Below are 139,316 nucleotides of genomic sequence, written 5' to 3' on the forward strand. Positions count from 1 at the left end.
TTTTTTTGGTACACTCGCAGAGGATGGCGGTTCACACGCATGCACTCATGATTTGTACAATTGGAGTGTTTGTAACCCAGATCGAACCATCTAAATCGTGGGCCCCACTTTAGATGCGATAATGATTGATTGCTGGACCTGCAACAGATGGTCAAATGAATGATAGCTGGCGGTATACACTCAACAAACCTATGTCCATTAATCGCCGGTTAGGACCATTCTTGTCGATCTGATATTCAGGTCATGAACGATCTACAGTGGTCCCCTATGATTCGGACGGTTAGATTTGAGTTCCGTGCAAACCGAGCGCACGCATACGATGAATAAGTTAGCTTATCTACTACAACACGTGCCGACTTGGTGCATGTTTACAAGATCTAATCCGTCCATTAGGTGGGCCCCACCGAAAATATTCCTGATCGATGGATTCAATCTCGGAGATTGGCACGTGTGTTGGTAGGTAGTAAACCTTTTGAGTGCATGGGTATCAACCATCACACTCCGCCAGACTACCAAAGCTTTTTCTTCCCATTTGACATTGGCACGCACGTCAATCTCTACCGTCCAAACCGCGTGGCCGGATTTTCTCCCCTACGAAATGCCACGTGTGCCATTTTTTCTCACGTCTGACGAATTCGTATCACGCAAAACAATCGCGAATTCAAAGTCCAAATGGTATAATTCAACGGAATCGCAGAAACCATTAAAAATAAAAAAATAAAAAAATGCGGCTGTGTGTTCACAGTAGTGATCAAAAGCATTAGACGTTTTAAGTACGTACAAACGTTCTGCCACGAGTAGAAAAGTCCTACTCTTCTGCATCGTGATTGGTCCACACCATCCTATTCTTCAAAATTTTATATGGTCAAGCCGTTGAAAATCTTGGCCCAAAATATCGCGATGTAGTTTACGAATCGATAATGTGTCGAGATATATTCAACGGTCAAACGATATGATAACAGACATATGAGTCCAATCGGCTTGTTCGATTCGATTCGTGACTCGCACGAGTCAAGGATGAATGAGCCGAGTTGGATGAGTCGCTCTTAAAAGCATGGACCATCCACCAGTCTGGTCGGGTCAAGCTGTGGTGCCACTGCGATTTTATCATTTAAGAGGTGCACTTAGTGGTAGTGTCACAACCATAGCTAGTAGCCGTTCCGACTATTGTGGGGCCCACATGATATGTGCATGACATCTAGTGCATTCATTACATGCATCCCACAGGATTGGAAGGCCACCTGCTTAAATCATTTGGATTGAATGAGCTGGAAAAGATGTGATGAGGTGGATCTAGTTCAAAAACCCAAGTATGGATCATAGGGACCCAACTCGAAAAGGCTACAGGTTCTGGTCCGAAACAGTCCAACAGTCCTGATTTAAAAAATAAAAAGCATCTTCTAAAGAATTTCATTAAGAAAAAGTGTCTTCTAAAATTTTCATTAAACTCACATACACATAATTATATGGCAATTACACACACATATAGAGGGAATCAAAAAGCGTTTGAACGCTTGGATTGGAAGGTGTTGATGCAGAAATCCGGGTATTAAGAGTAAAGGTTACTCGAACGCACAATTTTATTGTGTTTAATTGGAAATCTTTACCTGTGTTGTGATTTAAAATTATTTCTATTTTTCACTTAATTTTAAAGGCAGAAAAGTTGTGCGTGAATGTGTTGTATATGTGGCAAAACAACTACATCATCGACTACATTATTAAAATTGTAATCGATAGAATGATCAAAGCCATCCAAACATTGGATGTATAAATTGTCGAATGAAAAACATTGATTAGTCGTTCGTTTGTGATCATATGCTTGTAGTCCACTTGAGGTTAATTTGAAATTTTATCATATTTTGTCTAACAATATATTTCAATGGGTTTATTATAATATCATTCTTTTCACACATACTGTTTAGGATGTAAAAGTTAATTTAGTAATCAAATTTAAGTTCCTATAAATATATTATAAATTTCAATGCATTTATAGTTTTTGAATCCAATGCATTACATACAAATCAACTTAAATTTAAATGTGAGGTATTAGAAGATGATTGTGTGGGTACTAAGTAAATTCTATGCAGCCCACCATGCATGGTGTATGTAACTTATCCACGCTGTCCATCCGTTTTAGTAGCTCACTTTAAGGCATGAGTCCAAAATTGAAGCATATTCAAAGCTCAAGTGAGCCACACCAAATGAAACAATGTGAATTGAATGTTTATCATTAAAAAACCTTGGGGCCAAAAAAGTTGTGAATGAAAGTGATATTTATGTTTTCCCCTAATTCATGTATACGTGATGTAACACCCTGAAAATCGGGGATTATACACACACTCGACTTAGTTCATGGGTATCACTTATAACCTATTTTCTTATTAAAGTGCATTTAATAAGGTTTAGATACGCAGCCTGGAATTACTTGAAACATAATTCACAATTCACTACTAGTCAACTGTAATGGGAAAGGTTAAATGTTTACAAGTCTAAAAGAAAATTTATAACTATGAGTCACATAAGGCGTTGCCCAACAAGAGAACAAACAAAATATGTCCAAAAGAATGATTCACCAAGTCCCCTACTTAGCAATCTCAGTCCGCTCGCAAAACTAGGGCGAGTCACCCATCAACTGGAAATAGGACAACTTGTCCTCAACGTCCAGTCTCGTGCCGTCATGCTCCTCGTACCCTGCATTACCTGCATCTACTGAAGAGTTTGGTTGGTGTTTTAAAACACCATCCTAGAGTGAAAGTGAGTGATCAACTCAGTAGGTGCTATTAGTCTTAAGTTGTAAAAGGCATCAATTATATTATGAATTTAATGAAACACAATCATTCACAAACATCTAACTAATTTTATTAATGCGTATGCATGATAGATGATATGATGCATACCCTCGCCACAACACTCCCTTGAGTGACTCCATCTAACGATCGCGTATGTCAACACTCCCTCAGAGCGACCTCAACTGCCGAGTCGCCAACCTAGCTAGTGCAATGTAATGGTAATGTTAATCGGGTTCTTAGCTAAGTCCATTCATCTAGTAGGTTGGAAAATCTGATACACCCCACATACCAAATGCCATGGACTAGTTGCGAGGCCAAGACCCCCCAACGTGTGAGGCCGAAACCCCGCGGTTCTTGATCCCATTAGGTTCCCCATCCCCGACTTCAAGCATATGGGGAGTGCGAGAGAAAAGGATCACTCGCGGTCACTACGGGGAGGCGTGGCACCCCAACGTAGGCCGACAGCTTAGACACAGTGTCCCATTTCACCATGCCCAGCTCACGAGGCAGTGGACCCTTTTCAATTTAATTATCGACTGGCTACAATGGTTGTAGGGTGTTACAGGTTCCATACATATGTGAGCAAACAGTGTTAACAAACAAGGTTGGACAGTAAATGGGCTAGACCGCACAAGTCTAGGCAAGCACGAAATAGACGACATTGGGTACGAGCGACCCATGTAGTCTAACTACTGTCGCCCACGCGCACTTGTCTAAATCCATGAGTTTAGCATCAAGATAGTCCTACCAACGGGACCACCTTTACTCTCCTCATTTTCCTTACCAACCCAATTGTTGAGGGTAATTTCATAACATGCCACAATCAGGGTTATCATCCAATACAAGTAGAAGCATACGTTCACATCTTCCAACATAGAATCTCAATGTCTCTACCAAGCAAAGCTAATCATGATGTGAACTAAGGGTGCAAGTGCGTTGTGTGAGTTAATAAGGAAGCTAAGCACTTCCTACACTTCATAGAACCAGATAGCGCAAGAATTAAGGAATTATACATGTTATAAAGCAACACCTTATGAGAAAATCACAAAAGACATGAACATGTAATCAACCATTGTAGCAAATCATATGAGAGGCAAGAACAACCTCATGTAAGAACTAAACAAAACATAATATTCCGTTCAATTCCAGGCAAGACATACAATTCTTAGGTTTCTCTAAAGTTTTCAAATACATCATTCAAGCAATCAAAATCATTAGGCTCATGATATAGTTGGTGCTAGACCATCTAAGGATAATAGTCTGCACCTATGGATCATTGAGGTCTTGGAAAACGACCTAGAAGCGCCGAATTCGGTGTGGATCGGCCGGAATCCTAAGATAATACTCTTGCATGTTAGAACCTCATGCAAATCCTCTCTTACATAAGGGTTTCAAGAAAAAAGGGTGAGGAATTTACCTATACAATCAACGAAAGCGGTTCTTGCGGTTGTGGTGGAGGGTTTTCTTGAAGAAGAGTGAGAGATTTGCAAGATGGAACTTTCTTGTGCCCCACTTCAACTATGTCCCACTTTTTCTCCCTCCTTCACTCTCCCTCATTCTCCCTTCCTCTCTTTACTCTCCTCTTTCTCTTCTCCCCTTTCTCTCTTCTCTCTCTTCTAGGGTAAAATCGTATGGGGAGAGGAGGTGCCCAAATGAGGCTCTTTTATAATGCCAGATTTTGTGAAAATGGCCCCAAGTGTTGGATTTTTACTATACTAGACCTATGGGAGGGTCTTTCTAAGCTCTAGGGCCTACTATGGAGTGTACATATTGATATACACCGTAGGATAGTTAGCCCTAGTGATGATCTACATATGGATATGATCGTCCCACCATTTGGATGCGTCGATCGACAGATATGATGAGAAGTTTGTTCAACGGTTGCCGATGGTCGATCGGGGTCACGGCTATACGAATATGAGCAGGGAAATATCCTCACTCTACGTGTGAAGTTTAGTCGTAAATCGATGGTCCGAAATCCTCATCTTTGCATAAGAGTGGATGACACAATTCGCTTAAGTTCCAACTCCTTTCTTTGGGGTATTTGCACTTCTCATGCACCGTCCTTTAGCTCAAGTTGAGCGGTTTTGGGTAGTACCCAGGTCTGACTCCCGCGATGGACGTCAAGCCCAGTAAGATGGACATTACTCTATAATTTTGGAATTAGTGGCCCACTAACGAGCGATCTAGACCTTGTTTGGAAAATCGAGACATTTCTAGAATGAATTTGGTAGTGAGATTTCTCGTGGGTGATGATTAGGGTTTGGATTAACTATGTTCATGGTGTGGCCTATTTATAACTAGTGAAAGTGAAGATTTGATCATGATTACTCTAAGCTGTTGGTTTTAGGCTAAAAGAGTAATGGGGTTCATTTGGTCTATTAACCAAGATCCGGGCCTTGTCTGACTCGGTTTCGATTGGATCTTTAATTTAGTTATGATTGTTTTGATTTATTAGTGATGGGTTGGTTAGATTTGGGCCCTATATGAGTAAATCATGGGGCTAAACTTGTTGTTCAACTAATCGGGCAGATTCGTTGGCTTCCTACGGTTGATTAAATGGACTTGTGCGGTTCTTTACTGGTACCACCCCTGTACAAACTAACATTGAGTGCTAATGGTCATTAAGTGATATTATAAGTTAATTAATAAAAATAAAATTCAAGGATTTTTGAAAATCCAAAACAGTAAAAATTCAGGATGTTACAATCTACCCGCCTTAAAAATAATTTCGTCCCTGAAATTACCTAAGGGTAATAAGCAGAGATATTATCATTTCATTTGCTTAAGTTTTATTGGTTTCGGGTTTATATATGTTTTAGGGTATATAAATAATACACTAGCCTAGCTCATTGTGACCTACCCCCTTTAAAAATTTTCACCTTTGAGATTTGAAAACAAATGTCAGAATCATGATTATCATGCTAAGTGTTTGATGATAAAGTTTACCTAAGGGTGGTATATTCTACTCTTTATGATTGGGTTAATACAGAAAGACAGTTGTGGTAGGCTTTGATCCCATACGTTGATCCTCTACCTGACCAGGGCAGAAAGATCGTTGTATCCCTTCCTAGTCTTGGTAGATCCTGGTCTTTTGCTTGGTCAAAGTAGTGAGTTCGTCGGTATTCACCCAGGATCGAGAGTTGGGTTAAGCCGCGAATACTTCGCAAATGTATGGTTCCATAATTCCGTAGTCCGATTATTCTTAACGTTTAGAAGATATCAAAATTTATTAAAAAGTTCAAGTTTCACATTTTTAATAATTTAGTGGGTGGTGAGTCTCCCACGGTGCTTATGATTAAACAACTATCGTAAAAAGGTTTGTAGAAACTTAAGGTTCCTCTCGACAAGGCCGCCGTGAGGTAGACGAACATATCAACCTTCTCCCCGCGGAGGCATTTCCTGGAAGGACGTTCCTTAAGAGGTTAAACACTAGAGCATTTTCTGTTCAAGGGTCGTACACAATATGTATAAGACCTATAGGTCCAATTTCACAAGCATAACAATTATACATACAAGGCATTCACAAACAAGAAGAAAAACTTCAAGACAATTCATACGTTCCTATTAAATCCAAAATGCCATTGCATGGCCAGTTACATTTTACAGCATGGATTTCAAGTGTCACTAGATATTGCAAACATAAGGGAAATACGGCCTAATCAAAGCAGGAAAGGTTACAATTATCTTTCAATACTTGGAAGTAATCCTACTGACTCAAACAAACTACTACTTATCCGTAAAGTTAAGCCACTATTCTTCTGGGTCGGATGAGGACGGGGGTGCTTCTTCCCCTTGAGGGAAAGGATCACCGGAATGGAGAAAAAAGAGGCAACGGTTGCTAAGAACGCCATATCCCTCGGTTAGGATGGATTAGCTGTGAGAAATGTAGGTGGGTCGTTGGAGGGAAGATTTTAGGGGTGGTTTTGAGAAGACTAGAGAATGAGTTTAGGAATGTATTTGAGGAAGGTTTGTTAAGGATGGGTCGTGGAGAAATGGATTAGAAATGAATGTGGAAGGATGGGTGTGAGAATGAATTTGAGAATGGGTTTTGAGAAAGAGGGTTGATGTTGGGTTTTATGAATGAGTTTTGGTGAATGGGTTTTGTGAATGGAAGTGGAAGTGAATGAATGAATGAAGTGGGATTTTGAGGGTGGTTGTTGAGATGGAATGGTTTTGTAAAGGAGGAGAAAATGGGTTTGATGTGGGCTTTGAGAATGAGGGGCCGGGTGAGAGTGTTGAAATGGGGTTGAAGAATGGATTTGGGAAGATGGCTTGGAGATGATGGAGAGGAGATGGGTTAGGGGTTGAGTTGAGGGGAAGGGATAGAAGAAGAAGAAGCTTGTTGAAGAATGAGGATTTAATTTCCTTTGTTGGGAGAGGAAAATGAGGAGAATGAGGGTGTGTTGAAGGTGAGGGGAGGATGTTTTTTCCCTTGGATTGCTTAGTAGAAGGGTGTAATGAGGGAAAGGAGAGGTAGGGTTTGAAGTTGAAATGGTTGGGTTTGGAAAGAATTTGAAAACAGGTTGTGGAATATAAGGAATTGGGAGATGGGTTTTCTTTAGAAGAGGATTGAGATCTTGAAAATGGTTGGGAGAGAAGTATTGAAGGTGAGGTTGTTGAGGATGGGTTTTAGAGGGGAGGAGCTTCCTATTTGGAAGGGTTCGAGTGAAATGCGGGAGAGGGGTGGAGTGAAGAAGAAGATGGTGGGTTTGGGGATTGGGTTTTGAGATTTGGAAGAAGAAGAGTTTTCTCTAGGGTTTATAAGGGATGGTGGAGGGAAATAGGAGTAGTAGAGATAGGTTTTATGGACTCTAGATAGTCCTAAATAGCAAGGGAAATAGGCCTTACTCGTGTGTACATTAAAAGGGAGGAGGGGACTTATGTTGTAACGTTTCTTATACTTTTAATAACTTGATTATTTTCAAATTTTTTATGATGATTTAACATCAAGTTTTAAGTCTTCTCACCAAATTTCATATCATTTGGAGTTGTAAATGAATTATAAAAATTCTAGAAGTAACCACCATCTAAAACTAATAATTTTTGGACAATTGTCAATTCACTCCAAATTTAATTATATTATAACTTTTATTTTATTTTGATATAAAACTATACTTATTAAGCTTCAATATGACTTTTGAATCACCTAAATCGGAGTTATATCGAAGGAGATATGAATTTTTGAATTTGACCTAAAATTGCAGAAATTTTCGGCGGGGTCCCGCCGACCCTCTGGAGGTCTAGGCAGGGTCCCACCGGCTAGGCGGGGTCTCGCGGACACCCTGGACACCCGGGGGGGGTCATGTGGTTGGTTGGGCAGGGTCATGTGGTCGAGCGGGGTCGTGCGGGCGGGGTCTTGCCGGGCCTCTGCACTGCGGGTAAGGCCCACTTTATTTGATATTTTTTGGGCGCCGGTAAGGCCCCCTGAGACGTACCATATACGATTTTGGGGTAGGAGAAGAAGCTGTTCTACGCAATGGGACTATCTATTTCATGAAATTCCTCTCGGTTAGTGGCCAAAACTCAGTTTTTCTCCATTTTCACTGTTTTCGATAAATGTTCGTTCACCTCTAACTCTTTACCTCCAAATGGGTTGAAACTACCAAATTTGACCCGATATTCACTCATTTGATCTAGAACGATGTTTTCGACCGTCAAATCTTTCGATTTCCGACTCGTTCCTACCAATGTACCCGGGAAATTCAAGAATAGGGTGATGTCAAGTGAATATTTAAGGAGATATGTTGGAAAGAGAGATTTTAACTTAGGCCTGTCTGGCTAAGGGCATTTAGTTGTACTAAATGGGGTTGCAATGCTACTCCGGACTCAAGATTTGAGAATGGCATATGTGGAATGGGTGTGGGACGGAATTTAAAACTTATTTCATAGGCTTTGTAGAATAAGTCTTGTGTTGGAAGGTGTGATATGGGATTTCTAAGTGTAATTTGAAAGAAAATCACGCGATTTACCTTTAATTGCATAAATCCCAAACCTTGTATTAGAAAACATGGGATACAGACAATCTATGGACAATACCTTACACATGTATGTATTGTTATTCTTACCATTCCATTCACCTTAATCCCACCTAACGCAGTTGGCCAAATGGGCCCTTAGGGATTAGGTGGCCTAGACTACCTAAATTTCCTAGTTAGTCGGATCGGGTCTCGCCGTTAAGTTCCCGACTTCTTGCCCGAGAATTGGCTGAAACGTGTCGTAAGCCTCCCAGGTCAAATTCTAATATTGTTATCCTCTCTCTCCTTAGCCTAAGCCATTCGTAAGGCTCTTGGACCTATTTTCTAGCGTCACTACTTACTCTCGCTACCCAACCCTAAAACTCTTGGAGTCTTACCTTCCATCTAGGAGTGGCAGTTCAGGGACTAGGGTGGTTCCTAGCATTTTCGTGTTTTCTATTGTGTTTCCTCTCAAGTCAGCGGACGCGTTAGTGAATTCATGACTCATGACCCAATTGATTCCAAACTATTGCTCTGATACCATCTTGTAACACTCTGAAAATTGAGGGTCGTATATACACTTAACTTCCGAGTTCATGGGTATCACTTATAACCTATTTTCTTATTAAAGTGCGTTTAATAAGGTTTAGATACGTAGCCTGGAATTACTTGAAACATGATTCACAATTCACAACTAGTCAACTGTAATGGGAAAGGTTAAATGTTTACAAGTCCAAAAGAAAATTTATAACTATGGGTCGCATAAGGCATTGCCCAACAAAAGTACAAACAAAATATGTCCAAAAGAATGATTCACCAAGTCCCCTACTTAGCAATCCCAGTCCGCTCGCAAAACTAGGGCGAGCCATCCATCAACTGGAAATATGACAACTTGTCCTCAACATCCAGTCTCGCGCCGTCATGCTCCCCGTACCCTGCATCACCTGCATCTACTGAAGAGTCTAGTTGGTATTTTAAAACACCATCCTAGAGTGGGAGTGAGTGATCAACTCAGTAGGTGCTATTAGTCTTAAGTTGTAACAGGCATCAGTTATATTATGAACTTAATGAAACGCAATCATTTACAAATATCTAACTAATCTTATTAATGTGTATGCATGATAGATGATATGATGCATGCCCTCGCCACAACACTCCCTCGAGCGACTCCATCTAACGATCGTGTATGTCAACACTCCCTCAGAGCGACCTCGACTGCCGAGTCGCCAACCTAGCTAGTGCAATGCAATGGTAATATTAACCGGGTTCTTAGTTAAGTCCATTCATCCAGCAGGTTGGGAAATCTGATACACCCCACGTATCAAATGCCCTAAACTAGTTGCGAGGCCAAGATCCCCTAATGTGTGAGGCCGAGACCCCACGGTCCTTAATCCCGTCGGTTTCTTCATCCCCAACTTCAAACACATGGGGAGTGCGAGAGAAAAGGATCACTCGTGATTACTACGGGGGGGCACGGCACCCCAGCGTAGGTCGACAGCTCAGACACAGTGTCTCATTCCACCATACCCGGCTCACGAGGCAGTGGACCCGTTTCAATTTGATTATCGATAGGCTACAATAGTTGTATAGTGTTATAGGTTACATACATATATGAGCAAACAGTATTAACAAACAAGGTTGGACAATAAATGGGCTAGACAGCACGAGTCTAGGCAAGCACGCGACAGATGACATCGGGTACGAGTGACCCATGTAGTCTAACTACTGTCGCCAACGCACACTTGTCTAAATCCATGAGTTTAGCATCAAGATAGTCCTACCAACAGGACCACCTTTACTCTCCTCATTTCCCTTACCAACCCAATGGTTGAGGGTAATTTCATAACATGCCACAATCGGGGTTATCATCCAATACAAGTAGAAGCATATGTTCACATCTTCCAACATAGAATCTCAATGTTTCTACCAAGCAAAGCTAATCATGATGTGAACTAAGGGTGCAAGTGCGTTGTGTGGGTTAGTGAGGAAGCTAAGCACTTCCTACACTTCATAGAACCAGATAGCGCAAGAATTAAGGAATTATACATGTTATAAAGCAACACCTTATGAGAAAATCACAAAAGACATGAACATGTAATCAACCATTGTAACAAATCATGTGAGAGGCAAGAACAACCTCATGTAAGAACTAAACAAAACATACTATTCCGTGCAATTCCAGACAAGACATACAACTCCTAGGTTTCTTTAAAATTTTCAAATACATCATTCAAGCAATCAAAATCATTAGGCTCATGATATAGTTGGTGTTAGACCACTTAAGGATAATAATCCGCACCTATGAATTGTTGAGGTCTTGAAAAACGACCTAAAAGCGCCGAACTCGATGTGGATCGGCCGGAATCCTAAGACAATACTCTTGCATGTTAGAACCTCATGCAAATCTTCTCTTACATAAGGGTTTCAAGAAAAATGGGTGAGAGATTTACCTATACAATCAACGGAAGTGGTTCTTGTGGTTGTGGTGGAGGGTTTCCTTGAAGAAGAGAAAAATTTGTAAGATGGAACTTTCTTGGGCCCCACTTCAACTATGACCCACTTTCTCTCCCTCCTTCACTCTCCCTTCCTCTCTTTACTCTCCTCTTTCTCTTCTCCCCTTTCTCTCTTCTCTCTCTTCTAGGGTGGGGAGAGGGGGTGCCCAAATGAGGCCCTTTTATAATGCCAGATTTGGTAGAAATGGCCCCAAGTGTTGGGTTTTTTACTATACTAGACCTATGGGAGGGTCTTTCTAAGCTCTAGGGCCTACTATGGGGTGTACATATTGATATACATCGTAAGATAGTTAGCCCTAGTAATGATCTACGTATGGATATGATCGTCCCGCCATTTGGATGCGCCGATCGACAGATATGATGAGAAGTTTGTTCAACGGTCGCCGATGGTCGATCGGAGTCGCGGCTATACGGATATGAGTAGGGAAATATCCTCATTCTATGTGTGAAGTTTGGTCGTAAACCGACATTCCGAAATCCTCAACTTTGCATAAGAGTGGATAACCCAATTCACTTAAGTTCCAGCTCCTTTCTTTGAGGTATTTGCACTTCTCATGCACTCATCCTTTGGCTCAAGTTGAGCGGTTCTGGGCAGTACCCAGGTCCGACTCTCGCGATGGACGTCAGGCCTAGTAAGACGGACATTACTCTATAATTTTGGAATTAGTGGCCCATTAACGAGCGGTCTAGAACTTGTTTGGAAAATCGGGGCATTTCTGGAATGAATTTGGTAGTGAGATTTCTCGTGGGCAATGATTAGGGTTTGGATTAACTATGTTCATAGTGTGGCCTATTTATAACTAGTGAAAGTGAAGATTTGGTCATAATTATTCTAAGCCGTTGGTTTTAGGCTAAAAGAGTAACGAGGTTCATTGGTCTATTAGCCAAGATCCGGGCCTTGTTTGACTCGGTTTCGGTTGGATCTTTAATTTAGTTATGATTGTTTTGATTTATTAGCGATGAGTCGATTAGATTTGGGCCCTATGTGAGTAAATCATGGGGCTAACTTCTTGTTCAACTGATCAGGCAGATTCGTTGACTTCCTACGGTTGATTAAACGGACTTGTGCAGTTCTTTACTGGTACTACCCCTGTATAAACTAACATTGAGTGCTAATGGTCATTAAGTGATATTATAAGTTAATTAATAAAAATAAAATTCAAGGAATTTTTAAAATCCAAAACAGTAAAAATCCAGGATGTTACACGTGACCTTACAAATAGGTTGGATGACAAATAAACATAACTATAAGCCCAATGACAATTTCAACATGGATGGGCTCATAACCTTAAAATGATATGAAAAAATAAATGGACAACATAGATAAGACATATTTCCACGATGGCCCCATAGAGTTTACTCAGCACCTCAATACATGATCTGTCTCAAAATCTAGTTGATCTACTAAATTAGCGGACTATGGTCCATAAAAACAAATGCATGGTGGAGAATTCCCAGCCAAAAGTTTGTGCATGGTTGGATCAGTCTCTCGTGGAATCAATTAGCCCAGTTATGTACATGTCCGCTGAAAATTTGCTATTAAAAAAAAAAAAATAACAACTCAGGAGGCCCTATTTCTACCCATGAATATGGAGTAATTACTTTTGCGTTTGGAACTAAGTCTATAAATGTGGGGCCAATGGTTATGTCTATCAAAGCCATTGATATGAGGGTCCCATCATGGATAGACCATTATTGCAAAATCTCCCAAATTGAAATATTCTAGCCTTTGAATCTTTTCTCTCTCTTCCATGCAACAACCAAACGGATAGAGTTGACCACTTGAGAAGATATTCATAAGAAATTCTGCCAAACTCTTAAACTGGAATATTTTAATATTTTAATCGTTGGATGTCTGCAATCTAAAGTCATACCATCTCTAAACGGTTTGGATCATTGAAAGGGACTCAATTTGTGTCCCATTGCACTACATCAAGATGCGTTGTGGTGCAAACCCCTTGAGCTTTTTGACCGTTGCATTATTGTTTTTAAGACTTCGTCTCCCAGTTGACTCGGACTCGGTCAACCCAATTTAGTTTGACGCCACGAGTCAACCCCAACTCGGCCGAGTCAGGGCTATGGACCTGACTCGGATGAGACATGACTCAACGTGAGACCAGACAATTTAAATCCACGGATTGTATCAGCATTTTTTTTACAAAACAGCTGTTGCCATAATAGACATCGTGACTCTAGCCGTTGGATCTGAGCATTTTTCAATGATACGAACCGTTTATTTTGATAGGGCTATCCTTGACGGGGACACCCAAAAAGGACCTCAGATTGAGTATTTTAACCCATGGATCATACAATAGTTATGGTGACCGTTCATTTTTAGAGCAGAAGAGCTAAATTACAGAAGAGTTGAAATAATTAGAGATAAGGTTTTATTTACTGCTTTTCCACTAGTGATGTGGGAATTGTCATATTAACGGCTTGGATCATTGGAAGATGACTCACATTCAAAGGTTCAAGTCCCTGCGTACCGTATTGCAGTGCGTCGAGATGTACTGCGGCAAACCTCTGTGGAACTCCGTCACGCAGGAGAGACGTCGGAATACGCACGCAACAAAATGACAAATCATAACAGTGGTAGTAATTGTTTTGCCTCCATTGCGGTGCAATAATCCACCATATATCTCCGCCCATCGGGCCCGCATGCTCAGTGATTTTATGATCAGAGCCGTCCATGTTGTTGTCTCTATGATTTGTAAACCACATAATATTTATACATTAATTAATTTAGAACATCAAAAATGAGATTTTCAGTGGCATGCATACAACTCTAAAACATGGAAGGTTCAAATCATGGGACCATCTCAGCATGCGGGCCCCAGCGGGTGGCCACACAACAACAGGGAAGGCACATTCCATTGTGGCATGCAGGCTGCAGGCGTGAGGAGGTGCGGGCCAGGTAAGAGGTGGCTCTGTTGTGAACATGCACTACCCTGAAATCTACACCGGTGATTTTGTTTGGACCGTCCATTTATTGGACACTGGTTTTTGCCCAGATGATGAGTTGATTGATTTGCATGACTTATATGGGCCAGGGTACGTTCATGGTTGGCCCCACCTGATGGGTTAATTGGTTAGCATGATTCATTGGCCAGGTAATGTTCATCAATAGGCCCACCTGATTAACCGCATGGATCTCTTATACCTATTCTACATTGGTTGTCACGTCCCAAATCTGAAAATTGGATTCACAAGAATCCCGATCATCGAATCTGGTGCTGACAGCCTCCGTAGTATTCCATTCTCGGCTCATAACGTCCATATGCCAGATTCCGATCCTGGGATCCTACAAGGAGATTTTATTTTATTTTTTATTTTTTAACTTTTGCATTTAACTCGTAATAAGCATAACCACAAGATCACCCAATTCACAAAGTCAACATCAACAACACATATCCACTAATATAATAATTTGAGTACAATGCTGAAAGGAAAAATACATAAATCGAAAATCAAGCTCCAGAAGACCGCTGCATGCTCCAAGCTCAACAATGCTGTAACCTAACATCTCCTGCACACATCTATCGTGCATAAGCTTATAGAAAGCTTAGAGGGTGGTGTAAGTGTGTGCACAAGGTAAGTGTCAAGTAAGCAATATCAGAATAATCAGAGTAAGAGGAAGTACTGACAAGTCCAGGAGTCATACAATATCAAGGTACACAATGCAAATTAGCTAGGCAAATGAAGTGTCAGAGTAAACCAAATATTAGATGCCGAGGATACAATGTCATAAATCATACAATATCGAAGTAAGCGGAAATATACTGATAAATCTATGAGTGCCATCAGCCGTACCAAGGCTATGCAATGCAAGACATGACTACTAACGGCCATATCCATGCAGAAACATGGCAACCCAAAATGCTAAGTACTGCGGATGCAATGTGATATGCGGTGCGAATAAAATGACCAAGCTGGAGTGAAGTCGGGATGATAGTACGTAGTATCACAGGCTATGGAGTCTATCACGAGGGACTTCTATCCAAACCAGTCTCATACCTAAATTTGGATAGTCAGACTCAATGTGGTGAACTCCTGATCTCAGGTTAGTCGCGCGCCCAACCGAAATCCTGGCCATGCGAAGGTACACAACAATTAGTTGCGCACCACCAGCCCGAGTGGATAGTGAATGAAATAAATGCATGAGTATGCACTTCTACTCAATAAGTCCACATATCAGTACGGTTCCTCTCTGGGAAATCACCGGGATCTATTACACTACAAACCAGATTGTCGCCCCATCGCGCGCAACTGGGTGAGTGGAAGAGACCTCAATATCCGCCTGCCAATATCGGGCCCGGCTCGTTGATAGCGGACCCATTCCTCGAGCTGGTCAGACTCAGCCTAGCATTGCCTCCTCCTCTCGGGCAGGTAAGGCCGTACCCCCTTCCAACCAACCACGACATAGTGGGAGACGCGGCCTAACGGTATACGGCCCTCATGCGCTCATGCATCCACTCGGTCTAGACGTTGGAGCAACCTTTGAAACCAAGAGGGTTTAGGGACTTTCACCCAGGGATATCTATAGCACCCCATGTAGAACAGATTTTCGGTGTCCCATCTGACCATCCACGAAATACCTGTGGAGGCTACGACCCTGATGTCGCTAGGGCGTACAGTAATCACAACACACAATGCAAGATGCATGAGTCATACAATCAAGTCATGCATCAATCCTGCGCATACCGCGTACTCATGTGAGAAAATCTCCACCTACCAAGGAGTCTCATAACAACATGTCCAATGTCATATGCAATGATTAACCATATCTCATAACAAACATGTAGATGATGCGTATGGGCATGTATCATGATGCTATGTTGTCACATACTCATAATCGGTATCAATAACTAGCATCGACAATCGACCTCGACAATGTGGACATTTAACCAACATTACCCCCAGGGAGTGGCCCACTTGGAGCCTAATATATAGTGGACCCGTGGCCTCACAAAGGGCCAGATATATAACACCATCGGCCTCACTCAAGAGCTTAGTATACAGCATGATAGGCCTTTCACACGGGCCCTAACATTCATTACAATGGGCTTCATCGCCTGGCCCTCAAATGCATCACAATGAGCCTTATCACATAAGCCTCTACAATCAAATCGACCTCGATACTCAGCCTCGACAATCGAAATCGGCCTCGACCAATCAAAATTGGCTTCGATACTCAGCCTCAACAATCAGAATTGACATCGATTATCAGAATCGGCAAATCAGTCACGTCAATCGAAATCGGCAATCGATCACGACACTTGGAATCAATCGATATTCAGAATCGACAAATTGGTCACGTCGATCAAAATCAGCAATCGGTCATGACAATCGGAATCGGTCGATAATCAGAATCGACAAATCGGTCACGTCAATCGGAATCGACAATCGGTCACAACAATTAGAATCGATCAGTAATCAGAATCGGTAAATCGGTCACGTCGATCGGAATCGGCAATCGGTCATGACAATCAGAATTGATCAGTAATCAGAATCGGCAAATCGGTCACGTCGATCGGAATCGACAATCGGTCACGACAATCAGAATCGATCAGTAATCAGAATCGGTAAATCGGTCACGTCGATCAGAATCGGCAATCGGTCATAACAATCGGAATCGGTCGATAATCAGAATCGGCAAATCGGTCACGTCGATCAGAATCGGCAATCGGTCATAACAATCGGAATCGGTCGATAATCAGAATCAGCAAATCGGTCACGTCGATCGGTATCGACAATCGATCACGACAATCGGGATCGATCGATAATCAGAGTCGGCGAATCGGTCACGACAATCGGGCTCAACAAGAATGAGGTTAACGGGAAGGTCACAATGAGGACATCTAACCGTCATTGCCCATCAATGTGGCCATCTAACCAACATTATTCCCAAGGAGTGGCCCATATAAGGGATTCGTACACAACGTAATGGGCCATGCATACATCGCATTGGGCCTCAACCATGGGCCCGTAAATACTTCACAATGGGCCTTATCATATGAGCAGGAACATATCAAAATGGGCCTCACTAAATAGGTCAAAAATATATCACCATGGGTCACGATATATGGGCCGAGTATACATTACAATGGGCCACGACCCATGGTCCTCAGTACATCATAATGGGCCGCAACCCATGGGCCTCAAATACGACAAGTGGGCCGCATCAATGGGCCTATATACACATCAAGTGGGTCGCATCAATGGACCTGCTACACAACACAATGGGCCTCATACTTGAGCCACAAATACACAACAGGTGGGCCCTGCATATAGGCCTAATATACATAACAGGTGGGCCCTGCACATAGGCCTCATATATATATATATATATATATATATATATATATATATATATATATATATATATATATATATATATATATATATATATATATATATATATATATATATATATCAAGTGGACAACGTGGATATGAAACACATACATCAGGTGAGTCACACGTCCCACGGACGATGCGGATAAAACATACATCGTATGGAGTTTGTCCTGTGGACGGCATACCTAACCGGATTTGGGTTTGAGTCTAGCCTGGACTAATTTGGATCAAGTTTGACCCGATCACAGTTACCGAGTCGGGTTGACTTAACACCGAGTTAGGTTGAGTGCGGCCGGCAAGCTGAAATCACAGCTTAAAACACACGGCAGCTCAGGTATGAAATGTCAAATCTGGTGGGTTTTTTTTTTCCATATGTACGAGTCGGGTTTTAGATCAAGTCGAGTCAGTATTGAGTTGGATTTCATGTCAAGTCGAGTCGAGTTATTAGTTAACCCAAAGTCAACTCAGTTCGGATTGGACAAAGTCTACTTAGTTGGGATCTACTCACCCACTTGGCACGAGTAGAACTGGGTCTGAACGAGTCTGCCGAGTCAAGTCGAGTCATCCGTGCCCAGCTCTACTCCCCTCTCTCCTTGGGATTGGCATGCATGGCTCTACACTTCCATGTCATTGCTACACATGTGGGATTCGTGGACTCTAATAAAAACCGTTCATTTAATAGGTTATCTATTACGTAGGTAATAGTCCAAAATCTAACTGTTTGGGCAATCCTATCCATACAACCAATGCACGCAAAAGGGTAAACGACCAAGATTGGTTCACATGATCCAAAACAAAGCCAAAACCAGCCCAATAAGTAAACGAGCTTAGGCCTCAATGCCGAGTATTCGACCTCAAGCTGAACCCGATATTCTGATGGGCCAGCCTAGTCCATTGATAGCCACACATCCATTGATTGGACGAGGTCCATTAGGAATATCGTTGGGATCAGCCTAGTCCATTGATAGCCACACATCCATTGATTGGACGAGGTTCATTAGGAATATGGTTTTGATCACCGTTCTAAGATTCGGATGTGTCCCGTGTTACTTAGTCCAAGTTGGCTCCGATTCCCTATTGCATGATCTTCGATTTTGAGACCATCGTCTACGATAAGCTGGAAAAACCGATGGACGGTGTGGATATACTATGAATACATCAAGGTGGGCTCCTACAGTCAGGGTCTCACCAATATAGCTGGTTGCGGGTTCGCAGCAAGTCTCTCTCCATCATGATGGCCCGCCAAAACCCAGTATAGATGCCCATTGGGTAGTACACTAGCTACTTTCCCGAGCTCAGCAATCAGTATAGTCTAGGACTCTAAAGGGGCCTACCTCGACGTTTGGGTTTTATCCATACCATCCATCCATTTACCATATCACCTAAGGGTATAATCCAAAAAAATGAGGTATATCCAAGGCTCAAGTGGGCACACCACATGAAGCACATGTAATAATGACACCCACCATTGACATCTTCCTAGAGTCCACCATTAAAGGTGTACACGAGTCGTCGGCTCCGCCACTTGCTGACCTTAGCTTAAACTCAACTCGGCTAGGTCCTCGAGCCTGACTAACCAGCTCAGCTTGGTTCGGACAGCAGCTCGGGCCAGTTCAAACCAAGATTGAGATGACTTCGCCTGTGCAGCATTTTCACAAACATATGGTCTACACCTTCAAAATCTCACTGTATATAAAATAGCAACAATGGTTTTACAAGTATTTTATCAAACACCTTATAAGCAACATAAAAATTAAGAAAAAAAAAAAAAAAAAAAGTATTTGTTTCATATACATACCTTCCTTGCCACAAGCTTCATTGAGTCATTTCATCAAACACTTGGTGAACAACAATAATATCAAGGTAATCGAGTCACCGAACTGAATTGATCCGAGTTCAATTCGAGTTGGGTTCGATCCAAGTCGAGTCGAGCTCGGGCAAGCTCGAACTCGGTTCGAAATTTTTTCGAGCTCAAAAAATCAGCTCTACTCGGCTCAAACTCAGTTTCGAACCAAGTCAAATCAAGCTTTCGAGTCGAGTCGAGCGAGTTACCGAGCTAACTCTGCTCGTGTAGACCCTCTATCCACCGTAATGTTTATTTGCTATCCAACCTTTTGAAAACAAAGCAATAATAATAATATAAAACAAAATAATATTAATATTAATAATAATAATAACTTAGATCCAAAACTTTCGTGGCCATGATAAATTTTTAATAATAGACTAGCATTAAATCTATCTTATTTTTGATCTCATAATCTAAAATGATATGGCAAAATGGATGGACTGTGTGGATGAAACCATACATGGCCACTAATACATGTACAGTGGTATCCAATCTGTGTCCTACCCATAGAGTGCCGTTATCGCGGGGCCCACCTTGATATGTATATTCTATATCCACACCGTCAGTACTCCATCAGTGTTGGATCACTTTAATGTAATAACCTGAGCCTTATTGATGCTCCATATTAAGTGAAATTAGTTATGCGAATTTCAAAAATTCGATATCCACAGTAAGAGAAAATTGATGAACGGTCTCAATTGACATGTTAGCCTGCCACGTGTACGGTAGAAAGATTTCTCCACCTTTCGGCTGGCTCTGCCACACGACATCTATCTTCTAATGGGGCACGGATTGCATCCTACCCTTGCCAGATGGTAATCCGTCCGAGCAGGGCTCTGTGGAGCCCAAATTAATGTTAGTGTTTTATCCACGCCGTTCATCATTTTTCACAGATCATTTTAAAATATTATTGTAAAAATTAAGAAGCTACACATTTCCAGTGTACCACACCAAAGGAAGCTGCAATGATAATGACATCCACCGTTGAAACTTTTCTAAGGGCCAGCGTTATGTTTTTTTACCATCCAAACCATTCATAAGGTCATGTAGACGTGGATGAAGTGAAAAAATAAATATCAGCTTGATTTGAAACTTCTCTAACTCCCAAGAACTTTTTAATGGTGGAAGTTCAATCCCCACTTTGTGGTCCACTGGAGAAGTTGACCTATCTCATTTTTGTCAAATATCTTAAAATTATCCTTGAAAAGCGATAGACGGCATGGATAAAACACTTACATTACAATGGCCCCACAGAGCCCAGCCCGGACAGGTTACCGTGGATGCGGGGGTAGGTCGCAATCCGCGTCACTTCCTAGGAATCAAATGCATTTTCAGAACGTGTTTTACGTGTCGTAAAATGAGAACAATTATATAATGCTATGGAGCGTATGGTGTATGGTACTCACACGCGCACATCTACCACTCGTGTATACCAATCTAGATGATCAATTTGCGTGTCCCACTTTGTAAAGGTTATAATGCAAATCTAGCATTGATCGGATGATTGAGTGCTGGCTATGGACGTGTATCGTTTCAACCACGATTGGATGGTTAGAATTGTACGATGAGTGGGATTCCAAATTGGATGGTCTGTATTGAGCTACGTTTATACCACACCCCAAAATAGAATTTTGCTCGTTTCATTTGAATCAACGGCCAGCTTTTGTTTCGACGGTTGTCTGCAGGCTGCCAGTTAAACGGTTAGGATTGTCACGATATTCAGACAATAGTCTTATCGGTGGTGGGGCCGAGCGACCGTTCTTACACGTGGAGACAAAGCAGGACCACTTATTGAGGTGGACAGCCGGCTACCAAACGGCCGTGGTTGGATTGATCATTTCGGTGGTGGTTGGCATGCTATGTTAAAACGCGCACTGCGCTTGGTGCGCTTGACACCGGTAGAGCTGTATGCGAACCGAGTTAGCTCAGTTAACTTGCTCGACTCGCGCTAAAAAGCCCAGTTCGTTCCAAATTGAGTTCAAGCCAAGTTAGATCTGATTTTTTTAGCTTGAAATTTGTGCTTGCCTGAGCTCGACTCGACTTGGATCGACCGGATCGAATTAGCTCGGCGGCTCGGTTATTTTAATATTCATGTTTCTCGCCAAGCATTTGATGAAGTAACTCAATAAAGTGTTATTCTGCGTGTATATATTTTCGGTGAAATCAGCTAATGGTGTGGAAGGGGTGGATATGAAACAAATCACTTTAAAAAACAAATCAAATTATAAAATTGCTCTCAAATCATAATTTTGATGCTTCCTGCGTTGTGTTTGAAGAAATACCTATATATTGATGCTATTGTTTTGCATTTTGTGAAAAACTGAATATGCAAATTGTGTTTGAGAAAATGTCACATGGATTAGCTTGAACTCAGCTCAAGCTGGCTCGAGTTGTTCATTGAACCAAGCTGAGCTAGCCAGTCAGACTCGAGGACCCAACCGAGTTGAGTTCAAGATGGGGTTAGTTACTAGCTGAGTTGAGCCGAGCTGTGCCAAGCTCAACTCCTTTCGGCTCATAGACAGCTCACACCAGTGGGCAGGATGCTGTGGGCTCATAATTTTGTGTGTTCATGTGATATCCATTCCGTCCATCAGGTTTGAAACCTCGTTATAACCATACAGCCCAAAAACAAGCCAGATCCCAAAATTATTTGAGCCACAACAGCGAAAATAATGTAAAATCATGTGGTGTGCCCCACAAGTTCCGGATTAGGATGATGTATAAATGGTTTGGACGGAATAAAACACCATAGTGGGCCCCACAAACAAGCCTATAATTGGCATCTCATCGTCACCGTTCGTGGTGTGGCCCACTTGAGTTGAATTATGGATTTGGCTGATTTTTTGCCCCACTGACATAACATCGAGGGGCCCACCTGGTGAATGGAGTGAATGTTTACACACAGAATGGGGGACTCCATAGAGCTTAGGTTTTGTATTGTTGTAGAGGATCCGGGGCCTACTTCTGCCGCAACGACGTTGTTAGATGATCCAAACCGTTCATCTAGCTGGCCACGCTGTAGATAGCCGCAAGGCATAAATGTGACTCATTGTATGTCCCCTTCATGGAAAGATGATCCAGAACAGAAGTCCAGGCAAGACGCTCCTAGCTCTCCTTAGTATGAACTACGTCATATCTAATCCCCATGTTTTGAGAGACCTTTTGAGATGAACGGCCTAGATTGTGGTGGGCTAGAGGCCCACTCCACTTGGGAAATCTTGGGTCCAGTCTCTTTTAGCATTTAGAACCTATAATAAGAGATTAGCGTCCATAGTATGAGAGGTTGACGGCTTATATGCATGCGCCTACAAAACTCGTGCACGTGTATGTTGCTGCCCTATTTTCGGTTGCATGTATAAGGGCATGCGTGAATTGAAATTGCTGCTTAATTCAAACACTCCAAGTGCCAAAATAGGCATATACTTAATGTATGAATGAGATCCAGTGAGATTAACCACCTATTTAGCCACCCGTTCAATGTGTAAAACAAAATTAGGTGATATGAAGAAGGTACGGTTCATCTTCTGATAATTGTTGGACTTTTCAATACATATAAAATGAGATGAGAAAAAGATTATTATAGTTGGTTGTGAAAAATAAGTGCGGAAAAGTTCTCTTGATGCAGAATTGAATCTCGCAAGCGAGATCTCTTAATGCAACATTGAATCCAGCATGTGAGAGTGTAGACTCAAATTACTACTAAAATTATCAGCTACTTGATTAATACTACATATTACACTACGAAATATAAACAAATGTGAAAAGTAAAGGTTTGCACCATGGAATATAAAAGATTGATAACTGAAATATAATGTTTGGTTTTAGTTGAGTTCATACGAGGTGAATTCTTCTTGTTGAATAAGAATTCATTTATTATTTATAACCTTAATCTGGTCATATATATATCATTTACACGTTTTAATTATTGTTATAACTATTTAACATTACATGACTTTCTTGAGATTTCATTGTCACTTATCCCATAATCATTCCTTTACTATCTACCATTTTCGGTATCACTCGCATTCCAGTTATGTTATCGAGAAATTCTCTCCATATATCACTGCAAATTTCCAAAGACACCATGCAAATTCATATAAATCACATGTAACTTGATCTAATTGGTTCTCATGAGAAATGATGATAATGGAGATAAGTAGCATCATTACAGCTCAAATCAAACCGTTCAAATCACCGGCCCACTTTAGATGGTCATAACCCGAGATTTTGTAACTGCCATTTGTGGATAGATGAAAAAATAAGTAACGTTCCGAAGTCAACAAAAGTGTCCATCAATATATATGATCATGGCCCATCAATCTAATTTTGACAGTGGGTCCCACGACTTGGACGGTCTAGTTTGAATTAAACGGAGACCAAGCTTCGATCACGTGCATGGCTGTGATACTACCGTTGCGTCAAGCAAGAAGCAACTCCCTGTGTCTTTATCGTGAATCTTACGGTGAGTTTTACAGAAATACAACCCAAACGTGTCAAGATTGGATACGTTACGTTGGGATACTAGCAGTTGGATTTGGAATGTTTCAATGATCCAAACTGTTCATGTAACAGGAATCCTCTTGGATGGGATATGCCAAGAAAAAAAAAAAATATTAGATTGAATATTTCAAACCGTAGATTATACAGAAGTCACGGTGACCGTCCATATTAAAGCAAAATAAGCAATTTGTTGGCTATCCACCCATAGAAAATAAGATTCATTGTATAAATGGCTTTGATAATTGGAAGATGGCCCATGTCCAAAGCCTAAAGTCCGGAGTATCTTATTGCAATACTTGTATCAGATGAATGGATTGGATGGCATATATAAACTACAGTGGGCCCCAACTCAACTAATGTGGGGGGTTTTCCATCCCAACTCTTCCCAGGGAGAACAAGAGGCAAGGCACTTGATGGATGAGATGGATCTGATGAAGGTTGTTTCACACATGCGGCTGGATTAGTAGTAGGCCAACTTCTTATACCCAAGTGAGTGGATTAGATGTGGCTATTAGGTAGGCCCACCTTGATGGATATGTATTTCATATCCATGCAGTTCATCCGATTTGCTAGATCATTTTAAGGCATGAGCTAGAAAACGAAGCATATCAAAATCTCATGTATAGGAAATAATGGTGATTGGATGCTCACCATCAAAAATTTCTTAAGGCTCACGGTAATGTTTATTTGTCATCTAACATGTTGATAATGTCACACAAACATAGACAATGGACAAAAATAAATGTCAACTTGATTTAGAGCTTTTGCCGCTCGCAGGAAGTTTTAATGATCAATCGCCATTGTTTCCCATGGTGAGGTCCACCTGAGATCTGGATCTGGATCATTTTCGAGCTCATGCCCTAAAATGATATGCATGGGCTTAGAATACATGCATCAAGGTGGGGCACACGGTAAGGACTGCACAATCTTAGGTGAGGGTGGGCCGCACCTAATCTGCCTTCCATTCCCAACATAATGGGTAGGGTTATCAATGGGCTAGGCCTAGGGTAGTTCTTGCCCAGATTTTGAATTGTTTGGAGCCGAGCTGTAAGGTGACCCCGATTTAATATTTTTATTTTTTTAGGCCCGAGCCCGGCCCAAAACATTTCAAAATCTAGACCGGACTAACCTATTAAGTATGGTTAGGCCAATGTGGTTCTTATCTTAAGCGGGTTGTTTGATAATCCCCTGCATTTATGTTTGATACTCAGACCCTTATAGATGGTATACATGGAATATATACCTCAAAATCAACCTACTAAATTATGGAATCCAATATCCCTAAGTTACGGTCAAAGAATCATTTAAGGTCAATCATCCATTCCCAGACTCTAATTAGGGCACTGTTGAAATAAGATCAATGGGTGCATTTCATTTTTAATCGTCCAAGAATTAAAACTTTAAACTTTTTTACTTATCTCCCTCTCTCCATGCGACGGATGGTCCATACCAAAGGAGGTCCTGCACTATGAACAGACCACATTAAAGGTGGAGCCCACATGTGGACTGTCTACATCAAAGGTGGGCTCCTAATGATGAATGCCCAGCATCCAAAATACCATGTGTGATGGATGACCCACATTGAAAGTGGAATCCACATGATGGACAGTCTACTTCAAAGGTGGGCTCCACATGAGGGGCAAAGGAAATTGAAAGTGGCTCAATTAGATGTGATCCAATTAGATTGGAACAAGTAGGATTCTCAATGTTACATGGGCCTCACGAATATGTATTTATTATATCCACACCATTCATACATTTGGAGAGATCATTTTAGACCATGACCCCAAAAATGAGTCATATCCAAACTTCAAGTAGACCACACAACAAACAAAACAAATAATAGTGAGACAATGAATCTCAATGTTAATGCATTCTTAGGGCCACTATAACATTTATTTCCCATCTAATCTCAAAAGGTCACAAACACCTGGATTAAGGGAAAAAATAAATATTAAATTGATCCAAAACTTTTGTGATAACCTTAAGGGTTTCAATGTGGTTCATATCTTTGGATCTGTCTTATTTTTCTCATCAAGCTTTACAACGAGTTCATCGAATGGACGGATGGTTTGGATATAACACATAACTCATGGTGGGACCCACAGAATTTGGTGACGTCACACTATCTAGATCGATGGTGTGCGGTACACCAGCCAATCCGCTTCCCGCTTAATATGCATGGGAGTCAATGCGCACGTGTCTAACCATATCTCAGCTGCGAGCACGCACCAACCATCAGTTCTGCCTAGGTGGACCAAGTACTGTTCTAACAATAATACAGGAATCCGAGGTGAAATTCAACAGTGTTGAACTTAGCACGTGCTAAATGATCAACAAGTCAAACTATAAATGTCAATTGGCAGAGTCTTTCCATGAAATTTATATTGAGGCACGTGTATAATGATTAGGTAGGGTTGGGATGATTTAGGCCACTGACCGAAGTTTGTGCCATTCAAATGATCATAGCCATTCATTAACTGGGCCACAACCTTACACTAACGTCCACTCATGAAAAGTGGGTCACATGTACTAGATAATCCAGATGGATGATGTGACTATCTCCTCCGAGTCCCAAAGCTCTGGGTGAAATAACAGACATCTACCACTGGTTTGTACATGTAGGGTCCATCATCAAGAGATCCAGCCCGTTGATCTGAACCCCGCAGTGTATAAATACTGTTTGAAAACAAAAATAAGAAATCAAACAATTCTAACCGATGTTTAGAGGAGAAAAAAACAACGGTCCTAAATAACACCCTTAGATGGGATGTACAGGATCACAAAATCTGAAAAATTTTGGCCTATTATAAATCCATGGTGGGTCCAAACGTATCAACGGTCTGGATCAGAAAAAGTGGTCCTTCATTGTTAAAAATTAAACAATCTAAGTTCTTATTTCTCATTAATGTCCCACGTGCATTCTCTTCACGCATTATTCAATACAATTCTTTAGTAATATAGACATGCAATGCAAACAATGAAAATGGAAAATAAATGAATGAATAATACAAACAACTACAGTTTTTCTAAACCAATACATGTGCTAGATCCAAGCCATCCATCAGCTAGGTCCCACCAATTAGATGTCATGTACGAAAAATCAATCCAGTCCGCTCAAAAATTCGGCCACAATATGGGAAACAAAACTTGGCCAATCCAATCATTTGTTTCAAACACTACAACCGATCTGATGGTCGAATCGGTTTGATTTTCAGATAGAAAATCTGTACGGTAAGATTCACTAGATGGACAGCTTAGATCTTGAACACACGCACATGGCACTTCTCTCTCTAGTGCTTGTAGAGCTCAGGAGAGAGTCGGGGGGTGAATACGAGCTCCAACGGTTCTGATCTGGTGAGAGTAGTCTGTAGTGTCTCCGTCATATCCACAGGCCCACCATCTGTTGTGGTCCACTCAAAGCAATGAATCAGACGAGCGAGTGTCAAGTGAACGGTCGGGAGTGCGAGTGGCATTCCTGGGCAAGATCGACGGCCGTATCCGAACGGCAGAAACTCGAAATGCTGGCCCCTAAAGTCCGTGTCCATGTGATCAGTGAGAAATCTCTCTGGCTGGAACTCGTGTGGGTCCGACCACACGTGTGGGTCCCGGTGCAGCCTCCACATATTGACCATCACACGTGTGCCCTTGGGGATATGGTATCCGCCAACGTAGCAATCTTGCATGGCCTCGTGCGGCACACCGAGCGGCGATGGCGGGTACAGGCGCAGCGTTTCCTTGATGATGGCGTTGAGGTAGACCAGGTTCTTGACATCTGAGTCGTCCACGTGTCGGTCCCTGCCGACGTGGCGGTCCACCTCTTCTTGGGCCTTTACTAACACGTGGCGGTTGTTCATTAGTACAGAGAGGGTCCATATCAGTGCAGAGCTCATAGACTCCGATCCAGCTTCAATAATCATCTGCAGAGAATGACAATACTATTTCAATCAAGTGAATCAGTGGGAGTTAATTAATACTCTGGTGTGGTGTGATGCTTGATACACAGGCACTTAGAAATTGAACACGTAGTATCAAAGTATCCCATGTTTTTGAACTGGGTGGCCCACCTGAAGAGTTTGAATATCATATATTTTAAGAGCTATGATCAGTTACCATATAAATGGACCACCCTATGATCAACAGTAACCGTTGGATGGGAGGGGGCCCACCGTAGACTGATTTTGACTAGAAACCTCCATGATTTCGTACTCAAATGCATGAAAACAAGGGACGAGGATTGCGTCCCACCCCGCAACGGGCAGGAGCTTTGAGTGGCCACCATGATGTATGGATTTTATCCACACCGTCCATCCATTTTCCATATCATTTTAGGATAGTAGCCTAAAACTGAGGCAGATCTAAGAAAGACGTGGACTACACAATGGGGATTAAACTCTTACCGTTGAAAACTTGTCAGGGGTCACAGAAGTTTTCAATCGAGCTTATATTTGTGTTTTCTCTGCATCCATGTCTATGTAACTTTATGAATAGGTTGGATGGAAAATAAATATCAAGGTTAGCCCAAGAAAAGTTTCAACGGTGATAATCAATATCACCGCTATTTCGTGTGGTGTGGTCCACTTGAGCCTTGGATCTGCCTAAATTTTGGTCTTTATTATTAAAACAGTGCATAAAATTGCATGGACGGTGTGGATAAAACCCATACATCATGGTGGCCATCAAAGATCTTGCTCGTTCCCAGCAGGAGACGGGCCGGGGGTTGGACGCAATCCGCGTTCGAAAATAAGGACATGCAGAATGGACGTTACAAGAATGGTCTGAACGTCCATTTCTGATCAAGCCCTTGTTTGAATGGATAGGATCATCCCATCAGGCCACCATGATCATATGCAGATCGAGTCGGGCCCTACAAATAAATCCACACCGTAAACTTACCAGTACTGTGGCCTTGATAATGGTATCAGTATCGTAGCTAGGGACCTGGGCACTCTCCAGGATCGACAACAGCACGTCCATGAAATCCTGATCATTGTGGGGCCCATCAGACTGCCTCTTCACACGGTGTTCCTCTAGCCAGCTCGATACGATCGCGTCCATCTCACCAGCCGTTCGTTTCATGGCCCACTCATGCCCTTGCAAATCCATCCACTTAAGGAACGGAAGCGCATCGGACGGTACAAATACCCCACCAAGATAAGATACTTGTTGCATCACTCGCCGCACACGAACGGCCTCATCATCACCGTCGATTGTACCGAAGAAGCGTTTGCCGATGATCATCTTGGCCAGGATGTTGAATGCGAGACCATACAACCACTTCTTCATGTCCATCTTAACTGGCCGTTGATCATTCTCAATCCACAACCCATACAATCCATCCATGCACGTGCTGATCTCGGTGGCCCGGACGTGCATGAGCGATTTGAGCCGTTGGTTCGACAGAAGCTGAGATGTGGCGATCTTACGGACCTCACGCCAGTACGGCCCATACGTCGCGAATCCAAACATGGCGTAGTTGTAGCTCATATGATCACCGAACGCGCTCTTGGGGCGGGCCGAGAGGGCCTGATCGTTGGTTGTGAAGCACTCTTTTGCTACATCTCTACCGTTCACGATAAGTGTACGATGTGATCCTAACCGTAGCATGAATACTGCGCCATACTTATCAGCCATGGATCCAAGTGTTCGATGGAGGGGATCGGGCCCCGCCAGCTGAAGGAGGTGGCCCACTATGGGAAGGCCACCGGACGGCTCTGGTGGCTTGTGGGCATTGCTCTTCTTGTTTTTTGGCCTTGATAGCCATAGAATATAGAAGAGAGCTAATGCAAAAAGGCTAGATATTGCTTGCAATTGGAGAAGTGAATCCATAGCTATGAGTTGGAGAATCTTGTGTTGTGATATTCCATGCAAAGGAGTGCACCGGTATTTATAGAGTGGAGCGATGGTACATTCTCTCTGTTTTTAATTTAAAAAGTCATGGTCAGATGTTGGGTTCTATGGGAAGGAGATTGCGTGCAACTCCACCTGAATGGAAACGGTCCAACAGAGGCTTTGTGGGGCCTACCATGATCTATGAGTTTTATCCACGTCGTTCATCCATTTTTACAAATTACTTTATATTATGAAACAAAAAATTGAGGTAGATCCAAGGTTCAAGTGGACCACACCACAGGAAGCATAGGTGATAATGACACCCGCTGTTGAAACCTTGTTAGGTGCCACCAATGGAGATAAATTTCAGATTGATCCAGAACTTCTGTAGCCCCCAAGAAAATTTTAATGGTGGGAGTTCAATCCCCGGAGTGTGGGATTGAACGGTTCAAAGGAGATCAAAGTTACATGGCTCCAAAAATGATGTATTTATTGTATCCACACCGTTCATCAATTTGAATAGATAATTTTAGAATTTGATCCCAAAAATGATTAATTTTCAAGGCTCAAATGGACCACACCAAAAATATCAGTGTGGACGATGATTCTCATTGTTAAAACATTTGTAGGGCCCACCATAACGTTTAATTTCCATCCAATCTATTAATAAGGTCAAAAATATCTGTATGAATATATAAAACAAATATCATATTGATCCAAAATTTCTGTGACCCCCAAAATGGTTTAAATGGCAGGCGTTAAATCCCTCGCAGTTTTCTTAATTGTACTATACTCAAGGTTTTTATACACTTAAGTTTTGGTATATTGCCATAAAATGATATTTAAAAATGGATGGGAGGAGTGGATAACACAAATTCATGACTGTGGGCCCCACAGAGTCTTCATACAACGGTAAAGTGTGGTGAGCGACTCACTCCACATCCCGCGTCCTTTATGTGGTGGTGATTTTTTTGGTACACTCGCAGAGGATGGCGGTTCACACGCATGCACTCATGATTTGTACAATTGGAGTGTTTGTAACCCAGATCGAACCATCTAAATCGTGGGCCCTACTTTAGATGCGATAATGATTGATTGCTAGACCTGCAACAGATGGTCAAATGAATGATAGCTGGTGGTATACACTCAACAAACCTATGTCCATTAATTGCCGGTTAGGACCATTCTTGTCGATCTGATTTTCAGGTCATGAACGATCTACAGTGATCCCCTATGATTCGGACGGTTAGATTTGAGTTCCGTGCATACCGAGCGCACGCATACGTGAATAAGTTAGCTGATCCACTACAACACGTGCCGACTTGGTGCATGTTTACAAGATCTAATCCGTCCATTAGGTGGGCCCGACCGAAAATATTCCTGATCGACGGATTCGATCTTGGAGATTAGTACGTGTGTTGGTAGGTAGTAAACCTTTTGAGTGCGTGGGTATCAACCATCACACTCCGCCAAACTACCAAAGCTTTTTCCTCCCATTTGACATTGGAACGCACGTCAATCTCTACCGTCCAAACCGCGTGGCCTGAGATTTTCTCCCCTACGAAATGCCACGTGTGCCGTTTTTTCTCACGTCTGACGAATTCGTATCACGCAGGATTGCAACTCCGTTAAGGTAAAACAATCGCGAATTCAAAGTCCAAACGGTATAATTCAACGGAATCGCAGAAACCATTAAAAATAAAAAAATAAAAAAATGCGGCTGTGTGTTCTTAGTAGTATTCAAAAGCATTAGACGTGTTTTGGCACGAGTAGGAAAATCCTACTTTCCTGTATTATGATTGGTCCACGTCATCCTATTCTTCAAAGTTTTATATGGTCAAGCCGTTGAAAATCATGGCTCAAAATATCGCAATGTAGTGTACGAATAGATAATGTGTCGAGATATAATCAACGGTCAAACGATATGATAAAAGACATACGATTCCAATCGACTCGTTCGGTCGATTCGTGACTCGCCCGAGTCAAGGGTACCGAATGAGCCGAGTTGGATGAGTCGCTCTTAAAAGCACGGACCATCCACCAGTCTGGTCGGGTCAAGCTGTGGTGCCACTGCGATTTTATCATTTAAGAGGTGCACTTAGTGGTAGTGTCACAACCATAGCTAGTAGCCGTTTCGACTATTGTGGGGCCCACATGATATGTGCATGACATCTAGTGCATTCATTACATGCATCCCATAGGATTGGAAGGCCACCTGCTTAAATCATTTGGATTGAATGAGCTGGAAAAGATGTGATGAGGTGAATCTGTTCAAAAACCCAGATATAGATCATAGGGACCCAACTCAGAAAGGCCACAGGTTCTAGTCCGAAACAGTCCAACGGTCCTGATTTAAAAAATAAAAAGCATCTTCTAAAGAATTTCATTAAGAAAAAGTGTCTTCTAAAATTTTCTTTAAACTCACATACACATAATTATATGGCAATTACACACACACACACATATAGAGAGAGAGAATCAAAAAGTGTTTGAATGCTTGGATTAGAAGGTGTTGATGCAGAAATCCGGATATTAAGAGTAAAAGTTACTCGAACGCACAATTTTATTGTGTTTAATTTGAAATCTTTACCTGTTTTGTGATTTAAAACTATTTCTATTTTTCACTTAATTTTAAAGGCGGAAAAGTTGTGTGTGAATGTGTTGTGTGTGTGGCAAAACAACTAAATCATCGACTACATTATTAAAATTGTAATCGATTGAATGATCCAAGCCATCCAAACATTAGATGCATAAATTGTCGAATGAAAAACATTGATTAGTCGCTCGTTTGTGATCATATGTTTGTAGTCCACTTGAGGTTAATTTGAAATTTTATCATATTTTGTCTAACAATATATTTCAATGGGTTTATTATAATATCATTCTTTTCACACATACTCTTAAGGATGTAAAAGTTAATTTAGTAATCAAATTTAAGTTCCTATAAATATATTATAAATTTCAATGCATTTATAGTTTTTGAATCCAATGCATTATCGAATCAACTTAAATTTAAATGTGAGGTATTAGAAGATGATTGTGTGGGTACTAAGTAAATTCTATGCAGCCCACCATGCATGGTGTATGTATCTTATCCATGCCGTCCATCCGTTTTAGTAGCTCACTTTAAGGCATGAGTCCAAAATTGAAGCATATTCAAAGCTCAAGTGGGCCACACCACATGAAACAATGTGAATTGAATGTTTATCATTAAAAACTTCTTAAAGTTGTGGACGAAAGTGATATTTATGATTCCCCCTAATTCATGTATACGGGACCTTACAAATAGGTTGGATGACAAATAAACATAACTATAAGCCCAATGACAATTTCAACATGGATGGGCTCGTATCCTTAAAATGATATGAAAAAATAAATGGACAACATAGATAAGACATATTTCCACGATGACCCCATGGAGTTTACTCAGCACCTCAATACATGATCTGTCTCAAAAATCTAGTTGATCTGCTAAATTAGCGGACTGTGGTTCATAAAAACAAATGCATGGTCGAGAATTCCCAGCCAAAAGTTTGTGCATGGTTGGATCGAGTCTCTCATGGAATCAATTAGCCCAGTTATGTACATGTCCGCTGAAAATTCACTATTAAAACAAAATTTTAAAAAAATAACTCAGGAGGCCCTATTTCTATCCATGAATATGGAATTACTTTTGTGTTTGGAACTTAGTTTATAAATGTGGGCCCAATGGTTATGTCTATCAAAGCCATTGATATGAGGGCCCCATCATGGATAGACCATTATTGCAAAATCTCCCAAATTGAAATATTCTAGCCTTTGAATCTTTTCTCTCTCTTCCATGCAACAACCAAACGGATAGAGTTGACCACTTGAGAGGATATTCATAAGAAATTCTGTCAAACTCTTAAACTGGAATATTTTAATATTTTAATCGTTGGATGTCTGCAATCTAAAGTCATACCATCTCTAAACGGTTTGGATCATTGAAAGGGACTCAATCTGTGTCCCATTGCAATACATCAAGATGCGTTGTGGTGCAAACCCCTTGAGCTTTTTGACCGTTGCATTATTGTTTTTAAGACTTCGTCTCCCAGCTGACTCGGACTCGGTCAACCCAATCCAGTTTGACGCCACGAGTCAACCCGAACTCGGCCGAGTCAGGGCTATGGACCTGGCTCGGATGAGACATGACTCAACATGAGACCAGACAATTTAAATCCACGGATTGTATCAGCATTTTTTTTACAAAACAGCTGTTGCCGTAATAGACATAATAGACATCGTGACTCTAGCCGTTGGATCTGAGCATTTTTCAATGATACGAACCGTTTATTTTGATAGGGCTATCCTTGACAGGGGACACCCAAAAAGGACCTCAGATTGAGTATTTTAACCCATGGATCATACAATAGTTATAGTGACCGTTCATTTTTAGAGCAGAAGAGCTAAATTACAGAAGAGTTGAAATAATTAAAGATAAGCTTTTATTTGCTGCTTTTCCACTAGTGATGTGGGAATTGTCATATTAACGGCTTGGATCATTGGAAGATGACTCACATTCAAAGGTTCAAGTCCCTGCGTACCGTATTGCAGTGCGTCGAGATGTACTGCGGCAAACCTCTGTGGAACTCCGTCACGCAGGAGAGAGACGTCGGAATACGCACCCAACAAAATGACAAATCATAACAGTGGTAGTAATCGTTTTGCCTCCGTTGCGGTGCAATAATCCACCGTATATCTCCCCCCATCGGGCCCGCATGCTCGGTGATTTTATGATCAGAGCTGGCCATGTTGTTGTCTCTATGATTTGTAAACCAATAATATTTATACATTAATTAATTTAGAACATCAAAAATGAGATTTTCGGTGGCATGAATACAACTCTAAAACATGGACGGTTCAAATCATGGGACCATCTCAGCATGCGGGCCCCAGCGGGTGGCCACACAACAACAGGGAAGGCACATTCCATTGTGGCATGCAGGCTGCAGGCGTGAGGAGGTGCGGGCCAGGTAAGAGGTGGCTCTGTTGTGAACATGCACTACCCTGAAATCTACACTGGTGATTTTGTTTGGACCGTCCATTTATTGGACACTGGTTTTGGCCCAGATGATGGGTTGATTGATTTGCATGACTTATATGGGCCAGGGTACTTTCATGGTTGGCCCCACCTGATGGGTTAATTGGTTAGCATGATTCATTGGCCAGGTAATGTTCATCAATAGGCCCACCTGATTAACCACATGGATCTCTTATACATATTCTACATTGGTTGTCACGTCCCAAATCTGAAAATTGGATTCACAAGAATCCCGATCACCGAATCTGGTGCTGACAGCCTCCGTAGTACCACATTCTTGGCTTCTAACGTCCATATGCCAGATTCCGATCCTGGGATCCTATAAGGATATTTTATTTTATTTTTTATTTTTTAACTTTTGCATTTAACTCGTAATAAGCATAACCACAAGATCACCCAATTCACAAAATCAACATCAACAACACATATCCACTAATATAATTATTTGAGTACAATGCTGAAAGAAAAAATACATAAATCGAAAATCAAGCTCCAGAAGACCGCTGCATGCTCCAAGCTCAACAATGCTGTAACCTAACATCTCTTGCACGCATCTATCGTGCATAAGCTTATAGAAAGCTTAGAGGGTGGTGTAAGTGTGTGCACAAGGTAAGTATCAAGTAAGCAATATCAGAATAATCAGAGTAAGAGGAAGTACTGACAAGTCTAGGAGTCATACAATATCAAGGTACACAATGCAAATCAGCTAGACAATTGAAGTGTCAGAGCAAGCCAAATATTAGATGCCGAGGATACAATGTCATAAATCATATAATATCGAAGTAAGCGGAAATATACTGATAAATCTATGAGTGTCATCAGCCGTACCAAGGCTATGCAATGCAAGACATGATTACTAACGGCCATATCCATGCAGAAACATGGCAACCCAAAATGCTAAATACTGCGGATGCAATGTGATATGCGGTGCGAATGAAATGACCAAGCTGGAGTGAAGTCGGGATGATAGTACGTAGTATCACAGGCTATGGAGTCCATCACGAGGGACTTCTATCCAAACCAGTCACATACCTAAATTTGGATAGTCAGACTCAATGTGGTGAACTCCTGATCTCAGGTTAGTCGTGCGCCCAACCGAAATCCTGGCCATGCGAAGGTACACAACAATTAGTTGCGCACCACCAGCCCGAGTGGATAGTGAATGAAATAAATGCATGAGTATGCACTCCTACTTAATAAGTCCACATATCAGTACGGTTCCTCTCTGGGAAATCACAGGGGTCTATTACACTACAAACCAGATTGTCGCCCAATCGCGTGCAACCGGGTGAGTGGAAGAGACCTCAATATCCGCCTGCCAATATTGGGCCTGGCTCGTCGATAGCGGACTCATTCCTCAAGCTGGTCAGACTCAGCCTAGCATTGCCTCCTCCTCTCGGGCAGGTAAGGCCGTACCCCCTTCCAACCAACCACGATATAGTGGGAGACGCGGCCTAACGGTATACGGCCCTCATGCCCTCATGCATCCACTCGGTATAGACGTTGGAGCAACATCTGGAACCAAGAGGATTTAGGGACTTTCACCCAGGGATATCTATAGCATCCCATGTAGAACAGATTTTCGGTGTCCCATCTGACCATCCACGAAATACCTGTGGAGGCTACGACCCTGATGTCACTAGGGCGTACAGTAATCACAACACACAATGCAAAATGCATGAGTCATACAATCCAGTCATGCATTAATCCTGCGCATACCGCGTACTCATGTGAGAAAATCTCCGCCTACTAGGGAGTCTCATAACAACATGTCCAATGTCATATGCAATGATTAACCATATCTCATAACAAATATGCAGATGATGCGTATGGGCATGTATCATGATGTTATGTTGTCACATACTCATAATCGGTATCAATAACTAGCATCGACAATAGGCATCGATAATCGGCCTCGACAATGTGGACATTTAACCAACATTACCCCCAGGGAGTGGCCCACATGGAGCCTAACATATAGTGGACCCGTGGCCTCACAAAGGGCCAGATATATAACACCATAGGCCTCACTCAAGAGCTTAGTATATATCACGATAGGCCTTTCACATGGGCCTAACATTCATTACAATGGGCTTCATCGCCTAGCCCTCAAATGCATCACAATGGGCCTTATCACATAAGCTTCAACAATCAAATCGACCTTGACAAATCAAAATCGGCCTCGATACTCAGCCTCGACAATCGAAATCGGCCTCGACCAATCAGAATTGGCCTCGATACTCAGCCTCAATAATCAGAATTGACATCGATTATCAGAATCGGCAAATCAATCACGTCAATCGAAATCAGCAATCGATCACAACACTTGGAATCAATCGATAATCAAAATCGGTCACGTCGATCAAAATCAGCAATCGGTCATGACAATCAGAATCGGTCGATAATCAGAATCGACAAATCGGTCACGTCAATCGGAATCGACAATCGGTCACGACAATTAGAATTGATCAGTAATCAGAATCGGTAAATCGGTCACGTCGATCAGAATCGGCAATCGGTCATAATAATCGGAATCGGTCGATAATCAGAATCGACAAATCGGTCACGTCGATCAAAATTGGCAATCGGTCATGACAATCGGAATCGGTCGATAATCAGAATCGGCAAATCGGTCACGTCGATCGGAATCGACAATCGGTCACGACAATCAGAATCGATCAGTAATCAGATTCGGTAAATCGACCACGTCGATCAGAATCGGCAATCGGTCATAACAATCGAAAACGGTCGATAATCAGAATCAGTAAATCGGTCATGTCGATCGGTATCGACAATCGATCATGACAATCCGGATCGATCGATAATCAAAGTTGGCGAATCGGTCACAACAATCGGGCTCAACAAGAATGAGGTTAACGGGAAGGTCACAATGAGGACATCTAACCGTCATTGCCCATCAATGTGGCCATCTAACCAACATTGTTCCCAAGGAGTGGCCAATATAAGGGATTCGTACACAACGTAATGGGCCATGCATACATCGCACTGGGCCTCAACCATGGGCCCGTAAATACTTCACAATGGGCCTTATCATATGAGCAGGAACATATAACAATGGGCCTCACTAAATAGGTCGAAAATATATCACCATGGGTCACAATATATGGGCCGAGTATACATTACAATGGGCCACGACCCATGGGCCTCAGTACATCATAATGGGCCGCGACCCATGGGCCTCAAATACGACAAGTGGGCCGCATCAATGGGCCTATATACACATCAAGTGGGTCGCATCAATGGACTTGCTACACAACAAAATGGGCCTCATACTTGAGCCACAAATACACAACAGGTGGGCCCTGCATATAGGCCTAATATACATAACAGGTGGGCCCTGCACATAGGCCTCATATATATATATATATATATATATATATATATATATATCAAGTGGACAACGTGGATATGAAACACATACATCAGGTGAGTCACACGTCCCACGGACGATGTGGATAAAACATACATCGTATGGAGTTTGTCCTGTGGACGGCATACCTGACCGGATTTGGGTTTGAGTCTAGCCTGGACTAATTTGGATCAAGTTTGACCCGATCACAGTTACCGAGTCGGGTTGACTTAACACCGAGTTAGGTTGAGTGCGGCCGGCAGGCTGAAATCATAGCTTAAAACACACGGCAGCTCAGGTATGAAATGTCAAATCTGGTGGTTTTTTTTTTCCATATGTACGAGTCGGGTTTTAGATCAAGTCGAGTCAGTATTGAGTTGGATTTCATGTCAAGTCGAGTCGAGTTATTAGTTAACCCAAAGTCAACTCAGTTCGGATTGGACAAAGTCTACTTAGTTGGGATCTACTCATCCACTTGGCACGAGTAGAACTGGGTCTGAACGAGTCTGCCGAGTCAAGTCGAGTCATCCGTGCCCAGCTCTACTCCCCTCTCTCCTTGGGATTGGGGCAGCTTTGTAAATAGCATGGCATGCATGGCTCTACACTTCCATGTCATTGCTACACAATAAAAACCGTTCATTTAATAGGTTATCTATTACGTAGGTAATAGTCCAAAATCTAACTGTTTGGGCAATCCTATCCATACAACCAATGCACGCAAAAGGGTAAACGACCAAGATTGGTTCACATGATCCAAAACAAAGCCAAAACCAGCCCAATAAGTAAACGAGCTTAGGCCTCAATGCCAAGTATTCGACCTCAAGCTGAGCCCGATATTCTGATGGGCCAGCCTAGTCCATTGATAGCCACACATCCATTGATTGGACGAGGTCCATTAGGAATATCGTTGGGATCAGCCTAGTCCATTGATAGCCACACATCCATTGATTGGACGAGGTCCATTGGGAATATGGTTTTGATCACCCGTTCTAAGATTCGGATGTGTCCCGTGTTACTTAGTCCAAGTTGGCTCCGATTCCGTATTGCATGATCTTCGATTTTGAGACCATCGTCTACGATAAGCTGGAAAAACCAATGGACGGTGTGCATATACTATGAATACATCAAGGTGGGCTCCTACTGTCAGGTCTCACCAATATAGCTGGTTGCAGGTTCGCAGCAAGTCTCTCTCCATCATGATGGCCCGCCAAAACCCAGTATAGATGCCCATTGGGTAGTACCCTAGCTACTTTCCCGAGCTCAGCAATCAGTATAGTCTAGGACTCTAAAGGGGCCTACCTCGACGTTTGGGTTTTATCCATACCATCTATCCATTTGCCATATCACCTAAGGGTATAATCCAAAAAAATGAGGTATATCCAAGGCTCAAGTGGGCACACCACATGAAGCACATGTAATAATGACACCCACCATTGACATATTCCTAGAGTCCACCATTAAAGGTGTACACGAGTCGTCAGCTCCGCCACTTGCTGACCTTAGCTTAAACTCAGCTCGGCTAGGTCCTCGAGCCAGACTAACTAGCTCAGCTTGGTTCGGTCAGCAGCTCGGGCCAGTTCAAACCAAGATTGAGACGAGTTCGCCTGTGCAGCATTTTCACAAACATATGGTCTGCACCTTCAAAATCTCACTGTATGTAAAACAGCAACAATGGTTTTACAAGTATTTTATTAAACACCTTGTAAACAACATAAAAATCAAGAAAAAAAAAAAGAGTATTTGTTTCATATACATACCTTCCTTGCCACAAGCTTCACTGAGTCATTTCATCAAACACTTGGTGAACAACAATAATATCAAGGTAATCGAGTCACCGAACTGAATTGATCCGAGTTCAATTCGAGTTGGGTTCGATCCAAGTCGAGTCGAGCTCGGGCAAACTCGAACTCGGTTCGAAATTTTTTCAAGCTCAAAAAATCAGCTCTACTCGGCTCAAACTCAGTTTCGAACCAAGTCAAATTAAGCTTTCGAGTCGAGTCGAGCGAGTTACCGAGCTAACTCTGCTCGTGTAGACCCTCTATCCACCGTAATGTTTATTTGCTATCCAACCTTTTGAAAACAAAGCAATAATAATAATATAAAACAAAATAATAATAATATTATTATTAATAATAACTTAGATCCAAAACTTTCGTGGCCATGATAAATTTTTAATAATAGACTAGCATTAAATCTATCTTATTTTGGAGCTCATAATCTAAAATGATATGGCAAAATGGATGGACTGTGTGGATGAAACCATACATGGCCACTAATACATGTACAGTGGTATCCAATCTGTGTCCTACCCATAGAGGGCCGTTATCGCGGGGCCCACCTTGATATGTATATTCTATATCCACACCGTCAGTACTCCATCAGTGTTGGATCACTTTAATGTAATAACCTGAGCCTTATTGATGCTCCATATTGAGTGAAATTAGTTATGCGAATTTCAAAAATTCGATATCCACAGTAAGAGAAAATTGATGAACGGTCTCAATTGACATGTTAGCCTGCCACATGTACCGTAGAAAGATTTCTCCACCTTTCGGCTGGCTCTGCCACACGACATCTATCTTCGAAGGGGACGCGGATTGCATCCTACCCCTACCGGATAGTAATCCGTCCGAGCAGGGCTCTATGGAGCCCAAATTAATGTTAGTGTTTTATCCACGCCATTCATCATTTTTCACGGATCATTTTAAGATATTATTGTAAAAATTAAGAAGGTACACATTTCCAGAGTACCACACCAAAGGAAGCTGCAGTGATGCCCAAATTAATGTTAGTGTTTTATCCACGCCATTCATCATTTTTCACAGATCATTTTAAGATATTATTGTAAAAATTAAGAAGGTACACATTTCCAGTGTACCACACCAAAGGAAGCTGCAGTGATAATGACACCCACCGTTGAAACTTTTCTAAGGGTCAGCGTCATGTTTTTTTACCATCCAAACTATTCATAAGGTCATGTAGACGTGGATGAAGTGAAAAAACAAATATTAGCTTGATCTGTAACTTCTCTAACTCCCAAGAACTTTTTAACGGTGGAAGTTCGATCTCCACTTTGTGGTCCACTGGAGAAGTTGACCTATCTCATTTTTGTCAAATATCTTAAAATTATCTTTGAAAAGCGATAGACGGCATGGATAAAACACTTACATTACAATGGCCCCACAGAGCCCAGCCCGGACAGATTACCGGAGGCGGGGGTAGGTCGCAATCCGCGTCACTTCCAAGGAATTAAATGCATTTTCAGAACATGTTTCACGTGTCGTAAAATGAGTGAGAACAACTATATAATGCTATGGAGCGTATGGTGTATGGTACTCACACGCGCACATCTACCACTCGTGTATACTAATCTAGATGATCAATTTGCGTGTCCCACTTTGTAAAGGTTATAATGCAAATCTAGCATTGATCGGATGATTGAGTGCTGGCTATGGACGTGTATCGTTTCAACCACGATTGGATGGTTGGAATTGTACGATGAGTGGGATTCCAAATTGGATGGTCTGTATTGAGCTACGTTTATAGCACACCCCAAAATAGAATTTTGCTCGTTTCATTTGAATCAACGGCCAGCTTTTGTTTCGACGGTTGTCTGCAGGCTGCCAGTTAAACGGTTAGGATTGTCACGATATTCAGACAATAGTCTCATCGGTGGTGGGGCCGAACGACCGTTCTTACACGTGGAGACAAAGCAGGACCACTTATTGAGGTGGACAGCCGGCTACCAAACGGCCATGGTTGGATTGATCACTTTCGGTGGTGGTTGGCATGCTATGCTAAAACGCGCACTGCGCTTAGTGCGCTTGACACCGGTAGAGCTGTATGCGAACCGAGTTAGCTCAGTTAACTTGTTTGACTCGGCGCTAAAAAGCCCAATTCGTTCCCAATTGAGTTCAAGCCAAGTTAGATCTGATTTTTTGAGCTTGAAATTTGTGCTTGCCTGAGCTCGACTCGACTTGGATAGACCGGATCGAATTAGCTCGGCGGCTCGGTTATTTTGACATCCATGTTTCTCGCCAAGCATTTGATGAAGTAACTCAATAAAGTGTTATTCTGCATGTATATATTTTCGGTGAAATCAGCTAATGGTGTGGAAGGAGTGGATATGAAACAAATCACTAAAAAAAAAAAGTCAAATTATAAAATTGCTCTCAAATCATAATTTTGATGCTTCCTGCATTGTGTTTGAAGAAATACCTATATATTGATGCTATTGTTTTGCATTTTGTGAAAAACTGAATGTGCAATTTGTGTTTGAGAAAATTTCACATGCATAGGCTTGAACTCAGCTCAAACTAGCCCGAGTTGTTCATCGAACCAAGCTGAGCTAGCCAGTCAGACTCGAGAACCCAACCGAGTTGAGTTCAAGATGGGGTTAGCTATTAGCCGAGTTGAGCCGAGCTGTTCCAAGCTCAACTCCGTTCGGCTCATATACAGCTCACACCAATGGGCAGCATGCTGTGGGCTCATAATTTTGTGTGTTCATGTGATATCCATTCCGTCTGATCCATCAGGTTTGAAACCTAGTTATAACCATACATCCCAAAAATAAGCCAGATCCCAAACTTATTTGGGCCCCACAAGTTCCAGATTAGGATGATGTATAAACGGTTTGGACGGAGTAAAATACCATGGTGGGCCCCACAAACAAGCCTATAGTTGGCATCTCATCGTCACCGTTCGTGGTGTGGCCCACTTGAGTTGAATTATGGATCTGGCTGATTTTTTGCCCCACTGACATAACATCGAGGGGCCCACCTGGCGAATGGAGTGAATGTTTACACACAGAATGGGGGACTCCACAGAGCTTAGGTTTTGTATTGTTGTAGAGGATCCGGGGCCTACTTCTGCCCCAACGACGTTGTTAGATGATCCAAACCGTTCATCTAGCTGGCCACGCCATAGATAGCCGCAAGGCGTAAATGTGACTAATTGTATGTCCCCTTCATGGAAAGATGATCCAGAACAGAAGTCCAGGCAAGACGCTCCTAGCTCTCCTTAGTATGAACTACGTCATATCTAATCCCCATGTTTTGAGAGACCTTTTGAGATGAACGGCCTAGATTGTGGTGGGCTAGAGGCCCACTCCACTTGGGAAATCTTGGGTCCAGTCTCTTTTAGCATTTAGAACCTATAATAAGAGATTAGCGTCCATAGTATGAGAGGTTGAGGGCTTATATGCATGCGCCTACAAAACTCGTGCATGTGTATGTTGCTGCCCTATTTTCGGTTGCATGTATAAGGGCATGCGTGAATTGAAATTGCTGCTTAATTCAAACACTCCAAGTGCCAAAATAGGCATATACTTAATGTATGAATGAGATCCAGTGAGATTAACCACCTATTCAGCCACCCGTTCAATGTGTAAAACAAAATTAGGGGATATGAAGAAGGTACGGTTCATCTTCTGATAATTGTAGGACTTTTCAATACATGTAAAATGAGATGAGAAAAGGATTATTATAGTTGGTTGTGAAAAATAAGTGCGGAAAAGTTCTCTTGATGTAGAATTGAATCTCGCATGCGAGATCTCTTAATGCAACATTGAATCCAGCATGTGAGAGTGTAGACTCAAATTACTGCTAAAATTATCAGCTACTTGATTAATACTACATATTACACTACGAAATATAAACAAATGTGAAAAGTAAAGGTTTGCACCATGGAATATAAAAGATTGATAACTGAAATATAATGTTTGGTTTTAATTGAGGTCATACGAGGTGAATTCTTCTTGTTGAATAAGAATTCATTTATTATTTATAACCTTAATCTGGTCATATATATATCATTTACACGTTTTAATTATTGTTATAACTATTTAACATTGCATGACTTTCTTGAGATTTCATTGTCACTTATCCCATAATCATTCCTTTACTATCTACCATTTTCGGTATCACTCGCATTCCAGTTATGTTATCGAGAAATTCTCTCCATATATCACTGCAAATTTCCAAAAACACCATGCAAATTCATATAAATCACATGTAACTTGATCTAATTGGTTCTCATGAGAAATGATGATCATGGAGATAAGTAACATCATTACAGCTCAAATTAAACCGTTCAAATCACCGGCCCACTTTAGATGGTAACCCGAGATTTTGTAACTGCCATTTGTGGATAAATGAAAAAATAAGTAACGTTCCGAAGTCAACAAAAGTGTCCATCAATATATATGATGGCCAATCAATCTAATTTTGACAGTGGGTCCTACGACTTGGACGGTCTAGTTTGAATTAAACGGAGACCAAGCTTCGATCACGTGCATGGCTGTGATACTACAGTTGCGTCAAGCAAGAAGCAACTCCCTGTGTCTTTATCGTGAATCGTACGTTGAGTTTTACAGAATTACAACCCAAACGTGTCAAGATTGGATACGTTACGTCGGGATACTGGCAGCTGGATTTGGAATGTTTCAATGATCCAAACTGTTCATGTAACAGGAATCCTCTTGGATGGGATATGCCAAGAAAAAAAAAAATATTAGATTGAATATTTCAAACCGTAGATTATACAGAAGTCACGGTGACCGTCCATATTAAAGCAAAATAAGCATTTGTTGGCTATCCGCCCGTAGAAAATAAGATTCATTGTATAAATGGCTTTGATAATTGGAAGATGGCCCATGTCCAAAGCCTAAAGTCCTGAGTATCTTATTGCAATACTTGTATCAGATGAATGGATTGGATGGCATATATAAACTACAGTGGGCCCCAACTCAACTAATGTGGGGGGTTTTCCATCCCAACTCTTCCCAGGGAGAACAAGAGGCAAGGCACTTGATGGATGAGATGGATCTGATGAAGGTTGTTTCACACATGCGGCTGGATTAGTAGTAGGCCAACTTCTTATACCCAAGTGAGTGGATTAGATGTGGCCATTAGGTAGGCCCACCTTGATGGATATGTATTTCATATCCATGCAGTTCATCCGATTTGCTAGATCATTTTAAGGCATGAGCTAGAAAACGAAGCATATCAAAATCTCATGTATAGGAAATAATGGTGATTGGATGCTCACCATCAAAATTTTCTTAAGGCTCACGGTAATGTTTATTTGTCATCTAACATGTTGATAATGTCACACAAACATAGACAATGGACAAAAACAAATGTCAACTTGATTTAGAGCTTTTGCTGCTCGCAGGAAGTTTTAATGATCAATCGCCATTGTTTCCCATGGTGAGGTCCACCTGAAATCTGGATCTGGATCATTTTCGAGCTCATGCCCTAAAATGATATGCATGGGCATAGAATACACGCATCGAGGTGGGGCACACGGTAAGGACTGCACAATCTTAGGTGAGGCTGGGCCGCACCTAATCTGCCTTCCATTCCCAACATAATGGGTAGGGTTATCAATGGGCTAGGCCTAGGGTAGTTCTTGCCCAGATTTTGAATTGTTTGGAGCCGAGCTGTGAGGTGACCCCAATTTAAATTTTTTATTTTTTTAGGCCCGAGCCCAGCCCAAAACATTTCAAAATCTAGACCGGACTAACCTATTAAGTATGGTTAGGCCAATGTGGTTCTTATCTTAAGCGGGTTGTTTGATAATCCCCTGCATTTATGTTTGATACTCAGACCCTTATAGATGGTATACATGGAATATGTACCTCAAAATCAACCTACTAAATTATGGAATCCAACACCCCTAAGTTACGGTCAAAGAATCGTTTGAGGTCAATCATCCATTCCCGGACTCTAATTAGGGCACTGTTGAAATAAGATCAATGGGTGCATTTCATTTTTTATCGTCCAAGAATTAAAACTTTAAACTTTTTTACTTATCTCCCTCTCTCCATGCGAACGGATGGTCCATACCAAAGGAGGTCCTGCACTATGAACAGACCACATTAAAGGTGGAGCCCACATGTGGACTGTCTACATCAAAGGTGGGCTCCTAATGATGAATGCCCAGCATCCAAAACACCATGTGTGATGGATGACCCACATTGAAGGTGGAATCCACATGATGGACAGTCTACTTCAAAGGTGGGCTCCACATGAGGGGCAAAGGAAATTGAAAGTGGTTCAATTAGATGTGATCCAATTAGATTGGAACAAGTAGGATTCTCAATGTTACATGGGCCTCACAAATATGTATTTATTATATCCACACCATTCATACATTTGGAGAGATCATTTTAGACCATGACCCCAAAAATGAGTCATATCCAAATTTCAAGTAGACCACACAACAAATAAAACAAATAATAGTGAGACAATGAATCTCAATGTTAATGCATTCTTAGGGCCACTATAACATTTACTTCCCATCTAATCTCATAAGGTCACAAACACCTAGATTAAGGGAAAAAATAAATATTAAATTGATCCAAAACTTTTGTGATAACCTTAAGGGTTTCAATGTGGTTCATATCTTTGGATCTGTCTTATTTTTCTCATCAAGCTTTACAACGAGTTCACCGAATGGACGGATGGTTTGGATATAACACATAACTCATGGTGGGACCCACAGAATTTGGTGACGTCACACTATCTAGATCGATGGTGTGCGGTACCCCAGCCAATCCGCTTCCCACTTAATATGCATGGGAGTCAATGCGCACGTGTCTAACCATATCTCAGCTGCGAGCACGCACCAACCATCAGTTCTGCCTAGGTGGACCAAGTACTGTTCTAACAATAATACAGGAATCCGAGGTGAAATTCAACAGTGTTGAGGCACGTGCTAAATGTTCAACAAGTCAAACTATAAATGTCAATTGGCAGAGTCCGTCCATGAAATTTATATTGAGGCACGTGTATAATGATTAGGTAGGCTTGGGATGATTTAGGCCACTGACCGAAGTTTGTGCCATTCAAATGATCATAGCCATTCATTAACTGGGCCACAACCTTACACTAACGTCCACTCATGAAAAGTGGGTCACATGTACTAGATAATCCAGATGGATGATGTCTATCTCCTCCGAGGCCCAAAGCTCTGGGTGAAATAACAGACATCTACCACTGGTTTGTACATGTAGGGTCCATCGTCAAGAGATCCAGCCCGTTGATCTGAACCCCGCAGTGTATAAATACTGTTTGAAAACAAAAATAAGAAATCAAACAATTCTAACCGATGTTTAGAGGAGAAAAAAACAACGGTCCTAAATAACACCCTCAGATGGGATGTACAGGATCACAAAATCTGAAAACTTTTGGCCTATTATAAATCCATGGTGGGTCCAAACGTATCAACAGTTTGGATCAGAAAAAGTGGTCCTTTATTGTTAAAAATTAAACAATCTAAGTTCTTATTTCTCATTAATATCCAACGTGCATTCTCTTCACGCATTATTCAATACAATTCTTTAGTAATATAGACATGCAATGCAAACAATGAAAATGGAAAATAAATGAATGAATAATACAAGCAACTACAGTTTTTCTAAACCAATACATGTGCTAGATCCAAGCCATCCATCAGCTAGGTCCCACCAATTAGATGTCATGTACGAAAAATCAATCCAGTCCGCTCAAAAATTCGGCCACAATATGGGAAACAAAACTTGGCCAATCCAATCATTTGTTTCAAACACTACAACCGATCTGATGGTCGGATCGGTTTGATTTTCAGATAGAAAATCTGTACGGTAAGATTCACTAGATGGACAGCTTAGATCTTGAACACACGCACATGGCACTTCTCTCTCTAGTGCTTGTAGAGCTCAGGAGAGAGTCGGGGGGTGAATACGAGCTCCAACGGTTCTGATCTGGTAAGAGTAGTCTGTAGTGTCTCCGTCATATCCACAGGCCCACCATCTGTTGTGGTCCACTCAAAGCAATGAATCAGACGAGCGAGTGTCAAGTGAACGGTCGGGAGTGCGAGTGGCATTCCTGGGCAAGATCGACGGCCGTATCCGAACGGCAGAAACTCGAAATGCTGGCCCCTAAAGTCCGTGTCCATGTGATCAGTGAGAAATCTCTCTGGCTGGAACTCGTGTGGGTCCGACCACACGTGTGGGTCCCGGTGCAGCCTCCACATATTGACCATCACACGTGTGCCCTTGGGGATATGGTATTCGCCAACGTAGCAATCTTGCATGGCCTCGTGCGGCACACCGAGCGGCGATGGCGGGTACAAGCGCAGCGTTTCCTTGATGATGGCGTTGAGGTAGACCAGGTTCTTGACATCTGAGTCGTCCACGTGTCGGTCCCTGCCGACGTGGCGGTCCACCTCTTCTTGGGCCTTTACTAACACGTGGCGGTTGTTCATTAGTACAGAGAGGGTCCATATCAGTGCAGAGCTCATAGACTCCGATCCAGCTTCAATAATCATCTGCAGAGAATGACAATACTATTTCAATCAAGTGAATCAGTGGGAGTTAATTAATACTCTGGTGTGGTGTGATGCTTGATACACAGGCACTTAGAAATTGAACACGTAGTATCAAAGTATCCCATGTTTTTGAACCGGGTGGCCCACCTGATGAGTTTGAATATCATATATTTTAAGAGCTATGATCAGTTACCATATAAATGGACCACCCTATGATCAACAGGACCCGTTGGATGGGAGGGGGCCCACCGTAGACTGATTTTGACTAGAAACCTCCGTGATTTCGTACTCAAATGCATGAAAACAAGGGACGAGGATTGTGTCCCACCCCGCAACGGGCAGGAGCTTTGAGTGGCCACCGTGATGTATGGATTTTATCCACACCGTCCATCCATTTTCCATATCATTTTAGGATAGTAGCCTAAAACTGAGGCAGATCCAAGAAAGACGTGGACTACACAATGGGGATTAAACTCTTACCGTTGAAAACTTGTCAGGGGTCACAGAAGTTTTCAATCGAGCTTATATTTGTGTTTTCTCTGCATCCATGTCTATGTAACTTTATGAATAGGTTGGATGGAAAATAAACATCAAGGTTAGCCCAAGAAAAGTTTCAACGGTGATAATCAATATCACCGCTATTTCGTGTGGTGTGGTCCACTTGAGCCTTGGATCTGCCTAAATTTTGGTCTTTATTATTAAAACAGTGCATAAAAATGCATGGACGGTGTGGATAAAACCCATACATCATGGTGGCCATCAAAGATCCTGCTCGTTCCCAGCAGGAGAGGGGCCGGGGGTTGGACGCAATCCGCGTTCGAAAATAAGGACATGCAGAATGGACGTTACAAGAATGGTCTGAACGTCCATTTCAGATCAAGCCCTTGTTTGAATGGATAGGATCATCCGATCAGGCCACCATGATCATATGCAGATCGAGTCGGGCCCTACAAATAAATCCACACCGTAAACTTACCAATATTGTGGCCTTGATAATGGTATCAGTATCGTAGCTAGGGACCTGGGCACTCTCCAGGATCGACAACAGCACGTCCATGAAATCCTGATCATTGTGGGGCCCATCAGACTGCCTCTTCACACGGTGTTCCTCTAGCCAGCTCGATACGATCGCGTCCATCTCACCAGCCGTTCGTTTCATGGCCCACTCATGCCCTTGCAAATCCATCCACTTAAGGAACGGAAGCGCATCGGACGGTACAAATACCCCACCAAGATAAGATACTTGTTGCATCACTCGCCGCACACGAACGGCCTCATCATCACCGTCGATTGTACCGAAGAAGCGTTTGCCGATGATCATCTTGGCCAGGATGTTGAATGCGAGACCATACAACCACTTCTTCATGTCCATCTTAACTGGCCGTTGATCATTCTCAATCCACAACCCATACAATCCATCCATGCACGTGCTGATCTCGGTGGCCCGGACGTGCATGAGCGATTTGAGCCGTTGGTTCGACAGAAGCTGAGATGTGGCGATCTTACGGACCTCACGCCAGTACGGCCCATACGTCGCGAATCCAAACATGGCGTAGTTGTAGCTCATATGATCACCGAACGCGCTCTTGGGGCGGGCCGAGAGGGCCTGATCGTTGGTTGTGAAGCACTCTTTTGCTACATCTCTACCGTTCACGATAAGTGTACGGTGTGATCCTAACCGTAGCATGAATACTGCGCCATACTTATCAGCCATGGATCCAAGTGTTCGATGGAGGGGATCGGGCCCCGCCAGCTGAAGGAGGTGGCCCACTATGGGAAGGCCACCGGACGGCTCTGGTGGCTTGTGGGCATTGCTCTTCTTGTTTTTTGGCCTTGATAGCCATAGAATATAGAAGAGAGCTAATGCAAAAAGGCTAGATATTGCTTGCAATTGGAGAAGTGAATCCATAGCTATGAGTTGGAGAATCTTGTGTTGTGATATTCCATGCAAAGGAGTGCACCGGTATTTATAGAGTGGAGCGATGGTACATTCTGTCTGTTTTTAATTTAAAAAGTCATGGTCAGATGTTGGGTTCTATGGGAAGGAGATTGCGTGCAACTCCACCTGAATGGAAACGGTCCAACAGAGGCTTTGTGGGGCCTATCATGATCTATGAGTTTTATCCACGTCGTTCATCCATTTTTACAAATTACTTTATATTATGAAACAAAAAATTGAGGTAGATCCAAGGTTCAAGTGGACCACACCACAGGAAGCATAGGTGATAATGACACCCGCTGTTGAAACCTTGTTAGGTGCCACCAATGGAGATAAATTTCAGATTGATCCAGAACTTCTGTAGCCCCCAAGAAAATTTTAATGGTGGGAGTTCAATCCCCGGAGTGTGGGATTGAACGGTTCAAAGGAGATCAAAGTTACATGGCTCCAAAAATGATGTATTTATTATATCCACACTGTTCATCAATTTGAATAAATAATTTTAGACTTTGATCCCAAAAATGATTAATTTTCAAGGCTCAAATGGACCACACCAAAAATATCAGTGTGGACGATGATTCTCATTGTTAAAACATTTGTAGGGCCCACCATAACGTTTAATTTCCATCCAATCTATTAATAAGGTCAAAAATATCTGTATGAATATATAAAACAAATATCATATTGATCCAAAATTTCTGTGACCCCTAAAATGGTTTAAATGGCAGGCGTTAAATCCCCCGCGGTTTTCTTAATTGTGCTATACTCAAGGTTTTTATACACTTAAGTTTTGGTATATTGCCATAAAATGATATTTAAAAATGGATGGGAGGAGTGGATAACACAAATTCATGACTGTGGGCCCCACAGAGTCTTCACACAACGGTAAAGTGTGGTGAGCGACTCACTCCACATCCCGCGTTCTTCATGTGGTGGTGATTTTTTTGGTACACTCGCAGAGGATGGCGGTTCACACGCATGCACTCATGATTTGTACAATTGGAGTGTTTGTAACCCAGATCGAACCATCTAAATCGTGGGCCCCACTTTAGATGCGATAATGATTGATTGCTGGACCTGCAACAGATGGTCAAATGAATGATAGCTGGCGGTATACACTCAACAAACCTATGTCCATTAATTGCCGGTTACGACCATTCTTGTCGATCTGATTTTCAGGTCATGAACGATCTACAGTGGTCCCCTATGATTCGGACGGTTAGATTTGAGTTCCGTGCATACCGAGCGCACGCATACGTGAATATGTTAGCTGATCCACTACAACACGTGCCGACTTGGTGCATGTTTACAAGATCTAATCCGTCCATTAGGTGGACCCCACCGAAAATATTCCTGATCGACGGATTTGATCTCGGAGATTGGCACGTTTGTTGGTAGGTAGTTAACCTTTTGAGTGCATGGGTATCAACCATCACACTCCGCCAAACTACCAAAGCTTTTTCCTCCCATTTGACATTGGCACGCACGTCAATCTCTAACGTCCAAACCGCGTGGCCTGAGATTTTCTCCCCTACGAAATGCCACGTGTGCCGTTTTTTCTTAGGTCTGACGAATTCGTATCACGCAGGATTGCAACTCCGTTAAGGTAAAACAATCGCGAATTCAAAGTCCAAACGGTATAATTCAACCGAATCGCACAAACCATTAAAAATAAAAAAAATAAAAAAATGCTGCTGTGTGTTCTTAGTAGTATTCAAAAGCATTAGACGTACTTAAACGTTTTGCCACGAGTAGGAAAATCCTACTTGATTGGTCCACATCATCCTATTCTTCAAAGTTATATATGGTCAAGCCGTTGAAAATCATGGCCCAAAATATCGCAATGTAGTGTACGAATCGATAATGTGTCGAGATATATTCAACGGTCAAACGATATGATAAAAGACATACGATTCCAATCGACTCGTTCGAGTCGATTCGTGGCTCGCCCGAGTCAAGGGTGAATGAGCCGAGTTGGATGAGTCACTCTTAAAAGCATTTTCCATCCACCAGTCTGGTCGGGTCAAGCTGTGGTGCCACTGCGATTTTATCATTTAAGAGGTGCACTTAGTGGTAGTGTCACAACCATAGCTAGTAGCCGTTCAAACTATTGTGGGGCCCACATGATATGTGCATGACATCTAGTGCATTCATTACATGCATCCCATAGGATTGGAAGGCCACCTGCTTAAATCATTTGGATTGAATGAGCTGGAAAAGATGTGATGAGGTGGATCTGGTTCAAAAACCCAGGTATCGATCATAGGGACCCAACTCGGAAAGGCCATAGGTTCCGGTCTGAAGCAGTCCAACGGTCCTGATTTAAAAAATAAAAAGCATCTTCTAAAGAGTTTCATTAAGAAAAAGTGTCTTCTAAAATTTTCATTAAACTCACATACACATAATTATATGGCAATTACACACACACATATAAAGAGAGAGAGAGAGAATCAAAAAGCGTTTGAACGCTTGGATTGGAAGGTGTTGATGCAGAAATCCGGGTATTAAGAGTAAAAGTTACTCGAACGCACAATTTTATTGTGTTTAATTTGAAATCTTTACCTGTGTTGTAAATTAAAATTATTTCTATTTTTCACTTAATTTTAAGGGCGGAAAAGTTGTGCGTGAATGTGTTGTGTGTGTGGCAAAACAACTAAATCATCGACTACATTATTAAAATTGTAATCGATAGAATGATCCAAGCCATCCAAACATTGGATGCATAAATTGTCGAATGAAAAACATTGATTAGTCGCTCATTTGTGATCATATGCTTGTAGTCCACTTGAGGTTAATTTGAAATTTTATCATATTTTGTCTAACAATATATTTCAATGGGTTTATTATAATATCATTCTTTTCACACATACTGTTAAGGATGTAAAAGTTAATTTAGTAATCAAATTTAATTAAGTGCCTATAGATATATTATAAATTTCAATGCATTTATAGTTTTTGAATCCAATGCATTACGAATCAACTTAAATTTAAAAGTGAGGTATTAGAAGATGATTGTGTGGGTACTAAGTAAATTCTATGCAGCCCACCATGCATGGTGTATGTATCTTATCCACGCCGTCCATCCGTTTTAGTAGCTCACTTTAAGGCATGAGTCCAAAATTGAAGCATGTTCAAAGCTCAAGTGGGCCACACCACATGAAACAATGTGAATTGAATGTTTATCATTAAACATAGCTATAAGCCCTATGACAATTTCAACATGGATGGACTCATGCCCTTAAAATGATATGGAAAAATAAATGGACAATATAGATAAGACATATTTCCACAATGGCCCCATAGAGTTTACTCAGTACCTCAATACATGATCGGTCTCCCAAATGGGCCGATACGCACAAAGTACAATTCATCCATGACTTATATAGATGTTCTAGCTCAAAAATCTAGTTGATCTACTAAATTAGTGGACTATGGATCATAAAAACAAATGCATGGTCGAGAAATCCCAGCCAAAAGTTTGTGCATAGTTGGATCAAATCTCTTGTGGAATCAATTAGCCCAGTTATGTACATGTCCGCTGAAAATTCACTATTAAAACAAAATTTTAAAAAAATAACTCAGGAGGCCCTATTTCTATCCATGAATATGGAATTACTTTTGTGTTGGGAACTTAGTTTATAAATGTGGGGCCAATGGTTATGTCTATCAAAGCCATTGATATGAGGGCCCCATCATGGATAGACCATTATTGCAAAATCTCCCAAATTGAAATATTCTAGCCTTTGAATCTTCTCTCTCTTCCATGCAACAACCAAACGGATAGAGTTGACCACTTGAGAGGATATTCATAAGAAACTCTGCCAAACTCTTAAACTGGAATATTTTAATATTTTAATCGTTGGATGTCTGCAATCTAAAGTCATACCATTCTAAACGGTTTGGATCATTGAAAGGGACTCAATCTGTGTCCCATTGCAATACATCAAGATGCGTTGTGGTGCAAACCCTTTGAGCTTTTTGACCGTTGCATTATTGTTTTTAAGACTTCGTCTCCCAATTGACTCGGACTCGGTCAACCCAATCTAGTTTAACGCCACGAGTCAACCCCAACTCCGCCGAGTCGACCTGACTCGGATGAGACATGACTCAACGTGAGACCAGACAATTTAAATCCACGGATTGTATCAGCATTTTTTTTACAAAACAGCTGTTGCCATAATAGACATCGTGACTCTAGCCGTTGGATCTGAGAATTTTCAATGATACGAACCGTTGATTTTGATAGGGCTATCCTTGACGGGGGACACCCAAAAAAGGACTTCAGATTGAGTATTTTAACCCATGGATCATACAATAGTTATGGTGACCGTTCATTTTTAGAGCAGAAGAGCTAAATTACAGAAGAGTTGAAATAATTAAAGATAAGCTTTTATTTGCTGCTTTTCCACTAGTGATGTGGGTATTGTCATATTAACGGCTTGGATCATTGGAAGATGACTCACATTCAAAGGTTCAAGTCCCTGCGTACCGTATTGCAGTGCGTCGAGATGTACTGCGGCAAACCTCTGTGGAACTTCGTCATGCAGGAGAGAGACGTCGGGATACGCACGTAACAAAATAACAAATCATAACAGTGGTAGTAATCGTTTTGCCTCCATTGCGGTGCAATAATCCACCGTGTATCTCCGCCCATCGGGCCCGCATGCTCAGTGATTTTATGATCAGAACCGTCCATATTGTTGTCTCTATGATTTTTAAACCACATAAAATTTATCCAACTCTAAAACATGAACGGTTCAAATTATGGGACCATCTCAGCATGCGGGCCCCAGAGTTGGCCACACAACAACAGGGAAGGCAAATTCCATTGTGGCATGCAGGCTGCAGGCGTGAGGAGGTGCGGGCCACGTACGAGGTGAGGCTCTGTTGTGAACATGCACTACCCTGAAATCTATACCGGTGATTTTGTTTGGACCGTCCATTTATTGGACATTGGTTTTGGCCCAGATGATGAGTTGATTGATTTGCATGACTTATATGGGCCAGGGTACGTTCATGGTTGGCCCCACCTGATGGGTTAATTGGTGAGCATGATTCATTGGCCAGGTAATGTTCATCAATAGGCCCACCTGATTAACCGCGTGGATCTCTTATACCTATTCTACATTGGCTCCTCTGCTGCTTTCACTTCTTTGATCTTTCCTCTACCAAGTGCCAATCCACGCAGCATTGACCGTTGATCTCAAGGTCAATGGTTTTAAATAGTCTAAACTCACCATGTGCTAGGCTTAAAATATCGTTTGGATGTCCATATCGTTTTTAATAAGGTCAAAAATATCTGTATGAATATATAAAACAAATATCATATTGATCTAAAATTTCTGTGACCCCCAAAATGGTTTAAATGGCAGGCGTTAAATCCCCCGCGGTTTTCTTAATTGTGCTATACTCAAGGTTTTTATACACTTAAGTTTTGGTATATTGCCATAAAATGATATTTAAAAATGAATGGGAGGAGTGGATAACACAAATTCATGACTGTGGGCCCCACAGAGTCTTCACACAACGGTAAAGTGTGGTGAGCGACTCACTCCACATCCCGCGTCCTTTATGTGGTGGTGATTTTTTTGGTACACTCGCAGAGGATGGCGGTTCACACGCATGCACTCATGATTTGTACAATTGGAGTGTTTGTAACCCAGATCGAACCATCTAAATCGTGGGCCCCACTTTAGATGCGATAATGATTGATTGCTGGACCTGCAACAGATGGTCAAATGAATGATAGCACTCAACAAACCTATGTCCATTAATTGCCGGTTAGGACCATTCTTGTCGATCTGATTTTCAGGTCATGAACGGTCTACAGTGGTCCCCTATGATTCGGACGGTTAGATTTGAGTTCCGTGCATACCGAGCGCACGCATACGTGAATAAGTTAGCTGATCCACTACAACACGTGCCGACTTGGTGCATGTTTACAAGATCTAATCCGTCCATTAGGTGGGGCCCACCGAAAATATTCCTGATCGATGGATTCGATCTCGGAGATTGGCACGTGTGTTGGTAGGTAGTAAACCTTTTGAGTGCATGGGTATCAACCATCACACTCCGCCAAACTACCAAAGTTTTTTCCTCCCATTTGACATTGGCACGCATGTCAATCTCTACCGTCCAAACCGCGTGGCCTGAGATTTTCTCCCCTACGAAATGCCACGTGTGCCCATTTTTTCTCACGTCTGACATATTCGTATAACGTAGGAGTGCAACTCCGTTAAGGAAAAACAAATGGCGAATTCAAAGTCCAAACGGTATAATTCAACGGAATTGCAGAATCCATTAAAAATAAAAAAATAAAAAAATGCGGCTGTGTGTTCTTAGTAGTATTCAAAAGCATTAGACGTTTTAAGTACGTGCAAACGTTTTGCGACAAGCAGGAAAATCTTACCTTCCTGCGTTGTGATTGATCCACGTCATCCTATTCTGTGAAGTTTTATCCATCAAGAGGAAACTTGTGAAGTGCTCAGCCGTTGAAAATCATGGCCCAAAATATCGCAATGTAGCGTAGGAATCGATTATGTATCGACATATATTCAACGGTCAAACGATATGATAAAAGACGTACAATTCCAATCGACTCATTCGAGTTGACTCGTGACTCACCCGAGTCACGGGTGAATGAGCCGAGTTGGATGAGGCGCTCTTAAAAGCATGGGCCATCCACCAGTATGGTCGGGTCAAGCTGTGGTGCCACAGCGATTTTATCATTTAAGAGGTGGCCTTAGTGGTAGTGTCACAACCATAGCTAGTAGCGGTTCGGACTATTGTGGGGCCCACATGATACGTGCATGACATCTAAGGCATTCATTACATGCATCCCATAGGATTGGAAGGCCACCTGCTTAAATCATTTGGATTGAATGAACTGGAAAAGATGTGATGAGGTGGATCTGGTTCAAAAACCCAGGTATCATAGGGACCCAACTCGGAAAGGCCACAGGTTCTGGTCCGAAACAATCCAACGGTCCTGATTTAAAAAATAAAAAGCATCTTCTAAAGAATTTCATTAAGAAAAAGTGTATTCTAAAAATTTCATTAAGGTCACATACCAATAATTATATGGCAATTACACACACACACAGAGAATCAAAAAGTGTTTGAACGCTTGGATTGGAAGGTGTTGATGCAGAAATCTGGGTATTAAGAGTAAAAGTTACTGGAACGCACAATTTTATTGTGTTTTGAAATCTTTACCTATGTTGTGATTTAAAATTATTTCCATTTTTCACTTAATCTTAAAGGCAGAAAAGTTGTGCGTGAATGTATTGTATGTGTGGCAAAACAACTAAATTATTGACTACATTACTAAATTTGTAATTGATAGAATGATCCAAGCCATCCAAACATTAGATGTATAAATCATCGAATCAAAAACATTGATTAGTCACTTGTTTGTGATCATATGCTTGTAGTCCACTTGAGGTTTGAAATTTTATCATATTTTGTCTAACAATATATTTCAATGGGCTTATTATAATATCATTCTTTTCACACATACATATGCGTATGCATACATATTGATTAAGGATGTAAAAGTTAATTTAGTAATCAAATTTAAGTTCCTACAAATATATTATAAATTTCAATGCATTTATATTTTTTGAATCCAATGCATCCTGAATCAACTTAAATTTAAATGTGAAGTATTAGAAGATGATTGTGTGCGTACTAAGTAAATTCTATGCAGCCTACCATGGTGTATGTATCTTATCCACGTCGTCCATCCGTTTTAGCAGCTCACATTAAGGCATGAGTCCAAAATTGAAGCATATTCAAAGCTCAAGTGAGCCACACCACATGAAACAATGTGAATTGAATGTTTATCATTAAACATAGCTATAAGCCCTATGACAATTTCAACATGGATGGACTCATGCCCTTAAAATGATATGGAAAAATAAATGGACAACATAGATAAGACATATTTCCACAATGGCCCCATAGAGTTTACTCAGTACCTCAATACATGATCGGTCTCCCAAATGAGCGATACACACAAAGTACAATTCATCCATGACTTATATAGATGTTCTGGCTCAAAAATCTAGTTGATCTACTAAATTAGTGGACTATGGATCATAAAAACAAATGCATGGTCGAGAAATCCCAGCCAAAAGTTTGTGCATAGTTGGATCAAATCTCTTGTGGAATCAATTAGCCCAGTTATGTACATGTCAGCTGAAAATTCACTATTAAAAAATTTTAAAAAAACCACAACTCAGGAGGCCCTTTTTCTATCCATGAATATGGAATTACTTTCGTGTTTGGAACTTAGTTTATAAATGTGGGGCCAATGGTTAGGTCTATCAAAGCCATTGATATGAGGGCCCCATCATGGATAGACCATTATTGCAAAATCTCCCAAATTGAAATATTCTAGCCTTTGAATCTTCTCTCTCTTCCATGCAACAACCAAACGGATAGAGTTGACCACTTGAGAGGATATTCATAAGAAACTCTGCCAAACTCTTAAACTGGAATATTTTAATATTTTAGTCGTTGGATGTCTGCAATCTAAAGTCATACCATCTCTAAACGGTTTGGATCATTGAAAGGGACTCAATCTGTGTCCCATTGCAATACATCAAGATGCGTTGTGGTGCAAACCCCTTGAGCTTTTTGACCGTTGCATTATTGTTTTTAAGACTTCGTCTCCCAATTGACTCGGACTCGGTCAACCCAATCTAGTTTGATGCCACGAGTCAACCCCAACTCGGCCGAGTCAGGGCTATGGACCTCACTCGGATGGGACATGACTCAACGTGAGACCAGACAATTTAAATCCATGGATTGTATCAGTATTTTTTTTACAAAACAGCTGTTGCCATAATAGACATCGTGACTCTAGCCGTTCGATCTGAGAATTTTCAATGATACGAACCGTTTTTTTGATAGGGCTATCCTTGACGGGGGACACCCAAAAAAGGACTTCAGATTGAGTATTTTAACCCATGGATCATACAATAGTTATGGTGACCGTTCATTTTTAGAGCAGAAGAGCTAAATTACAGAAGAGTTGAAATAATTAAAGATAAGCTTTTATTTGCTGCTTTTCCACTAGTGATGTGGGTATTGTCATATTAACGGCTTGGATCATTGGAAGATGACTCACATTCAAAGGTTCAAGTCCCTGCGTACCATATTGCAGTGCGTGGAGATGTACTGCGGCAAACCTCTGTGGAACTCCGTCATGCAGGAGAGAGACGTCGGGATACGCACGTAACAAAATAACAAATCATAACAGTGGTAGTAATCGTTTTGCCTCCATTGCGGTGCAATAATCCACCGTGTATCTCCGCCCATCGGGCCCGCATGCCCAGTGATTTTATGATCAGAACCGTCCATGTTGTTGTCTCTATGATTTGTAAACCATATAAAATTTATCCAACTCTAAAACATGAACGGTTCAAATCATGGGACCATCTCAGCATGCGGGCCCCAGTGGGTGGCCACACAACAACAGGGAAGGCACATTCCATTGTGGCATGCAGGCTGCAGGCGTGAGGAGGTGCGGGCCACGTACGAGGTGAGGCTCTGTTGTGAACATGCACTACCCTGAAATCTATACCGGTGATTTTGTTTGGACCGTCCATTTATTGGACATTGGTTTTGGCCCAGATGATGAGTTGATTGATTTGCATGACTTATATGGGCCAGGGTACGTTCATGGTTGGCCCCACCTGATGGGTTGATTGGTTAGCATGATTCATTGGCCAGGTAATGTTCATCGATAGGCCCACCTGATTAACGGCATGGATCTCTTATACCTATTCTACATTGGCTCCTCTGCTGCTTTCACTTCTTTGATCTTTCCTCTACCAAGTGCCAATCCACGCAGCATTGACCGTTGATCTCAAGGTCAATGGTTTTAAATAGTCTAAACTCACCATGTGCTAGGCTTAAAATATTGTTTGGATGTCCATATCGTGATATAAATTTACCGCGATACATTACTAATTCAATGGGTAACATTGCAATACCTGCAATCAAGGAATGATACCTTAATAAGAAATGGTGGTTTTAGATGGTTAGGAACTTCCTATCAAAATAATTTCGGTTAGTAATCTATCAACGGTGGGGCTTACGAAATTAACTGGCCTGATCCCATCTACCCATGCGAGTTACACTTCCGCATAGAGATGGGCATCGAGTCAAGTAGGATTGAGTTAGCGCCGACTCAACTAAACCCAGTTTTGAAATAGACACATAACCTGAACTTAACCCAACTTAGTAACGAGTCCAGCATACCTGACTGGATCTGGGTCTGAGTCTAGCCTAGACTAATTTGGATCGAGTTTGACCCGATCACAGGCACCGAGTTGGGTTGACTTAATACCGAGTTAGGTTGAGTGCGGCCTGGGGGCTCAAAGCTTAAAACACACGGCAGCTTGGGTATGAAATGTCAAATTTGGTGTTTTTTTTATTATTATTTTTTATGTACGAGTCGGGTTTTAGATCGAGTCAAGCCAGTATTGAGTTGGATTTCATGTCAAGTCGAGTCAAGTCAGTATTGAGTTAGATTTTGTGTCAAGTCGAGTTGAGTTATTAGGTAACCCAAAGTCAACTCAGTTCGGATTGGACAAAGTCTACTTAGTTCGGATCCACTCACCCACTTGGCTTGGGTTGAACTGGGTCTGAACGAGTCTGCTGAGTCAAGTCGAGTCATCCGTGCCAGCTCTACTCCCCTGTCTCCTTGGGACTAGGGCAGCTTTGTAAAGAGCATGGCATGACTCTACACTTCCATGTCATTGCTACACATGTGGGATTCGTGGACTAATAAAAACCGTTCATTTAATAGGCTATCTATTACGTAGGTAATAATCCAAAATCTAACTGTTTGGGCAATCCTATCCATACAACCAATGCACCCAAAAGGGTAAACGGCCAAGATTGGTTCACATGATCCAAAACAAAGCCAAAACCAGCCCAATAAGTAAACGAGCTTAGGCTTCAATGCCGAGTATTCGACCTCAAGCTGAGCCCGAAATTCTGATGGGCCAGCCTAGTCCATTGATAGCCACGCATCCATTGATTGGACGAGGTCCATTAGGAATATGGTTGGGATCACCGGTCTAAGATTCGGATGTGTCCCATGTTACTTGGTCCAAGTTGGCTCGGATTCGCTATTGCATGATCTTTGATTTTGAGACCATCGTCTACAATAAGCTGGAAAAACAGATGGACGGTGTGGATATACTATGAATACATCAAGGTGGGCTCCTACGGTTAGGGTCTCACCAATATAGCTGGTTCCGGGTTCGCAGCAAGTCTCGCTCCATCATGAAGGCCCGACAAAACCCAGTATAGATGCTGATTGGGTAGTACCCTAGCTACTTGCCCAAGCTCAGCAATCAGCACAGTCGAGGACTCTAAAGGGGCCCACCTCAACGTTTGGGTTTTATCCATACCATCGATCCATTTGCCATATCACTTGAGGGTATAATCCCAAAAAATGAGGTATATCCAAGGCTCAAGTGGGCCACACCACACGAAGCACATGTACTAATGACACCCACCATTGACATCTTCCTAGGGTCCACCATTAGAGGTGTACACGAGTCAAACTGAGTCAAGCTTGGCACAGCTCAACACGGCTCGGCTCGATCTTCGAGCCTGACTGACCAGCTCAGCTTGGTTCGATCGGCAGCTCGGCTAGTGTGAGCCAAGATTGAGCTGAATTCGCCTATGCAGCATTTTCACAAACACATGATCTATACCTTCATAATCCCACTATATATAAAACAACAACAATGGTTTTACACATATTTTATCAAACACCTTGTAAGCAATATAAAAATCAAGAAAAAAAAAAGTATTTGTTTCATATACATACCTTCCTTACAACCAACCACACTTCATTGAGTCATTTCATCAAACACTTGGTGAACAACAACAATATCAAAGTAACCGAGTCACTGAACTGAATTGATCCGAGTTTGATTCAAGTTGGGTTTGATCCGAGTCGAGTTGAGCTCGGGCAAGCTCGAACTCAGTTCAAATTTTTTTCAAGCTCAAAAAATCAGCTCAACTCGACTCGAACTCAATTTTGAACCAAGTTGAATCGAGCTTTTTCAAGTCGAATCAAGCGAGTTACTGAGCTAACTCTACTCGTGTAGACCCCCTATCCACCATAACATTTATTTGCTATCCAACCTTTCAAAAACAAAATAATAATAATAGTAATAATAACTTAGATCCAGAACTTTTGTGGCCCTAATAAGTTTTCAACGGTAGACTAACATTGAATCTATCTTATTTTTGGGCTCATAATCTAAATTGATATGGCAAAATGGATGGATTGTGTGGATGAAACCATACGTGGCCACCAATATATGTATAATGGTATCCAATCTATGTCCCACCCATAGAGGGCCCTTATCGTGGGGCCCACCTTGATATGTATATTCTATAACCACACTGTCAGTCCATTAGTGTTGGATCACTTTAATATAATAACATGAGCCTTATTGATGCTTCGTATTAAGTGAAATTAGGTAATACCGAATTGCATTTCATACCATGCAAAAAATGGCCAAAAAGGATTGGATTAATCCCAATATCATATTATCCATAGTCAATGATAAATACGGTGGGATTTTTAGTGAATCATGAAATCTGTTATATTAGTGGGCCCTATTGATGCAAGAATTTGGACCACTCTTCCCCGACCTCCGAACACCTGCATAGGAAGAAGACCAAGGAGGCGAACACTTGCATAGGAAGAAGACCAATGAGACCCTGTCTAAAGCATGGGATCCTCCAATGCCAAAGTCGGGCTAGGAATCTGAGTCCAGTTGTGTTGAGAAGTTTAGGGCTAGAAATTTTGCGTACCTTCTTCTGTCGATTTATCTACCGATTTATGGTGCTTATAGGGTAGGACAGTCCATCAGTTTAGGCACGATCTTAGCCCTTAGGCGGGACGTGCACGAGTGATGAATATGGGCCATTACCCTTGAATCACGCGAAGGATGATTACGCAACGGGTGGACGCTGGCGGTTATTGTCGAATCATGTGCTACTGAGGGGGATTCTGAGCCAAGGCGATCTAAACCAAGCTCTATCAATCGACATGAGGTGATCCGAGCTGCACTAATCCAAACCGGGCTCGCCGGTCGACCAAAGACGTCTTGGGCTGAACTAATCTGCGCCGAGTTCTTCCGGTCGACCGGAGACGTCCTGAACTGAACTAATTCAAGCTGAGCTAAACAGGACTAAATCGGATATAACAAATCAATCGCTGGGTCTCATTAGTTCTAGATGATTCCTTGGCCTTACCGAATTATCCCGTGTTTGGTGGGCGCAAGCGGGCAAAGACTTTTCATGCCTTGCCGAAGACTGTACCGGCAGGAGCATACGCTAATTTTTATTTGTGAGATGACCACACAGTCCATCGTATATGTCATGTACATGTGACGGGCATTAATTGTGAGATGTAATCAATTAATTATAATGGTCCACCCAAGGCAGGCTTCAATTAATAAAATGTATGTCTTAGGGGAAGAATTTAATCCCAAATCGTGTGCTTGTAGAATGAAAATACTATGGTATTTCCACACATGTAATAATTATTAATTCATCAGATGCAATTCCATCCCATGTAATCCTTGGCCTAATGGTAGTGATTGATTATCAATGGGCCACTATAGTTTTCAACCAAGCTGATATTCGTTTATTTTTTCCTTCATCCATGTTTGCGTGATCTTATTAATTTATAGACGGCATACAAAGCCCTCCAAGTTTTTAATGGTAAGTTGTTCAATCACCACTGTTTACCATAGTATGGTCCACCTGAGAATTGTATCTGCTTCATTTTTGGGCTCATGCTGTAAAAATATCTGGAAAAACGGATGAACGGCGTGGATGTAGAATATATGCATCAAGGTGGACCCTACTGTAAGGGCCGAACCGTCTTTTGGTGAGGCCGGGCCGCACCTAATCCACTTTCCGTATCGCCAGGACCGAGTCCGTGCTGGCAGGCGCTGTGTTTTCCTACCAACGAATCCGCATTTTGAGAGAGAGAGAGAGAGAGAGAGCTGGAAATCCGGCTCATTCGTCCACGTAAAAGGATAACAGAGAAGGAGAGAGCGAGAGAGAGAGAGAGATGGGGGACGAATCTAGGGTTCGAGAAGAAGCTCTTGGGATCTTGGGACTTTTCCAAGTCCTTCCTCGATTGGTCGTCTTCGATCTCGATTACGCTCTCTGGCCTTTCTACTGGTATCAAATCATATCGATCTCGATCCCGATCCCATTTCTGCATCTTTTCCTTTCTCTTTTCTCGATTTCTTTCGCTTCTGCGCGTTGATCTGATCTGCTTTTGTTACTTCTTCAATTGAAATCTGGTGGATTCTTCTTTTCATTTCTTTCACGAAATCGTTGATTTCTTCTCTGGGGGAGTGCTCACATGTCAAATTGGACCTAGTTGTTGTGGGGCCCACGTGGTGTTTCTGCATGATATCGGAACCGTTCAATAGGCGGAACCCTAGATGATGTGCACGCAGCGCAAAAACAAGGCCAATCCACATACTAGGTCGGCCGCACCATAGAAAACAATGTATGACCGCACAAAGACCCCCAAGTAGAGATTGCCACTTCCCAGTTCCCCCTCTCCAACACACTACCGCAGAGAAACAAAAGAACTTGCTCATAAGATTTCCTCTTTGAGACAATCTCTAACATGATGAATTTAAAAATAGGATCCTTGCTTGCCAATATCTCCAAAATAAGAAATCCCTTGAATAAGGAAATCTAATAATACTTATTTCCTAACATTGAGATTTGTAAAATAAGAAAGCACTTAAATAAGAAAATCTAATAATAGGACAATAAGAAAGCAATTAAATAAGAAAATCTAATAATACTTATTTCTTAACAAAGATATATTTTCCTAACATAGGAAGATGACTTAAAGGAAATTAGGAACAAGTTAAAAAAGGAAAGTGGGCCTTATTTTGTGCACACATGTGGGATGTGCAGCGATCACATCAATTCCCCCTGGCCTAGAAAAGTTTGGCTCTGTTGAGTTAATGGTAATGTACTCTTTGCAAGGCTCTAGGTTATGCACTTCAAATCATCTGATGAGATACATGTTTTGTTGGTCGACCCTTCCACTTGATGAGAAACTTCTGATAACCACATTGGTGTGTGGGAACCATGTGATTGTCCAACACATTTTCAATGATTTCTTCGAGCTGCATGACACCTTGGGTACATAGATAACCTATTCTTACCTAGCTTAATCAGATATGCATTCTCACCTAGCTTCTTCAAAATAGACCTGGCTTTTTGGAGTGGAGCTTTGTGTAAGAGTTTGTTGGAAACTTCTCAGGTTTGAGCTGCACCATAACTTTATACCCTTCTTGAAAATGTGCAAAATGTCATCAAACATCTGGACGTCCCTTGTATTTTTCATTACTAAGGGTAATCTTTTCCCTAACTTCCTCGTGTATCTCCTTAATTTGTTGTGCAAAAGCTTTGGCATTTTGGCTCAATCAAGTCACAACAAGAGGTGGGACTAAATCGAGAAGTTGAGGTCACTACCAATCGCAATTTCTAAAGGATAGAGTCTTGTAGTGCGATTCACAGAACTGTTATAGATAACCTTAGCTTGTGGTAACATGATGCATGAATTGATGTGATTACCAAGTAAACATCAAAGTAAAATTCCATGACCGTGGCTGATGACCTCAGTCTACCCATCTGTTTGTGGATAATAAGCACTTGAGAAGTTCAATTTAGTTCCTATCTTAGAACGCAAGGTTTGCCGGAATTAGCTCATAAACTTAACATTATAATCGGATACAGTTGTTTTAGGAACAGCGTGTAGATGAATTGCCGCTTTGAAGAAAACATTGGCGATGTGTATGGCATCTGATGTTCTCTTTAAAAAAAGTGTAGGGTGTCTGATGTCTTCTTACAAAGAATGAAATGGGCCATCTTACAAACCTGTTAACCATAGCGTAAATAGAGTCATAGCCACATTGAGTCTTAGGCAATCCTAGGATGAAATGCATGCTTATTTCTTCCCATGGAGCATCTTGCATATGCAGTGGAGTCTTTATACCAGTATTTTGCCTGCTACCTTTGACTAGTTGGTACACCTAACGTTGTTGAACAATGGTTCTGATATCTTTCTTCAAATTTAGCCAATAAAAACAATCCTCAAACGAGTTTGTTGTTTTGACGGTGCCAAAGTGACCCCAAGCCTCCCAAATGAAGCTCTCATATAACAAGCTCTCGCAATAAGATTTTAGGAAGACACAACCCCATATCATAAAATAAGTACCCATCGTGCAGGCTATAATGTGAGTACTCAGTGTTTGAATTGGCAAAGAGTGTTGAAAATATCTTCTCAAAATCATCATCTGCTACGTAGCCTCTTTTTAAGTTCTTTGAACCCAACAATGGAGACTAATAAGGTAGACAATAGACGTATTTTTCAACTAAGGACGTTTGCTACCTTATGTTCTAACGACCTGATACTTCAAGTTGAATGTGAACTCCTGAATATAAGCACTCCACTTAGTATGCTTTGCACTTAATTTCTTATGAGCATTCAAATAACACAATGCCTCTTGATCAGAATAGAGCAACTAAATCAAGGAAGAAACTAATTACAATAAAATTTAACGTACCAAACTGAAAGTTTGACTCACAAAAGAGAAAAGATGCAATGATTGTGATCGAGCTCAATAGTCCTCTAGCCTTATTCTAGAGATCAACACTTTTCCCTCTCCAGCACACTACGATAGAGAAACAAGAGAACTTGCTCAAAGGAAATATCATTCGACCGCATCTTGTCCCATAGGTGTATGCCTTATTTTTAATGGGTCCTTACAAGATTTCCTCTTTGAGACAATCTCTAACATAATCAAAAGAATCTAAAAAGAGGATCCCTTGCTGGCCAATATTTCTAAAATAGAAAATCCTTACATAAGAAAATCTAACAATACTTATTTCCTAACAAATAAATATTTTCCTAACATCGGAATATGAAAGAAAGAAAATTAAGAACAAGCTAAAAAAGAAAGTGGGCCGTTTCTTGTCCGCACGTGTGGATGTGTGGCAGTTGCATCGAGAGGGGTGTGAGTAGGGGTTGCAAACCTCTTCTATTCTAGTTTTGAGGATTAATGGATCACTATTTACACTCATCCTTCCCTTATATAAGGAGAAAATATGTTATTTCCCCTATTTGCAAGCAGGTACCCACCTGGCCTGAGATTGTTGATGCAAGCTATGGCTGTTGGATCCTTATGATCAGCCTGCAATCATAATCACAAACAATAATTTGAATGCATCAAGTAAAGAAACAATTAGATTTTTATTCCACGCCTCATGTAGGTTTAGTGTCACACCAACCACAGAAAGTATTTCATCCAATGACAACTGATCTCCTACATGCAAGTACCACAACTTGTGGTATTGTACCATCTTTCTTGCCAGTATACCACTTGTGCAGGACATCAATACAATGAAAGCTCTAGGCCCCACCTGAAGATCACCTATCAAAAATATAAGCCATTACGCTCATCAGGTGGGATACACCATTGGAATCAGTCGACAGCTGACTGTCTGTGGACCATTCCTAATTTTCATATTTATAATTTACGATAGAGAATGTTCAAAGTCCAAAGCCCTAAAGCTCCCATGAAGTCTGGACCATTCCTATTTATGTCAGTGAAGATGAGCCGCCTTTTGTATAGAATGCCAGGAGGTAATCGCAGAGTTTTCAGGTATTATGGTAGAGACATGTATCAAGACAGCCGTAGTTGTTCATGTAAGATGAGTTGGAATGAGGGGGGCAGACACATTTTTAATTTGGTTCTAGTCTTAGCAACTAACATACCACTTGTTCATTTTCTTTGTGCCTTAATGTTGTATGTTGGGCTTCTGGAGGATTATAGAAATTTCAAGAACCTTTCAGGCCGCAGATCAATTATACTACCTTATTGTGCAACTTTATGCCGTATATGTCCTTTCGGTTCAGATGCTGTGACCTCTCACTGTGTTGGTTACCAGGAGGTTGCAACAGGTGGTTTAAATGTTGGCATTAATGCACATATTGCATCCTCAGGATACGGAAACATATTGGTATCACACGTATCGGGGAATGTGTTGTTGTTTGAGGGAAACATTGGGAAATGATGGAATTTTTCAATAAAACCTTGGGATGTGTTGAAAGAGACATGATTACACGCTTGGAATTCAAAAAATCACAAAAAAACAAGTATGCACAACAAGTTTCCTTTGTAAACTATGCGTTTTTGATGCAATTATATCCAAAATGAGTTCATATAATTCATAAATCATACAATACAAATATAAAATAGATTCCCCCAGATAAATTCAGAAGAAAATGGATTTTCATGGGTTTTTTTTGTGATTTTTTTAAAAATTTTCGGTAGGGAATTTATTGCAATGTATTGTTGCTTATCCTTGGCTAGTTAAGGGGAGGGAATCGTGGAGAAGTGTTCAAGCCAGAGTAAGAGATGAAATAAGTTCTTTGGTGTCTCCCTGTCATGAAGATTCTTTCATGGAATGTGATGGGTCTAGATAACCCTCAGCATGTAGTGTATGTATTGACAATACAATGGAATTTTATGAAGGGTTTTTGGCAAAATATCGCAATTTATCGATATATTGCAATACATCGGCAATACATTGCAATATTTTGTGCGGTACATGGGAATCTAAAAGTTCCCCTGTATACCGTATCGGCCACATGCAATATCAATAGTATCAGCCAATGCTGTCGATATTTAAGTCACTGGTTGCAACCCTTGAGAAATTTGGATGGATGGATGACCTCTCAAGGAATACTACAATATTTAATGTATGGATGGATAGGTGGATGTGCAAAGTGAGCAAAAATCAGGCGAGCCACCATATAGACCATTTAAATCAGACCTATCAATGGTCTGAATCAATGTACATGTGTTGCCCGCCTGTTGAGTGGATTGGCCTGATTTTTGTGACAGGTGTGCCCCACCTTTTGGCACACATGTGGTGAAGGTACAGCCATGATGAAGCTTAATAAAGCCCATATTTGGATATGCAAGTCTGCAGATAGCAAAGGGACATGCAGGTTCAAGCCCGTATCTCAATTATAAACAGGGCACATTTCTACATTGAGTTCTTGGGTTTGAGCCCAGCTTGCCTATCAAAAAAGAAAAGAAAAAAAGAAAAAGAAAAAACGAAAGTACAGGCACATGTGCACCCATAGACGTACACACGCAGGGAGGGTCATTTGTGGTAGCAAATGCCCCACAAAAGAGAGAGGCGGTGGGATGGAGGGGTTAAATGCAATCATTGTTCTAGTGTTAACAACTCTCTTTTGAAATGCTAATGAAACGGCATTTCCCATTCACACCTTTTTGTTTGCTTATTTGTTGCAGTGATTGCCGCTCCAAAAGAGAAATGCCGTCTCTTTATCCACATGCTAAGGGCATACTGTATGCACTCAAGGATAAGGGAATTGACATAGCAATTGCTTCTCGATCACCAACTCCCGACATAGCAAAAACTTTTCTCAACAAATTGGAGATACAATCCATGTTTGTGGCACAAGTGAGCGCTTCCAATAACTTTTTAATCCCATTTTTAATCAAAATTAGCATGACTTCTTATGTCAGCATTTACATGTTTACCCTTTTATTTGGTATCGGGGTACAATTGTGGGCAGGGCTACCAACGGGTACGGTTACCCACATGTATCTGATGGACCCAACATGATTTTAGTGGGTCCAGATCCAATTGTTCAGACCCAATTAAAAGCTGGTCTGGTCAGGTTCAGGTCAGTTCCAAGATGTTGGACCTGGTTTTGGGTCAGGTTAGGTCCAATTAATTTTAATGGAATACTATGTATCTTAAATATATAGTAGTGATTCTAGCAATAAAATGAGGTTTCTAAGCCACACATGTAAAAGAGCTCATTTGCACCACACGTATCAAAGTGGCACTCGTGTTTGATGTTATCCACCCATCAAGTGGCCCTACCATGTAAAACGCCCTTATTGTTCCCAAACTTGATCCAAACCGGACTTGAAACCAAGGTCCAAAGACCCGATGGGCACTTGACGAGTACTCAAGCCGGGTAGGATCTGGGTTCGGGTTCTCAAAAAGAGACCCAGATTTGAAAGGACACAGACCCGTTGAGACCTGAACCCCAGCAGCCCAGGTATGGGTAATCTAAAACCGAGCCTGTTGACACCCCTGTGCTCTTGGCTGTTCCTGTTTCCCAAGGCCAATAGGATTCATGGCTACCAAATCACAGCTTGAGATTTTATTTTATTTTTTATTTTTTGGGACCCTCCCCTTTTGTCACTTGTGATTTGGGGCAGGAAAGCAGGAAAACACCAAACCGCCCAATGCAGATTCTGTTTACCTCACCTCCCTAGTCAACAATGCTAGCCCACTAATGTGGACTCTGTTTTCCTCACCTCCCCATTCACAAAGCACGTCTTGTGAAGCCCTACTAACCACAATTTGGTGGTACACCCAAAACTCGCCTACTCCAAGACAAGTAACCTGAATTTAAAGGTCTTATATTCCCCTTGAATAGATAACTGCCTTCAATGATACCAGAACCCATTCCTAACATTGAAGAGTCTAGTTTACATTGACCAAGTTGGAGATTTGGTTGATGAATCACAAATCATGTGACAGCCTCATCTAGCTTCTCAGATTGTGGTTTTAGATTGTTATAATTACCCACTCCATTGAGCGTTTGATAGTATGCATATTATATGGAAAATGTTTATTTTGCTGCATCTGTAGGAGATCTTTTCTAGCTGGACACACAAGACGGATCATTTCCAAAGAATCCATCGGAGGACGGAGGTGCCTTATAAATCAATGCTCTTTTTCGATGATGAGGATAGGAACATTGAAGCGGTAACCCAATTTATCTTTTCCTCACCTTTGCTTTTCTAGATTTTGTTACTCTCTTCCATCATTTACTTGTGAAGCGTTCCAAACTTATCAAGATCTTTGCATAGTTTCAATTTCATATCTGTGGGGATATTGTTTTTATTTTGTTTATAGAGCTTTTCTTAGCTCATGTGCAAACCTGGCATACAAGTGACATCCAAGCTGTGCATCAGGTGTGAGCCAAAACATGTATGTCCTGGCCAAAAATCAGGCCAGTCAATTCATTGGATGGGCTACACATGTATGAAAACAATGGAAAAAACAATTGCCAGTAGTCGACACCCGACCTGTGTGCAGGGCCCAAAAATCAGGCCGTTGAAACTCATTAGGTGGGCCACACATGTTCAGATACTACTAATATGTTAAGATGAAATAAATAACAAAAAATTACACATGGTGGTAAGGTACATTCAACATGCACTAGGCAATGTGGGGCACACGTGATCTTAAAGATCAGATATACCTGACACAGTTGGCTGCTTATGGAGGTTGCAAGGGCTTCTCAAAAGTCTCTCCAATTTGACCATGGAACTAACAACGGTGAAATCCTTGCAGGTATCGCAGATGGGGGTGACGAGCATTTTGGTGAACAATGGAGTAAATCTCGGAGCTTTGAGGCTGGGGCTAACAAATTTCACCCGCAACTCTGCCACTCCTGATAGAAATAAGTGAAAGTAATTTGTCTATTAAGAGCTATAAACTGCAAGGACATGTTTTTGAATCGTGCCCTGTAGAATTGGTCCACATTTGTACAATAATCATTTTGATCATTGAAGTCATATTGGCTTGTGATTGGGAATAGTTGGGAATGTCATACAATATTCAGGACTAGGAACTATGATGTAGAACCTACAAAGACGTCATTCTTTATGAAATGGAGATTTCTTACTCTCTCCTTCTTCTTTTCTGTTAATTGTTTCTGGGTTTTTACTCCTATGAGCTCGTTTGGGTTGAGGGATGTTCTGAACTAGTTTTACTGCTTGATGTGCATGTCTAATGCAGATTCGGTTAATTATCTCTCTGTTGATTGCCTTTTTGCTCAAAAGATGTGGGAGAGCTTCCTCATTATTCTTAAAAGTTCGTAGGTGATGCCGTGGCCTATTGAAGACTTCTCTTGGCTTGTCACGGAGAGGCAGGGAAAGCAGGAAGAGTGATGTGGCATATTTGGGGGTGAGGAACAACAGATTATTAGTGGGTCAGTGTTAGCGGTGGTTAGAAGGGTTAAGCAAGATGTGGTGGAATGGGCCTCTTAACCAAACACCGTTGATGTTTGTAATATATCTTCTTTGTTTGGGCCGCAGTTGCTGTTTCTGCCTTAGCTTTTCTTTAAGCATTCTCTTTTCATGAAAGTTTCATTACCTTTCACAAAAAAAAAAAAACCCAAACTCATTCGTTCCAATCTCATTTGAATCGAGGCAGCATACTATAGGCTACAATTCCATTTCCAAGCTGTAGGTGGTGGCCTGTATCTCGAGTTGTGGGGAACAAAACCCATCCAAAATGTTTGCCAACCAAGTGTTTTTTTTTTTTCCCAGCTAGCTAGTGTGTAATTATCTGGCGAGTGGTTTGGTCTTATCTTTGCATTAGGTGTTTTTCCTCGTGGGGCCCACATTTTGAATGGGTTGGATGTTGTATGAACACAACACAGGCTGTTATGTGGTAGTGTATATAGGCTGCTGCTATTTGCTAGTACTCTTTGAATATCAGAACACTACAAGATTAACCCTGTTAGGGCTATTCTTGTGCGTGCGCTTGTTGGGTTGCTGGCATGGCTCACATATGTGAGATATAGGCAGGCCTGGCCCTGCACAATACACAGATAGGATGTAAATAAATGGTTGAAAAGACTTTTGACTGATGATCCACATTCAGTATACATGGCCCACCCATAAACCAGACGGGCTTGACTTTTGGGCCAGGATTGATGATAGGATTACCTGATGGATGGCTCTGATCTGGTCCATGCTGGCACTCATGCCATATCTGACAAGATTTTTAGTGCACATTAGGAGGCCAGTTCCTCTACAAGTCCTTGCAAAACATGCTGCTTCTACAAGGGTTCACTGTGACGTGTGTATGGCATCCAACCTGTCCATAAGGGTTGCCCCATCGTTAAAGTCAGCCCATAAATCAGGCGGTTCCCACCATCATGTGGTCCACCACTCGAATTTGGAGGTTTTTCAGCAATTCTCAGTTGTCTTCTATGATGTGGCTTGCCAAGTGACCGGATAAGCCTGATTTTTTTTAGCAGCCCACAATCATGGTGGGGATTAATTCACAGGTGTTGGAAGGAATAGCCACAACACAGTAGGCCCTACAGGTATAACCAGGGTAATAGTTGAATAAACTGGTGAATCACTTTAGAATAAGCTTATTTTACAAATACTTGTAGAGGAAATAGCCTCAATTAATATTTCATTCATTTCAAATGAAATTACGAACCTATTTGTTTCACCAATTACCTCGGTAACACAGATATATGCAATGATTACAAATTACTTCACTTGTCTCCCGACATGACCACAACTCCCGTGTTTGATTTGATGGTGGTAAAATTGTAATGATGACACTTTTACACTGCGTTAATGTCAAATCATCACCAAAATAAACTGATGTCACTGTTTGGATTTGAGATTTTCATGATGATTACATGAAAAAGTATAATGATTACAAATACATTTACTTGTCTCCTAAATGCATCTATATTTGTCTTACGAATCACACCCTGCCAGCTTATTAAATAACTCCCGTATTGAAAATAGAGAGAGAGAGAGAGAGAGAGAGAGAGAGAGATGAAAATGCTACAACAATCTGCTGAAATAAAAGCATTTTAAAAAAATCTCCTAACAGATAATGCTCCTACAGATTCTGCTGATACATGAGTTTGAGAGAGATAAGGAAATGGTACAACAATCTGCTGAAACAGAAGCCCAAAGAAAACCCCCTAACAGAAAGTTCTCCATCAGAGAGTTACAATGCTACAACAATCTGCTGAAACAGAAGCATATAAAATTAAGAAAAAGAAAAAAGAAACACTCACAGAAAATGCTCCTACACAATCTGCTCAAACATTAATTTGAGAGAGAGAGAGAGAGAGAGAGAGATTACTGTTGTTCTCATACAATGGAGGTGATTTCAACATGAATTCCATGTGTTAAAAATACATTTCCATCCATGTCCACATGCTAACTGTTGAGAATTTTCAGTGGTGATCTTTCATCATTACTGACTTTGGCTATCCTTTTTGAGTGAGAATTGATATTCTTTTCTTCTTCTTTGTACCAGATGTTCTCATTTTCGGCTATCCGTGTAATCCTCTCCAAGCTTACCATCAGTTCTGCATCTTTTCTCGAAAATCCGTCAAGTTGGTCACAAAATCCTATCATCTGGTCCACCAGTTCATCTTTCTCCAATTCCAATCTCGCATTTACTTCAAGCAATGCTCTCTTTTCTGCTTTGAGATCCTCAACTTGGCTTTCTAATATTAGTACAGTAGACTCCAAGCCTCTTAATATTTCCTCGTATCTTCCCATCTCTCTCTCTCTTTCCAACCGTTTCAGAACTAATTCAGCTTCAAGCTGCTCTATCAATTTCTTCAACTCAGACAGTGATTTCTCTTCCATTTCAAGTTTCCTCTTTAACTCATCAAATTCTTCTTCCTGTTCGGCAATGAGATGCTTCCGCTCTTCAATTTCAAGCTGAGATAGTATCCAATCTGCAGATATGTTCTCCCAAGCCTTGTAAAGGGTGTCGATCTCAGACTGTTTCATTTTGACTGAATTTGTTAGCTCTTGTCCCAGTGACATAATCTGTTTCTGAAGATCATCTATTCTGTTATCCTTATCAGCCGCAATATGAAGAAAGCCATCTTTCTCTTCATTGAAGGTTTTATCAGCCTCCTTTCTTGCAAAAATGGCAGCTTCTGTTTCTCTTTTCACTGATTCTTGTTCCAACAAAACAATTTGCTGCTGGAGCTTGTCTACCATCTTACCTTTCTCTTCTACAATTCGGAGAAATCTCTCCTTCTCTTGCATGAAGTCTTTCTCGGCCTCCTTCACAAGAACGGAAGTTTCTGTTTCTCTTCTTTTGTACTGTTGCTCGAGCGAAAGAAATTGCTGCCGGAGATCTTCGATTCTCTTATCCTTCTCTTCCATGATTCGGAGAAAGCTCTCTTTCTCCCGCATGAAGGTCTTCTCTGCCTCCCTATATGCAAGAACAGAAGCTTCTGTTTCTCTTCTTGCATATTCTTGTTCAAGTAAATTGAGTTGTCGGCGGAGATCGTCGAAGTTCTCGTCCTTATCTGCTGCGTTTTGGAGAAAGAGAGCTTTCTCTTGCTTGAAGGTTTCCTCCGACTCCATCTTGGCAAGGACTGTTGCTTCCAGTTCTTTTTGCATCTTTCGGTTTTCATCATGGCAAGCTTTCAGTTGAGTTTCTGCGTCCAGTTTAGATGCTTCCATTTGTTCTGCAACTGGTTTCAACCTTTCCAACTGGAAATTGATTTCAGATTCTTTGTTGGTTTTCTCAGCTAAATCGGAGCTTGCCTTGTCTAAAGCATCTGAAACTTTCCTCAGATCCTCTCTTAGAGAGCTTTCCCTGTTAGAAGCTTGCTCTTTCAGTCGATCCTGATGGTGAGATGATTCTTGAAGCATTTCTTTACACTTCTCAATCTCTTTTTGCATCAGAAATAGCTTATGCTCGTTACAATCTGATGACTCGACCCTCTGCATTAATGATGCTTTCATCTCACGTTCTCGCTCAATCTCTGCTAGGGCTTCAAGCAAGCAATTGTTCTTCTTCTCCAATTGTTCAGTCAGGGAAGAAATCTGTTCATCTTTCCTTTTGCTGCACAATTCTGTTTCAGCTTCTGAATCTCTGAGTTCTGAGTGAGCTTTCGAAAATTCCGTTTTCATAACCATAAGCGTCATGGAAATCTCTTCGTTCTCAGCCTTTAGTCGCATCATCAAAGAATGACAACCCTCTAGTTCCGTCTGCAACTCCTCGATTTGTTTGTCTTTGGAACTCAACTTGAGCCGACATTCATACAATTCCGTCTCCATCTTTTCATCTTTCTTTTTGCTGCACAATTCCGTTTCAGCTTCTGAATCTCTGAGTTCTGAGTGAGCCTTTGAAAATTCCGATTTCATAACCATAAGCATCATGGAAATCTCTTCGTTCTCTGCCTTTAGTCGCATCATCAATGAATGACAACCTTCTAGTTCTGACTGCAACTCCTCAATTTGTTTGTCTTTGGAATTCAACTCAAGCCGACATTCATTCAATTCCATCTCCATCTTTTCTGCCTTGCAACTCCATTCAGCCTCTTTGGCTTTGAGAACAGCAGAACAGTCTTTGTGCACCTGCTCCAAGACTCTAAGCTTCTGACGGAATTTTGAAAGAGGGGCAGCCCCAGCTTGGCTGATCTGAGCTTCTCGAAGTTCTTTTAGAGATCCCAGCAGCTCCTGGTTCTCTTGTTCGAGGCGTGCTTTTATAAACTCCATTTCTTTGAAAATGGTCTCTTTCATTGCCAATGAGTCCCTCAATGCTGCAATGTCTCCATCTCTTCTTGCCGTCAAGCTCTCGATCATCGACTGTGCCCCTTGGTATTCTGCAACAACATTCTCATAGCATTTTTGGGATTCAGACAATTGAATTTCCAGCAACTTTCTTCGGCTTTCTTCCTGAGCTAGTGCATGGTTGCACATCTGTAACTGAGAGCGAAAACCTTCAGAAACTCTAGTTTGAGATTCCAAATTCATCTGCAACGAGCAAACCTCATTTAGCAATGTTGATTTCTCCAATTCCCACTCCTCCTTACTTTCCCGAAACTGGTCTTGAAGCTTCTCATGTGCTTCTTCGAGATGATCAAACTGCTCGTTCCTCCATTTGAGCCGATCACTAATTTCCCATTTCTCCTGTTCCACTGTCATCAGCATATCCTCTCTTTGTTTCAGTTCCATAGGCGCTTTTGCTCTTTCCTCTGCATCAAGACATTTCTTCTGCAAGATGGAAAGCAGGCCTTTCAGATCTTCGATCTCTTCCTTATATGCACGTATCTTTTGCCCCTGATCTTCTGTTTTTGCATTTGATTCATCCAAGGCAGAAACTAATTTCCTATTCTCTGTTTCTAGCTTCTGCAACTTCTCATCACAGTTGGTCCGGAGCTGATTGTTTGCAGAACTCAGATGTCTCAGCATTGATTCTTTCTCGTGCAAATCAGACTTTAGTTCTTCATACATTTGCCTGGCGTGAGAAATCTCATCTCTTTGCGCGCTTAGTTCTTGAGCTTGCTTCTCAATCTCGGTTTTTGCCTCTTGGACCTTAACAAGCTGTTCACTGTGGGCTTTCTTTAAACTCTCAGACAATTCGGCTTTTGCGTGATAGTCAGCAGTGAGCCTTTTCATTGCTGCTTTAAGTTCATCCAGCTCTTTACAAGCTTCATCCATTTCCAAGGCTTCTTTCTGTTGATTTTATGTATTTCTGCTTGTAGATGAAGAAAACAAATCAGACAAGATATCATCAACATAGAGCTATAGATTTAAAATTCTGCAAGGTGGAGAGGTTTGCTAATCCAACACTGAATGATACAGCTCCAATACACACCACCACATGCACCAATGTGGCACACTCGGCGAGATCCAGACTGCCCACCAGGTGGAGCCCACCATGTAGATGACCCAACCTTGAAATCAGGCCATTCGCTCATCAGGCAGGCCATAATGTTAGGGGGAAAAAAAATTGGATAGTTTAGAAAAACTTGGGCAAATGTTTTTCCGGTTTTCTATTGGTTTGGGAGATGTAGCCCACCTGTTGATTCATGTGGCCTGATCTTAAGGCAAGGGCAGCTGGGTGTTTGGGCCAAGCTGGTGAACAGCTTAAGTATTCTGGAAACAAACTCCTAAAGCTTGTATGTTTTCGCTTTGCTCGACCAAGCATCATACAATAACTCAATACAACAAGGGATAGAGAAAGATATCATTCATGCATCACATGGCAGTTTTAAATAGCACCTTTGGGGTAAGACCCGCCAGGAAATGGAAACCGGCATGACTCGCCCTGAGTCCTGTTTCAGTCACATTTCCATCTACTGACTTGTTTTACTTGCCACCAAAACCAAGAAGGCTAGGCCAAGTTGACTCAGTTCGATACAACGTTTAGAACCATCTCTTTAGATCTTCAAAAGAAACTGAAAGCTCGTAATGAGATGAAAGAAACTCTAATAAGTGGATGAATATTTTGACCTAAAAATAGTAAAATACCCAGAAGTGGAGACTATATATATATATATAGAAAAATGCTCACACACAACTAGTGGGACACTGCGTTATGGTCCAACTAGCTGGCATTTAATGAGAAAAAATTTCTCTTACGTACAATACAAGTTCTCATTAATTAGTGCTAATTAATGTTAAGAGAGAGGGCGTTTGCTCCACGGTATCTTTTTGTGAGGTCTTTTGAAAGTAATCCCTAGCTTGGGTGGGCCCCGCTTTGGTGTTAATGTAAAAATCCACCCTGACCATCATGAGTGTCACCCCATGTTAGACTTAGGAACCGAAAATCAATTCCATCTATTGTTCAAGTAGGGGGCACAATTGGAAATTGTGTGCAAAAATAAGCTCGCCTTCCAAAATGATTCCTTTGATGAGGTGCGCTTAAATGAAGTTTGGCCGTGATTTTTGAGTTCTATGCGTAACCTTTGGTATGGCATTCAATGATTGTAGTGGATTTCACTTACTCATAACTGTGGGTACTGTGAAAATCAAAGGTAGAAGTCTCCCCCTTTACTGTTTTATTGGTGTGGCCTACCTAGATCAAAAGTCAGTATGATATTTTGTCTCTAGAAGTAGAATGAGATGACACATCTGATGGTCGTAGTGGATCTCACATGCACATCACTACACTGATGGGCCAATAAAAATAAGGTTAGGCGTCCTCCTCTGCCGTTAAACTTCTTGGGCTCCGTTAGAAGAAAAAAAGCTCATATGGGAGAAAAAAAAAACTTAAGGATTAAGTGCGGTCCCTTCCTCATGCAACACAGTTCGTCGCTGGTCATGCCGCCCACCCTGATGTAGGCATTATATATCCAGGCTGTCCATTAGTTTTTTCAGCTCACTTTAGAACATTATTTTTAAAAAAATGAAGCAGTTAGAAATCTAAGTGGTCCACATCATAGGAAATAGTGGATATTGAACTCTTGCCATTAAAAATTTCCTAAGGCCCAACGTAATTTTTACTTGGCACCCAACTTATTGAAAAGGTCACAAAGACCTTGATGAAGTAAAATAAAATAAAAACAAATTTCAGCTTGATCCAAAACTTTTGGACCACAAAAAGTTTTTAATGCCCACTAACCACAGTTTCTGTAGTGTGGTTCACCTGAGAATTTTATCTACTTTATTTTTAGAATCATGTCCCATCATGAGCTGAAATATGGATGTTGGGCATGAATATAAAATACGCATATCAGGCCCAATGTCAGGGATGCACATTAATGCTTGATAACAAGTTTCACCTTTTTCTTTTCTTTTTTTTCTTTTTTTTGAAAAACGCACCTTTTCTCTCGGAATCGGAAGAAGTTTAACAGCGTGAGATAAAGCCAACCTCGAATTTTGATATGGCCCACCGTGTCATGTATGTAAAATCCACTCCCACCATCAGATGTGCAATCTCATTGTAAGTCTAGAGGCAAAATATAAGGCAGACTTGTAATTCAGGTGAGCCACAATAATATAACAGTTGAAGTAGAGATGTCCACCTTTGATATAGCCAGGAGAAAAATGGCCGTATAATAACTTATGATACAGCTGCTGTATCTGATCATTTGACTTATTTGCCTCAATTGCTCATAAAATCCAATGCCCGTTGTTTCATCCATGATGTGGCCCACATGGCTGCAGGGTCGGATGATCCAGACCATCCATCCAGTGGGTGACTGCACAAATGGGACGATCTCACCCATCCGACATGAATGGTTGAATTTTCTATTTTCTTACTGTCAATTCAAACTGTATGGCTACAATTCTGTGAACCGTGCAAAATATTTTTTACTGTCGGTAAATCCATGGTAGGGCCCACCAGATGGACAGTTCGGGTCATCCAATCAAGTGGGGCCACATGATAGACAGGCTGAGCAATGGACCTCAGACACAAGAATTTCTAGATAGGAAACATCACTAATTTGAGCCCTTGAAATCCAAACCATTATAAAGAAGAAAACCCAAATATATTATGCTCTAGAAAATACGAAAAATAAGAAAATTTCTGTCCATATTTCATCAAAGAAATACAAAAAATAATAATAATAATCGACAATATCAGTTTTTTAGTTCACAGATTCATTTCAAATGACTATTAATTTATAGAAACAGAAAAAATAGAAAATTGAAAAAAATTCATCAGAAAAGGAACTAGAATTGAAATTTCAAGACTATATAAAAACCCTAGAAAAAAATTGTGAAAAAAAAAAAAAAAAAAACACACACAGAGAGATTTCAGTACCGAAATGAATGGATAGAAATTACCTGTTAGAGCAGACGGGAGAAATTCGCAAAAAATACCCTTCTTTTCTGATCTGAGAGAGAGAGAGAGAGAGAGAGAGAGAGAGAGAGAGAGAGAGAGAGAGAGATTCGCCTTCTTTTCTTCTTCTTTCCCGATGTGAGAGAGAGATTTTCGAAGTTGGGTTGGGAACTTGGGCGGGATTTTGAAAGAGGAATTATATGATACTCCGGCTGCTTTTGATGCTTGATAGACAGGCACTCAGAAATTAAACATGCTACATGTATTAATTCAAATAAAACCGACTAGGACGTGAATCCAACCGTTTACAAGTCATTTGCACAATATCAGATTGATTTAAGAATTCCAACCTCTGATTCTTCGATACTTTTTTGTGGAAATAGGAGCGTTGGATTTTTTTTCAAGTTTAACCGTCCAATAACTATCCACCAATCTGATAGAAAAATAATTAAATAAGCTTAAATGTTTAACTCATACTACAATTACACTGAATACTATAATATGGACTGTTTAATTTGACTAATTTTATGTGCCTGCGTTTTTTTTTTTTTTTTTTTAATTTTAACATCCGACAGGAATGATTGTGTAGTGAGTAAACCATGTGGGGCCTACCTTGATGTATTTATCATTATCCACGCCATCCATCCGCTTTACTGGATTATTTTATGGCATGATCCCAAAATTTAAACATATGAAAAGCTCAAGTGGACCACACCACAGAAAACAGTGATAACAATGACAGCTACCGTCCTATGCCACACTCTGATATTTATTTGTCATCCAACCTGTTCATAAGGTCACCAAGATATGTATGAAGGGAAAACACAACTATCATATGGATCCAAAACTTATGTGTTTCCCCAAGAAGCTTTCAACGGTAGACGTTCAGTTCCCACTTTTTCATTTGTTACGGTCCACCTCAGCTTTAGATAAGCTTTAATTTTGGGCTTGTGATCTAAAATGAGCTGAAAAACGGATGGACGGTGTGGATTAAAACCATATACATCACGGTGGGCCCCAGAGAGTTTACTCATCACGGTGGATAGAACATGTAGCGTCCTGAGTTAGTACGCAATCCGCGTCCATTGAATCGTGAGAAAATTATCACCGTAAATGCTGCCTTTTATCCAGCGTCTTTTATGAAGAGTCCAAAACTTACCTTCTCAACTTAGACCTTGTATGCATAGACAGAGCATTTGTGGACGAAAATACTCCTGTTTTTACGTAACATTGTACGTACGGACAGGATATTTTCGTCCTCAAATGCTCTGTCCGTACGTACAAGGTCTAAGTTGGGAAGGTAGCTTTTTCGCTGTTAATAAAAGACGCTGGATGAAAGGTAACGTTTACAGTGATAATTTTCTCTTGAATCGTCTACAATGGGGGGGTGGGCGCGGCTTCGGTGGATCCCTGACTGTGGGGCCTACTTTGACATATTTTACTTAAATCCACTCCGTCCATTCGTTTTGACAGCTCATTTTAGTGCACGATCCCAAAAATTAAAAAGATCTAAGTCTTAGGTGGACCAACAAGAAACAGTGGCGATTGGATACCGACCATTAAAAACTTCTTGAGGCCACCGGATAAAGGAATTACAGAAATATCAGCGTGATAAAAAAAAATAAAAAAACTTGTGGCCCACAAGAAGTTTTTAATGGTCAATAACGTGTGGATCCCTGAGCGTGGGGCCTACAGAAATATCAGTTTTTATATAGCCCACCGAGTGGATCCCTGTCGGTGGGGCCCACCTTGATATATTTACCTAGCATCCAAAGCATCCATCTGTTTTGAAAGCTCATTTTAGGGTATGATTAAAAAATGAAGCATATCCAAACTCAAGTGGACCCCACTACAGGAAACAGTGGTTTTTGACCATTAAAAGCTTCTTGTGGGGCACAAACGTTTTTCGATCTAGCTGATATTTCTTTAGTCCCTCCATCCAGGTCTTTGTGACCTTATCAACGAGTTGGATGGAAAATGAAAAAAATCCAGTGGCCTCCAGGAAGTTCCTAATGGTGGGTATCTAATCACCACGGTTTCTTTTGATGTGGTTCACCTTAGACCTGGATCTAATTAAATTTTTTGGGATCACGTCATAAAATGTTTTTTCAAAATGAATGGACGGAGTGGATGTAACGAAAATATATCAACATAGGCCCCCACAGTCAGGTTTCACCACCTGCTTTGCACAACGGCCAAAACAACCAGTCCTATGAGGCCCAACATGTTGTATGAATGAAATCCACTCCGTACACCAGATCGTAAACCTTATTTTACCGTACATAAAGAAATTTGGCACGATTAAAAATTTATACGTGTCAAATCAATAGGAACACCGTAAAATTGTACATAAAACCTCTTAAGTTCACATGGTGTGGATCGCCTGAGAGTTTTTAGTCAAGATAGCTATTATATCTTTCCTTCATCCTTTTGATTCACACCTGATGAACGAGTTTGATGAAAGATACGAATGGTGGCCCTACACAAAAACCTATGGTTGGTGTCCACATCTACATTGTTCCATGTGGTGCGGCCCACCTGAGTTGTGGATCTGTCGGATTTTTGGTCCCAGGGCCTAACTTAAAGGATTTAAGCTGATGGACAGTGTAGATGTCACGTAGACAACATGGTGGGCCCACAGAGCTCAATGTTGCACGCGCTGCGGTAGACAATTGTGGTCGGAAATGGTGGGAGTTAATTTGATACACTGGCAAAGTAGGCCGCTTGATATGCGGGTCATAAATTTTAAACTTGGCTTAAACCGCCTAAGTTGTGGATCCAACTGTCTCTAAAGTCATAATCTCAAAATCATACTGTTTGGATAATCCTAACCTCTGATTAGAGGACACTTATTTGTTGAATCTGGACCATTAGATCTTTTTCATTTTTAACCGCCCAATAAATGAGCACCAATTCGATAGTCAGATAATCAAAGAAGCTTAAAATTGTATTCATAACTTGTACACTTACATGTGCCTGCGTATTATCAGTCACACTCTTCCAGAGTATGAAAGTTTTTCCCTTTGAAATGGAAGGCCGAGTCTCGAAGTCCGCGGACTACTAAAGTAAAGGGGAGTGAGTCTTTTTGAGAAATTGTACACGTGGAAAACGTCAACCTAAACTCTAAGCTCTTTGGGCCCATGGTGATGTATGTGTTTTATCCACACCGTCCATCCGTTTTTCCAGCTGCTTTTATAGAACAAGCCCAAAATTGAACCATATCGAAAGCTCAAATGGACCACACCACAGGAAATATTGAGAATTGAACGCCAACCATTGAAAGCTTCTTGGGGGGCCACAGAAGTTTTGGATCAAGTTGATATTCGTGATTTCCCTTCATCCATGTCTTGTGACCTTATGAAGAGGTTGGATAGCAGATAAACATCACTGTGGGCCCTAGAAACGTTTCAATGGTGAACGTCATTATCCCCTGTTTTCTGTGGTGTGGTCCACTTGAGTTTGGATCTGCCTCATTGTTGGGCTCACGCCCTTAAATGGTCCTGAAAAACGGATGAACGTCGTGGATAAAACACATACATCCGTTGATCTCAGCATCATGATCATGGTAGGCCTTTCATCCGTTGATCTCAGCATCATGATCATGGTGGGCCTTTCATCCGTTGATCTCAGCATCATGATCTTGATCTCAGCATCATGATCATGGTGGGCCTTTCATCCGTTGATCTCAGCATCATGATCATGGTGGGCCTTTCATCCGTTGATCTTAGCATTATGATCATGGTGGGCCTTTCATCCGTTGATCTTAGCATCATGGTCATGGTGGGCCTTTCATCCGTTGATCTCAGCATTATGATCATGGTGGGCCTTTCATCGCTATCTGCCGCCATAGGAAGCTCGAATTGGGATCTATCTTTGAATAAATTGCAATTTACATAGGATCGAAAAAAAAAAATACAAATGCCTCCCTCAATCTCACATCCAAGATTGTTTGGCCTTGGACTAACGGCAATCCATTGAAAGGGAGGGCTTACACTGGCACTGGACAGATGTGGGGCCCACATGATGTACTCACAATCCAAACCATCTATCAGACGCATCTCCTCAGAGAACTTATATATCCCAAAAGTCAGACCGATCCAAAACTAAGACAGGCCACTGCACAGGTTACATATTGAGAAGGAACAACCACTGTTGATTAGAATGAGCAGCCCAGCACGTTGTGTATACGTAATCAAAGCCGTTCAAACCCTTCAACCAACCCAGATGAACGGTCTGGCAAAGATTCAGGCTGTTTTACAACTCAGGTGGCCCCTGTGAAATTCAAGGGTGGGCGTTCCCTCACAGCTCGTTCCTTTGCTGTGGCCAACCTTAGTTTTGGATCCGGCTAAGTTTGAATTCAAGGGTAATCTGAAGTGATCCATCTGATAAACAGTCTAAATGCGTGACTACATTTGGGCCCCACATCAGCCCGGTTACCACCATAATCTTATAATGCTACCATTGCCACAAAGGGTTCAGATGGGCTGAATAGAAAATATTGATAATAAACCGGAGTCTGAAAATCAGGCCAATCCCAGCCGTCGAACTAAAAGCATAGTTTAAAAAATGGTCATCCGGGTCAGATCGCCTCGCCTCGATGACTCAACCCAGCTGACTCAAAGACTAGATAAATATAAATTAAAACATATACAGTAGAAAAAGGGCGTGTAAATTAGTTATATCGTTACAAGGCAGCAGAGTAGTAGTAGTAGTAGTAGTTGTTGTTGTTGTTAAAGATAGTCTTCACCCAGTGACTGACTCATACCCGAGTCACCGCAAGCTGTGTTGAGTCGACCGAGTTATCGAGTCAACTCAACAAGTCTTTCCAAGTCAGTGCCAGAAGCAAGTTTCCTACAGCCTCAGCTCGAAATCTCTAGGTTGACTAACCTAGTTTCAACTCGAGTCAGCTAGTTTTTTAAAACTATGGCTGCCCGTAGCAGCCTAGACCATGGCGGTCGACAGCGAGCATGGCCCATAGCTGACCTACTCACCAAGCATCATGTTGGATGAGAAATATACTGATTATGGTGCATTTCAAACTACCCCTAGATCTGCATTCGGTGGAATATGTACTTAGACTGACTTTATTCATGGAAAACAGAACTCAATGGGACAAGCTATCAGTTTTCTACTTGAAATAACAATATAGCAAATATGGAATGTTCTACAGTTCTTTCTTACTTTCTTTCTTTTTTTTGAAAGGTGAAATTTATTAGGCACAGGGCCAAAAAAGAGGGAAAGAGGGAAAAGAGAGACAACAGAAAAAGGGATGCTACACAACCTGAAACTGGCAAACTAAAAACCACAAAAAGTAGAAATATCACAACACCAGCCCATGGATGGAAGACTCAACAAGCCACCCTAGATTATGACAGAACTAGGGGGCACAATCCCTAAGAAGGAGAACCCTGTTGAAGATTCCGGCCGCCCAAATACTTTTGCATTGGAAGCATCGGTTATTTCTCCCAGTCCAAATAGCATCAGTTGTCCTACAGGTTTTTTTTTTCAAGAAAAAATAATAAAAGAATCTACCTTTAAAATTCTCTGCAAACAATTCAGGTGGACACTTCAGTGGCTGGAGCTTCAGGTGCCACAGATGATGATGATGATGATGTGCTTTTGTATTTCTGGATAGTTTCGCTGTCCAAAGGCCAAGATGCTCCCGCCATGACAGCTTCAATCTCCCATGTCTCACGAGGCAAATCCGTTAGGTTCTCACATCCGTTTGAAGTCACGTGCTGAACACAGGCAGTGGCTTCATTAGGACTGGTTTTCTTAAAGATTACTGACAATGTTGGCAACGGCATGGTTTGATCTTGGGCTGTGTTTGGCTCATGGCCATTTTAGGAATGGAGAAAAATACTGCAGGTTTGGAATTTCTACCCTTAGTAGAATTCAAAGATCCGCAAACTAAGGCTCGAAAGGAGCTATTTTGTACCCAAACAAATATCATTTCATGATTTTTGGCAATTCTACAAAGAGTAGAACTCCCAAAAATCACTTCTTTTTTCGGCCCGAGCCAAACACTGCATTTTTAAAAGCCATGAAGATTTCAAATATCGAACATCTGCTCCCACAAGGGATAATTTCAATTCAGAATTACAGATCCACTTTGGTGAGGAATGAGGAAATATAGGATACTCAGACTAATAGTTTGCCGAGACATGCAAACCTGTACATTTGAGGCCCACGGCTCGGTGATCCAGACTGTTGACCTGATCAGTTACACTATGAATGATGGATCACCCAAAATCCTTCCAGATTGTAAGATCATAACAGATCGATCAATGGCCTGCAAATGGGCAGAACAAGGGTCCGCATTCAACAGAGAATGGGACAAACGTCCAAGGATCGGGATCTTCCAATCTGGGAGATTTTAGCATCCCCCATTCATGATGGGGCCTGTCAGATCACAATCACCGAACCATGGTGACTCACACATACAGAATCATGCACCTCAGTAAACAATGGTAAAGGCAACAACATATAATTCCTCAATAGTGAAATGCATACCACAACACTCTCAATGCGGACACCGCCAAATTTTCTAAACCTTTCGATGGCTTCTTGGTTGAAGAATTTGGATGTGTTTGGGTTTTCCATTGCGGGCATTAGGAGAACATCATTAAAATAACACCCTGGCTGAACCGTTATTACCTGCAATTCAGTAGAAGTAACTCAGAATCGTGATGAAGGTAGATCTTATATCTGTCCGAGGTGAAGGTGCATTTGGCTCAATCCACAAGAAAATAATTCATGATTTTTGGGATTTAAACTTCTAGAAAAACATGAAATAACACTCGTGGATTTTTATTTTTATTTTTTTAATTTCTCATCATCGAACACTCATGTGGATGTTATAGAGTTTTAACAATAAAACAAAAAGAGCCCCAACCCCATATGCTACCCAAAGAATTTACATAACTTCTCCAAAGATACAAAGGACCTGTTTGGGTGACACCCCAAACACATACTTCTCTTCTTCTTTTTTTCCAACTGGCACAATAGAGGTGTCAACTACCACTGGAAACTGGACGTGGGTTTCAGATTTCTCCAACCATTGTGGTCCACATGAATAATAGATAGGTGTGACATTTAGGGCTTGTTTGATTCGTGAGAAAAGAAAAAGAAAAAGCAATAATGATTCAATGATGATTTCTATGAACACTATTGAAACATTTATTTCCATGAATTCCATTTTTAGGGATCTTGTTTGAATAACAAGTGGAAATCTCATATCTGTGAGATAATGGTCACCCCATACCATGTGCAAAGAGGATAATGATTGCTACGTGAAATTTATATTTTCTTTGCTAACTAAATGTAGTGAAACATCCTAACATAGGAAAAGTGCTTTCTTTTACTTTCTTTTCCTGCTTATCAAACAGCCCTTCGGGCCCAGGTAGCTTTACGAGACGGGGCACCTGATGGATGGTTTGGATCCCACATGCTTGTAAAGTATGGCACCTCTGCTGGATAGTGGTTAAACACCACCTCCCCACTTTATTTTTCATGAAAAATCATTGAGAATTTCACAGTGACAGCAACAAGCATAAATCATTAAAAAATGATAATTGTGCCTCAATCAAACAGGCCCTTCATCTACCAGTGGTTGGTCGTATAACAAGTGTAATGAATGAGGAATATTCCACATTCTTTAGAGCTAGCTAAGCAAGATGTTGGTGCATGTACATTAAGTGCATGCAATTCACCATATTAAAAGATGACTATCAACCATGCGTCCTGCTTATGAAAACACGATGGATCTCTTAATTTTACATCAAGGTGCAGTTTGAACCACTGACATCTCATTATTTTCATGCCGGGTTCGTTCTCAGGCTTCCTTTTGTCATGGCCCAACAGCGGCATGAGGAAAAAAGAGGAAGAAGTGGTGGAAGCTACTGATGATGGCGGCAATTGGGCGATTTGGAGGGAAAGGAATCCATGGCAATTCCAAGACACAAGCGAACCGGAAGGGGAATTATATAAAAGGGCAAAAATGAATGTAATTGGGTGGATTTCTTGTTTAAAGGATTTTGATCCAAATGATGGGTCGATTTGGCTAGATTGTAAATATTGTAAATTTGAGCCTCAGGCTCCTCTCTAATAAATAAATAATTGTCAATTCTAGGGGGGAAAAAAAATCCATGTGACATTTCTAACAAACCATAGATATCTATCAATAAACCGCACATAGCTTAAAAACTCAAAAACTCGACTCAACTCAATGTCTAGCCAGTGGTCAAGTTGACTCAAAGACTCAGACGAGTCTTTACTTGACACATTATTAATAACTAAATAATTTTATATATAATTCTCTTAAATAGTTATATATGAATATAATATAAAAATAATGGAAGGATATGCAAACATATGGTGTTTGGCTTGTTTGCTAGAGTCGCTGCTCCTTTTGCTTGAGGTCTTGGGTTCAAAAGCCAATTCTTACTTTTTTTGTTAACTCACTACACAATCAAGTGACTCGCCTCAACTCTTGTTGGGTCGTGTTGAGTGGACCGAGTCGGTGAGTTGACCTGACAAGACACGCCTGGTAGAAGCCGATACAGGCTTACAGCTGAGTTTCACTATGACTCGGCTCAAAATCTTGCCGAGTCAGGTTGACTCGGCCAAGTTCAGGTCGAGTTACCAAGTTTAGAACTATGATCGACGGAAACAATCAACTGGAGACCAGTCCCCATTGTAGCAACACTAGCAAAGAAAATTGCCATGACTGACCATGCATTCTTTGAGTTCTCTGGTTGTTCGCAAAGCCTTTAGTCCAGGTTCAGTTGGCCTCTCCGTCCCCTAGTTGCAGAATGTCAAAATAACAGACCAATCAGAAGACGTTTTCTCTATCTATAATCTTGAGAGTGAAGGACTCAGAAAAAATAAAATTGAAATAAGCTCTTGATGGTTCCATCTGCATATAACATTTCACAAAGTAATAGAGCAATACTCTCAAACCAATGCACTGACCTTAGGATAGCCGCCAGGGTCATGTGCATCAAGCCCAAGAAAATGTCCAATGCCATGAGGCATGAAGACAGCTCCCAATCTTTCTTCCATCATACTGTCAACCTCACTGAAAGAAGACAAGCAATAATCCCATCACATCTACATTATCGACTAGCTGATTTGTTCCAGAGATGATACTTGGCTAGTAGATCATACTGAATTTTGCTCCCTAAAAATAAAAATAAAAAATCATACCCAACAAGAATTCCTCCTGCAACCAGGGACTCCAAAATGTTTTTCTCAGCTAACCTGTTACCATAAAAGTTAGATTAACACCATCATCAGATCAAAAATTAGCAAGAAAATCATAAATACTTAAAATGAACAAAGTTCATTGAATTGAAATGCTATTATGCAGTTCAGTGTTGCTGAAGTTCCTGTGCAGCTTCCACCTCATCGTCAATGTGACATACTTGTGGTGAATGGAACTGTTGACCTGGTGGGCCACCATCTAGGGGTGCAACTCAGGCAGGTTGGGTCAGGTTGAGGGTCAACCCAACATCGAGAAGACCCAACCTGCAATCCAACCTGTCCCGCATTCCAACCTGAGGTGCCCAATCCAAACCCAAACCGAAGTTCCTCTATACTCAACCCGAACAGACCCAGAAACATTATTCCCAATCCAACATAACCCAACCTGAATTTTCTCAACCCGTACTCAAATTGGATTGGCATTTTCCAACCAAAACTCAACTCGAGGACCTTGGCAACCAGACCCAAACTCGGATTGGGTCAATCAGCCCTACAACCAGTGGTCTGGAAAAGGAACAGTTAGAACAAAGGTCCACCTTCAACCAGTAAAACTCATAACTGGATGTTCAGAGTCATCCAATGGCTGAGATTTTTGCACCCATAGTCCATTCACCTGGTGGCTTACCAGATCAGTAGTAATGATCAACAAATGTTTGACACTCTGCTTTGAGTAGGGAGCTGCATAAATGCAGGCTGCAAAATAGAATTTTCAAGCACTCCAAGCGTTGGAGACCCCACCAATTGGATTTCATCTATATTATCTGTTACTTCCTCTACCGCCAAAAAAAAAAAAGGCGGCCTTTTTAGAACACCAATGATGAAAGAATTGAAGTCAATGCAATCATACTTGTGCATGTCTATCCAGTTCACTCCTGGTTTCATTGTAGAGAGAACCGCATTATGTGCTTTCAGAACAGCCTGATAAACGACGAAATAAATAAGAAATCAGCGGTTTTTTTAAAAACAATTCTAGCAAAATAAAGCATTCCGCTATATTGGAAATAGGCAATAAGTGAATGCACAATACTTACATTGTACACAAGACGTTGATCATCAGTGAATTTTCCATTTACCTGCATCACAATAAAAACAATACAGTGAATTTTCGTGGGGAGTGGTGTTTACATGGTCTTTCAGTGTGAATTGTGATTTGGAGAGCAGATGAGGTGAAATTTTTGCTTGACATTTGGTAAGAGGAGCAGAATTTGAAATAAAAGTCTCTTCTATGATTCTTTTTTTCTTTTTCTTTTTCTTTTTCTCTCTTTTTTTTTTTGTTTTTTTTTTTCTCTTTTTAAAGAAGGAGAAGAAGAAGAATAAGCAGAGGAGGAGGAATCTCTTATGTAGATCATCAATTAACAAATGATTGTGATGCCGAGGTGAAAAGCTGTATATCTCAGATGGGATATTAATGAGCTTGGACTCCTTCAATGCGGAGAATTGATTGACGCACCATTTTAGATTTTATTGAAGTGCAAGGGATACTTCCAGTGCAAGACCAGATTTCCCTCCTTTGGGTCTGGATGGAGAGAAGAAATCAAATCTGTTATCCTATGAGCTTTCTGTCAACAATTCTGCTCGTTTTTAGGGTTTCCGATCAAACCAACTCCAAATCCTTCATAGAGCATCATATTTTCTTTGACGATATGGAACCTACTGAAAGAGAGCTGCAGAATTTTCAATAGCAACAAAGGAAGAACAGGTGGCCATAAATCGTAGTAAATCTGCTGAGGGGGGCTGCATACAAAGATGTCCTTATATGGTGCCTTCTTGGAGTGGCGCTATTCAAGCTACATGCTTATTGGACGACGGTATGAAATTTGCTACATACAGAAAACAGCTCCTGGCATTTGCTGCCCTACAGATGTGGGACTAAAAAATCAAAATTCAGGTGTAATTATAATGTAATTAAAGGCTCTCAGTGGGTACTCCACGTGGCTTTCTTGAAATTTAGAGATCTTTTGACAAAGGACAACATGCTCAATTTGGTCAGATGGGTGGATTAAGGGCCAGTTTCACATTGCAGGATGACTGAAATCTTCTTTTCAGCCTTATCATGTTATACGCTTTGCTTCGTGCCTGTAGACATCTCTTTATGGACTTTGCTTCATGCCTGTAGACATCTCATTATGGACTTTGCTTCATGCCTGTAGACATCTCATTATGGACTTTGCCTCATGCCTGAAGGCATCTCACATGCCATATGGATGTGAGCACAGTTAAGGCAAGATTAATCAATCTGTTGCGATAGACATCCTGGAACTCCATTCCTAATTTTATCATAGTCAATAGAGAAAGGAGATCAAGTAACGCATGTTTACAGTTTCTGCAGATACAAATATGTGGAATTTGGCTATGTTAGGTATTGTTAATCACAGAAAGCTTTATGGATGTAAATAGGCTTGGGAGTTGAAACATAATAGCGCACATAAAATTGAGAAAGAAAAGAACCAACCAAGTAAAGACAAACATGAACTCACAGGGAATGAACATGCAACATCAGAGGCATAAAAATGGTATTCTGCCCCCATATCCATCAATGCAATATCACCATCCTCCAGTGTCTGCATAACCATATTGGGATGAAGAACAGCAAATAAAATAGCATGTGAGTAAGAAACTGTAGAATGAGCAAAAGCCTAAGCATAGAAGTGTGACTGATTCACGAATCGCAACCATAGTTCTTAAACCCGGTGATTTAAATCAAAACTTGGCCGAATCAACTTCAGCTCAACGAGATTTCGAGCCAAGTCACTATGAAACTCGCCGACGAGCTGGATACATTTATGACTTAGGGAGACTCGTCTAACACAACCTCTAGAACGAAAGCAAGCGTTAATACCAACTTGCCATGCATTGCGTTGTTGCATTGTTTATCCATTTTTAACCTATATTACTTTAAAATCTCTATTATTACTTTAAAAAGTTCTCAGCTTAGTTACTGAATATATTGAGTCACTTTGAGTCGACTCAGGTTGACTCAACCTGACCTGACTGGCATATCGAGTTGAGTTTTCGAGTCAAACTGACCTGACCGCACATCAAGTCAAGTCAAGCTTTCGGGTTTTTGAACTATGATTGCGACCAAACAAATGCTCATGGATCTGCACCACGCAATATTGATAATTGTGCAAATCCTAAAAATAAAAAGACGCATGGAGAAGCTCAATGAGTCATAAATAAATGCAAATTCCTTGAATACATCCATCATAACAGATCATGTATGAAATTAATTTTCCTATTTTCTTTCCAGATGAAAAGAAACAGTAACAACACATCTCTGATTGACTGGTGACCAATAGTATGAGGACACATCCAAACAACTAATCTTGATAACTTATAGTAGTCTATAATATTACAACACATGATAACCAATAAATTCATTTGCGACAGAGTGATAACCCAAAGCACCTATTGGATAATATAGTTCTTGATGGACCCACATCTTTCCAGATGCCCCACATCCTTGCAGAAGGTAACATCTTCCATAAGAACCAACTCCTCTCCCAATACAGGCCTGCCATCCAACTCCTCCACAGCTTCCGCAATGCTTTTCCGAAAGACCCAACATATTCCAAAGAACTTAGCCCCCTTGCGAGGTGATCCACCGACTCTTCCACTTTGTTCACTTGATACATATGCTACAAAACCTCGTTTAAACAGTGCACCCTTGTTAATGGAGCTTGCTTGGCATCAGATTATTTAAAGCAGTAACTTCCCTCACCTAACCGGCGCTCTACTAAAAGTTGGAACTATCTGATGGGTATTACTTTGAGAATGTCTGCCTGTATAAGTTAAATGTAGTTTTACTTGCAATATACTGTCTTCATTGCACTCTTAAGGTTTAAGATCTAAACCTTTTACAAAAGCAGCAAGTACTGTGGTGGGTCACATGTCCAGTAGTGACATTTATAATGCCATCAGCAAATCAGTTATGCAACATGAGAACCAAAACAAAATGTCTCTAGTCCACAAGTAGAGAACCAAATCCAACTGAGGGTAAGAATAAAGAGGTAAATCGTTGTCTGTAAGTGAATGAAATACAACAACAAATGCATTAAACATACAGTATCAATATGTTCAAACTTCAGCTAATCTCATAAGATGAAACATGGAATACTAACAATACATAAATCCAACACAAAGCAGCTCTTGATATGCTTTATTCGGAAGTAGGAAGAGAAGAAAGAATACAAGAACTTCCAAGAAAGTAGTCAAGCAACTCAAGCATCTCAAATCATATACAGGTTGGAAAGAAATGCTAGTGTCAACATACCCGATCATTGGGAGCAGCAGCATGGCCATAGTGAATGAAGGCACTACAAACAAAACACTCATAGGTCAAGCCTTGGAATATGAATGTATTTTAAATCAACGCTATTGGCACAGCTCAAATTTTACGCTATTGGCACAGCTCAAATTTTCTGAATCAGTTTAACAACAAAGAGAAGATCCAAGAAAAAGTTTCTTTGACAATCAAAAGAGTACCCAAAAATTAGCAGAACATCTTTAGAATAAATTTGATCCCACACAATCTGAGCAAATTTTCTTTACTTGCAGACTGCAGGGATTAGGTTTGCATCCATTTTCATGGCCTCAGGGCATCAGAAAGGGGTTGAAAACTTAAGGGGAAGTATGGAACAGCTGCTTATCCAAGTAGCATACTAGCATGTTAGTCCTGTTTTTGTGCATGTCTTTTTGGCCTTTGATGTTACTGTGGAGGTGTCCGTCTATGTCTGTTTCTATCACTTTCTTCTACACAATGCACCTAAACTTGTCAAAGTGTTTCCCCTTTTACTTACAGTAGTATTGCAGTTTTGGCATGGTTGGAATTTGAGAGTAATAATTCATTTTTTGAAAGAGGGTTTATTCTAAGATGTACCAAGAGATTTACTCCTGATAATAATCTAGAAATGAAAGAGGCCCAACTGAAAATATTTCTAAAATCCAAGGAGATTTACTAGCATTTCATGAGGATTATTTGTCTTTTGAATCTATAGACATGGGTTCACATGTTTCCACTTTCTTTTCTTCTGTGCATGTGCAGTGTGTTTGAAGTGGGTGTCCCAACCTGTTCTGATCAGTTCTAGAGTGCTACTTGGGCCCAAAAGGTTTCTGGACTTTCACATTAAACCAAATTCCAATTTAACATTTTGCTTGGCCCTTGAGAGGATTTGGTATTTCTTTGGGAGACTCATACACTTTTCTTCCCTAGGCCTTGATCATGTTGTGGATTTTTTAGTTGGGTACGCAGGAGAAAGGAGAACACAAAAAACAGTTGGTTTCTTGGACCTTGTTGTCAACACATTTCCATTGTGCACAATCATCACAGACACTAAGAAATGAGATTCAAAATAAAAAAGTATATGTGAACAATGGTTATTCCCCTTCCAAATAAATTAGACACAGAGCATGCAGACATTGGATATGCTAATGACACACCTATTTTCCCCGGTGGCACATATACACGTATAGGAACAATGTCTGCAACCGCCATGCATGTATATATGATGGAGAAATATCATCTCCAGTTGATATTCTTTCATTCCAACTTTTGACTTTTGCATAACCTGTACATAATTAGGTAGCTTGATGAATCTCACGTAAAAACAACTAAGAATAATAGTAGGGTCTCTACTCATGGCTAAGTGGTAGACTCACAAGAGTTTCAACACTAAAGTCATGGGTTTGAGTACCCATTGTGGTGTGTGTGTGTGTTGGTGTGAGCATGTGTTAAAAAAAATAAAATAAAATAAACTAAGAATAATAGTGGCAAAATTTTATTTACTTCAGTCTGTCTTCTTTTTTTGTCAATATGTAGAGAACGTAGAAAGTCAAAAAGAAATAGACACACCCGTTAAGGGCCCATATGAAAGTGCTTATGAATAGGGATGATTCCATAAAGTCAGTGAAATACATCCCCTTTGCACTTGGGGCAGTGGGTACAGGAATTGCAAAAGGCACCATTTTTACCCCAACATTCAAGGTAAAATATAGCTTAAGCAAAATGGATGCATTAGTTTGTTTAGAGAAACATTCCCTTGTTTATCATGCAAAAGTGACAATGAAAAGCACGTGTACTGTTCATTTGCATTCTCCAATGAGACATTAGTTTAATTGATTAAAGCATTCAAACAACAAAAAGGGAGATACTTGAGAAAGTTATAAAGCACATTATTAACAGTGGCAATTATCTTAAATTATGACAAAGATGGAGATAATATTTTCAGTGTGGAATGACTTATAAGATGCACGAAAGACACATACCTCTATGTGTGCCGCTGAACTTATGTCATTGGCATATTTAATGAGGCTGATTTCCAGTTCGGATTTTAAAACACGAATCTCAGATAAGATAGGATGTAGAGAGGTCATATCTGTCTGAAATGCCTCAATACCCTAGATATTCAACAAAAGGACAACCTCATTCAGCATCTGAAACAAAATAATCACAATCTTGTCCTACATCAACATCTATAGAAAAACAAGTACAAGCAGTTAAATAGAACTGAAATTTAATCAAGAATTGCAGTTTAATTAAGAAATATGGACAATAGAACATGTGGTTAGGTCCTATGCAAAGAAATATGTTTGAAAATTTTGTAACTCAAGTTTTATTAGTTTGATGCTCTATCATCTGTTATTGATGTTCTTTCACGGACATCCAAACCTACGATGTTTGATTAGTATCTTAAAATAAATTCAAAATCTGCTCAACTTTCTTCTTCAAATTCACGTGTAGTGAACAAGCTAATCTTTCAAAAAACAAAAAACAAAATCCACAGCTTAGGTATTGTGATGTTCCAATAAACAAACAATTGACAGATGGGTCATATCATTTCTTGTATGAGTAGAGCATTATGGAGAAGAAAAGAAAAAAGAAATTGATTAGAGAGCAGATGGACACTCGAGAGCATCAGAAGTAGTTGTTTTTGTCTTTTGGGGAGGCTTTTAGCTTATTTTAGACCACATCACTGCATATAACCTCATATTAGAAAAGGGATGGTTAGGATTAGGATTTCCCCATACAAAACCCTAGTATGAAAATCACCATGTGCTCCCATGGCCATACATCCCTAGTTTGGTTCTCGTGCTTGGAAATCCCAAGCCCATGTAAAAGAGTAGGTTTGTGTCAAGCAGCCAGCTGGTCATAGAACTTTTGCCAAGCAATCACAAGTATTCGATAAGCAAACAGGATTCATAGAGCTGACCCCAACTAGTTAGGACAAGGCTATGATGATGTTGATGACGATGATACTAGTGACTGCATTCTAATCAACAGCTTCTATTTAATCTTCTTAGATGATATTTCAATTGTATAAATAATGCAAAAGACTACATGGTAGGTGTATAAGGATATTGATGAAGGATGGATCCATTGGGCAGTTGAAATTTTAGGCTTTGAGCGAAGAGATCTAGGAGACTAGGACTGGTCAAATAAGAATGGAGACAGATTCATGAGGTAGTCAATAAATCAAAAGGTCAAAGAAACAACAAGAATAAGAAGGATACTATAACATCCCTGAATTTTCGAGCCATATAAAACTTTGGATTAATTGGATTAAAAATTTAATTTCATAATTAATAATAAAAACAAAACACTTAGCACGTTGGTAGAGGCACTCTCAGTGGAGAGTAAGGTCAGAGGATTGATTCTTGTCACTGTGGTTACAACTTTTTGCGCAAATCTATAAAACCCCGAAAGAACCTTCCAGATCCAGGGCTCCTCTGTAGAGAGAATTCTCCTGTGAAAACCCTAAGGAAGAGAGCAAGATAGAGAGAGGGGGGAGGCCTATGGCGAAAGCTTCTGTCGGTAAGTTCTAAATCTTTTCTTTTAAATTTTTTTTTTTGTACTTTGGATTAAAAATCCCTAGATATACACCATGAATGGGGCGGATTGGCCTTACATTCATTGCCTTGATCTGTGGAATGTTTTGGTAATAAGAAGAAGGCTTTGAGCGGGATCTCTTGTTGTAGAGATTGGCGTGGGGCCGTCTAACAGTGTCAGTACAGATCTGTTCAGATCATATGTTTTCTAAGGCCAAAATACGCTAGGGCCCCGAATTCTAGAGAGATATGACAATCAGGCAGACCACCCCAATATAAATAAAACTTGGTCATTGTTTTGCAAAGTCGTTGATTTGAAGGATTTTCCAATGTTTCGAATCAATCTACACCATTCACATCGACTACGGGTTAAATCTAGGATGTTACCCAAAATTTTAGATGGATCTGACTGTTGGATTGTCCACAGCGATCAAAAATAGCATTAATGGTAAATCATGTTGTATGATGATTGTAGATATTTGATGGTCCAGATCCGAGCAATCCTTTGGTTTTCCCCAAACTTGAAGTTGTAGAAATCAATGGATAGTTTGGATTCAAACCATGAGTGTGAGAAATCCATGAAAACTAAGAAAATCGAGAAAAAAATAATAAAAAATAAATAAACTTTGCGAAAATTGGATTGTAACAAAGCATATTCGACCTTCGTCGATTCGATCAAAGGGAACTTCAATCGATCGAAGCGGGCGAAAATTGTCCAGCAACCAAAAAAGTTCACTTTTCGAGACTTTCTCAATCAATTGATGAGTGGTTTCGATCAATTGAAAACATCAAAAGGTGTCCAAAGACTTAATATGCGAAACTCGGATTTTCTCGATCCTATCGAACCATGTTTGATTCGATCGAAGGTTCTTCAAGCGGACTCAGTCGATCGAAGATAGTAAAATGGTCCAGCGACCAAATTGAATTAATTTTGATTTTCTGGATCAAAGATCAATTCGATCAAAGGACTTCTATCGAAGCTCAATCACTTGATCGATCAAGAACCTTGTGCTAATCTATCATATCCTGAAATGAGATAATTGGATTATTGAGTTACAATATATAACCTCGGGTTACAGATAAATAAACTAACGAAGGTGGGTCATCTTGATTTAACCAAAGGTGGGCCCATTGAATGGAATAGTTAGAACAATTCATAATTTTGTTTAAAATATTTACTAAGGGTCCTAAATTCAAACATGTACGACTATTCGATGGATTTATCTCTACCAAAACAGGTGAGTAAATCCCAACATGTCTCATATTTGCACGATTAAGATGGATTGTTATGCTTGCTATATTGGTTGTAGTGTCATGCTAAGTTGAATTGTTGATGTATGATGATTTTGATCAACAGTTATTACTATGAATTGCATATATGGAGATGTACATCATTACAATCATGAATTCATAAGTTGCCTCTCGTATGGAGAGATGTATATGACAATTGTGTATGTCGATGCATTGTGCATTGAGCATGCATTACGTAGCGCTCATGTGCCAATTCCTAGAGACCCACTCTAGATGATTGCATGCATACCTCGTGCTTGGGTTCCTAGGGGATCTTCCTAGATTTCCTAGTAGATCCATTATCGGATGCCCACGATTAGTGGAAGCCTACTCAAGGAGTAGATACAGGCCTTATCCGTGCCTACCTAATATGGTAGAAGCCTGCTAGGTATAGATGCGAGTTGACGGATACTCAACCGATGTAAGTGAACGATTATCCCATTGGGCATGCACTTCATGACATCTCTGCATACATGTACTTCGTATGTTATTTATACTATCTTAATTGTGCCGTGTATGAACCATAATGGGTTCACTCATTGAGCCTGGCCAACTGATGTCTATTGAATGACAACCGTACAGAGGTGATCAAAACAAAAAATCTGAATCAGATGCCAGAGAATGAGGCTAAAATGGCTGATGAACCACAAGATCAGTGGTCATACTCATCCGAAGACGAACTTGCGCGATGAACTGATTGAATGAATTACTTAACAAGATTTGTTGATCATGCATCTCCCAAATCTTTTATGATACTTTTTATAGTTAGGTATTGTTTTGAATATTATTTAATAGACATTTCTGCTAGATGGTATTTCATATTCATGATAGAATAAAGTCCCAAACAGGTGGACTTAGTTGATTTTCAGATTGATGATGTGTTTTGAGAATGTGGTGGTGGTGGTGGTAATGAAAAAGTGTGAGATTTTACGGCATGTATGGATGTATGAATGATAAACTCTAGCGTGAACTTATAATATATTTAAACTATGCCTCCAAGCAACCGTATGATGGATCAGTAAGTACACTTGGTATACGAGTCATGGACCGTAACTCAGGTCTGAGGGTGCACACTCTGTATTCGAATTGCGGGGCTTGACAGATACTGGACTGAGTCGCACAACCTGAACTACGGCCCTTAGAGTGTCACCTCAGGCCTCTAATTCAATATTGGAGTCAAACCAATCCATCAAAGACACTGCACCTCTTAAATGGGTTGATGGAATCACACCACCAAGGAAGCAAGTGCTGGAAATTTTTATCTTCATTCATTCAAGCTCAAAATAAATAAATAAATAAATAAAGAGCACACTTGTTATATAACCTACATACAATTAATAGTCAATCTAGGAAATCTACTGCTTTATATTTCCTATGTAATTACTTCATATTTCCTATACAACTAACCTAGTTTCCACTTGTTGTTGGAAACCACCTTCATCGGTTCCCACGCATTTCACCTTCTCAAGCCAACACCCCTTTAATGACTTGAATAACTTATAGTCCTTAGGCACTCGGCTTGTATGCAAGTTATAGGCCTGGGCCTAGGCTTGTGTCTGGGCTTGCACCTGACACTGATTTTTTGTCAGGGCTAAGCTCATCTCCAACACTGCTTGAAAGAGCTCTCAATTCTGTCTAGCTAAAATTTTGATCTCTCTCATGCTCTGATTGAACCATTATCATGTCACCTTCCTTGAACTAAGCAAATTGACGATCAGCGTCAACCTTTTATTTGTAATTTTCGTTATTGAAGCCCGTCATGAACTTCACTGATATTCTTAGTAAATCCATCAATGTCTTCACTTGTTGAGTAGGTGGGTTTCTTCATAGGCCCTTTCGGTTCTATTCACATATCACCGATGCATGATGATCCCTTCTCTCAACTTTCTTCTTCAAATTCAGGCGTAGGGAACATGCTAACGGCCTGTTTCGGCTCTGGTTCCTTTCAAGGTGGAATTTCCTTCAAAGGAATCAGTCTTCTTCCAACCATTGTGGAGAAATGAGCAGGTATCGGTATTCCCATTGTGCTGCACTTTCCTATCAAATAACCACGGTCTACCAAGCTAACTTTCGTAGCCATAATGTAACACTAAACGGAATATTCACACCCTTTACCTAGTGACAAAGTAACTAGGCAGCAATGATTTACTCGAGTGGAAGAGTGATTTATTCATACAACTTGATAGGGTCGCGGATGCTTCTCCACATTAAACCAAAGCTTGTCTACAAGCTCCTGCAACCCCACATTCATATTATTGCCCCCAGGCCCCAGCGATAATAGTGGTAGATAACTGGCCAAGGCATGATGCACAGGTGTCAAAGATATTGGTGCATCACCAATCCTCCATCTCTACTTCTTTTTGGCATGCTCATAGCAGCCTAACAACAAAAGTCCATCATTCAATTCTTCTATTGCGATATATGTCTTGTATTCTGCAAAATGGTGTAGGGAAGGGGCCCAATCCGAAGACCCGACCCAACCAAAATAGGGTATTTTGGGTATTTCCATGTATGGGGTATAAATATTGTTTATGGGGTCGAATTAGGGTTATGCAAGAAACTATTTTCTGGTTTTTTTTTTTTTGAGCTAGAATATTGTTAGGGTTGTAATCCTTTTTGAGAATTAGTGTTTTCGACGGGGGCTCATCCATGGAGTAGGCACAATGTCGAACCACGTAAATCCTGTGTTTTCTGTGTGTTTGGTTTTCTTTGTTGCATCTATTCATTTTCTCACGTCTTCGAAGCTATCATGATCATTAACTTCATAAACATTAGCAGCTTCCTGTTCTCCTTGCTTGTTTCCCTGACTTCTTTTTTTATATGCAACTAAGATGGTTTTCAATGTCATTAGCTGTTGGAACACCAACTTTTTTAAGTCCCCATGCATTCACCTTTCTCAAGCATGCCCTCTTTAATGACTTAAATTCTCATAGTTGCTCACATGGCTTTAAGACTCGGACAAATCTAATCCGACTTGTAAGAGTTGACTTGGTCTCGGTTGGTCTAGTTCAATACCACAAGTGATGCAGGACATGGAAAATTAAATATGATATGCAAGATTTCAGGCTTAGATCCTACCAATTCAGAAACAATCACACAAATTCCACGTCCCACATGAAAATCCAAACATTCAATTAAAAAGGGGAATCTATGCGGGTTCAAGCCAACACAGGCTAAGACTGCACCAATAAAAATTATAAACCAAACGAGGTCAAAAGGAAATAAAATCAACTACTCATGCATAAAAATCAGTCCCTAATCCAAAGGATTCCCTAATTTCAATTCAAGGAACCCTAAGGTGATAAAAAGGGGCAAATCAATTAGGGATCATGTAATCTAGGGTTAGAATTCATGAAAAACGGCTATGAGAGGATAAAAGAGGATAAAAACCTGAGCCAAAAGATGATCTCGCGTGTGGACAGCAACAATGGCCCAGACGAACGTGCGTGTGATCTCGGCCGCACGTGTGTGGGGCCCACTATTCAGAAAAAGGCCACCTTGGCCCTGGTCGGCCAGGGATGGACTCCAAAACCCTCAAATCTCAGCTCGATCCGATGTACGGTTTGTGCGTGGTGCTTCGCCGAAGTTTTAGCTCGCCTGCGGGCCGAAATCTGGAAACCTACTGTAATAAAGAAATCTGATGCAACAAAAGAACAAATTCGAAGTACGGATGGTGGGGGAAGATGGAAAAAAAGATGATGGAAGATGGGGGTGAATTGAGATCGATGTGGCTTCGCACCACGGTAGTTAGCCCTTCGAAAAGGGAGGGCTTCGCACCCACTTTTGAATTCTTCCACAACTCACGAAGAGAGTAGAAAAATAAAGCAGGAATTTTTTATTAATTTCAATTAATGAAAAGAACTACAAAGGGTGCCTATTTATAGAGAAAACCCTATACCCAAAAACTCGCACCATGTGCGACACCTATTACTTGGCGATGAAGTAAATTAAAATAAAAACCAAACAAGGAAATCTAAAGCGTTCACGATGTTCTAAATAATAACAATAAGCAAAACCTAAAATATAAAACTAATCCGACGAGTGGGCCACGATCATGAGATCCCATGGTGGGCTTTTCTTGACTATCGGGCCACTTTTCTGAACCAAAACTTGACTTCTAGCTAGGAGGCCCTCCCTGGACGTCGTCATCGAGCCAGATCGATGGTGGGGTCCTCCTTCTACGTACGTACGTGCGTAGGGGGCGGCGTGAGTGCGCGTGTGCGCGTGATGTCCCCATCAATTCTCCCCGGCTGCAAAGATTTCGCCACTGGCGAAATAAAACTCCTGAACCGCTCCAGGATGTCAGGATCAAGTCTCTGAAGCTCCTCCTCAGTGAGCCACGTGCTGTCTGAAGCTGGGCGTGACTTCCATTTAACCACGTACTTCTGAAACCCGCCGTCCGACGTTGAAACTATCTGATGGTCCAGGATATCCTCTATTTCCTTTTTGGGTGTGTGAAGGTTAGGTATGGGAGATAGAGGCTGGAAAAATGAGTCGGGAAGGATAGGTATGGGAGGTAGAGGCTGGGAAGATGGGTCGGGACGGGTAGGTATAGGAGGTAGAGGCTGGGAACATGGGTCGGGACGGATAGGTATGGGACGTAGAGGCTGGGAAAATGGGTCGGGAAGGGTAGGTATGGGAGGTAGAGGCTAGGAAGAAATGTTAGGAAAAGTAGATATGGAAGGTAGAGGCTGGGAAAATGGGTTGGAAATGGGTCATGGTTCAAGGGATAAATATGGGGAATCAGGATGGGTAGGCGAAGGGCCGGACAAAGTATCAATGGTCCCCTGAAAAGTAATTAAATCCTCCACATCGGATGTGAAACTAATTCTCATGGAAGGTGGAAGATCTACCTCATACACATTGAGACCGTTTCGTTTTATAAGTTTGACGGGTCCAGCGCTTCACGCATGTAACTTACGAACGGCCCTCGAAGGATATCGCTCGGGCCTGATGCAGACCATCACAGAGTCCCCAATATTGAATCCTTTGAAACATTTATATTGGTCTGTAGAAAATGTGCAATGTTCATTATTAGTCATGATCTTCTGCCTGATTTCTTGATGCCATGAATAAATGTGATGCGCAAAAGACTCTGCAGACTCTGACGGCCTATGAGACAGTGACATAGGGACAAGATCAATAAGTTTCCTAGGTTTATAATCAGTAACGACTTCACGAGGACTTAGACCTGTGGACCTATCGACAAAATTATTCAACGTAAACTCGGTTGTAGGTATTACGGTGTCCTATGTTCTGGTGTGCTCTATATCCCTCCTAGGGGACTCATCTGGTAAATCATCAGGACAAACATCACGAAACTCATCCACTACCGGAATGACCTTAGTGGGTAACTCTACACTAACATCTGGTGCACTCTCTCCAGTCACAAGACTACACATGTTGTACCCCTCAAAATAGTGGTCTTGATGTCCCTCATGGGGTGGGTACATGGGTGCACGCCCATAACTGATTCCTTGGCCAACTCCATTCATTGGTCTATCCTTCAGGCCACCTGCCTGAGATTGGACATCTACCCCAATGGTGGGGTTTGTCCTGGCGATAGTCTTTAGTCGGGCAATGCGTTCATCAAGCTACTCAAAGCATTGGTTCATTTCCAAGCACTTAATCATAAACTCCAACTTCTGGGACAACTTGTTTAGTGACTCTTGCAATTGTTCCGTGTTTAGTGTAGGGTGCCAACCAAAAGTTTCTAAAAAGACAAATTAGGAAAGTTTCTAAAGAAAAACAACTTGGTTTCTAAAAATGAAAAAGGAAAGTTTCTAAAGAAACAAATTAGGAAAGCTTCTAAAAAAAAAAAAAAAAAAACCAAATTAGAAAAGTTTCTAAAAAAAAACCTAGTTTGTAAAGAAAAATCAAAAAGGAAAGTTGCTAAAAATAGAAAGTAAGTTAGTTTCTAAAAAAGAAAAAGGAAAGTAAATTAGTTTCTAAAAAAGAAAAAGGAAAGGAAATTAGTTTCTAAAAACAAATTAAGAGAGTTTCTAAAAAATTAGTTTATAAAAAAAAACAGAAAAGGAAAGTTTCTAAACCTAGAAATAGAAAATTAAGTTAATTTCTAAAATAATTCAAATAAGGGGATAACAGAAAATTTCAGCAGCTTATTTCAGGGTTTATGGACCTCTAAACAGCCATATATGATGAGAATTGATGCGTAATGGACATAAACAACCAAACCCTAAACATGTAATGAATTCCCCTACAAGAACCCTAGGCTTTGATACCAAATTTGATGCAGGACATGAAAAATTAAATATGATATGCAAAATTTCAGGCTTAGATCCTACCAATTCAGAAACAATCACACAAATTCCACGTCCCACATGAAAATCCAAACATTCAATTAAAAAGGGAAATCTATGCGGGTCCAAGCCGACACAGGCTAGGACTGCACCAATAAAAATTATAAACCAAACGATGTCAAAGGGAAATAAAATCAACTACTCATGCATAAAAACCAGTCCCTAATCCAAGGGATTCCCTAATTTCAATTCAAGGAACCCTAAGGTGATAAAAAGGGGCAAATCAATTAGGGATCATGTAATCTAGGGTTAGGATTCATGAAAAACGGCTATAAGAGGATAAAAGATGATAAAAACCTGAGCCAAAAGATGATCCCGCGTGTGGACAGCAACAATGGCCCAGACGAACGTGCGTGTGATCCCGGCCGCACGTGTGTGAGGCCCACTATTCAGGAAAAGGCCACCTTGGCCCTGGTCGGCCAGGGATGGACTCCAAAACTCCCAAAGATTAGCTAAATCCGATGTACGGTTTGTGCGTGGTGCTCCGCCGAAGTTTCAGCTCGCCTGCGGGCCGAAATCTGGAAACCTGCTGTAATAAAGAAATCTGATGTAACAAAAGGACAAATTCGAAGTATGGATGGTGGGGGAAGATAGAAAAAAAGATGATGGAAGATGGGGTGAATTGGGATCGATGTGGCTTCACACCACGGTAGTTAGCCCTTTGAAAAGGGAGAGTTTCGCACCCACTTTTGAATTCTTCCACAACTCACGAAGAGAGCAGAAAAATAAAGCAGAAATTTTTTATTAACTTCAATTAATGAAAAGAACTACAAGGGGTGCTTATTTATAGGGAAAACCCTATACCCAAAAACTCGCACCATGTGCGACACCTATTACTTGGTGATGAAGTAAACTAAAATAAAAACCAAACAAGGAAATCTAAAGCATTCACAATGTTCTAAATAATAACAATAAGCAAAACCTAAAATATAAAACCAATCCGACGAGTGGGCCACGATCATGAGATCCCATAGTAGGCTTTTCTTGATTATCGGGCCACTTTTCTGAACCAAAACTTGACTTCTAGCTAGGAAGCCCTCCCTGGACGTCGTCATCGAGCCAGATCGATGGTGGGGTCCTCTTTCTACGTACGTACGTGCGTAGGGGGGCAGCGTGAGTACGCGTGTGCGCATGATGTCCCCATCAACAAGTCACCTCTAACTCAGGTGAGTTAGGTTGATTCAACCCCAACTCAAGTGAGTCGCAACTCGATTTATGACGGAAGGAGTCGGGTCGAATCGCCAAGTCTTTTAACCATGGTCACTAGGCACTTGGGCAGGACCAGATGCAAGTTATGGATATGGGCTTGGATATGGACCTCGGCTTGGCTCTTATTCTTGTGCTTGGGCCTGGACCTTTGTGGGCTTGGATATGATCCCAGGACTGGGCGTGGTTTTTGGACTTGGGGTTGGACTTGTATCCATTGAACATGGATCAAAACCTTAAGGAATGAAGAAATTTATAAAAGGTGTTGAAACTGTCACTATCTTGCATTTCCCCTCAAGTAAAGCTTGTTAGTCTAATATCAGAAGGATTATCAACTAGAAAGTCATGCCACCACCTGGTCATATCTGGTATATTTGGATTATGAAAATCAAATCCAAAAGTTCAATGAAATTCACATTAAGATTCTAACATAAAATAATTAAATAATTCAGAAAAGGGGGAAAATAGTTAATTTTAATCTTATACATATCCTATAAGAAATTGTGCTGAATTGGCATAAGCCACGTCACATTCTGCGTACCCTCTAAATACAATTACATTTAAAAAATTTTAAAAATAAAAAAAGCTACTCGAACAATGGATAGGAAAGATAAATCTATATATCATACCTAATATTGATCTTGGGTTTAAAAGAAATACAAAAGCACCTCGAATTTGGCTGGCGTGGAGAACTTATTGCTGTCAGTGTTGAGCCCATGTAAGAGATATAGCAAAGGTTTTCCAGGGCCTCGGTAATGACTTTTCAACACTTCAGTAATCTCATCACTGTAGCATACCAAGCTCACCATATACCTTTCCTGTAAAGACAAATCATACAGTACACATGTTTGGAAACAAAATCATAAAAAGATATGATGCCCAACATAGACAGTTAAAAAACACCATCACCTTGAAAGAGGATAATGGTTTTATCTTGCCAGACCAAATGGCATAATCTTCAGTTAACCTTGGTGCAAAAAGAACAGATTTCCCAATGGATACATCCTGAAGAGGACAATTGTATAAATTTCAGAATATGTTCAGTATCTGGAAAGAAAAGGAACAATTATAAATAAATGCTATTATATGAAACCTGTCCATTAACATGAATTTAACAACTCCTGAGTCTCAAACGAACCACTGGCGCATTGTCTAGTAGTCATAAACCCTAGAGTTATATGATAGTAAATGGTGCGTTCAGTGTAGAGTGAACAATCAGTGGGCCCCAAATAGAGTTAGACGGTTATGAATTGCAGAAGGGGAGTTTCAATGTGCAAATAATCATTTTTAGCGACAATACCGAAATGCACTACAACAAAGATTCGGTGGCTGTGATGTTGAGAAACCAGAGATACACACTTGTCAAAGTCCACTGAGGGTTTAATCTATTGAAGGGTGTGGATGGATATGATCAATACATATATTAATAAAGATCACCCAATTCAGAAATGGAGAAAAGTAAACCAAACCATAAAATCTTGCCCTGTTGTGACCTTCACTTATCCTCAGCTACAATGCCACAAGAGATGACCGAATATACATGACTAGTTAAGATGGAAGTGCATCCCATCAATGTCTCAGGGTCCAAACAAGTCTTCTCCTTATGATGTCAACAGAAAATGCAATAAAACTCCAACATGCGTGCCACTAACAACCTGGCTAAAGAAATGATTGATCATGATTCATGACAAAAGCGTGGCATCTCTTCCGGCCATAAACTATTTGATGGAAACCCATTGGCTACCCAAAACCATTTAACCTGGTAAAGTGGATTTTTCCATTGTTTATATGTAACCTCTATATTAACTATCTAATATGGGCAACATGCATGCACGTATACATACAGACATGCATATGTACATGCATACATTTGTATGTTCATATGTACAAGCATACATGTGTATTTATGTATATACATGCCTACATGCATAGATACAGGCATACAGCATTAGTTCAATCAAGCATATAGAACTCAAAATATATACTGAATCTGTAAAACAACATTTCAGCATACTCATAAAATACATTTTTAGATAGTTTTAAGTAAGGCAAACCCATGTATGCGTCAAGAACTGCCAAGAAACATATTTCCCACATCACAGAAAAAAGGAAAGAAAGTAAAACTTACAATTGCTCCATAGAAGCCAGGCTCCCTTACTCCAAATAGATATGCAAAATAGCTCTCCTGCCTGCAAAATGAAGAAATTGGGTTCAAATTAGAGAACAGTCATCTGTAATTTTCAAACGAAAATCTAGGAACCATACAGTAAAATCCTACTCTAACTGACAGCATACGGTATAACCCATGTTAAAGGACAATCCTCTTCTACCAAAAATCTGAAATATAGTCCCTCTGACTGTGTAGGGTGGAGTTGTCCAACAAGACAATCAGTGCCCTAATTTTTCCACAGGGAAAAAACAAATTGAGAAGCATCCATTTCTACAAAGAATCGTAGAAAAAACTACATACATGTAAGATACATAGCAGATACTAGAAGCACAAGAATCAATGGAACTGCGTCGTATGATTCAAAATCCAGGTGATCAGCTTCCCATGTCTTCCATATTATTCAGTTATGACTCAATTGTCACATTCCATTTGTTCCTGCTTGAGATTAAAGATCACACTGTTACAGAAGCTACTGCTTTTGCTTACCACTTTGCATTTGGTTGAAAAGGATGATTTGAATGCCACTGAGTCTGCACAGGAGAGAGAAGTGCGTCCTTGAAGACCTCATGATGAAATTTGATGATAAGAGACTATTCTTGCTGTGGGAATACTGCTTTCAATAGTTCTTTGAGTGCAAATTTAATGACATAAAGCCATGTGAATAGGAAGTTTGATTTGCAACTCTTCATTCTTAAGCCAATCTTCCTTTCATATTCTATTTGATGGGTTTTGGCCACCACCCATTTCCCTTTTCTTCTCTTTTCTTGAAATCTTCAACAAAAAATAATAATAAAAGAACATTAAGGCTGCGTTTGGATATCACAGAAAGGTCGGGCAGGTGGATTGCTTTTCCACCAACTCAATATGCAAAACCCTTCACCTTTTACCTGAAATGCTCTTGCAACATATTTCATGCTGAAAACTGGTATCCCACATACTGTGTGGTCTCCCAAGCTACCCCAAATGCATAAACCCACTGTTCACCAGAACATCCATTCCACTCACAATTTGGAGTGCATCCAAACGCTCCCTCAATCTTGAGCTTTCAGTCTTTTGGATGCTAACTGCGCTGGTGTCTAAGAAATAAGCCTGATGCTTACTACAATATTTCTAAACAAACACATCATCACACATCTACAAATTTCCAACTGCTTCTCACAATGAGCACAACCAACACATAACAGTTGATCGAGCACTGCCAAATTGAAAAACAAATAATAAAGGCCAATTTGATCTAAGAACAACAACAACCTGGGCTATGGAAAGAAATAATAAAGGAAAAGAGCAATTCAGGAAAATGCAAATGAAAATATTAGTTTTCTCTATGTTGACACATTGAAGTTGTGGTGTCTACCGAATCCAATCTGTTGATTAGGGGGCGCACGTGATGCAACCAAATTGAAGAAATAAAATCTATTTGAATAGATTTGAAGACGCTAAATTGCAGCTCCAAGATCCTTCAATAGGTAACAAGATCAATGGAAGTCCATAGAAAGGACAGTATGCACATTCCTACTAGTTAAAACTAGTACACATGTGAATTGAATTGTGATGGATAGGAAGCAATGAATGCTAAAGGAGAGCAACTAATGCTAGGGGAAGCAACACATGGAAGGGATTAGGAAATTAACACTTAAGAAACTCAGAGAAACTTGTATTCAATCCATGATCAAAATATCCCCATAAAAGATTCTTGATATGTTTATATAACTTTTTCTAGAGGCAAAAGGAAACCTCAATTTAATCAGGGTTTCAATGCTTCTAATCATAATTCTAAAACTCGGCGACTAACTCAAAAGTCAAAACTTGGCCTAGTTCAAGTCAATAGGAAACTCTATGATGAGTAGCGTTGCCAACAGGTCAGGTTCAGGTAATATCTGCCTAATAGGATTGGGTCCAGGTCCAGGTACCATATTTGAGGTCCCAGGGACTTAGATACAGATCCAGTGCGGTTTGATACTCATCGAGTATGTGTTGAGTCCTCAGACCTCGAGTTTGGATAGCATCCAGGTCTGATAAGGGCATGTAACACTTGGACCTCACACACATCCACCATGCTAACACATGGGTGACAACTGGCAAGTAGATGGACTCTCTTATACATGCATATAGGCTTTGCAGACCTCATTCAATTGTTGAATAATCGGTATATTATATTAATATATACATATATAATATTATTATTAGTTACCCAAGTACCCAGCCCAGACCCAACCAAAACCCAACCTGACCCAACCTGATCTTAACCAAACCAGTCTGTTCAATGGGCATGAAAAAATGGACCCGCACCCGTAAAAAAAAAAAAATTTGGATTGGATACATTGGGTACCTGTTGACAGCCCTAATGATGAATGTGATTAAATCTTGACACGACTTGCGAGGACTCACTCGCTGACTCAGTCGACTTGGAGTGACTTGCAATGACTCAAACCCAATCACTCCGTTGGGAAACAATTCTTGTTCATGAAAAGAAAGGGGCAACTTTTGAACCCCCAACCTCTACAAGAGAGGTCTATAACCAGTGCACCACAAGCTTATCATTTTTTTTTACAATTTTATATATTTTGCATATGTATAACTATTTCACACATTAAGTACTACTTTAAATATTATTAACTTAATTTCTAAATAGCAAATCGAATCAAGTAAAGACTCATCTAAGTCTTCGAGTCCACCCGACCCTAGCACCCTGCTGGAAATCAAGTCGAGTCTTCAGAATTTTGAACCATGCTTCTATCATTACCTACATATCAATAAAATATTGAAATGTCTAAAATATTTGTGAATATTATCACAACAATATATGCTTTTGGTAATTGGTCATAGATCACTCCAATGATAAATTGCATGATCATGGTCTCGTTTGAGAGCTAACTCAGTAATTTTCAAATTAGACCAGTTCCACACCGTTCTAACACCTTTTATAACCCTAAAAGTGGCCCCATATAAGTGAAGAAGGTACTAAGAGCCTGTTTGGATTGGTGGAATACAAAAAGGTAGCCATGGAAAAGAAAACGTTTCCGCAAATGTGACATTTTCCGTTGATTGCAACATTATACCTGTGGAAAATTGTTTTCCTTTCTATGGTGTTCCTCAAAAAAAGGGAATTTCCTTTCCCTCTATAAAACTCGATTCCTCATTTCCACACTTACCAAGAGAAAGATTTTACTTTTGACCATTGATTGTTCCACATTTACATGGAAACTAAAACAAACAACCTTTTTAGGATTCATTTCCACGGATTTCATTATGCATGGTTTTCCTCGGATGTAACGCTTTCCTTTCTAAGTGTCTTTTTGGATTCCACCAATCCAAACAAGACCTAAATGGAGAAAATGTTCAACAAGTCATGACAAACACTACCTCTAATCATCATCATCATCTAAGCCTTATTCCAACTAATTGGGGTCAGCTACATGAGCCACTTTTCGCCATTCCAGTCCATTAGGGTGCATAACTTCAATTAGGCCATAGGTCATCAAGTCTTTTCTTCCTACCTCCACCCATGTCCTTTTGGGCCTTCCCCTTGCCCTTTTAGAGCCTTCAACCTGTACCAACTCACTCTTTCTAACCAACGCAGTTTTTTTTCTCCATTGCACGTGACCAAACCACATAAGTCTACTTTCCCTCATCTTGTTACCTATTAGTGCCATTCCTAAATTCCCAAGAATGCATTCATTTCTAATTCTATCATTCCTTGTCTTGCCACTCATCCATCTCAACATCTTTTCAACTACATTCATCCTATGGACATGTTGTTCCTTGACTACCCAACATTTTGTCCCATAAAGCATGGCTGGTATTATAGCCATCCTATGAAAAATTTCTTTCAATTTCAATAGTACACAACAATCACATAAAACTCCAAAGGCACATCTCTATTTCTTCCACCATACTTGAATTCTACAAGTAATGTCCTTCTCAATCTCTCCACTCTCACGAATTATCAACCCAAGATATCGAAAGTGTTCATTTTGAGAAACTTCTTGGTCAACAATTGATGGGGACATCACGCGCACACGCACACGCACACCGCCCCCTACGCACGTACGCCAGAAGTAGGAGGACCCCACTGTCGATCTGGATCAATGACAATGTCCATGGAGGGCCTCCTAATTAAGAGACGAAGTTTTGATTCAAAAGCGTGGGCCTGACAATCAAGAAAAGCCCGCCATGGGATATCATGATCATAGCCCACTAGTCGGATTGATTTCATATTTTAGGTTTTGATTATTGTTATTATTTAAAATATCATGAACACTTTAGATTTCTTTGTTTGGTTTTTATTTTAGTTTACTTCATCACCAAGTAATAGGTTGCGTATATGGTGCGAGTTTTAGGGTATAGGGTTTTCCTATAAATAGGCACCCCTTGTAGTTCTTTTGATTCATTGAAGATTAATAAAAATTCTACGTTTTCCTACTCTCTGAGTTGTAAAGCCTAATTGGATGCGAAGCCCTCCCTTCATCGAAGGGTTAATTACGGTGGTACGAAGCCACATCTATCCCGAGTCGCCCCCATCCATCGCTATCTCTACTACCCATCTTTTACCATCCCTTCTTCTCATCTCACCCCATCATCTACACTTCGAATCAATTATTTATTATAGTAATTCTCCTCCCCACATCAGAATTTAAGAATCTGGCCCTACAAGAGGGCTGAAACTTCGACGGAGCACCACACACAAACCGTAAATCGGATCAAGCTGAGATTTGGAGATTTTGGAGTCCATCCCTGGCCGGCCAAGGCCAAGGTGGCCTTTTTCTGAATAGTGGGTCCCACACACGTGCGGCCGGGATCACACGCACATGCGTCTGGGCCATTGTTGTTGTCCACGCGTGCGGTACTTCTCTGGTTCGTCTCTCTTCTCCTTCACTCCGCTTCCATCCAAAATTCCTAAACCTAACCCTAAATTACTCAAATCTCTAATTTTATGCCCATTTTCTTACCATAGGGTTCCCCGAATTGGAATTTTCCTAATCCCTTGGATTAGGGACTGATTACTATGCATGTGTGGATGATTATTTCTTATCTTTGAGTATCGTTTGGTTCATAATTTTTATTGATCCAACCCTATCACGTGTAGGCCTAGACCTACATAGACTCCCCTTAATTGAATGTTTGGACTTTCATGCGGGATATGGAATTTGTGTAATTATTTCTGAACTAACGTGATCTTAAGCCTGAAATCTCGCATATCATATTTAATTTTCATGTCCTGCATCAACAATCTTTACTAATTCCTCTCTCCCACTCTTATTGTTGCTAAAATTGCACTCCATATACTTTGTTTTAGTCCAACTAATTTCAAATCCTTTACATTTTAAAGCACCTCTCTGTAAATCTAGCCTTCCCCCCCACGTCATGTCAATCAAAACTATGTCATCTGCAAACAACATGCATCATGGGATCTCTTCCAACAAATGCCCCATTAACTCATCTATAAGACTATAACCAATATGAAAGTACAAGCTCAAAGCTGACTCCCAGTGCAAGCCTACGGTAATTGGGAACTCACTTGTCTCTCCACTAGTGGTCCTCACATTTGTTAGTGCTCTCTCATACATATCCTTAATCACGTCAATATATCCTCCTTAAACTCCTCTCTCCCAATACCCACCAGATTAAGTCTCTAAGGATCATATGGTAAGCTTTCTCTAAGTCAATAAAGACCATGTGGAGATTCTTCCTCCTCTCCCTCAATTGTCAAGTAAGAAATAGCTTCAGTGGTAGACCTCCTTGGCATGAAACCAAATTGATTTTCCAATACATTTGTCTCATGCACTAGTCTTTGCTCAATCATGCTTTCCCAAAGTTAACTCTAACTCAGATAATTAATTAAATGATAAACCTTATGGAATTGTAAATCTCACTATCGAATAAGACCATTGATCTAGAACTCATATCCCATTAGATTAACATGGAACCTCAATGTGATCTATATATTCAATCTAAAGACATTTAATGATTGTATGGTCCAGATCTTCAATCTAGACAGTTTGATGTTTAATCAAGACCCTCAAATGGACCTGATTTGGGCTTGATTCACAATTTGATGGCCCTGGTCTTAGATAGACTAACAATGGGACCACTATGTACTTGATCAAACAATCATTCATCAGCATGGCAGCCGTTTGTTGAGAAACTAATGCATTGTATGTTAGAGGTCCTACTCAGACAAATCTTTCAACCATACAATCCAATCATTTGGCTTAGTAAATTCAAGCCATCAAAGTTACGTCGCAAAACTGAAGGTCATGAGAATGTAAGCACTAGAAGCACGGACTTATCAAAAGGTGTGACTTCAAATTTTGAATAAAACTCCAAAATAATGAGGCATATCCACGAGCATGGATTGAAGACTCGGTGAGTAGAACCGACTCATTCAGTCCTCCATCAGCTGGGGGGGCAGATACAGTCATTCGGTCCTGAGTTGAAGACTCCATGGTGATTTGTCCGAGCTGAGCATATTTCCAAAGTTGACTCATGGTCCCAAACTGTCTCGGACTCGACCAACTCCAAATCAAGGATATTTGCAACGCTAACTCGTGGTGCCGAACCGAATCGGACTCAACTAAGTCCGAATCGACTCGGACAAGTTGGCAATCCATGTCGACAAGAGACACATCAAGTGGACATCACTCAAAGATCTTGTTAAGAGTCCCAACTCCTCTCAAGACTCCCAAGATCCAAGATGTTCCAAACCCATCAGAATTATCTCAAGACATTGAAGTTTTAAGAGAATGTAAGTGTTAGATGAGTGAACTCATCAGGGGCATGGCTTCAAATGTTGAAAAACACGTAAAACTCATAGTACGTGTCATCTCCACTGTACATGAGCTCCAACCCCAGTAATCAGGACAGTTCACCCAGTGGGGCCCACCATATACGATCAATGGTGCAAAAAGCGCACAAATCAGCTCCATCCAGCTAACGAACTTCTGCTCATTGAAAGTAAAGCATCAGCTGCCGGCCCACGAGAGCATCAAATCAGTGGAACTCTTGCACCAAGACCCATCAGCAGTGCCGCCAACAGAATGAACAGTTCCGATCACCAGTAGGTGGTCATCGCCCAGGATCGTCACCCAAGAGGACTACAATTTGGGGAACTCCAGCGCACTACAGCGGTTTTTTTGTAAAATGGTAGCACGCGGCTTACCTGAAGAGAGGTACATGATCGGAACAGTACCGCGACTGCTCCCCGCCGCCCTGCGAGAAATTACAAAGCTCAATGTCAATTTCAATTTGAACATCAATTTCTCGTATGCCGAGAATACTATTTGAGGAGAAAATCGAGAAAGGTATCTGACCTGCAACAGGATGAAACCGAAGAGGGGAAGTGACGAAGCTTTGAGATATTGGCGGAAGGAATGCACGAGCTTCGCGCGATTGAGAGCGTGGAGCTCCATCGCAATCTCCGGAGGGCCATGGGAAGAAGAAGCCATGGCGATTTTCGACGGTCGAGATTCGCCGGAAAATATCGATCCGTGCGAGTATTTATGGCGGGCGAGTTGTTGGGGTTTGGCATTTCGAGACGTTGGCGCGAGAAGCTCGTGGGATGCCGTGAGGAGACTGTCTTAAATAGAAGAATTATTACACGTGCTCTGCTGGAATGCGAAATATCGTACGTGTGCATACAGAAATGACACGTTTTTTCATCCGTGTGACTCTATCCAGACCGTTAAATTGTTTTGATCCAGTTATTTAATTTTTAAATGATATGATGAATCTATTTTTTATTTCGTACACACATCAGTATGGACAACGAAAAAAACAGCAAATATACATTGATCAGATGGTTAGGATCATCCTATCAATGTGATTATTGAACTATGACCCTTAAAAGAAAAGGTATTTTGTGAAATTTGGACGGTTTCGATTGATATATCAACACGTGTACCTACTTTCTCTTTAGAGAGAGAAGCATGGAAAAATATTCCAACCGTCCACCTAACTAACAGCCATAATGGACTCGTACTCGATCGGGCCGAGTAAAAAACGTGTTTGGAACTGGGCCCACAACTCTGCATGTTGGGCTTGAAAGTAGACCCATCTCTTGAGCCCACCGACTACTCTACGAATTGTTGAGATTTTGGTTTCTAAAATAATACTTAAAAAATTTATTTCCCTCCAAAACTGAATTTGATACAAACAAAACATATATATTGGTTATTTAGTCTCACATTGGACAGAGTGAGAGAACTTTTAGTTAATAAGTTTTTTAGCATTAGGTATTATTATTTAGAAAAGTAAAGGTACATATATCTAGTTAGATCATTAATCTAATGATCAGTCGTGGGCATTATAGTTGTAGCGGCCTTAATAGTCAAAATGAATGATTTGAAAATGGATGACCATTGACGATCCAAGGGACGTTTTATAAACCATTGATGACCACCTAACAATGGTTCATACTTTATATACCATATAAATGGGATCATTTAAGTCAAGAATCATTTAAGTCCAATAAATTTAATCTAATATGATTTTTTTAAGTTTTTTCCTTTTAAGATTATTTAAAAAGAACTTGCTAAGTGACTTGAACATTGTTTTAGTAACGAATTCGATCACTTAACAAAACTATCAAAGTTTTAAACTAAGTTAACCGAGTCCCTCCTTTCATAATTACTACAGGCAAGACTAGAGGTGTACACGAGCCAATCTAAGCTTTGCCCAGCTCGTGCTCGACTTAGACTGCTTAAGTCTTAGCTCGTACTTAGCTCAGTTTAGCCTTTGAGTTTGGAACAGCGGCTCATGATCGGCTCAACCAAGTTCGAAGGGGTAGGAGCTTACCAGACTGGCTTGTTGCAGCAGTGGCAGGGGCAACTGAGCAGTGACAGGGATGACCAAATTGGCGAGCTACAGTGGCAGGGGTGACTAGACTGTCGAGCTACAGCAGTGGCAGGGGCGACCGAACTGGCAAGTTGCTAGCAACAATGGCAGACTTAGCGGGCCATGCGGGTAAGGGAGGAGGGGGAGAGTAGGGAGATCGGATGGCCATGCGTCGGTGTGGCCATGTAGGTACGGGAGGATGAATGAGAGAGAGAGAGAGAGGAAGGTTAGCTTCTCCGGAATGAGAGAGAGGAAGGAAGAAAGGGTTAGGATCCAGGGTTCGTGTGGGTGGGATGGTTTTTGAAAATGAGTAGATTTTTTTTTTTTTTAAAGGTATATATACCCTGTACCGAGTTGAACCGAGTTGAGCCGAGTTCGAGTAGTATTCGAGTCGAGTCGAGTTGAGACAAGATCGAACTCGACTCAAACTCGTTTCGAGCTCCAAAAATTAGCTCAATTCAGTTCGAACTCAGCTTCGATCCGAGTCAAGTCAAGCAAGCTCCCGAGCTAATTCTGCTCGTGTACCGCTCTAGGCAAGACCTTAGACAAGAAAAGATGTACCTTATCTTGGAAGTAATTCGTCAATAACCCATTAGCAATTTCGATTTTAATTGAGAAGGGGACGAATCAAACTCTAAGGACAGTGTATTACATAACTGGTTTATTTTTTGATTTTTAGTATTATTTGTGAAATATTTTCTAACAGCTTTTGTAGGACATCCTAACGGTTTCAAAGGGTGGGCCATGGAAAGCATCTGTCCAATCATAGTCGAGCCAGTCCATATGAAGATGACCGACGGTCTAGACAAATGCACGTTGTACTGAGAGATTTTCTTGGATCTCTTTTACCGAGCCGTTAGATAAGCCAGACCCGTTTAAATTTGAGGAGTTATTTGATACTCCGGCTGCGTATGATGCTTGATACGCGGGCGTTTTATATAGTACAAGTGGCAAGCACTGATTCAAATTAAACCAGCTAAATTGTGGAACCCACCTTCGCCAAGACACTATTCAAAAATTAGATTCGTTGCAAAAATTTACCCTCCAATTCGTGGACACTTCTTTGTTGAAATCAGACCGTTGGATTATTTTTTTCCATTTTTAACCGTCCAATGAATGCCCACAAATCTGATATCAAGATAATTAATGGAGCGTAATTTTTTGGTTTATTATACATCAAAACTTATATGTTCCAAATTGGACAGTTTAATTTGAATTACATGGATGCCACATATGCAATTTGTAAGTAATTAATAAGTGTCTGTGTATCATCCATCACACTCTGCCAGAGTATCAAAGCATACAATTTAGGCCCATCCCCGGTCCACAGGCCTGAAAATTAGCCCAAGCCCATATCATGGGCCAACAAAATCCAAACCGGTCTTAGTTGGCATCGCCCATGAACCGAAGCTGTAGGCCCAGCCCATTGACGACCCACAATAAATCAATTCTCACAAGAAACGTGTATAGTGAGTTCCAAACTTGAATGGCCCACTTGATAAATGGGCTCACCTTTTCTTTTACTCAGTCATGCCCCACCATGTCTTCCACACGTAGAGCTAAATATCAAGCCAAGTTGGACTGAGTTAGGGCTGACTCGACTCAATTCAGTTTTGAAATGAACCTGACCCGAACTCGACCAAACTCAGTAATGAGTCCAACATGCCTGACCTGATCACAAGGACCGATAGCCTGGACTAATCCGGACAGAGTCCATACCGGTCACAAGGACCGAGTTGGGTCCAGTTGGCACCAAGTCGAATTATGTGCGGCAGATACACACACACACACACACAGAGTCGAGTTTTGGATCGAGTCCAATCAGTATCGAGTTGGATTTTAGGTTGAGTTGAGTTTAGTTATTGGGTGACCCGAACTCGATCTGGTTTGAGTTCGGATTGGACGAAATCTACTCTATTCAGATTGACTCGCCCACTCGCTTCAAATCAAGCTGGGTCGAATAAGCCGGACGAGTTGAGTTTGCCGAGTCGAGTCATCCCATGCCCAGCTCTAGTGGCGCATGTGCTGCACATGCGCAGCACATGCGCCACATGGGCACGTTACAATGGTGGTGTTTTGAGCTAACTTCCTGGTTCCAGGCAGATTTATGCCTCTCCATGGTCATCTTTGATCCAAACCGTTGGTTTGTTGGGATTATTGTGGACGGGCCATGCCCCAAAAATCTACGACGTTGGATCATTCTAGCAATCAATTTCGTGCCGTTCTTTAACTTTATTGTGCCTCTCTTCTCAACCGTCATTTTCGGGCCACTGATCAGACGTACCACTGTTGATGGATGATCTCGTAGCGTTGACGCTGGCACTTTAGCGAGCTATGTGGACCGCACCATGATTCGTGCAGGATATCCATCCCGACCCATCAGATGCACCACTCAATCAGCCCAATCCATGCTTCAGGTGGGCCACACCACAGGCAAGCATTGTGGAGGGAAAGCCCAACCTTGATTGTTCTAGCGCCCACCTGATGGTTGAATGGCCTATTTCACACGTGTCCCTTGTGTGAATGGATTGGATTGCACATACATACCACCATGGTCCCCTTAATCAACGGTGAGTGTCCCCTCTCTACTATTCCTGCAGTGTGGCCCACCTGATTCATCGATCAGCTTATTCTTTTGGATCAGGCCCAGGCCCATTTAACGCTACGACTTTCAATTGGCTGAGTTCAGGTTGCCTAGATCGTGTCCAGGTCGGGTCAGGGCACATCAGATGGATGGATTAGATTGCACACACGTGTGCCACCTTGACACATTTGTAATGTAAATAGACTCTCTCACATGCATATCGGCTAAGCAGACCCTGTTCCATGACTTGCAAAAAAAAGGTGGGGAAAATGAGAAAAGGGGGAGAATTTTTAGAAATGAAATAATAAGATTGATGTCGATGGTCCACATTATTTAACGGCTAATTAGCATTGATAGTGAGATAGACTTTTTGATACGTTTATTTTAGGAATTTAAAATGCAAGTGTTTATATTGACTATTAACTACCATGAAAATGGTGGGTCCCACCGAGAAGATCATGCTGCTGGAAAATCAGTCTAGCCCGCTGAATTGTTCACTGATTCCAGCAGTCTATCTCATCTGACAAACAGATAAAAAAATAATAATTTGGGTGATCTTTATGCGATTGAATTATTTTTTGTCAAGTCATGTTGGATGAGTATATGAGATGTATTCATTGAGTTTTTTTTGAAGCTCGCGATGAGCTCCCATGATGTTGAGCTGTGTGGGCCCCACCGTGATGAGTGTCGACCATCAACACCGTGCATTTGATGGGTCCTCTTTAAATTATGGGATATCCCAAAAATCAGCCGTATAAGGAACTCAGGTGGACCATAACATCTAAAAAAATGTGAAGACATGCCAAAAACATATAAAAGCACTTGGTGAGGCCCACCTGAAATTTTCATACATCTGAAACTTGGTCTGAACCCTCATCCAAGTGGGACACACATAATGGATGGGCTGGATTTGCAAACCACATATCGGTGGGCCCAAAAAATGATTATGAATGTTTTAATGGTGCACGGCCCTTCTCAACTTCTGTATGTGGTGTGGCCCACACAAGCCACGGATTGACTTGATTTTAGAGACCTAGGCCCACGATGGAATGGTGCATCTGACTGATGGGGTAGATGTTCGAAATGCATCACGTTGGAGCCCTCATAGCTCAACCTTAAGGGACGTTCCCATCAGCTCCAGCGCATAGTACCTTTTCCCATATATATATATATATATGAACTTCGCATGAGGGCAAGCTGTGTGGGCCCCACCATGATGCATGTCGAACATCAACACCATTCATTTGATGGGTCCCCTTTAAATTATGGGGTATCCCAAAAATCAGTTGTATACAGAAGATGGGCCATACCATCTAAAATCATGTGAAAACATGTCTAAAATATATTAAAGCACTTGGTAGGGCCCACCTGAAATTTGGATGTAGCTGAAACTTGGTCTGACTCCTCATCCAAGTGGGACATAGATAATGGATGGGCTGAATTTTTTAACCACATTTCGGTGGCCCAACAAATGACTATGAATGTTTTAACCCCTCTCAACTTTTGTATGTGGCGTGGCCCACACAAGTCACGGATTGACTTGATTTTTAAGCCTTGAGCCCACCATAGAATAGTACATTGACTGATGGGGTAGATGTTCAACACGCATCACAGTGGGCCCACAAAGTCTACCTCATGGGAGAGGTCGAGCTATGTGGGCCCCACCATGATGCATGTCAAACATCAACACCGTGCATTTGATGGGTCCCCTTTAAATTATGGGAAATCCCAAAAATCATCCGTATGTGGAACTTAGGAGGGCCATACCATCTAAAATTATGTGAACACATGCCTAAAACATATAAAAGCACTTGGTGGGGCCCACTTGAAATTTGGATGCGTCTAAACTTGGTCTGACCCTTCATCCAAGTGGGACACACATAATGGATGAGCTGGATTTGTGAACCACAACTCGGTGGGCCCAACAAATAATTATGAATGTTTTATGAAAGGTAACCCCTCTCAACTTTTATACGTGGTGTGGTCCACATAAGTCATAGATTGACTTGATTTTTAATCCCTGGGTATACCATGGAATGGTGCATCTTACTCATAGGGTTGATGTTCAACCGCATAGAACCTTTTACCATATATATATATATATATTCAAGGCAAGGCAGACAATAAGACTAGTTTAGCATGAATTTTATAGCGTACTTTAACGTTATTATCTTTTATTTCCACAATGTATGCTCGGTTAGTACTTATATATTCATTGAACTTATAAATGTTTCATAATGAAACGGAATATTGAGTTATTCCCCATCATATTTGTAATGTTGGATATCATGGTTGAAGGAAGCACGGCCAAATATTAAAAAAAACAAAAAAAATACCCAAATCACATTCTAAGAGTTGAGTTAGGGGCCCGGCTTCATTTTTAGAGTGCGACATACATGGTAGGCTTATTGGTATGTTTCTATATGAGTTGCATGCATGTTGGCCGAGAAAATGGGATGCAGCCATGAGTTTTGGGCGTTGTCCACAGGCGATCGCAGTTTGGTCATCTTTAGTTACAGTTGGGGGTATGGCATGAGCAAAAATGGGACAATGTAGATGGAAAGGTAGACCTATGCATAGGTGAATATTACATGGAGAGAATTAAAAAAAAATAAAAAATAAAAAAATAAAGATCAGTAGTTATCCATCCTCACTATTGTCCTTGCCATGCCTATAAGTCCTCAATCCACCTATAGGTTAATACCCTACGCATTAGTCAATGTAACAAATGCATGGGTGGATGCCAGACAACCACCATAGTGGCCCCACAGGGTCTTTATCTCTTGATCTTATTAATTGAACACTCCATCTTTATCAAGGGAGAGGAGAGAGAAAAACTCAGAATGAGATGCACAAAATAATAAAAAAGTGTAAGGAAGTGAGTGCAATCAACGTCGTCCCTTGTGCAATAAATATTTTTTAAAATTATCTCTTGCCATCTAACTACATTTTTATGACAACTTCATTGTTCTTCAGCCAATGATGTGAAGGCTAATCGCAAGGGCAAAATTGCCCCAAGTTATCCCCGTTATGCATACTAGAGATAGGTGACATGAGAATATTTATTATCTTTGCTACATACATGGCACCAAAAGTAATGGGGCAATTTTTGTTGAGTTTTTTGGTTAAGATAAAAGCAAAATGGAATTTTGAAAATTAAAAAGTAAATTTCAAAATTCATTTCTTTCCCAAATTTAAGAAAAATCATTTGTCCCATATCACCTAGAAATTGAAAGTTTTTATGGTTTGTAAGTTATAATTTAATGTGTTTACTTAGTGAAATGAAAAGAGAACTTGGATTGCGTGTTCTAGTGTGCATTCGCATTGACATGGGCAATATACCTATAGTGATGCTAGTTGGCGCACTTTACACTTCTAAAATTGAGTTTTTTTTACTACTGCAGATAACATCTTTGTGTGTTAAATAATTTTACAAAGATCATTATTTATTGAGTCATAACTCCTAGCCCTGTGCTAAAATAAGCAAAGGTTGGTGTTATTATCTCCACAGCAATATAAGCAATTTGAAAACCAAAACAACTAGTACACAATATCTCTCTTCCATTGTAACTTTTAGTAATACACTAAGGACTCAAAACTTATTGAATTTTGAGCCGTGTCACTCACTAAGTTTGCCAGAGATTGGCTGCATTAGTCAAGGTCCTGCAATGGCCCTTCATAATTGCTTCATGCAAGACCAAGCATGCTTTGGCATATTCTAGAAGCAATTCGCTAATAACCCACAAGCGATCTCTTATGTAAGAGGAGAGGGAGTAAATTACACTTTAAACACATTATTTCTGATAGGTGCTTCAACTAAATTCAAATTTAAATAATTTATAAAAATTCTAACTCTAATAAAAGACTTAATTCTAACAAAACTTAATTTCTAAAAATAAAAATTCTAAATAAATTTTTGCTAAATAAGTCCTAGCATTATTAAAGAAAATCTAAAACTCAAGAAAAAAAAATATATATAAAATTTAAATTATTAAAAATAATAAGTTTTTCTATTTTTTTAAAAAGCTAAAAGTGTGCATATTTTTTGTGATATTGAGGTTTAACTCAGATAATAATGCATTACAATAAAGATTGATATATTGTGCGTCCCAAACAAATCAAAAGTCATGACCGTATACAAATTACCTTCTTTTGGTCCAAGGGATGGATCTGACATTATAGGGTGTTGGTGAACGACACCACGCCATTCTAGGGTGTTGGTGCATAATTTTGCACAGTGTGTCCCACTTAAGTCTGGATTGGGCTGATTTTTAAAATGTAACGAGAAAACGAAAGGCACACGTGTTGGACGGATTGGATGTCATATACACATCACCACGGTAAGGTCCACGCGCAAAAATATAAAATAAGCTAACGACGGCGTTACCAGCCTATGCTTAGAGATGCTTAAGGTATCTCCGCAGTGGTGGCCCACTAAATGAACGTTCCGACCCTTTTTTTGGTGCTGGTCATGATGAGGGAACTTTCTGTTGTAAACTACCTTTCCCTTGATCAACGGCCACTTTTCTACGGTGTGCCCATCAATGGATTGACTACACGTGTCACTGAATAATGGTTACAAAAATGGAAGACCTTTGAAAGCTAGCCGTTCCAACAGTTTGAAATTTTGAAGTAAGATCCGCCGTAAGGCGAAAGTGCTAACCCCCCGCGCGCGTAGTTCTCTGCACATCCGCACCCAAGTACGCATGTTAATACCGTACACATGTGTGAGAACCACGATTTCCATCAAGTAGGCCACACTGATTAGATACTCTGTCCAAAAAATCTGGATTTTAGCTCCTCAGGTGAGCCATAATGTACAAGATAAACTGGTCGTTAAAGCATTTTTTATAGCCGTCCATTTTCTTCTCCGTATATCTCCGGCCATTTGAAAGTGAAACGGCCTGAATTTCAAGACAAAAAATATTTATAGTATGGCCCATCGGTTGAAAAGCTCGGATATATATCACACTTGTTATGTATCGTCGCGTGTGACTGCATGTGAATGACGGGCCTTTTCACCAATGCGGGCTTAGCAAACCTGCTACACTCTCACCACAAACGACAAAAACGTCCTTTTCCCTTTGTCGAACTTTGATACTCTCGCAGAGTGTGATGGATGATACGCAGGCACTTTGCAAATAATTCAAATTAAACTATTCAAATTAGGGGCAGCGTTTTAGATCTATCAATCCCAAAATTAAGCTTATTTTGTTATCTGAATATCGGATTGGTTGACATTTATTGGACGGTTGAAAATGAAAAATATCTGATGGTCCTAATTCAATGAACAAGTGTCCACAGATCAGAGGTTAGAATTGTCTAATCGATCTCATTTTGAGATTTTGATTATGATATTATATGGATTACACAATTTAGTTGGTTGACTTTGAGTAATATATGCCACCTGTATACTTTCTGAGTGCTGCGTATCAAGCTCTAAACTCTGCCACAGTATCAAACAACTCCCAGGGAAGGTCTCGTAGCCCGTAGGACGGGAATTTCTTGCAACGCCTGCTACAACGAGTTCCGGCAGTGCAAAGCTCTGTGGGGCCCCCGCGATGTCAGTGTAAAATCCACTCCGTCCATCATTTTCTATGGCTCATGTTACAATGAGATTCCAAATATGAATCAGATCCAAGACTGATGTGAGCTACATCCTTAGAAACTGTGAAGATTGGACGACGACCACCATTTAAAACTTACTGGGGCGGACGGATGTTTTTGATCAAGATGACATGCATTTTTTCCCTTCATCCTCGTGGAAGTCACCATTGAACGGTTTGGATGGCCTATAAGCATCACAGTAAGTCCAAGGAAGTTTTTAACGGTGGGCGTTTCTACCCCACTGTTTCCTTTGGCGTGGCCCACTTAGGTTTGTATCTACCTAAATTTTGTAGTTTCATCCTAAAACGATCTTGCGAAAGTGATGGACGGAGCGGATTTCATATGTACTCTGCGGCAAGCCCCACAGAGCTTCGTGCTGCAGGAAACTTGCGACCGGTCTCGCAAAGCCAAGTCGAGATCCGCTAGCTGCGCCGTGCCTTGCGAATCCGTTCAACAGGTGGTCCCCCCAATGGGTGGGCCCATATATAATCCTAGCCCTTCGATGTATGGATGGACAGAAATCATGGAATTTTCAACGGTTTATGCCCGAGTCAAATTTTTCTCGTGGTCAGAACCATCTTTACAGAAGAAAAAAAAAAAAGCAATCCCCGACCGATGGTGGGCCTAGCCCCATGAGGGAACGGATTGGCTACTCCCCCTCCACCAGCCAATGGCTCCTGGTCGGTGCTCTGTGGGCCCCACCATGATGTATGTGTTTCATCCATGCTGTCCATATATTTTTTCAGATCATTTTATGGTATCCGACAAAAAATTAGATATATCACAATCTCAAGTGGACCACATTACAGGAACAGTGTTGAATGAGCGTCGACCATTAAAAACCTTCTGGGGGCCACAAAAGTTTTGGATCAAGCTGATCTTGGTTTTTTCCCTTCATCTGGGCCTGTATGACCTAATAAACATATTGGATGTCAAATAAACAGTATAGTAAGCCTTGGGAGGATTTTAATGGTAGATACCCAATCATTATTGTTTTCCTATGGTGTGGTCGACCTGAGATGTATAATCCTCTAATTTTTGAAGGGAAGCAGTAAAATGATCGTTGAAAATGGATGAACCGAATGGATGAAACACATACATCATGGAGGGGCCCACAGAGCACCGACCACCAGCCACCGGGCTGGTGCCAGAGGGAGTAGCCAATCCGTTTCCGCCCCATGAAGGGCTTGCTGCTACACATGGCCCAGCTGGCCGACTAGTATTCCGCCATGTTGGTTGAACACGTAGGCAAACATGTGATCAGGGCCGTTGATCTGACGAGTCGCCACCTGTATTGGCTATAGGCTAAAAATCGAAGTGACCTCAGTTACACAGTCGAAATGTATAATAATTACAAATTACTCTACCTCTCTCTTAATAACATATGGAGTAAAGTAATTGTTTTAATTTGGGTTACAAATTTACTAACCCATCTTCTAAATACATTTACATTTGATCAATAATTCTCGTGTTTACTTTATTAGTAGTAAAACTGTGATGATAATACTTTTACTTTGTATTACTAAGGTAATTATTAAAATAAACAAGCTCTATATTCCATGTATCTAAAAATGCTCAAAGGTGCATAACATAATGATACAACTTGCCTATAACTCAGGTTGAATGGCTCCCTATAACCTAAAGCTTTGTAATGCATGTCACAATGTATGTGGCGAATCTTTTGTACATTTATTTTGTTGGCTCATTTTAGAATAAGAGCATAAATATAGGAGAGATGTAAACTTGGAGTGGGCTACATGAGTAAGGATTGAACACCCACTTTTTAAAACCTTAGTAGGAATTATGTGACTTTTATATCAGGTTTATATTTGAATTTTGTAAGAATTTTTTATTTGTAAATCTGTACTTATGAAAATTCAAAATAAAAAAGAAATTAAAATGAAATTACAAATTTGAATAAGAAAAAATTTAGAAAACTTATTTGATTTGATGCGTGACGAAAGTCACTCGCCTTGAAATTAATATGCCCTCATTTAGATGATGTCTGTAGTGCAACAGAAACATTGGACAATCAACCTTAATGATATCCTCGAATGTTGTCTTGTGCACTAGATGTCAAAAGACACTGTTACACAAATTTAAAGAGAGAAAGAGAGCCAAAAGATTGAATTGATTGTAAAATTCGAAACTAAAAAGCTCTATTCGAAAATTCAAAACAAATGACCATTCTGATCAATTATTAAGGCTTACAAGTATACTCACACGCACACACACACTACACCGCACCACGTCTCGACCTGCACACACGCACTTGTGGTTCATGGAAAAGCCTAGGGTCGTTGGAATACGGCATACCCTCATTCTCAACCAAATTCACATGCCCCCTTAAAAGAGCCTAAGCCTTACGCAAAATCTTTTTCTTATAAACCCAAGTTTTTCTCATTACCTATCTAATGTGGGACTAAACTCCCAACATTGCAAGACAAATTAATGCCATGTTGGTTTTTGAAAAAATTGGAATGAATTTTCATTTTTTGAAAAAACACTAAAAAACAACATGTTTTCCTTACATCTGAGCAGTAGTCGTGTGAATAGATTGGATAGTGTCCAAACGTGACAATGGACCCCAATGTTTCATGTGTTATAGCCCACTTGAGTTATAAACCTCCCTCATGTTTGGGCTCATGTCTTGAAATAAAAAGGTGACCAACTGCACCCCACTCCATCAAATTGTGCGATCACTCGAATTAGTACAAATGACTTGAGAGCTTGGAACTACTGGGAAGCCCATCCATCTCACTCATGACCCAAAATCCACAATAAGGTAAGGACCCTACAAAACTAATAGACCAACTAAGATTTTTGGAGGCCATATTCTATATGGGCAACAATAATGCCCAAACCTGTCTTGATAGTTCAGAGTCGCGGTGAGTTATTGTATAATTTTCACAAGTTACTATCATCAAATGTACATGTTTATAAAAGAGTGTGAAAAAATATTGTCATAAACACTTATTTCAATAATTTAGGGCTACAAAGGAATCATCATGGGGCGTTATGAACAAACAATACCGGATTACACATAGGCATCAATAATATTATAACCCATAATTTTTTAAGTCTATGAAGACCACATAATCTTTTCCGATATCTCCCGAACAGCTATAGGGGAGAGTCAATGGCTAGACAACAACAATATTATTGTCCAAGGGTAAAACAATTATTTTACCTCTCCAATGAGGTGAAATTACCCGTTCTACCACTCATCATTGTAAATCCATGATGCCACGTGTCCCTCGACTGATTAAATTACTCCACATGGTGAGTTTGCCCATCAAATGGCTACTTTTTACCATAAAATGAGACTATTCTCTATGACTAGGGACCTATCTCTCAAGTTTTAAGGAGAGGAGGAGATACACAAGAGGCCATGCCCTTGAGGCACTTATATGACTTTAGGGCAAGAGTCACAGTTTAGCAAAATTAAGCACACAAGTGAGAGTATAAAAAAGGGTGAGAGTGTGCCTCATCCACCCAAGCCATCTATACAAGACAACTACCTCATCCAAGCCATTTAACCTTAGTTTATATAAGCATTCAAGCCATTCCAACAAATTTAGATTGACGGAGTAAGATCGGGATTTGAGATATATAATCATCTCTTATTTATGATGAGTGCAAGAACCCTCATTTCCTCCATCCACATCTCCACGTACACACAGGCAGTTATCCATCCATCCATTTTATTTCCTGTCATTACATTTGCATATCTTCTCTCTCATACACTTATTGCTTATAGTTTAAACAAATCTTGATCATATGCTCTACACCTAACTAAACCCTCATATCCTAGTATACAAGAAGTAAAATTTTCCTTAAATGTTGTTTTTTTGTTTTTTAATATATTAATTCACAAGAGCATTTTACTTGTCCCCTTTCCCCTGCCACTACTATTCTATTCAAATCCAACCCAGGCGAGAGATTGCATTGTTGCAATCTCCTCAGTGTTAATTTGAACTGAGTTGTGATCTGCTAGACGATTTCTAACATTGTCAGCAACTGTTAATCAATTAGCACAAGGCTGTCCATAACCTTGAATTTTTTTTTAAATAATTTATACAATTTTATAAAGTTGAGATCTTAGTATGAGTAGATAAGAGTGTCTAACCCCTTCACAAGGTCCTTACCTATAATATATGGTCACAAATCTTGTCCAAGAGTCATCTTAGTTGGAAAGTTTCTAATTCTTTGACTTAGGTTGATCTTACAAGTCTAGTTAATTGTAAATTTAAGGGCTCTATTAGCCAGTGGCGACTCGAAGTCTTTCGAACGTGTTATTCTAGCTAAGTCCATATGGTACACGTCCAAAACCAATCCACAATTCGAGATACATTCAACGAGCACACTCCGCTCGTCGGATGGTGCTCACACTAACAAAACTAATGAACATAATAAATATAGCACAAACACCATGATAGGCACCACAAAGTTTTGGCTAATAGGGTAGTCGTATAACCTCCTGTTAAAGGCAAGTCATGCTTATAATAACAATCATCAATTGTAAAATTTTTGACTTATATTGTTGATTTGACTATGCACAGATGAATGATGGTGATTATGTCATAAATCTTCAAGCTTGGATAATATTAATCTTTTGATAAATATATTACAAAATAATACTTAAGAGATATTACATGTTTAAATGAAGAGGGTCGGATGTTCATATAGTTTAAATATTAGAAGTCGAGAGTTTTTTTGGTTCCCTTCATTTGGTGCCTATTTACCATATGCCAATCATCTAAATAGAGTGAATTGTTAAAATATGACTTTATATCTAGTGGTTATTGTCGGCACTATCTCGCAAAATAAATTGAGGTGCATAGTAGTATATTTTATCAAGCAAGCCTACTTTTTTTTCTAAAACCCTTTTTATCCTCCATCCCCTTTCCCCCGCGTCTTGCAAACTACTTTTCCTCTCCACCTTATATTACAGGCGGTATGTCTACTACCATTACTATATATTGTTATAAATATAAAAAAATTTAATTATTTTTTATTTTAATTATATATTAATATTGTAAACCAAACCATTGTCACATAAAAAGTTTTTTTTAAAAATAAAATAATATTTCTAAGACCATTTATATATAATAGAGATGGGTAAGCTGACGCATGTGCAGAGTCTTGCGCATTCATACACACGACTACATATTAACATACAATGTGATATGCACTTTCCTTCAAATAGACCTCGTTATAATATCCTCCTCACATATCATGCTATTTTACTCTTCGTGAGAGTGTCGATGTATGAAATAAATTGATTGAAATCCAATATCTCAATTGTTGGCAAGGTCTTTACATTGTCGCGTTTGCTAATTTACACCCACAATGGAGCATCAATGTGGACTGATGAAGCAAAGCCATGTGTTGTCACCACACACTCAAAGATGGATGAAATCCTACTCACGTATCGATGATATCTTTTTCCCACATCTTTCGGTGACATGTTACCTGATAAAAGTAGAATGGCACAAAGTCGTACATACATCTAGAAAAAAATCGTTGCAGTGGATGACTCATAGCCCTGGCACGAGCAAAATGTGTGATAGAAGCAGCGTGCTCAACAGAAATATAAAGACCAAGACATGAATCTTATCACAAATTACAAATATGCTCAACAAGGCCGTCTCACATAGTCCTGTCAAAATAAGAGATCCCCCTGTAGATGATTAATGCTCTCGTGGTGATTGCAAAGGTTCAAAAAGTAAATTCTTATAAAAGTTTATGGAAACCAAAAATCTCTTTGGCTAGGCTTGGATGGCGATAAATTAACTGTTTATCGTGATCACCAAGGATCCTATATCAACTAGGAAACCCGACGAGGGCTTGCCTCCTCCCAGGCTATGTAAGGAGTATATGATGAGGAGCTCGAGGTACACGCTATACATAATCAATCTACACAACACAACATTGCTTATCTTAGTTCATAGTTTATCCACTCTTGTCCAAGTATGTCGTAGAATGCCCAACGTTTAGTTTAGACCGTTACTGTCCAGTGTCATCGTTATGGTACGCTTAGGAGTGATATAAATATATGTAACGTCCTGAAATTTCAATGTTTTGAATTTTCAAAAATCCTTTAATTTTTTTAATGTAATTAATTAATATTATCACTTACTAACCATTAGCACTCAATGTTAGTTTATACACGGGTGGTACTAGTAAAGAACCGCACAAATCCAATTAATCAACCGTATGAAGCCAACGAATTCGCTCGATCACTTGAACATCAAGTTTGGCCTCGTGATTTACTCACAGAGGGCCCAAATCTAATCGACCCATCGCTAACTAATCAAGACAATCATAACTAAATTAAAGATCTAACTGAAGTCGAGTCGGATAAGGCTTGGATCTTGACTAATGGACCAAATTAACCCCATTACTCTTTTAGCCTAAAACTGACGGTTTAGAGTAGTCATGACTAAATCTCCACTTTCACTAATTATAAATAGGCCACACTATGAACCTAGTTAATCCAAACCCTAATAATTACCTACAAAAAATCTCAATACCTAATTCATTTCAGAAATGCTCCGATTTTTCGAATAAGCTCTGGACCACTTGTTAGTGGGCCACTAGTTCCGAAATTATAGAATAATATTTGTCTCACTGGGCTTGACATCCATCGCGGGAGTCGAACCTGTGTACTGTCTAGAACCGCTCAACTTGAGCCAAAGAACGAGTGCATGAGAAGTGCAAATACCCTAAAGGAATAGACTGAAACTTAAGTGAATTGAGTTGTCCACTCTTATGCAAAGTTGAGGATTTTGGACCGTTGGTTTACGACCAAACTTCACATATGGAGTAAAGATATTTTCATACTCATCTCCATATAATCGCAGCCCTGATCGACCTTCAGTGACCGTTAAACGGACTTTTAATCACACTATTGATTAACACATCCAAATGGCGGGCCGATCATATTCATACGTAGATCATCAGTAGGGCTAACTATCCTCCAATATATATCAACTTATACACCCCATAATGGGCCCTAAAGGTTAGAAAAACTCTCCTATAGGGCTAGTATAGTAAAAACCTAACCATTTGAGCCATTTATACAAAATCTAGCACTATATAAGGGCTTCATTTGGACACCCCCTTTTCCCATGCGAATTTGCATTTTCAAATGAGATAAAGAGAGAAAGAGGAAGAGAAGAAAGAAGAGAAGAAGTGAGAGTAGGGTGGGGGAGGCTTTAGTGCTTCCCTTCATCAATTTCCTCCAATTAGGGCCCTAGTATCAATTATTTTCCTCCATCGAATCCACTTCATTCGCGATTGGAAGGTAAGAAACAAAACCTACTTTTCAACCTAGTTTTTTCTAAAATGAATGCATGAATCTTACCTAATTGCTACTAAATTGGTATATAAATCATTTCCCTCAATTTTCTAACCCAAGGTGCGCCATGAGTTGGGCGAAACGTCATAAGGTGCGAACTATTATTCTTAGGTGTCCTAGCACCAATTTTAGTGTGGATTTAATGATTATGAATGTTTGGATGATGTGCTTGAGTAATATAAAGGGAACCTAGTCAAGACCCTACATGATTAGGTCCTCCTAAATTCCATGAAATGACCGAGTGTTATTTATTTGTTCTTCAACATGATTGTGCTTGATTTTTGTGTGGCATGTTCATCTCATATATGATTTTAGTATAACCTTCCCTGTGACATGCATGATTGCATAAATCCTTATTGTATGTTTGTGCTAGCATTCATCCTTATTGTATGTTTGTGCCATGAATCATGTATAGCTCTTGAATTCTTCGCTAACCTTATACAACACATATACACGTTCACTTCGTAATATTAAAAAAAAATATGAATTTATATGTTTGATGTATGAGTGCACGACATCACTTGTGTTAGATGATAAATTCTAATTTGTTGAAGTGTTATTGAATACCATCAAATCCCTAGGTTGGCTAGGAAACAGATGTGAGAGAAGGTGGTCCTGTTGGTAGGACTATCTTGAGGCTAGACCAGTGGATTTGAGCGGATGCGAATGGGCGACAGTAGTTGGATTACATGAGTCGCTTGTACCCGATGTTGTCAGACACGTTCTCTCATGGTCTAGTCCCACTACTGACCAACCATATTTGTTAACTATGTCTGCTTACGTCTATATGAAACCTGGAACACCCTTTCGCCCACTGAAGCCCATCGATAACCATTTGAAACTAATTCACTGTCTCGAGAGCCGGGCATGGTGGAATGTGACACTATGTCTGAGCTGTCGGCCTACGCTGGGGTGACTGGCCGTAGTAACCGCGAGCGATCCCACTTCTTAGCACTCCCCATGTGTTTGAAATCGGGGATGGGAAACCCGATGGGATCAAGGATCGCAGGGTCCTGACCTCGCACGTTGAGGGGCCTTGGCCTCTCAACCAGTTGAGGATATTGATATCGTGGGGTGTATTAGTTTTCTTAATCTGTTGGTTGAACGGAACTAATTAAAAACTCGGCTAACACGATCACGATCGCATTGCACTAATTAGGTTGGCGACTCGGCAGTTGAGGTTGCAATGAGAGAGTGTTGGTTATGCGCTATCATTAGACGAAGTCGCTCGAGGGAGTATTGCTGAGAGGTCATACATCATATCATATATCATGCATATGCATTAACAAGGCTAGTTAGGAATTTATGAATGTTTGTCTTTCATTAAATCCATCATATATTTGATTCTTGTTGTAACTTAAGGCTAATAGCACTCACTAAGTTGATCACTCGCTCACACTATGGGATGGTGTTTTAAAACACCAACCAGACTCTTCAGTAGCCGCAGGTGATGCCAAGTTCGATGAGCCGTGCGGCGAGAGCTTTGATGAGGAGGACGAGCGGTCCTACTTCCAGCTGATGAGCGGTTCGCTGTAGATTTCGCAACCGGACTTGGATTGCTGAGTAGGGGACTCAACATGCTATTCTTTTGGATATGTCATTTTTTTTTTTTGTATTTTGCCGGGCGACGCCTAGGGCGACCCGTTGATATATTTTGTAGACTTGTGAACATTAGCTGCTTTGATTTCAATGGACTAGTTATAATTGTGATTCACGTTCCAAGCAATTCCATACTGCTCGTTAAACCGGATTAAACACAAAACAGTGAAATTTGGTTGTAAGTCACACCCAGGAAATTGAAGGTCGAGTTCCTACACGGCCCCTGAAAACCCGGGGTGTTACAATACCCATGATCTACCGTTGTTGGATCCCCGATTAACCTAGTCCTCAATTGGAAGATCGAACAACCAATCACATCCTACTGATCATTCACCTTGATTGTTTGTCCATACGAATAATCACAAGTATTTATCTTTTATTTATTTATTTACTTATTTTTTTTATCTATTGATTGTACAAAAGTTTAAATACAAATGAATACAATTTCCATTATTAGCCTTTAGTTTGAAATCTTTTGTCCATAATTATTTTATTGAAAAGTATGAGGCCTACTATCGTTGTTGAAAGAAAAGTCCTTAACGCAAGGATAAAAGAGTTCATTCAGAAGGACTAACCTTGCCCTTATAAAATCGCTTGATCATTGTAATTATGGGTAGTCGACGAAGGCGGTCAGTCCCACAAATTCAGTCTTAATTGATCCATCTTAGCATCGGGGTCACCAAAGTTCAATCAAACTTGAGTCGAGTACGACTCCGACACCTTGCACTTCTTAATCGCGCATGTTAACTAAATATAACCATTCGTTAACATATGTGGCCTATTTGATTGAATTGTGTAAAAAAATGTTGAAATATAAATTAGAATATAATGAAAGAAATAGAGAAATTTAATATAAACTATCAATATATGGGTCCAAATATTGACTTGATTCATTCGTATCTCAAGGCTGATTTATATTTATTTATTTATTATTTTTTATATTTAGCAAGCGGAAGAGAATGGAGATGAAAACTATCTACTATATACGATGAACTTACATATCTATAATTCAACACTAAGATTCAAACCCATAAATATTAAATAAATCTTCAAGTCTCAACACTAACATGCTTCACAAAAATATTTTTCAATAGGATAGTGCAAAAAAGGCAAAGATGAGAGCATAATGATATAGATAGCTTGAGTTGTGTGTCCACACACTTCCACGTGTTAATTTGAAGTACCAAAGCATACAAATAGGCCTCTAAAACACTATTCTCGTGGAGATGTGAACTTTTTTTTTTTTTGGCAAAAATCCCCCTCTGAAACATAATTCATATCAATTATTTATGAAAAATTTTCACATATGATATATTTTTTTATTTTATATATGAAATTAGTTTTTTTTTAATTCACAAATATTCCATGTTTCGCTGATAATGTATAATTTTATCACCTCCAACAAAATTGAACTTATATATATTTTTTTCTTCTTTAATCTCTCTTGTATGTGTTTTTTTTTTTTTGGTTAGCTTGTAGTACACCCACTATCAGTTCATACTTCACTGTTGGCCACCACCACTAGGGAATCGATAACAAGACCTCAGTGTTGAAACGAGCTATCTTTATCTACCACTTGAGCTATGGATCAGGGTGTATATTTGACAAATGCTCAAATGCTCTCATAACATTATAAGTAGGTTGTACACGAGCCAAGCTAGCTCGAAAAGCTTGCCTGGCTTGGCTCGATCTGGCTCGACTTGACTCAACTCGAACGATGAATCAAGATGAGTCGAGCTTTATATGACCCAGCTCGTTTTGAAAACAAGCCAAGTTCAAACATAGTGGAGTCTGACTTGACTCAACTCGAACTCGGCTTGGCTCGAAGTTCGAGCTCGGCTCGAATTGAATATATTATTATATATATTAATGTATATTATATAATATTTAAAAGATAAAATATAAAACCCCAACGTACCCTTCCATCCCTCTCATACAATTTTCCTTCCTTACCTAACTTGTCGCGCTCGAGCCCCCCCCCCCCCCCCCCCTCTCTGTCTCCACTTGGCTACTCACTTGAGCTTGACTCAGTGTTTACTCGGCTTGTCTCAGCGTACGGCTTACACACACACACACACACTCTCTCTCTCTCTCTCTCTCTCTCAGTATCAACAACTAAGTACCATCTATGGTTTTTATCTAATATTATATATATGCGTGTGTATTATTAATTAAATATTTGATTTAGAGGTTGGGTCAGATTGCTGGGTTAAGTCAGGTGCGGGTTGCGGGTTGGTAGCAAGCTCGACTCGACTTGAGGTAAGCTGCCTTGACTCGATCTATTAGCTCGCCTCGAGCTCGACTCGAAAGTTTGGGCAAACAAACCAAGCTTCAATAGTAAGCTCGAGTTTGAGCTCCAACTCGAGAAAAGCACGGACAAGTCAAGCTAAGCTTGGCCCACCTTGACTCGACTCAGCTCGATGTACAACCCTAATTATAAGTTATAGAGTTATTAGTTACATTGTTAATATAATCTATTGGTCTAGGCCGTTCATTAGGTCCAAGACATATTCTACGGTCTATCATGAAAACATCATGTTGATCTAGCCAATATTAACCACTTGATCAATGGCTCTAAATACGGACAATCAAGTTCATTTATGTAAAAATAGGTATTTGATCCATCTATTTGCTCGGGACCATTGTAGATTGATTATGATTCTAAAGAACCACCTTTGTTAGGCAACCATAACCATCCCATCCATTGCTTCGGAAAAGGATGGCTATAAAAAGGATGGTTTGGATCATTCAATCAATGTGGTCTTTGTACCGTGGCTCATGAAATGTGTTCATAACTTAATGGACGGTTCAGATTGATCATCGAACTCTCTAAGTGAACCTATGCAGCTAGGAGCACTGTAACTTACGGTGCTTTTAGTGTACAAGAGCTTGTCTCTGTTTATTAGGCTCGTTAGTTGGGAACGCGGATTAGCTAGCGAGTATCGCTGCTGAAGTGACGTCACCACATTCTGTGGGACCCACAATGATGTATGTGTTGTATCCACACCATTGATCGATTTGGAGAGATCATTTTAGGGCATGAGGCAAATAATGAGGCAGATCCAAAGCTCAGGCGGACCCCACCACAGAGAACAGTGGGGATTGAACGGCTACCATTAAAAATTTATTTGGGCCCCAGAAGTTGTAGATCAAGCAGATATTTGTGTTTTTCCTTATACAATGGCTTTTTTAAGTTATTAACAGGCTGGATCTCAAATAAACATCATGGTGGGCCTTAGGAAGGTTTCAACGGTGCGTGTCACTATCCCCACTGTTTTCTATGGTGTGGTCACTTTGAAATTTGGATCTGCCTCGTTCTTTGGCTCATGCCCTAAAATGATCTCTCCAAATTGATGGATGGTGTGGATACAACAAATATGTCATGGTAGGGCCCACAGAACGTGGTGACGTCACTTCAGTAGCGAGACTGCTACCGACAGGTGCAGTAGCTAATCGGCGTCCGTTAGTTGGACTGTTTTCTATCCAATCTCGGTCTGAAAATTAGAACTTCGGCTCGAACCTACGCCACTCTCATGACGGGTCAAACCCATCGTTCCCCTGTGGTGTGGCCCATCGGAGTCGTGGATCTGGTCGAGTTTTGTCCTGATGGCCTAGCATCGAAGATGGACGGAGTGGATTTTATTCATACAAAATGGTGGGTCCCACAGATTCTGCACAAGACAGGTGCTGCAGAAGATTCCGGTCCCGATCTTACACGGCAGGCAGGCAAGTCATGTGCGAACGAGAGAAAAACTTTGGTACTCTGGCGAAGTGTCATCGACGATACTCAGGCACTTATAAATTACTAACAATTTACGTACGTTGGATATAATTAATTCAAGTTAAGCTGTCCAAACTATGCACCATAGTTTCGATGTATCACGAAACAAAAGTCACGCATTTGATTATCTGACTATCAGATTGTTTGACATTTATTGAATCAAAAGCTACGTGTACCGTTTCTAAGTGCCTGCGTATCAAGCGTCACACGTAGCCGGAGCATCAATTAGCTGCCCAGTGAGTAATTCCAGGTGCACTTCAGCAGTGACCGCCTGACCGGAAGCGGGCCACATGGGGCAAATCTTGATGTATGGGTTTTATCCAGGCCGTCCATTCATTTTTCCAGATCACGTTAGCTCACTGTCCTAAAAATGAGACATATACAAGGCTCAAGTGGACCACACCACTTGAAGCAGCGGTAATAATGATGCCCACCGTTGAAACCTTCCTGCGGTCCACCATAATGTTTATTTTCCATTCAACCTGTTCATAAGGTCACATAGACCTGGATGAAGAGAAAACACAAATACCAGCTTAATCTAA

The 139,316-nt window shown here is 40.6% G+C and overlaps 5 protein-coding genes across 6 annotated transcripts; 1 reads left to right on the forward strand and 4 right to left on the reverse strand.

The window, feature by feature from the left end:
• Positions 1-27,254: 27,254 nt before the first annotated feature.
• Positions 27,255-29,790, reverse strand: LOC131219137 (cytochrome P450 CYP82D47-like). Its single transcript, XM_058214141.1, has 2 exons — positions 28,858-29,790; positions 27,255-27,881 (listed from the first exon to the last, which is right to left on the reverse strand). Exons 1-2 carry the CDS (start codon positions 29,788-29,790, stop codon positions 27,255-27,257), a joined length of 1,560 nt encoding a protein of 519 aa, XP_058070124.1.
• An 18,119-nt stretch (positions 29,791-47,909) lies between these two features.
• Positions 47,910-50,445, reverse strand: LOC131219138 (cytochrome P450 CYP82D47-like). The gene is made up of 2 exons (XM_058214142.1): positions 49,513-50,445; positions 47,910-48,536 (listed from the first exon to the last, which is right to left on the reverse strand). Exons 1-2 carry the CDS (start codon positions 50,443-50,445, stop codon positions 47,910-47,912), a joined length of 1,560 nt encoding a protein of 519 aa, XP_058070125.1.
• Positions 50,446-64,472: 14,027 nt separating this feature from the next.
• Positions 64,473-72,736, forward strand: LOC131218671 (uncharacterized). Of its 2 annotated transcripts, XM_058213349.1 has the most exons (5): positions 64,473-64,710; positions 69,888-70,059; positions 71,269-71,385; positions 71,977-72,095; positions 72,507-72,736. In XM_058213349.1, the coding sequence occupies exons 1-4, from the start codon at positions 64,598-64,600 to the stop codon at positions 72,091-72,093; spliced, it is 519 nt and encodes a 172-aa protein (XP_058069332.1). In that variant the 5' UTR covers positions 64,473-64,597; the 3' UTR covers positions 72,094-72,095; positions 72,507-72,736. The 2 variants fall into 2 exon arrangements, with proteins under 2 accessions (XP_058069332.1, XP_058069331.1); XM_058213348.1 differs by lacking the exon at positions 72,507-72,736 and having other exon boundaries at positions 64,474-64,710; positions 71,977-72,309.
• Positions 72,737-74,210: 1,474 nt separating this feature from the next.
• On the reverse strand, positions 74,211-78,579 carry LOC131218672 (uncharacterized protein At4g38062). Its single transcript, XM_058213350.1, has one exon. It carries the CDS (start codon positions 77,862-77,864, stop codon positions 74,607-74,609), a length of 3,258 nt encoding a protein of 1,085 aa, XP_058069333.1. The 5' UTR covers positions 77,865-78,579; the 3' UTR covers positions 74,211-74,606.
• A 7,463-nt stretch (positions 78,580-86,042) lies between these two features.
• Positions 86,043-116,547, reverse strand: LOC131218673 (uncharacterized). Its single transcript, XM_058213351.1, has 16 exons — positions 116,319-116,547; positions 116,168-116,217; positions 108,967-109,027; positions 107,748-107,843; positions 107,507-107,656; positions 96,463-96,594; positions 95,638-95,765; positions 94,472-94,514; positions 92,676-92,759; positions 91,230-91,271; positions 91,046-91,116; positions 90,142-90,195; positions 89,908-90,013; positions 89,668-89,736; positions 87,448-87,591; positions 86,043-86,672 (listed from the first exon to the last, which is right to left on the reverse strand). Exons 1-16 carry the CDS (start codon positions 116,451-116,453, stop codon positions 86,490-86,492), a joined length of 1,548 nt encoding a protein of 515 aa, XP_058069334.1. The 5' UTR covers positions 116,454-116,547; the 3' UTR covers positions 86,043-86,489.
• Positions 116,548-139,316: the final 22,769 nt, after the last annotated feature.

The sequence above is a fragment of the Magnolia sinica genome, chromosome 11 (genome assembly GCF_029962835.1).
Source record: "Magnolia sinica isolate HGM2019 chromosome 11, MsV1, whole genome shotgun sequence".
NCBI lineage: Eukaryota > Viridiplantae > Streptophyta > Magnoliopsida > Magnoliales > Magnoliaceae > Magnolia > Magnolia sinica.

Coding starts and splice junctions, on each gene's coding strand:
- LOC131218673 (XM_058213351.1), bottom strand. CDS start 116,453: ATGGCTTCTTCTTCCCATGGCCCTCCGGAGATTGCGATGGAGCTCCAC. Junction 96,595..107,506: donor CCACGCCAGCCAAATTCGAG/GTGCTTTTGTAT, acceptor TTGAATATCTAG/GGTATTGAGGCATTTCAGAC. Junction 86,673..87,447: donor TCCGCATTGAGAGTGTTGTG/GTATGCATTTCA, acceptor GCCTGTGTTCAG/CACGTGACTTCAAACGGATG.
- LOC131219137 (XM_058214141.1), bottom strand. CDS start 29,790: ATGGATTCACTTCTCCAATTGCAAGCAATATCTAGCCTTTTTGCATTA. Junction 27,882..28,857: donor TTATCAAGGCCACAGTACTG/GTAAGTTTACGG, acceptor CATTCTCTGCAG/ATGATTATTGAAGCTGGATC.
- LOC131219138 (XM_058214142.1), bottom strand. CDS start 50,445: ATGGATTCACTTCTCCAATTGCAAGCAATATCTAGCCTTTTTGCATTA. Junction 48,537..49,512: donor TTATCAAGGCCACAATATTG/GTAAGTTTACGG, acceptor CATTCTCTGCAG/ATGATTATTGAAGCTGGATC.
- LOC131218672 (XM_058213350.1), bottom strand. CDS start 77,864: ATGGATGAAGCTTGTAAAGAGCTGGATGAACTTAAAGCAGCAATGAAA.
- LOC131218671 (XM_058213349.1), top strand. CDS start 64,598: ATGGGGGACGAATCTAGGGTTCGAGAAGAAGCTCTTGGGATCTTGGGA. Junction 64,711..69,887: donor GCTCTCTGGCCTTTCTACTG/GTATCAAATCAT, acceptor TATTTGTTGCAG/TGATTGCCGCTCCAAAAGAG. Junction 71,386..71,976: donor AGGATAGGAACATTGAAGCG/GTAACCCAATTT, acceptor AAATCCTTGCAG/GTATCGCAGATGGGGGTGAC.